Below are 144,179 nucleotides of genomic sequence, written 5' to 3' on the forward strand. Positions count from 1 at the left end.
TATGGGATGATTACCAGATTAGTGTGGATGAGATTTTCATAGAATATCTGGAGATGGGGAGCGTTCTCCCCATCTCCAGATATTGCTCACACCCACCTTATACAGCTTCCAAGGATGGCATCTTGGGGCCATCCCTGGAAGCTGTATAAGGTGGGTGTGAGCAAGAAGATGAGGAGTAGTTTTTTGAATGGAGAGTGGTGGGTGACTGGAATGCATTGCCTGAGAGTGTAGTGAATACAGCAACAGTGAATGATTAAGTTGAGGTACAATTAGTGCACCTCAACTTAATGGAGTCAAGAGACTCAGGGACCTCTCACCCTGAGTCTCTTGACTCCATGGGGATCTAATAATAACAACTGTATCAGTGAATTTATCAGAAATCAAGGTCATCAGTGATATGCAGTCTTGACCTAGGAGGTTGTTAAATGTGGAGAATATTCAGCTAATAAGGATATATATGAAATCTACAGGTTAGTAATCAAATTCAGGAGGCTGCTTGAAGCAGTATCATGGTTCAACTGCAAGGGTTGGATGTAATCAGAAACGGTCAAGGGGTGTTTGAAGGCAAATTACAGAGCCTAGTGGATAGAAGGAAGAGGGTGAACATGATATATATATATATATATATATATTAAATTTGAATGACATGAAAACAAAGTTTATTAGCACAATAGTTTCAGCTTGTATCAGCCTTCTTCAGGTGCATTAAAAATATAATCATTAAACATATAGGAAAAATTTTTCCTTTTCATTTTTCTCAGTTTCTAGTCATTCGATTTTTTGAAAAATGTATATCAACCAAGTAAATCAATCTTCCTACATATATATATGTATGGTGATTCATTGACTCAGTTGAAATACATATTGTAAAATGAATTGAATGACTTAAACAGAGAGGTAGGTAAAAAAAAGGGGGGTTTATAGTAAAGCACGACTAGTTTCGGCTTATAACAGCCTTCATCAGGTGACATTATAAAAGAAAAGAAAAAACACTAAACACTGAAGGTTAAAAAAAGAGATTGTATAGAGACTCTCTATGTTGTTCATAGTTTTTTTAACCTTCAGTGTTTAGTGTTTTTTCTTTTCTTTTATAATGTCACCTGATGAAGGCTGTTATAAGCCGAAACTAGTTGTGTTTTGCTATTAAACCCCCTTTTTTTACTAACTCTCGGTTTAAGTCATTCAACTCATTTTACAATATATATATATGAAAAACCTGAGTTTCTGAGAGAAATATCCTGCTACCTTCTTAACGAGATCAGTCTTGATATATTCTCCCTGCCTAGAGCAAGGAGAATATATCAAGTAGGAGTTAAATGGATAAGTAGCATCATTAAATAGCCAGTGAAAAAAGGAAAAGTTTCTGGAGGGAATTTAAAGAGAAAGGCGATCAGCAAGGACATGAAAAGTACAAGGAATAGGCCAAAAGGATGGTAAGGGAAGAAAATTCTGACAATTGGTGAATGCTGATGATGGGAAGGTGATTGAAGCAGACAAAATGGTTGAATTATGGGAATTCAACCCAAACAATAATACCCTTACAAAGTAATCACTTTGTAAGGGTATTATCCAGGTTGCAATATTCCAGTAACAAGTATAAAAGAGGCTGATGTGGAAACAGAGGTAGATGAACTGGATGTGCATAGGATATTAAAGACCCTTGAGGTGAATACAGCCATGGGATTAGATGGCATAACAACTCACTTCAAAAAGTACTAGAGAACTGGCAGTGCTTCTGACCAGACTTTTTCTGTATCTGGTCTCAATGGAAAGAGGGGAAAATAATTCCAATTGCATAAAGGAGAACAACAAAACATTGTGCCCTTCGATTGGAAAAGACCCAAGTTTGATTCTCATCATGACAAGAAAAATCTTTATATGGGCTTTTTCTATTGAAGGTAAGTTAACCAATCTCATATGAAGGTAGCAGGAAGTTTTCTCCCAGAAACTTGGGTTTTTCATCCCACATACAGGCAAATCAGCCATGAAAACACACACAATTTATGAAAAAAATACTCTTGCTGGTGATCGTGATGATGGATGATAGATGGCATTGATAATAGTCATGTCATTGTGTACTTTTTTTATCCAAAAAACAAATTATACAAAAAATACTGTTGCTGGTGATGATGGGCAGTAGATGGCATTGATGATAATAGTGTCATTGTATATGCAGGTGGGGAATTAAGTAGTAGGAGAGACAGAGAGATTCGTGTGTGTATGTGTGCTTGCGTGTGTGAGAGTGGGGGGCCCTCCTATGATAAGTCCAAGGAGATGGCATGCCATAATAATAACAATCGAACTGCAATACTAAATTATTAGGGAAAGGGTGATGTAAGCAGTCATTTTCACAGTTTTGAGTTATAAATTTAAAAGTACTCTTACCCAATGAACAGTACAGTTTCTATGACGTGATATTTGCCCCCCCCCCTCTTTGATTGGAAAACCTTGGATTCGACTCGCATTTAAGAAGTAATGATCTTTTATATGGACTTTACAATTATTATTTGTTTATTTATGACCATCATTACCTCCATGGAGCTGAAGACTCATCCGACCACTTAACACCCTGCGATCTACTATCTACACTGCATCGCCTCCACCTACATACAGTATTTTTGTCTGTCAATTAAAGTGCATACTCTGGTTGATTTTCCTGTTTTTCAGAACAAATAAATCTAGCTTCCAAAAATGGAAAACCCTGCTATACTAACACAATTAACAGACATAATAAACTATCCTCAGCTGTTCTTTACAATGAAGCTAAAGTAAAAGCTTATAACCTTATATTGTTAAGTATTTTATAAAATGCCAAAGGAAGTTATATATTAAATGCCATTTCTTTAAAGCATTTTATTGAATAACCAAAGCCCACTTTTGTTAAATAAATAAGTGCATTTTTATTCCATAGAAATACTGCAAAAGACGTCTTGCTATCTTCCCTACTTTCTGTTATTTACATGGCCGACATCCCTTCCGTACACCTTGTCTACCAAGATTTTTTTATGCGGATAATATTGCAAAAATGATGCTGACACAATTGCTGTGTCAGTGCCAGATAACCAATAGACTACAGTTCCACAGTAGAAGATTCTTATTACGTGACACCTCCGTGTCCATGGGCTCATCGCAATAACATCGAACTCTCTTTCCGAAAATGGAGAATAAACGTAAATGATGATAAAAGCACTGTAGTTTTGTTTACGAGAGGGATTAGCATCTCCTGAAGGTGAAGTAATTATGTTTGATATTTCCATCTCATGGCAATTAACAGCTACGTATCTGAGAATACGTCTTGATACGGACCTTGGTTTCATTAATTCATTAACATTTCTGGCTAGATGGGTGAAGCAAAATTGCTTTTCATATTCCCCTTTGTCTTGTAATGAAAGAACTTTGAATGGAGTATTTGTGAGCTATATGCTCACCCATTGAGGGCAGTGAAGTTAGCTGTGTTCAGCTGAAATTAAGATAGACTTTGGTCTTTTATATTTGTTAATTTCTGCTTCATTATATTCCGAGGCTTCCTTGATTAACGGGTTTGGATGGCTACTTGTCTTGGTAAAAAACTTCTCAGCTAGATTTAGAAGAAAGGAAGAGATATAGGGGATATTAACTTCTCTATGGATCTGGGTGTTTCTTATAAACCAAGGGGACATCCAGAATCATTCTCAGGCACTTATTCTGTAATCTCTGAAGTTTTAGAATGTTTGAATTCACAGGGTGGCCCCACGCTGGGGATGTGTAAGTGATCACCGGTCGAATTACCACCATCTTGTAAATTGTTAATTTTGTTTGCGTGTCCAGGTTACTTTGTCTGTTGATCATAGGGTAGCGCTGTGCTAAGACTTTGGATGTCTTTGAGGTAATGTAACTAATATGTTTGCTGAATAGGAGTTTACTATCCAGAATCACTCCAAGATATTTAACTTCAGTCTGCCATGGAATCTTTACTCCCAATAAATAAATATCCTCCATGGTATGGATTTTCTTTCTAGTAAACAATATAGCTGAGCTTTTCTGGGGGTTAACTTGGATCCTCCAGTCTGTCATCCACTTTTCTAAAATGTGTATGCTGGTTTGGAGGCTTATAGTCGCCAGTTTTTGGGCTCAGTGATCTTGTCATCAGTGCAGTGTCATCTGCATATAATGCAGTGAATGTTGTTCTTGGGTTCAGAGGGATGTCCGCTACATAGATTGAGAACAAGAGAGGTGCCAGAAGAGATCTCTGAGGTACTTCTGCTGAGATCCTGCGTCTGAACCTTGGTTTCGCGACTACACGTCAGTTTTATCTGTTTCTACGCGAGGAAACTGGTCGACTCTATCTGTTATTCAATCAGCATCACTTCTTTACAAAAAAGGAAAAAAAAAAATACAGAACAAATGCTCATATTTGATAGTTGATATAACTCGCAATTCCACTGCGAGACTGAGGTTTCTGACTTCTGTACATTTTTACGTAACGTAACTGTCAAATTATTATTATTATTATTATTATTATTTTGACACCTCCAGGGAGTCCAAAGACTTATCGAGGGAGAGTGTGCCGACAGCATCGAACGATTGGTCCCCTTCCAACTACTAACCGCGCTCAAACATACTTAACTGAGCCATTAGTAGCAGAGGCTCTACCAATCGACCAAATATGGTTGCTACTCGCCCAACTTCGCCAAGGCTACAGTGTACAAGACTTAAGGAAATATAAACCCTAAAGCAGAACATCTCACATAAATTCCAGTCCCAGTTTTATCCACCCACAGTAGGCGAGCCAAGCGCAGACAAAACAATTCTACATAAGGATTAAAAGGGCTTAATCCATTTTGCTATGGCAATCATTAATCTTTAGTCAAAGGGCACTACTCCTCCTACTATAATAGTATATTCAAGAATCTCCTGAAAATACTATCTCATTTGAAAAGAAATTAAATATGGTATAAGTTCTTCGAATCCCGCATGATCATTTACGGATGAGGTGCAGCGACCTGCGGATTAATCTGTCTTGTTTTTCAAGCAATCGTCGTGTCCAACGTTCAACACACACAGGGCAGTCGCCAGATTAGATCGCAACCTGAGGCAAGCAATTAAATATCGCCCCTGATGAATTATAAGACCAAAATATAAGAAAATCTCCGATTGCTATTTTGTTTTTATTACAAGAGAAACATTAGTGCAAAACGATTACATAATAATATTAATTAAATGTTTACTCTACAGCAGTATTTCTCAAAGTGTGGTACGCTTACCCCTGGGGGATAAGTGGCAATTTTCGGCGCTATGCATCATTAACGCATGGAATCATTATTAAGAAAAAAGTAATTATTTTAAGCGTATATATTTCTCAATAAATTATATATTATGTACGAATTATTCTACTCAAATTGTAATAACTGCTTCATAGTTTGCAAAAATACAACTGTTTATAAGCTCTTCTAAATTTAAATTATAAGCTATGTCCGCCTCTGTCGATATAGTTGCTAGACCAACCAATCTTTCTTGGGTCATTGTTGTTCGCAAATTATTTTTAATCAGTTTAAGCTTGAAAAAACTTTCCGCACTTGCTACGCTAACAGGAATTGGCTAACAATTCCTGTTAGCGTAGGAAGCGAACGACCACCCTTATTAAGCACCGCCGTGAAGCAGGCTGCCTCTATGATACACCCTGTCGACGGTACCGAACACACATTGAATACATACATACTATATATACACACTATATATAGAATAGCTGTAGAAGTACATAATGGTGACTAATGTGTAGAAGTTTTCGTGAGTTATTGCGATGTTTCTTCTATATTTTTACTGTAATATTTACTGACTATTCATTCCATCTATCGAATTTTTGTGTTTTTTTATGGTTTATAAGGACCACTGAACAGAATTTCGACACTCGAATCCTCTTGAAAAATTCAAGATCTCATGAACAGGACAACGTAAGATGCAATAAGATTTCGTGTTTAAAAGTGACTATAAAAAACTCTTGACTTTAGGCAGGGGTGTAGTCCTAAAAGAAATAGTGCCAGGGCTACCATGGAAACAAAAATCCACAGCACGAAGTGTGGCATCATTATTATTATTATTATTATTATTATTATTATTATTGCGACGGCTATATGGCAGAGAGATTGCCTAGTTTTCTGAAACGAAAATGACTAGAGCAGCAAGCTGTATTTTTTGACCGAAAGCTGGAAATGCATTATAAGTCTCATTATTATAATTCTTATAATTTATTATAATGAATTTAAAAATTTTGATAGTTTTGTCGCCCTGCCGCGCCCTGGCCCGACTACACCCCCTGACTTTAGGAGGACATGAGCAGAAAAATACCCGAATGTAGTCAGTCTGAACAAGACGTTGAAAAGAGCCTTGAACAAATTGAGTTCAAACTTCCTGATTGGTATCATAGCAATAAGTTCCTTGGAGGTTTTTAAGAATATTATCATCCCATGGATTAACAAGTTCACTCAACTTATTTATTTAATATGTTCCGTGTAAAAATGGTTGATAAATTCCAATATGACATAAAAATAAGCAATATAAATGGATAAACAGTTCTCATTACTGAACACTGATATGTCATGAACTCATCGTGATACCCATTTTTTTTTTTTTAATGGGAATAATTTTAATCAACATCCTCAACACAGACATGGAGCCTATTTCAAAATATGTTTTTATTTTAACTTAAGGCTCCTTATATGTAAAAAACAAAATTCATGCAGTTCCTTTTTTTGTTGTTGTTGTTATTTTTATTATTTGTTCAGCTGTTGAAAGGAAGTCAAATAAAAAGTATGGAAAATAGACGAAGCGAAAATAAAAAACTACAGATTTTCGAGATACTCCTATACAAATACCAATGGCGAATAAACAAAAACAAAACAAAATATAAAAACTCAATTTATAGTAATAAAAGGTTTTTCTGTTCTTATAATGCTGAATAAAAAGTTCAAAATTTCGATGTCGAAACTAGCCAGACTCTGCATTCAGGAAGCAGAATAGGTTGGCAAGAATAAACACAACTAATTATAAAATAATAATAATAATAATAATAATAATAATAATAATAATAATAAGTATGGTCTTCTTCTTCATCAGCCATTTTCTGTCCATTGGGACAAAAGCATCCCCCCCCCCCCTCCATTCGGTCCTATCTTGAGCTTTTCTATGCCATTGAGTTTCAGTCATTTTGTATCACGTCCGTACACCGTCTCTTTCGTCTTCCTGTTGCTCTCTTTTCATCTCTGGTATACCATTTTGTTATCGACTTTGTCCATTTTTGAGAGGCGGTATAACAGCCATTTTAATGTCTGTTATACTGCCTCTCTCACCTTAGTCTGAGCTCTGACCTAAGTATTGCACTTTGTATCTAGATACCGAGTAATGATCTTTCCATTTTCCTCTAGGTAATCGTCAACTTGTTGCTGGATTTTTTAGTCAAAGTCTACTTTTCACTTCGATATATCATGACTGGAAGCTTCCGTAGCTCGGTCGCATCCATATAATCTGGGCTCTTTCGACTAAAGGTGCGTTAACCGGTCTCATACGGAGGTAAAGGTTTTTTTCCTCCAAGTAACTCGAGTTTTTCATCCCTCAAAACAGGCAAACCGGTCCCGTGGACACACACTCGGCTACAGTCATGAAAAATATACTAAGGAGGAAGGCAACGGGAAACCACCTTGCTTATAATCATCTCCCTAGTATAATAGCATATAGCTATCCTCACCAGCCGTATTCCTGAGGGAATATGATAGGATATCATGACTGAATGTATATAACTCGCGAATATTTTTCTTTTAAGGCAGATTGTTGAATTCTGACTTATAATTTCGCGGCACCTTCTTCTTCACAGCATCCGTCTATTGTGATCTTTTGTCCTACGCAAACATAGGAGGTTACTATATCTATTTCTTGATGTCCCATTTATACTGGCTTTTTTGGTGATGTATTTATTATACATTATAATTAAAATTAAATTAACTTATAATTAAAAGTATAGTATGAACTGCTAATCGTTTTCTCTAATTCTAATACATGTGCTTAAGATTTCCTTGTGGTTTCTTCAGTGGGATCTCTTCTTTAATTAAGCAAAATTGAATTTTAAATTTAAAATGAAGCTTCGCTATTCAGTAGTAGCATGTATTTAAAACTATATACTGTATATTATTTCTCATGTGAGTCATGAGACTCCTTGGAGGTATCATGTAATAATAATAATAATAATAATAATAATAATAATAATAATAATAATAATAATAATAATAATAATAATAATAATAATAATTTAGCTTAAGATTCCCTTGTGTTTATTTAAACAATAAATAGTGATTGTATACTTTTTTTTTTTTTTAAAGATGGCTGATTTTGAGCTTATGTTTAATAATAATACATCTGCTGCAAACATAAAATTTTCTATTCTATTTATATTAAAATATACGATGGCATCCGTTTAAAAAAAAAAGTCGCCATTAGTAAACACGGAAAAACCAGGAAAGATTTTTAAAAAGTTCTGAAATGGGACAAGGACGGTTACATATTACTAGAAGTAATACTGACCAGTTAAAATGCTTTCTCTTTTCTTTTATTTCTCTAACACCTGCTCCATTCTGTTAATCGAATGTTCGTTTGCTTGGCACATTTCTATAATGATGCTTATTTGTTGGATTATATCTTTCTGCAATTCATACATTGTCAATACTTTTCTATCCCAAATTTCAAGTGACAAAGCATAATAGACGCAAACAAATGACGCTGCAATTTTTCGTAATGGATATTTTACAGTAATGTAGACAGAGGCGTAGGAATGCTTTGGCATTGGAGCAGTTGCAAAAAGCGCCAGTGGCAGGATATTTTGCCTATTATCCAAATTGCCATACTATAAAAGGCACTCAGCTACAAATTTGCTTAGAGCGCTAAAAGACTAACTATGCTGCTGACCGCGTAGTTGATAACAAAATATCCTAAAGAGGAAGAGATAATAAAATATCCTAACAACGATACGTTCTGAGAGTTCACTGACATTTATTAACACTGGTAATGGGCAGATGAGGGTAATATTATTTATGAAAATCAGCATGGATTTGATAAGAAACGCTGTTGTTTAAAAAATCTGGTGGCCTTTTATAATAAAATAGAAAAATAAGGGATGCGTACACTGTAATTTTTCTGGATTTTAATTTTAGTCGAAACGTATGGATTTAGATATTAAGCTGGTGAATGAATTGGGAATTGGCTGTCCAACAGACATCGAAGAGTTGTGTATCGGGGGAGTAATGTCAGGTTACGAAGGAAAATTACAAGTTGTATTATTCCTCATAAATTACTCTTCACCTTCATGACAACATAATTTTGGAATATTGAGAAATATTCAGGATTTGCGGATGATATGATGCTAGGAAGATTTATTAATTAATAGTGTGCCAATATCGCGACTTTTTAGAATGATTTGAATAAGCTAGGATGGTGGCAAATGAATGGGATGAAGATTAAAGCCCAGGTAAATGCAAAAGTTTGGAAATTTGGGATCGCAGATGGAGGCCACTTACTCTATTGGAGGAACTATACCGCAAGAAGTGAAAGCGGCAAGGGATCTTCTGCTGACGGTGGATAGAAATTTGAAGCTTAGCGAAAATATTGCAAAAGAAATGAAGGCAAAGTTTTATGAAGTTATATTATTATTATTATTATCATGTTACATTCATAGATATTACTCACGAACTTGCTTTTAATCATTAAAGGTCTCCTTCCTTATTTTATTTATTTATTTTTTATGTGGTTACCACCCACGAAAGGTTATTACTAAACCTACAGTACATTTGTACAGTGGATAGGCAAGGATTTTTTTTACCATTTTTTGTTAATTTTATATATTTTTTGCAATTTTTTTATTTATTTTTACATTGTCCGGAAACTACTCTATACTCTAGAGGACCAAACATGGAACTTTTTCAGCCGCTTCAGGCCTCCATTAAGCGGGCCGGTGATCTCACTCGGGCGATGAAATTCATCTTCCACCTAAAGACAATCACTAACAACCATGCCCACGGTGGTATTCGAACCCGCGACCTGTTGGTTAGAGAGTGGGTACGCTAATCACTCGGCCAACCAGGCTGGCATTTGATGGCTATTTCACTCAGGAGAACGAATAGTTTACAATAATCTAATACTGTATTTCATCTACCGGATATTTTCAATGGCCTGTCATGGCCAAATAACTTAGCTCCATTGAAACCTAATTAATGTTATGATAAGGTGATTAATCCTATAAATAGCCTGCTATGTACGTCATTTGCACGTATTCTGTTTACTATTTTTAATAAAAAAAAAAAGTTTGACTTTCCGGAGAAAAAAAGCTTATAATTTATACATGAGATTGGCTAACTCAATTTCACTTGAAAAATGCCTTATTTTCTTTACGTTCTAGATGGGAATCGAACCCAGGTCTTTCCATCCGAAGGACATCGTCATTATCAACTGACTCATGTCTACACTAATTTGAATCAATTTTCTATTTTAAATTAGAATTCATGCTCTTAACACGCACACACCGTAATGTTAAACACAGAAATGTGTTTAAAAAATGCATACGAATGACGGCTGTTCCATAATATTGGAGATAGAGAGAGAGAGAGAGAGAGAGAGAGAGAGAGAGAGAGAGAGAGAGAGAGAGAGAGAGAGAGAGAGAGAAAGAGAGAGAGAAACACTGATCAAATAGAAATTTATTGCTAAATTTAAGAAAGAGTGGAATTATAGATATCGCTTTGAATGCACGATGCGCATACAAAATGTAATTAAATTGGTAAAATTTAATTTATACAAAAATTACTATTACAAATGTGTATGAGCATGGTGATACTCGTAAAATTTTACACGTGTTGGCAGTAGGCGGTTCCGTTGGCTACCAGAAATCCAGTAGTACTTGTAGCTAACTCACTGATTATTACTGACCTAAAAATGCCGATGATAAACAAACTCTGATGACCAGGCCAGGATTTACCACTATAACAGCAGGGTAGAGAAGTGCCTGTGAGAACCGACGTTTTACACATATCATTTTTATACTATTTGCAAAACGGACCTTAAAAAATAAAAGTAAATAAATAAAAACTTGTTTATATTGGAAACCAGCCACTGTGCATCGTATCTTTATCTCTATTACGCAACAATTATGGATTATTCTGTAATAAATGTGTCATCTACAGGTAGAGTGACTTGACCCTGTTGTCTAGTTCCGATGGCATCCTCTGGTGGTTGATCTTGCGGTCGACGTGATAAGAAACGATGAAATCATTCATACGCTATTGAGAAACTTCATATTTAGCTATGAAACTTCCGAAGAAGTTTTGAAGAGTAACCTTGGACACGGGGTGCTTGACTATTGCACTGCTTAAAATCTTTGATCTCAAGCGAGTCCGATTATCCCTCTTTGGTTGATGGGTTTCGCTGAGCTGAAATGAGCTTTCTTAAGGTATTTGGGGTTTGTGCCTGATTTCTGAACAGACTTCTTTCGAAACAGCAATATTAGATCATTTAGATTTGAAATCAAAATATTACGAAGAGGCGACGAAACGGATTCTTCAGGACCGGATCTTTCAAGTGGTGCGATACAAGACGATTTATGCATCGAAGGTTCCATATACTATCGATATTTTTCGAAACTTCTGTTAGTTTCATTAAAACTATTAGAAATCACGAAATCATTAATGTCACCGTATATTATTGTAGACGAACTCATCTGCCATGAATATATGCTAACATATTATTCGCTTCATTTATTTCTTTCAAAGTCATTATGAAAATTACCCTCCTGATACTAATTTTTCACAGATCTGCATCAATGTTCTCAGCTTCCGCAGCTGCATCAGTGTATAGTGTGATGTTAATGGAAGCATTGCGTTACAGCGGTGTCAATGAAACCTGAATCATACTGGGAAGCAACTACTGGGTGCGGTGCAATCTTGCCTGACACTGCATGGTGCAATCTCTTGTTATAACCGGTTTCACCGGAACAGACCATGTGCATTGGTGGTTAAATAAACATCGTATTTTAATCATCAAGAAGTGAACTAGAGAAGTCGACCAGAAGATAAAATAATAAAAGAGATGATACATTAACATTTTAAAGAATTCAATGCAGTTAATTTCAAATATCTTTAGTTTGTAACTGTAATTAATTATTTTATATTTATAATGCATTTATTTTTCATTCTTAGTTATTTTTGCTTTCACCGTTCGCTTCATATTTATACGATCTAAACCTTGAAAAAATAAATAAGTAAAAATACAAGACTGTCAGTACTTAACTTTCTGAGCGTTAGCAACTCTCTAAGGTTCGCTGTAAACTAAGAAAATGTTGACAAAAGCGTTCGGCCCTCTGTGGAGTTATAGGACTCACTGAAGACTAATTTGAGGGGAATGAAGTAATCTTGGAGAGTATGCAGAGGCAGATAATAAAAATGACATCAGGACTGTACAATATTAGTTATGAGGAGAGACTGAAGGTGTACACACTACCGAGCTTTATGGATAGACGACGAAGGGGAGGTGATATGATTGAGACATTTATTTAAACTGTTGAAAGGCGTTTTCTGGACTGACATTGAGGACATGAAGGATACAGCAAGTAAGAAGTCAATTTTTAAGAAAAGGAGAGCCGCTTTTGAGATGTGGTATTCCAGAAGGCTGTTGAGGATATCATATACTGAAAGACGGCCAAATGTATTGGCTTAGAATGGATCGATAGAACTTTAATCATCCTTTAGGATATTGACAGAAGTAAGCTGAAATACTTAGGACACATTGAAAGAATGGAAAGAGGACTTTTCAAAACAATAATAGTTTGAATAACAATATTAATTTGAAGTCCCCAGAAAAGCATACAATAGGACCACCTGGTGAGGACTGGTGCAACACATGACCGAGGAACGGAGTGACCATACGGCATCTGATAATGTCTAATGAACAGATGACTGAAGTAAAATTTTTGCATGGAGTATGTGTCCATACACAGGACACATTTCCATGCTCCCATGTGACAATAGGAGCATGGAAAGTATTGCCCAGTGAAAGACCAAACAGTGGAGGAGTTTAAGGAGCGTGAGAGACTTTGTGTTATCTGAGGTGGATTTCACATAAGTCTTATGACTCCATGGAGGTTGGGAATAATAATAATAATGATAATAAATATATTTCCGCTCCTATGCCCAAAAAAATCCATATAGAGCTTCGAGGTACGAATCTCTGTTCTCCTGACAAATACCACTCCACATTGTGTTTCGATCACAGCACTTTCAATCTTCCAAGTTCTGAAACTTGCATTAATTCAATATATAACAGCGATCCAATTTAGTAGATAGTCTTTGAATTCTCTATATGGTTACCTTACTCCTTAATAGCCACGTGACTTGCTTGTTCAGTTTTTACAGGTGAGGCCTAAATGACTGCCTTATACAAAATGACACTATATTTCCTTACTCGACTTGTCAGTGACCTTCTCGATCGGTTCTGCTTGTTCGAAAAATTTCGACCAGTTTTTCTAACTAGTCGAAACTGCAACTTGGACAAGCCTTTGAATCCTTGATATTCGCCACCAAGAAAATGTGAGTTATGTGGGTAAATCAATCTTGATTTACCTGTTCTACACATACGCCATAATACACGCAATTAGAAACCTTTATGCATATGTACGTACGTCACTTACGTAGTGAATATGCAAAATACTTGCCTAGAACAAGTTGTGATGCACGTGTTCTAGGCAACTATTTAAGAATGCTGCGGGTCACTAATCACCAATAGTATTGATCACAATGGCAAAAAACAAAGAATCTTTTGGAGTTCGATAAAGGGCTTATTGTGGGTGCCCTTCTGGCTGAAGCCACGAGTTTGAAGTTTTTTTGTTTTTTTTTTATTAAAAACTAGTTGTTTATGTTTTGTACAATTTTGTTATAAATAGACACTTTGAAAAACTAAGTTATCTTAATTTATTTTTATACAATTACTCTTAGCTCTACCACCGTTTTATATTGGCATAATTGGGTGATCACTAATGTAAATACTATAACTCAGGTGTAGCCCGCGGCAATTAAATGTTTGTCAACGAAAAACTTAAGTGGTACTTTAAGTATATGGTTTCTGTTTTAAAACCGATTCTTATTTAATTGGACTTCTGTTTTGAAATTAACACTTAATTGGTTGTAGTCGTCTATTTTAAAGTCGACCCTCCTCTAACAACCATGTTTTGCAAATAACGATCTTGATTTAACATCATATATTGTATAAAATATCAAAACAAGAAAAAGTTGCAGGCATGAACAATTGAAAAAAATTAAAACAATTGAACAATTAAAAACACATAACGTGCAGCATCTTTCTCGTATAACCAATTTATATTATTTTGTTTAAGTTTGCGCCGTTAGCCTAGTGGCTGTGCGCTTCGCAACCATATGCCTAGAGAAGGAGTGTTCTAGGTTCGATTCCCGTCAGTGACGTGAGGAGCTGAAGGATCTGCCATAGCCAAGTTAGCCAGTCTTGGGCGTAGACAGTAGGGTTTTTTCCCATTTATCCTGGGGTTTTTCATCCCGCAACCTTGAGAACTCAACACTACGGACATACGGCTGACCCCCTTATCCTGCGAACGATTTGAGGTCCGATGATTAATAAACCCTTGACACCGCAAGGGAAAAAAAGGATGATGAGATTATTTTATTTAACGTGTTTTATGTTAACTTCTTTTTAAAAATTTTTTATGACTCTTTCTAAATTACTTTTTATGTTTAGATTATTTTATTATTTTTTAAATATAAACTTTAATGCACTTTTAAATTTTAGGGTTCCAAAGATCGTATATGACTAATTATCCTATGTATAAGCTGCTTCGTTCAGACCACTTGTTCCCTAGTGAGAAACAAGTCTAAAGATGAATTTACACTCTCAACTTTCAACTTTTTATATATAATGAAGAAGCACTCAAAATGCTTAGGAATACTGTCGAGCTGTTTATTTACACAAAGACATACAAAAAATATCACTATATATACAATTGAAATTTAGCTAAATAGAAAAGCAAGCGATTTTAATATAATTAATGTTCACTCAATACAAAATTAACATCCACGTTCATTACATAAATCCTTTCTTACATTGGTATATGGTAATAACATTCATTATATAACAAGTGTTCGGACCTGTTTGGGACAGACAGAAAGTTTTCAAGTAACAGTTGGCTTGCATCAAGGGTCAGCATTAAGTCCGTTTCTGTTTAATATTGTGATGGAGGTGGTAACAGAGGAGGTGAGAGAAGATGCACCTTGGACAATGTTGTATGCAGATGACATCTTGCTGTGTGTAGATTCAAGAGAAGAAGCGGAAACTAAACTGGAAAGATGGAGAAAAGTACTGGAAGAGAGAGGTATGAGACTGAGCAGAAGTAAGACAGAGTATATGTGTTGCACAGTGGGCGGTGGCCAGGAGACAGACCTGGAGCTTGAAGGAAATGTCATCAGGAAGGTGAGAGACTTTAGATACTTAGGTTCGACAGTGGAAGAAGATGGAGGAGGTGAGAAGGAAGTGGGATGCAGAATACAAGCAGGTTGGAGGAACTGGAGGGAGATGGCTGGAGTGTTATGTGATAAGAGGGTGCCGATCAATCTGAAAGGCAAAATTTATAGGACAGTAGTGAGGCCAGCTATGACATATGCTATAGAAACTGTGGCCCTGAGGAAAAATAACATTAGCAGGATGGAAGTAGCAGAGATGAGAATGCTTAGGTGGATGTGCGGCGTGACCAGAAAGGATCATCTGAGAAATGACTATGTCAGGGGAACAGTGAAAGTTACGAACTTAGGAGCGAAAATACAGGAGGCAAGGTTGAGATGGTTTGGTCATGTGATGAGGAGGGAGGACGAATATGTGGGAAGAAGGGTCATGCAGATGGATGTGCAAGGAAGGCGGAAGCGTGGGCGGCCAAAGAAGAGATGGAGGGAGCTGGTAGAAGAGGACTTGAAGATGAAGAACTTGGATGTGGTGACAGCCCAAGACAGGAAGGTGTGGAGGAGACTCATAACAAACAGTGACCCCACTTAAGTGGGAGAAGCTGCAGCAGAAGAAGAAGAATATAAAAACTATGACGACATCTACCGTATTAGAGTAATATAACCTTAAATTAAAATAAGACATTCATATTTTCCACTACTCACAGTTTGATTAAAAAAACCTTTTTTTTGGTTCAGAAGTCAGTAGTTTTGAGGTCTTTTCATGCATGGCGACCATTCTGAATGACATCTGAATTTTGCTTGCATGTGATTTAATATTTGTTTTCTTTTAACAGACGTTGTATTAAAAAAAAAAAAACGACTTTTTGAAATTGTAGATTTGCTCATTACCGTTGCGAAAAAGGACAGAGTATCTGAATTTGATCACCGGCTGAAGTTGTTTCATAATATCTCGTAAGTGTAAACAAGCATTCATTCTTCTAATGAAGCAAGCATATTTACTGGAAGATATGTATGCATGCCATTTAAGGGATGATACCATTGGTTATCAAAATGGTATACATGACTCAAGCGATCATTCAATCACTCTCTTACTCGCATAAAAAAGAAAAAGATAAAGCCTAACTAAACGGCCATTAAGCGTGCCATCCCTTTGAGATAATGGAGAGTAATTGCTGCTTCTGTTTAGATTATTACATGTCTAAACATGTAATAAACTATCTAAAGTTATCATCATCCGTGAGACCATCAGCTGATGATAGGTACATTGCAACTGTGGACAAAAACAACTACACTGACAGTCCAGAAAGTGCACTACCATATTTTTGTTAATCAGATTCAGATTTCCGACAGTCAGTTACTTGAACAATTCATTTCATAACCCAAAAAAGTTGAAAGACATTACGAGAGATCTCAATCTTACCAAATTATGAATTAAAATTTTAGGTAAAGACTGCAAGCTTGAAAAATGCGTAAATCGCATCGTTTCAAAATCATCAGCAAAATTGAGAATTATTTTTTCTATAAGCGGTAACCTTTTTGTTTTGCAATGACATCAACTGATTAATAGAAACGCTAGAGAGAAAACATGATCCTGATAAATGGTGCTTTTGAAACTTAAATTTCTAAGCGTGCTTCAATACATTGGAAGTGAATGTTATGAGAATATGAGTATAACTAAATAAATAACTCTTCTGACGCTTTTTATTCTCAAAGTTGTCAAAGATCGTTTACTTCTAACTTTATGAAGATCGGTGTTAGTTGGACAAAGGCTATCGATGATTTCATAGGCATCAGGGAAGAAAGCGTGGCAGATAACTTCTGCAATCTCGTGGTCCCTAACAATATATATTATTGTCTGAAAAACTGTGACGTATACAGTTGATTTTCTTGAGATGCAATAAATCCGAGGTACCGGGAGAAAAATCCTACCTGCCTGTGTCAAAGATCGTCTAACTTGGAACTGACTGGGAAAAAAAAGAACTAGAAACAGTTTCCCTAGTTGACGATTAGAAGCGAACTTATGGCTTCTTTAGAATATGACTTTACTTCTTAAATACATTACGTATGATGAATTTAAGAAGAATTTCTCCGTGATTTCAAAGGGATAGCACGTTCTTTTTTTAATGCGAGTAGAAGAATCGAGCTAAAGACAACCATTACGAGGTTAAAAATGGGCAGTTTAAAAGCATTTAAAAACAAAGGAAAAAAATTTCGAACCCTCAAAAAGATTCTATTGTCACCTTTCCAAAATCAAGTTAGTTGGTAAGGCTTCAATAAGAATGGTAATGATTTCAGGTAAATTAGTGATGCAAGAATTAACCTGTTTATTGGCCTGCAAATTCATACATCTAAGGAAAATTAAAATAAAATAAAAAATAAAATAAAATAAAATTTTTTTAGGATTCATTAAAAGTGACGATTTAGAGATCTTAGAGATCTTTAGAGAGCATATACTAAATGTATACGAAGCAAAGGAATGAAACATGTCATTAAGGATTCACGTTTTGCATTTACATTTCTTTCCTCCAACTTTGGTTTGTCAGTGATGAACATGGCAACGATTCCATCAGGATGCTTCTTGTATGGAACTGCCATGGTTAAGCAAGTGGAACTCTAACTCCAGTATGCTTACCGATCTTTGCTGGATTTTAAGCAAAGAAACCGCCAATGCCAGATATGAGTGGAGGAGTTTTTTAAATATAGGCATATAGGTTCATAATAAATACAATTAATGTATCAACATTTCTGAAAAATTGGTGATTAATGAGACAGTTTTTCGAATTCAATACTTCGAAAATAATCAAATACCTATTTCGGTGATTACACCACATTTTCTATTATTCAGTTATACAATATACTGAAATAATAGTTCCCGACAAGTTTCGTAAATCGTAGGATTTATATCTTCAGGGGTAAATAGTATAACTTAAAGTTTAAACAAGAGAGATTAATAACAAATGATAACCGTCTGGTTATTCATAAACTCAAATAACAGAATGCAGATATAAACGTTATTGACGTTGAACAATACTGGACGATGTCACGTGTTCTCGTTCCTACAGTCCAAGCTCAGATTGAGGTAGATTTTTTATTAGAGCTGAAAACACTTGATGGAGAATTAAACCTTGATTTTTATTGCATTGGGTTGGGGTTTTCAGCATATTAGCAGCTTCTTTAAATTTTCTTATATAGCTGTTGTTTTCTATGTATAACATCGTCGTTTTTTTGCCAGAGTACATCGTGTCCAGTGGAAGCGGTATGGAAAGCAAGACCCGTATTTTTTTCTCTTTTGTACTGTACGTCTTTTTGGTGTTCAGTCATGCGTATTTCTCCAGATCTTCCTGTCTGTCCTACATAGCAAATCCCGCAAGAGCAATGGATTTTGTAGACTCCTGGTTTTTTAAGAGGATGATGAGGTGGTTTTGGATGATGTAGGAATCTTGAGATTTTTTCCATAGCAAGGAGGGGTACTTTTACGTTGTGTTTGTTCATTAATTTGGCTAGCTTATGTGTAACATTTTTGATATAAGGAAGCAGATTGCATTTTTGTAATCCTGTTTTGTTGTGTTGTTAGTTGGAGGCATTTTAAAAGTAGCCTACGTAAAAGTAGCCTTCCTTCCTATGGAAAAAATCTCAAGATTCCTACATCCACCAAAACCACCTCATCATCCTCTTAAAAAACCAGGAGTCTACAAAATCCATTGCTCTTGCGGGATTTACTACGTAGGACAGACAGGAAGATCTGAAGAAATACGCATGGCTGAACACCAAAAAGACGTACAATACAAAAGAGAACAAAAAAAATTAATACCAATTCCAGTGGACACGATGTACTCTGGCAAAAAAAGACGATGTCATACATAGAAAAACAACAGCTATATAAGAAAATTTAAAGAAGTTGCTAATATGCTGAAAAACCCATCGCAATGCAATAAAAATCAAGGTTTAATTCTCCATCAAGTGTGGTCAGCTCTTATAAAAAATTCTACCACAATCTGAGCTCGGATATGAACGAGAACAAGAACACGTGACATCGTCCAGTATTGTTCAACGTCAATAACGTTTATATCTGCATTCTGTTATTTGAGTTTATGAATAGCCAGACGGTTATGATTTGTATTTATTAATTTCTCTTGTTTAAACTTTAAGTTATACTATTTACCCCTGAAAATGTAAATCCTACGATTTACGAAACTTGTCGGGAACTATTATTTCTGTATATTGTGTAACTGAATAATAAAAAATGTGGTGTAATCACCGAAATATGTCTTTTGAACCAATTAGCCACAGAAGTCTACGCCTGCAATTACAAACTTACGGTGAGTGCTTTTGGAATAAAGTTATACAACTAGTGAAACTACGCATTAAACATCTCAACTTCATTAACCGTCTAATTTTCCTCATCCGATGCAGAGATAACGAAGTCATCCCGAAATTCATCAAAATCAAACGTATATTCCATACAAAGAAGGCCTCCAGAATTTATCATAAAATGGAACTAGCTTTTTTAAGAGAAAGAATTACAGTCACTAGAGCTGAATTAGCATTAATTAGTAATAACACTTTTTCTCTTCATAATGAACTGGCCACATCTCTTCCATCCTACCTATTGAACAACATCGATAGTGTTACATTCAACAAAGCAATAGCGATCTCAGAACAGAAGAAACATTCATTAATTCATAAGTTCAACTTACTCCTTCAGAAGAAAGAAATATGTAAAAAACAACTAGATCATTCAAAAGTAGTTATTAACCTTTCTTCGAGAGTCCTAACAAAAGAAGAGAATAACCTTTTACTTAAGGGTTTTGACTTCGCCTTAACCCCACGTTTCCTTCCAAAAATTAATATCATAGCACAAATAGAAAAAGGAATTAGAAATCTACCGGACAACACGGCAGATCTTATCCGTATAGAGAGTATAGCTTTACTATTGAAAAGCAGATTACCTGGAATATCTACCTTACAATGAATATGTTTGCCTTAAAAAATTAAAGGATGACAAAAATATTGTCATCCTTTAATTTAAAATCAAAGCGGATAAAGGCAACTGTCGTTTTAAATGCTACAGAATATGATAACAAAATGAAAAGTCTCCTGGAAGATACAAACACCTACAAACCCTTAGACAGAGACCCGACTTGGCATACACACAAAAAAACAAATGATCTCATAAAAAAAACTACCTCTCTGGACGGAAGAAATTAAAAATACTTACAATCAAAACATCCTTTTATACCAAGAATCTATGGTGTTCCAAAGATCCACGCCACGAGACAAATATACCTTTAAGACCAATAGTAGATGGAAGAGATTCACCGACTTCCAGCTTGGCGAAATACCTCACCAAAATGATCTCATATCATATAGAAAAAACATCTTCCTTCATAAAAAATAGTACATTTTTTAGATGTCATACTTACACATTTCATAGAAAAAGTGAAAGATATACATATTGGTCCAACAGACATCTTAGCAAGTCTAGACATTATCATCTTGTTTACAAACGTCCCGAGACAATAAATTTTGAACCATACATTAGCCACAGAAAGATGTAAGATGTCCGGATGGAAGAGGTCTTCCTCCTAGAAGACCTCTTCCATCTGGACATCTTAGATCTTTTTAAACATTGTATAAACAATACTTTTTTCACCTATCAAGACAAAATCTAGGAACAAAAAGGACTGGCCATGGGTTCATCATTATCACCGGTATTAGCAAACCTATTTATGGAAAAATTTGAAAACAATGCTCTTAAGAATTACCATAAAAAAACAAAAATATGGCTACGCTATGTAGACGATATTTTCATCATATTCAATGGAACGACAGATGAACTTATCAATTTCAAAGATTATCTCAATAATTTGCACAACACCATAAAATTCATTTTAGAAAAGAAGAAAATAGAAAACTTCCTTTTCTAGATATTCTATTAGAAGTTAATGAAGAAAGTAAACTCTCCTTCTCAGTATATAGGAAGCCGACCAACACAGGAAGATTTCTAAATGCAGCCTCATATCACCATCCTTCACAAAAAATAAGCTTAATTAAAACTCTTCGAGACAGAGCATACAATATCTCCAGCACACAAGAAAGATGTAATGAAGAACTAAAATACTTAACACAAATCCTCCAACAGAATGGGTAAGAAACAAAAACCATCAAGAGAATTCTTAAAATGCCTCTAACTAACAACACAATAAAACAGGATTACAAAAACGCAATCTCACTTCCTTATATCAAAAATGTTACAGATAAGCTAGCCAAATTAATGAACAAACACAATGTAAAAGTAGCCCTCCTTCCTATGGAAAAAATCTCAAGATTCCTACATTCACCAAAACCACCTCATCATCCTCATAAAAAAAAACAGGATTCTACAAAATCCATTGCTCTTGCGGGATTTGCTATGTAGGAAGATCTGGAGAAATACGCATGGCTGAACACCAAAAAGACGTACAGTACAAAAGAGAAAAAAAATACGGGTCATGCTTTCCATACCGCTTCCACTGGACACGATGTACTCTGGCAAAAAACGACGATGTTATACATAGAAAACAACAGCTATATAAGAAAATTTAAAGAAGCTGCTAATATGCTGAAAAAACCCAACCCATGCAATAAAAATCAAGGTTTAATTCTCCATCAAATGTGGTCAGCTCTTATAAAAAATCTACCACAATCTGAGCTCGGACTGTATGAACGAGAACAAGAACACGTGACATCGTCCAGTATTGTTCAACGTCAATAACGTTTATATATGCATTCTGTTATTTGAATTTATGAATAGCCAGACGGTTATGATTTGTATTTATTAATTTCTCTTATTTAAAATTTAAGTTATACTATTTACCCCTGAAAATGTAAATCCTACGATTTACGAAACTTGTCGGGAACTATTATTTCAGTATATTGTATAACTGAATAATAAAAAATCTGATGTAATCACCGAAATATGTCTTTTGAACCAATTAGCCACAGAAGTCTACGCCTGCAATCAAATACCTACTTAGGCTTTAAGACAAAACTAAAGTCGAGTTCGTTGTTCAATACGTTTACAGATGCACACTACTTACAATGCTAATGTTCTATTTAAACATAGGTTTCCTATTTCTGAAGGTACAGTCCTTTACTGAGAAAGTAACCTAAGAAATCTAAAAATGGCTATTTTCCTTGAGTATGTATTAGATATTTTACAGATATTACTAAAATGCGTGCTAATTCAGAGGGTCGAATTGTGTTTCCTCCCTTTTTATTTCGAACTTATGATTATCGTACGTTCCTGGATCCGATGGATGAACGGTCATGCGCTAATTTCACCATGTTGGAAGTGTTTTGAATTAGAAATTACTTAGAAGAGCACAAACACGTGGAATCCAATTCACAAATGAGGCCGTCAAACCAGCTCGGTTTGATTCTTGATGTAGATATTTATCTTAACGTAATTATTTAATAGAAAACGAATCCTCTTTAAGTAAACAAAATAAATAAAACCAGCGTCCTCTTATAAAATCTGTTATGTTTTCTGTAAGCACATAACCAGTTCACCTTCGAACATCGACTTCCAGTGCACTGGCTCAGTTCCAAACTTAATCTTTCACCCACTTTCTGGTGGCTAGAAAGACTGGATTTAGTTGTTGTTTTGCATGAAAAGGACTCCAGTGTCAAAGAAAATTATGAATTATACATTCGATAACCCATTTACAGTCCTCATTATCATATTAGACTGTCGTGTGAAGCTAAAATGTTACTTCTATCTATGATAAGTACTTGCAATGAAACAGTAGAAAATGTTGCTGAAAATACTTTATTGTAAATAAAACTAACAGAATCAATAATTTAACATTACTTCCAGTTGAACTTTGTGTGATAGTTTTGTTATGAAAGGCTTAACTTCTTTCTTTCTTTTTTTTTATTTAAAAAAGATAATGTTTTTATCTCTAATTTACTCCTGTTTCCCCCCCCCCCCACACACCTAATGAGTTTGTTATCAGACCATACACTTTACCTTATTCTAATTTCAGAACCGGTATATGAAAGAACCCAGGTTCATATAAAATGACTATGATACTTCATTGTTAAATTGGTGTAACCCCCATTTGAAAACCGTGTGTTTATATCCCTCAAGATTAGTGGAAGGTTTTCTAAGCGAGTTTTTCTCGCTAGTCTAACAGCATCTGCATAACATGTAGCGAAAACAGACTTGCACCCTGCATAGTAAAGACGTAGGTTAGGATCTATCTTTGACTCGAAGAGCTTTTTTTTTAAATTGGAAATGAACTGGTTGGTCTCATATGAAAATGTGGGGGATTTTGATAACTAAATAAACTGAACAAACTGGTCACAGCCGAGAGTGGATTAAGCTGGCTTGAGACTCAGGCTAAAATTTACGGGTCCAAAAATATATATATATATATATATATATATATGTGTGTGTGTGTGTGTGTGTGTGCTACAAAGAGAACTAGGACTTCACTATAACAAAAAATTAAACACATAATATGTGATTTAATATTTTTATTTTTATTTCAAAACATTGCAATAAATTTATCTTTACATCAGGCATAAAATATATAAAATGAAAAATATGAAAATGAAAATTACAATAAAATAATAAAATATTTCAAGAAAAAAGAAAGAACATATTTAAGTTGGAGTAAGTTAAATAATTTCCTCGAGAAAAAAAAAAGTGTCTTTCGAGCTTGGGGATTTGGCGGCCGTTAGGTCCGACACTCGCTTGATCCGCCTCTTGATCAGCACATGCAATTGTACATGCAAATGTAAAACCACGTGGTTCGCGGTTTTACTTTCTTAGCTGTAATATTATAAGCAACACGCATTTTTATTTTTATGCATCTACGATCCTGATTTGATCAAGCTCACGCAGAGATAGCGGGACTGTTTTTTTTCCCCCGAAATCTCTCAAGTCAGCTGGAGAATATAGCAACTGATTTTTCTATTTAGTACGACCAAAGTATTCGGTCGTACTAAATTCGGTATGATCAAAATCTTTCAGCACTGATCGCCAGATGACACTACTACAAGTGTGTAGTAGTGTCATCTTTCTTTCATGGCTATTGGCCCATCAACTTCTATTATTTCAAAGTTATAACTTGCGTTATTGAGAAGTACACCGCCTTGTAACGTGTGAGTGTGTTGTGTCTTTTGTAATTTCTACTTCAAGGTATCATTCATGAAAACAGACACATCACTATCCGCCTATCAGTTATTTAATCAGTTGTGAATCTCATTACATAAGGTCTCAATTGAAGTCAGTGCCCTCGCCTCACTCAACCGTGCAGGAATTTTTTGTCAAAAACTGTTCACGATTCATAGTTAAAAGGAGAAAAATCTTTTAACTTATTTCAAATTAGTTCACATTAAAAGAACGCATTGAAAATAAAAATGCTCGTTGATTATGAAAGTGCAATAGAGAAACACGAAAATGTCAAGGTCGATGCACTAACAAATCTTTAACAACCTGCTCTCTGTGGGTTTAAAGTCATTCGGTCGAAGCATAGACGACAGGAAACTGCGGTTAACCAGTCCCATGTCTTCGACAGTGACTCATATGACAACTTTAAAAGCCACTGACCGCTCTATCGATGCAAATCCAAAAACACATAAAATGAAAATATTCCCTGGTCTCTTTTATTGATTTCCTACAAGTTTGAGAGTTAACAATGAACTTGCCAAGTGTTAATGCGCTACGGTACGATCCCCATTATTATACGTAAGCATTGATACGAAACGTAAACATTAATAACGTTACGTAAACAACAACAACAACAACAAAGAATACACTTTTATGATTATAGTAATTCTTGAGTATTATTGCGAAAAATATTAATGGTGTCGTTAATTGACAAATGATTTTTGGCCCGTGAATATGTGGGAGCGTCGCATATCAGCTAAGAAACATATGGAAAAACCAAGAAACATAACAGCACAGGACCAAAGAATCTCGAAAGGATGATACGAAATCTGCACACAATCCGACGTGGAAACGATCAACCAGGACTTCAAGAAGTCTAAATGGAACCAGATTAGTAGAAAAAAAAGGAGTCGCAAATTAGTCACTTCTGCAGAAAGATTGCTACTCATAAGATAAATATCAGATCTTTCAATCAACAGCGCAGATGGTGTAAAGAACGTCTTGACATGTCTGTATTGGAAGTTCGTGCTATGGAGTAACCAATTATTCTAGATCTTTTTTTCGATTGGTGAGACGAGTATCGGTATGAGGGATGCCTGAGGATGTCCTATGCTCGTGTTCAACATCCCAACTGTGAAGTTTGGCGGTGGAGATGTAAATTGTCTAGTACGATTTCTGTGCATATGCACGCGGAAGTCGCTGTAGTATCAAGATGGCGGATATGAACCACTTCTCGATTATCAAAATTTCCTATACTGTAGTAGTTCTATAAAACAGACACGCCTTTTTCAACAAGATACTTCGCTGTGTGATATTGCAGGTGCTACTGTCATATTGCCGGCCTGGTTGGCCGAGTGGTTAGCGTATCCATTCTCCAGCCAAACGCTGCGGGTTCGAATCCCGCCGCGGGCATGGATGTTTGTTTGTGAAAATACTAGTGGCGATGGTCGGTGGCACATGGCGCGTGTGTGTGTGGATGATGAAAGTTTGTGCGGCTGGTAGAGTGGGAGACTGAGAGTTGTAGAGTAGGTACCCCTCCCTCGATAAGTCTTTGGACTTCCTGGAGGTGTTATAAAATAATAATAATAATATGGTTTTAAATAAGAAAGTATATGGAAAAACCTGAGTGGCCTGCATACTCACAATCTAATAGACTATCTTTGGGATGAATTGAAATGCTGGATGCGAGCAGATTCGTGTGTGTCTAAGAAGGGTAGACCTTTCATTGCATAATTGCTATCAAGGGAATAATGACTTAATGGATCCAAATTTCTAATACCTATTTCAACGTCGTATATTAAAAGGGATGCATTTTTGTATGGCAATATATGAATCCATAGAATCCATAATGCAAAAAACAGTCTACAGATTGCATCTTTTTTTTTTTTTTTTTTCAATGAATAGATTGCGTTAGGCATATTTTAAATAGTAAGGTTGGTTGTTTTGGATTTACGGTAGAAGCAACAAAAACTTAGAATAAAGGTTTATTTCAGTTTACAAACTACATTCACATTCTACTGTAATTAGCGTCGAGTCTAGGATAATTAAATAAACTATCTAATCTGCTATCAAAAAAAAAAAAAAGTTTTGAGATCCTTATACAACACGTTTGACAACCTACCGATGATAAGGTTACGAAGGGTCACAGCCCGGGCGGAAAAGAGTTAATTACTCTCACCGCTCCCCCCCCTTTTTTTTAATCCCAACAAATAAAAGATAATTTAACGCTCCCATACAGCTACACCCCAAGGGATTGCTTCCCCCGTCCCTTCATTTCTACGCCACTGTTTGTCTCTTTCATATGCGTCAATCAATAAACCCAACCCCCAAACTTTTCAAATATTTCAAATGAGTAGGTGACCAGGTATGGTTACTAACGTTCCCAAAATGTACTTTCAGATTTGTTTTTCTTTCAAATAACGATCACACCTACCAGAAAGTGGAACGTCGGCAACCGCTACTTAACCACAGCAGTCAACGACTCCCCGAGATCAACGTGTAGACAGGAATGTGCGATGACACAAAGTTCAAGGACAGAATAACAGGCTGTTGCTTTAATACAAACGTTTATGCTGTGTAATTATTTAGTTTCACGGTACTGTATTTCATTTATATTTAAGATTTGTATTATTTTCTCTTTAGTTATATTTATATTATATTTATTATTATCAACGGTAATTATATTAGAAGCAAAGAATGATAAATATTCTCGCCTACCACCTAATTTGCACACCTGTTGTGAGCTGACCTTGTTAATGATGATCAAGGCATAATTTATATCATGTATTAAGGCTGTCAAAGCAAATACTTTTTTTTAGGATTAATAAGAATTATACAGCAACGTAAAAGCACATAATATGAACTGTTTCACTCTTTCAGGCCTAGAAACCAAGCAGACTTTCTTATTAAATTCTTATTATTATTATCATCATCATATGACACCTCCAAGGAGTCCAAGAACTCATCGTTGAAGGGTACACCACTCCACACCTCCCTCACCTCATCGTCTACCCCACCCAATCTCCCAATTACAAGCAACGCAACACCATCTACTACCCATCACCACCAACAGTATTTTTTGTCTGTAAATTACGTGCATTCTCATGGCCGATTTGCCTGTATGCGAAATGAAAAACTGTGCTCCCTTCACATGAGATCGGTTAACTCATCCTCAGTTGAAAAAGTTCATATATAGATTCTCTCGTCACGACAAGAATCGGACTCAGGTCTTTTCCATTGAAGGGCTCACTGTTTTTTTTTTTTTTTTTTACTGAAATTCGTTAACGTATTTCGAGATGCTGACAACAAATCTGCAATCCAAAGAAATCCCATTAAGTGATTTTTTTAAATGTTTGTTTTATTTACCTTTCTGCAGCTATTGAAACTTTCCAGGCATGTATAGTTTATTTGAAAATGATGCAGACGTAATTTAAACACGTCTGAATCTGACTAACAAAAAGTAACACTGCTATGAACTTAGTCTGTTACAGTTGTGCCTTGTACTGAGATAGTTTTCAATTTCTCGTTTTTTTAATTTATTATTATTCCTTATTATCCTATTTAAAGTTACAGGCTGTAAAAAAGTAGTACAAACTGCTTTTATTAATTTGGACGATTCGTTTACAAGGGCTAAGCAGCAATGCTATGCTTTCGTTCCTTGGACTATGAAACAGGAAGCAAACACAAATACTAGGCTCTAGTCATTGTTGCATATCTTATAAAGTTAGTTTAATTCATTGGTTCGCGGGGAATGACGCTCTATGACTTTTCGAGTATACCAATGATTAGAGAGAGAGAGAACCAAGCGATCATACCTAATAGTTAACTATCTTCCAAGAAAAACAAACATTTGATATCCTATCCAAACTTAAAAATGAACATAAACTACTCTTTGGATCTTTTTGTTAGATCTTTCTGAATCTGCTTCACCATCACCTCCAGGTATTGCAGTAATAATAGACAAACCTTCTGCTTTTAGGCAAGCAAGTATAGAAGGTGAGCGATCTTGTCAATCATCATCATAATCAGGGGCGGCTCGTGCATAGGCACTGCAGAACTGCAGCATCCCCAATTTTTCTCGATATATAAATATATTTCTTAATTTATTTATATTTGCTTGTAATATTTAATTTTATCACCAACAATCCTATACAATTCTCTTATTTCGTATAAAAAATAATAAAAATCCAACTTGTAGCACTTAGAAGGGCGAAGGACGCTAGCAGCACTGTGTTTACCACAGTGTCATATTGCTACGCGCGTAAGCAAACTGCACGTCATAGTGAGATGAGAGCTATTAGCGTAATGCGGCACTGTCCGTCGCGCAGTTCCATTGTTGTTTATATGCAGTTTGCGCCAGTAGTAGAGTGTTCGTAGTGCTTATCGTGTTTACTCCGTCTCTTTAAATATTTGGACATTATAATTAAATCCTTTACTTGTAATGTCCATAAATTGTAAATCCATTCCTTTAATTACAATTAAAGGAATGGATTTTATTTTTAAGTAATTTTGAATTATACTAAACTGTATAATTTTATTGGTAATAAGCAATACTTTTTCATGAAACAAAACAAGAAGAATATATTTTATTTTTAAGTAATTTTGAATTATATCAAACTGTATAATTTTATCGATAATAAACAATATTTTTTCATGTTTAATTTTTTTTTAAATTTTTACCATAATTTTGATATTTTATCCAAACACGTATACACTGTACTTACAGTGTGTACGCATATTTCGAAAGTTGCCGTACCCCCACTATTTCAAGCCACGAGCCGCCACTGATCATCATAATAATAATAATCCAGGGTACTTAGAGATACTTAAGATCCGCAACTCTCCCAGACTGGATTTCGTTATCACATTTTTTAGGATAGGGTGGTTAGTCTTATGCCTAAATATATATTTATGTGTGTAAACTGCGTTTTCTCCTTGTGGGTTTATCTGGTCACTGGAGATAAAACTTTCTACCACCATTATGAGAACGATCTGCGAAGAGACATGAATTTATCTAAACAGTGATCTGAATACTTGGGCCTCATCTTAAACCATTGGAACTTATTAGCTCCGGAAACGAAGATTTTTGTTTATGGAGAGAAATCCAACACATTTTTAGATTCATATTTTGAGACAAAGAATGGAATGAATGCCGTGATGTAATGGCCTGTTTTGGAGAAATGGCCGAAGAGGCCATTAAAAAAATTAAAATTTGTTTTAAATTCTTTAAAAAAATATTTGTTGCATAAGCAACAAAATTTTTTAAAAGCAATTCTGTTGCATAATGGTTATACAATATGTAAGAATTTTATGGAAGTCCTTTTTAGGACACTTCCATTAGTTACCCTGGAAGTGTCCTAAAAGGACACTACCCTGGAAGTGTCCTTTTTAGGACACTTCCAGGGTAACTAATGGTAATGCTGTAGCCAATGAAGTTTTAACTGAGGCTCGGCTATTGCCGTTACCCAGCCATGACTAGAGCTCAATAACATCCCATCCACACAGATTTTCATTCAGATGACGGGATAAAGAGTCAAGGACTCAGTCTATCTCCCAGTTCTTTTAAGAACTTAAGAACTAGCTGTAAGTTTGGAGGGACCTTGAATCGACCGTGAGATGCGGTGATTAATACCCTTGGAGGGTAATGGATGGCAATGCTGTAGCCAATGAAGTTTTAACTGAGGCTCGGCTATTGCTGTTACCCTCCTTCCATGATCAGAGCTTCAATAGCTCAACAACACCTTATCCCTACACTGTCCTCTACAGATAACGGGGAAGATGAAAAGCATTCTTGCTTCGCCCATTTAAGCCAGTCCGTTTAAGTTTAGCTGTAAGTTTGCAATATCAAATTTTCTGTACCACTTAATTATTAAGTAAAAAATCTGATTTTTGACGTTAACTATATATGAATTAAATGTTTAAAATGTATATTAATGAGATAACGGTGTAAAAACCCAAAATTCCCAAATCCCAAATATTCTTTGATAAGGCTTGTCACTTTCAGTATGGAATTGGAATTCCAATTTGAAAATAATTTGATTTATCGAATGAATTCTGTGTTTGTCTTTTAGGTAAAAAGATTTAAAATAAACGATATGCTCCCAAATAAATAAATTGAAAACAGACATGGGATATCTAATGTAATTCGACATATATAATAATTTGTATACACACCTTTTAAATTATTCTTTAATACACTTATGAAATTAATGTTGGCGAAAGTACTGTACTTTGAAGAATTAATACCCTTGGTGGGTAATGGATGGCAAAGCTGTAGCGGATGAAGTTTTAACTGAGGCTCGGCTATTGTTGTTACCCTCCTGCCATAATCAGAGCTTCAATAGCTCAATAACACCTTATCCCTACACTGTCCTCTACAGATAACGGGGAAGATGAAAAGCATTCTTGCTTCGCCCCTTTAAGCCAGTCCTTATAAGGACTACTGTACTTTGCGAAATGTTTATTCTTTGAAAAATATTTATCAAATATCAAATATTTTTCAAAGAATAAAATATAGTAAATATTTTATTATATTTATTTTTATTTATTTATATATTTATATATATAATAAAAATATTTATTCAAAGAATAAATATTTTTTATTATATATTATTATATTAGCACTACACACAGCAGTAATAATTATGAATAGAATTATTTCTTACATATTGTATATGTTATTAATATTAATTAATTAATAATTGATAAGCTAAATGAAAAACCGAATGACTACTTACTACCATTAATAAAATATAATTTTTACTGCGGCTTACCTTTTACGGCAGTTGTTTACGGATGAACTTGACTGTTGCTGTTTTGACGGTTATCATCGTTGTGAGTACATACCAACATTCACGTTACTATTCATAGTTCGTGAAATTTTCTAAAATGACCTAAAGGGAAACAGCAGTCAACCAAAAAGAAAAAAAAATGATTGTCGGATTTGCACATCAAAAAAAGTTACGTCATCCTATAAGAATCAGTGGAGCAAATGCGGACGCTCTGTCCTTTACGGTATTTCAGATTCATCTGTACTGGACGTTCGTTTGCTGGCTTCGGGCAAGCACGTGCGTTTACTCTCCCACCTTAATCGCAGTTGACTCTCGTGTGTGCAGCCGCGGGGTCGGAAATACCACCGTCGCATGCCATACCTTTCTACTACAGCGATTTCCACGTGCCGTTTACCTGCGCGCGGTTTTTAGGGATCTGTCCGTAGATAGTGTACTTGCCATTAACCAGCTACATCGTTTACTTCTTTTTTCATTGACCTTGATACATTCTACTGCAAACGGACGCTGTTACGGAAGACTTCACCTTGATGACGAAATCGCCAGCGAACCTAATAACGGTTGAGTTTTCTTACTCTCCTGATCCACACACAACCTTTTGAGTGGGTGTAGTAACGAGACGCTTCTCACAAAGCTAATCACTGACATCTGTAACTCCAGTTGAACATGCAAAACCTGTTTCAGCCATTATAATGACTGAATGGTATTTGTAAGCAGGATTGTATCGTTATTTACTATTCACGAACTGGTTGATGGAATGGCAAGTTTTTCAATAAGATAGAGTGAGAGAGAAAGAGAAATGTGATCGAATGCTTTCTATAGGTTTTCTGATTCGCAGCTTTACCCACGTGATCTTATCAAAACTTGATTTCCAACTTACGCTCCTTAAAGCTGATTTAAATCTAGAACAGGAAAGTTTCTGATACACGATATCTGGAAAATGAAATGAAACTCACAAGCATATCCAGATTATTTGTTACGTCATTGATACAGAAAAGGGACTTGTGCAATATTCTGCGTTGAAGACCCTTTACTGTTTTATTATTTTTTTTCTTGTATAATTCAACAAATTTTCTAAAATTATTAGAGGTGTTTACCTTTCCAAATTCATTTTAAAGCGGACATGCTTTATTTGCTTTCAATTCATACTGTCATCTCCTTTCGGATATCAAAATATTCAGGATATCTACATTTGCCTTCGTCTTCTAATTAAGTGAAATAAATGATGAAACGAAAGAATAATTTAAACTTATTTACTTTTCTTTTTTTTTTTTTTTTGAGATGGTTGAACGTAGAGATTGTTGCTTTTCTGTTTTGGGAAAATAGGAGCGTACCGGAACTTAAAAAAAAAAAAAAGAAAGGAAGAAAGAAAAGAAACTAAAGATGCTATGAATCATATTTTCAGATTACTAAGGAATTGCTTACAATTTGTTGTAGTAACTTTTCTTTTTTCGCTTAATTACAAAGTAAATTGTCTATATAATTCATTTAGCTTACAACTTGTAATTTATTAGCACACTTTCGTTATTATTCAAAAAATAAAAAAAATAAAAAGACAACTCAACTTGCATTTGTCTTCTGTTCTGTGTATATATTTCAGTAATTTATGGAAGGAAGGAATAAACAGAAGGAATAAATTTTTGACATACCTATGTGTTTTGTTTCAAATAATTAACATTTGAGAATAAACGTTGGTTTGTTTTTTTCTTAACTCTTAGATTTACTCATTTATTTTATTTATTATTTATATCTACCTACCCTACAAAATAACCAAGATGTTCCGTAAAATTTCCGGATTTGTGATGTGTTTCGCCGTAGGAATAGTTTGAGAAACGCTGCTTTATGTGTTGTTTCCTTTAGTATCCAATAAGTGGGTTTATAAATTTTTTATTATTAAAATATAAAATATAATAAGCACATTTTTAACTGCGATTGGAAATGGCGCCGTTTCTTTCTTTCTTTTTTTTTTTTTTATGATAAACTAAACGCCGTATTACCGCAACAAGATATTTGTAAAATATCTTGTTGCGGTAATAAGGCGCTTAGCGCAATATGGCTGAATGAGCGCCCTTATTCAGCGGCGTCGTGAAGCAGGCTGCCTCTGTGCAACACCCTGTCGACGGTACTGATTAAGTGTGTATTTATGACTGTAAATCCGTATATGTTCACGGACTGGTTTGCCTGTTCTGAGGAAGGAAAAATTCCAGTTTCTGGTGGAAAAAAAAACCTTCTACCTCCGTATCAGACCTGCTAACTCACCTTTTAGTCGAAAGAGACCAGATAAAAGGGCTTCATCTATACCGACTGAGCTACGGAGGCACTGCTGATATTTAACAGAAAGTACTGCCTTTTTTGGATGTAATAAATGTCCAACGAGTGTGTGGAACACTAGAAGCATAATTGGTTTAAGTATATATCTTTGTAAGCCATTAAAAATGGGAAAAAGTCACTTTGAAAAGTATCAATACTATATTTAAATACTTGTTATTGCATATGAATTCAAATTTTATGTCCAACTGGAATTGAAATTTGAAAATGAAGAATAGAAACTGAAAATGAAAATAAAATGTATACAGTATACTGCAGTTTAATTTCGTAAGTTAGTATCAGCAAATTGGCACACTTCCTTAATAAATGTACCTTTGGCAGGAACGATCTGGGTTCGAGTTCTATCTAGCACGATTTCAACATTTTTATAAGGGAATTTGAACTGAAATTTCCGTTTTCCCAGTGGCGTAGCTAGGGGGGGGGGGCGACCGTCCCGGGCGGCACTTTGAACCTTTTTGAACTTTTGCAGTTAATTCTAAAATACAGGCTCGAGAACTCATTTCCAAATATTGTAATACTACTGCGAATTTTCCTCACAATTGCTTTAAGTGTTGCTAGTTGTGAGAGTGACATTGGCGAAGTCTATTTCATAATAATGTAGGTCCTATATTATTATGATAACAGAAAAGAAAGAAAAATAACATTTTAGAATGTTGAAATTAAAGTTTTACTTCAAAAATAAACATAGTGTTTTCATTTATTTCCCTATACGTCGTTTTGACTTTTTGTAGTATTTTTGGTGTGTATTGAGAGGAGCGACAAACTCAAGGACCGCCCTGGGCGACAACAGCTCTAGCTACGCCACTGCGTTTTCCTCTGGCAAAACTGAATCGTCTTCTCGTATCAGTTGCGTATTCCCTGACAGGTCAGGGAGTATGCAATTGATAGACATAACAGAATAGACATGGTACATTATGTCTCATGGCTTCATGATTCAAGTTGCCTTGCGTAATATTAAACCACTACAGACAATTAGATATTTACTTCGTTCTTTTCATTATTCCTTTAGTACTGTAAGTTATTGCCAGCGATTTAGATGCTTATATTGCTTTGTCAACACTTCTTGTACCGATAGTTTTCAAACCTTTTTTTTTTTTTTTCCATTCGGTTTTCGAGTTAGACAATATTTGATATAAGACGAGTTGTTTTTTAGGAAATTGGAGCCTTTAACCTACCATTTTACAAAAATCAACCATAGAACTTATACTATTACGGACAACAAAATTTTAAATGTGTTAGATTTCAAGATCAGGAGATAGTGGTAGCTCTCCGTTATACTCTCTTCTCCGTGTCTTTAAAATCATTTTTGTTCATTGGCTATTGCTAAAGAAGGCAACTAAAAGTGGACACCATCCCTCTACCTCCGATTTCAAAAAAAAAAAAAAAAAAAACATGTTTTTTTCAGACTAAAAGCCCCCCCCCCCCCCCGATTCCCGAACACTAGATCTTCTGGGGGAATGAAATGCGTTCAAAGTTAGTGGGTAATTGCCAAATTTCATACAAATAGTGCATTTTATCTGGGCAAGTTACATTGCTTTATTTTATTTTATTCTGTCTGTTTTATTTATTCATTTTTTAAGAAATAAATTTTTCACAAAACGAAAAAAAAATTATTTTTTACATTTATTTATCCCACACACTAGAGATACAAGAACCTATAGAACATCAGCGCCATGTGTGAAGTAAATGATATTATATTATAGTAAACGATACAGTTATTATCTCATCAAGTAATATTAAATAACTATGAATCAGTGTTATTGGCACATTGAAAAGTAAAAACTTGGAACCTAGTATCTGTCAACGATGTGAAACCACTCTTTTTAAGAGATCTTGACATCCCTTGCTTATTTTTGTTACTTCGTAATCGAGGTCTCTCTCAGGTGTGTGTGTGTGCGTGCTAGCGAGTGATCGTGGAGTTAATATCGATGTAAGATGTTTCCTGTTTGGAAGAATTTGTGACCTGTTATCAACCACACCTTCTTCTTTTCACATACCTAGTAGCAGAAAAAAAAAAGGGGGGGATAACCATTCATGATCTTCTAGATGTATATTGAGTTCACCTTTCTTCCAACTGTACGCTATTTGCATTCTCGAAGGCTTAGTCATCGGCCATAAAAATTATTAATAACAACTGGGGGGAAAAATGTGATAGTGTCTAATATATCGTAAAGTTTTTATTTTCTACACGCGAAATATATTTTTTAAAATGCTCTGAAACTCTTTAAATCTTGAATTAATTGTCTATACTCGAGTAATTTTACCAACAGTCTTATCAAAAACTTATTGAATTTATAAACCATGATATTATGGTTTATAAATTCAAAGTTACACAGAGAAGAATGGGAAGGAATACGCTCAGTGTAACACTTAAAAGATAGGATACCTTCCCGTCTGACAAGAATAGGAGTACAGGACATCATCAGTTATATTATGCATTCAAAATGAACCTAGGCTGCATATTGCAAGATATAACAACACAAGATGGCCTAAATTATTGACAGAATGTAAGCAAAGGGGAAGACCAAGGAAGAGATGGCAAGATGAATTGCTGGAATGAGATGTGGATGGATAAAGTTGAAAAAAAAAAAACAAAAAAAAAACGGGGAGATCTTCGTCCAGCGGTGGACCGATTTAAGTCGAAGAAGAAGATGATGATGACCGAGTTACGGAGCCTTCGTAACTCTGTCGTAAGGAAGTTGCAACTTTTGCTTTACTTAGGTCTAGAGCCTAATGGGGATTAAAGTCTGACTGTCACCATGCGGAACTGTAGATTAACGACAGACGCACTTAACTTTCTCTATTATGGGGTTTGAGTCGTTTTTGTTTTAATTACGGACGAAACAACTAGGGCCATGTGATATGTCTGGCAATGTATTATCATCTCTACCATCTTCGTATGAGACCGGCTAACTCATCTTCAGTAGAAAAACATTATAATGGTTCCTTTCGTACTTAATCGATTACCCATGACAGTGGATGTACCTTCCAGGGCGCTAAGTCACCCGAAGAGAACGTCGTAAGTTCGATTTTAGTCACTGACTAGAGGAACTTTTACTAAGCTTTTTTTTTTTTTTTTTTTTTTACCGATACCCGAATTTGTCGATTTCTGGCATGGGCAAGAGGTTTTTTCTTCCGGAAACTCCGGTTTTTCGTCCCGAGAAAATTGACCGAAAAACCCACACTATTGTTATGCTAGCCAATACCATAACAGTAGTTGCAAATTTCACCGAACGTTTTTCATGCATTCTTTAATGCTCCTTGCTTAAGACGCTAAACACGCGATGACTATGGGACACACAAAGCATACTTTCATCGCTAAAAAGTACCTTTTTCCAGTTCTCTTGACCCCCCCACAAGTTTTTGCTTACACCATCGCACTCTAGCTGTCTTTTTCTTGGAAGTCATAAGCAGCTTCATTTTAGGCACACGTGATTTAAAATCCAATTTGTGAAGTCGTCTCAACGTCGTAGATTTAGACATATTCACACCTAGTTCTTTCCATCTCCTGTGAAAATACCTTACACTTCAGAAGAGGTGTTTCTTCACGATATTCTTCAATCCTCTCTCATGTATTGATGTAGTTATTACCTTTCGACCCTATTGCAACGATTATTTTGAAAACTCCGGTTATTAGAATATTGTCTCAATTCTTTGTTCACGCTTGCTTGAGAACATTTCAATTCCTTGGCTATGAATTGTTTAGTTTGGCCTTCTTTGCGTAGAGACCATACGAAACTTCTCACTCGTTCGACCCATGTTTAGCAATTGATTAACTGAAATCCACGCGCAAACGATTCCTCACACACGAGTCAGTCCCGCAACTACTGAAATATATCCTATTTCTATGCTCTTCTCAAAACCAATCGGAAAAATTTGGAATATTCTAATATTTTGAGCCAAGTTAAAAATTATTCTAATTTTGTGAATGTTTTCAAACAACAATTTTCTTATAATTTATATTTATTTACATTTGTATGTGTTTACATTCTTATATAATCTACAAAGTACGTAGATTTAGATGATGCTAATTCATATTTTGGTAATAACTATATGCAATAAATTAGAATTGCAAATCATTCAACGTTTTTTCTTTGATTATTCTAATTTTTTGATTGTATAGTGAGGTGTATAGTGCAAGATTTGTCAACTAAGTACTGTCAGCAGAACTATATGCTTGATTTGCATTGAAATAGAGAAGGTCAGTGATACATATACATAAAAGGAAGTGAATTAACTGAAGAAAAGAAACTCGTATAACGCCAGCAACCGAGTTAAGGAGCCTTCGTAACTCTGTCGTAAGGAAGTTGCGACTTTTGCTTTACTTAGGTCTAGAGCCTACTGGGGGATTAAAGTCTGACTGTCACCATGCGGAACTGTAGATTAACGACAGACGCGTACTATGAATCCTGCACAAGTCAGAAGACATGATGGGAGTTTGTGGCCAACTCGATCGAATGTGTTACAGACAGAAAGAACAATCATTTGAGATTCCACAAACATTTCCATGGTATTTATCCATAGGTGGATAAAATAAGCAAGAAAGAAGATCTGTCTGTTGATCAGCAGTGGAGGAATCCATAGTGACAATCGTTTATTGGTTGAGAAGTTTTTAAGTGCATAGAAGGTGAATGTTAACGCTTTTCTCCATTACTTTTAAAGAAATCGAAGTAAGAGAAACTGACGAAAAGATTTGTCGATCTTGGGGCTCACACTCAGCTCCAAAACATGATTTTTGGCGATTTAGAATTTCCGAGTAAAATTGTGGTATTACCTAAAATATGAAGGCCAACGCAACTAAGCTAGCACCACAAAGATTTGACCTTTCTTCTGAGTACTGTGACACCATATCTAGACCCTGATTAACACTTCACTCTTTGATAGTTTCCTTCAGTCTAATAATTTGACTGGAGAATAGGTCCTGATCTACCAACATATCTACCTTTTTTTTTTTTTAGACGTCTGAGATTTAGTCCTAGACACTGCAATAATGCAATCTATTTTGGCACTCTTGAGAAAGATGTCTTCAATCTTCTTTTTCCCTAAAGAGGAGTCGTTTTAAGACATAGCTAACTTGCAAAATTCGACAACTTATAAATATTAAAAATAGCACTTGTGACAAAGAAGTCCCTTTCATTTTCGTATTCCAGCTGTTCTGAAATACAACATTGTCGATTTAGATTTTAGTGATGTAGTCACTTCAAGACGTTGTTGTTGTCACTACTATTCATTAGCAAAGAGATGATGTTATTTAAAATAAAACTAAACTAACCTATGGAAACCAATTCCTATAGAAGTTTATTGAAACAATTGACTATTGTAGTAGGAGGCAAGTCACATAACTCAACTATTCTATGAAAAATTACAATACACCCATTATTACAGGAAAAAATTTGAATAGAGATGGGAACAATGCTCTTCCCAACTTTTTTTTTCTTTTTGTATCTACATGAATAACAGGCCATGGTTACTCCTAAATGAAGTCATTTCAAACACACTGATTACACAGACAATATCTGTCTGTACCAACCAACCCGGACCACAAGAATTAACGCGATATTATAAGCTCTTGATTTTGTATGAAGCAATTCTTTCATCTTAAAAGAAGAAGAACGCTAATGGTTGTAATTAGTAATCCTTGATTACACACGCAAAAATCATATTAGCCCAATTTCTTGTCACGAATGGAGATAAAAACAACAGAGTACAAAACAAGATAACACATGACACAAGTAATCTTCATAATAAATTATCTTCCCTCACTTATATATATTATCAGTGTTTTCACTAATGTTCATAACATTTATAATGCAAATAAAATATGGGAGTTGATTCTTTAACATTTCTATGACGCATGACTTTGCTCTCGAGTTGGACTGAATAAACCAAAGGTCATTCGAAGAATTTTGGCTTTTCACATGACGATCAAACAAGATACTCGGTATATTTAAACATTGTTTTTTATTCATAAATCTGTCCTAAATAAAAGAGAAAGAAAATAATATTTGCTTATTGCGAATCACAATTTTAAGGTCATTGCTTCATATTAAAATACTACATCCATAGATATATTGTGGGAATTATGTCAGGGCAAGAAAGTTTAGCACTAAAAGATGTAAAACTTTTTTTTCGGTAACTAGTTAAAATATATAATAATTCAGCGTGTTTTTTTTAATTATTTTTTTTTGTATCTAAGGAATTTTTTTTTTATTGGCTTCCTGTTGTCCATATGTTTCCTTCGCATGCAATCTACTGTTTCCATCGACAGGCAATATAATGATGGATAGGCAATTATAGGGAATACTGCATTCAAGAAATTATTAACACACTTCAGTACACCTTCAAAAGGTTGTTAGAGCATAATTTTATCGAGGAAAAAAAAGTTTCACAAAGTATTTGAAAATTCAGTGTATCAAATACCAGTGATTACCCACTCTTTCTATAAGATGATCAACGCAGCCTCGAAGAGTCCCGCTAGATGTCATTACCACCTAAAACTATCCCTCTGAGAATTATCACACCTATTTTTGAACTTTTTTAAAAGAATAATGGCATACGTAATCTTATGCTGATATTTGTACTTTTTTTTTTGTGGACGACGCCATTTTTCAAAGAAATATATCGGCTTGCCATAATTTTGTTAATATTCATTATATCTATGTAAATCACCTGGAAATTAAAAAAATATATATTTATTCTTGTCATAAACAAATTTATTGAAGCTATTGAACATGACATCGGATGTCCGCAACGGGAATTGTCAGTGCAGGAATGCCGTTCTCTCCCAGTGATTCTAATTGTTATGACGGGTTGAAAAGGTTAAGGCCCTAACTAGATTACCAGGTGGCGCCAACAGGACTTCGTTGCCACTTATGGTAATGGCGTGATTTCTCATGAGACCGCGAAAAAGCGAGATCGTTGTTCCACCCTGTTTAATCTAGTGTACCGGATATGCTTTATCAATTTAATCCAAAATGTACATAATTCACAAGAATCATTTAGTAATTAATAACTGTTAATTAACAATAACAGTAAATCATGGCCGATAGTGAAAATCTTTATTAAACCTGACATTCCAATAATATTTATTTATAATTTGTATTTATTATGTTATCTTTTCGAGCATATTATCTTATAAACATCTAATGATAAAATTATCGATATATGTGCACAGAAAGCAAGGTCTCTGCATAAATCTGTTTAATCTAGTTTTTTTTTTTTTTTCTTCTAGCGAGTACTTTAGCTCGTCGAATGACGTCATATCTAGTTTCAGTGAAGCAACTTTTAATAAAGGCTCTATTTTATATAGAGGTGAGATATTGGTGTAACTGTTGATCTTTGTTTTATGTTAGTTTCACTTTTTTAACCACCTCATAATTGCTTAGGAATCTAAAGCATTAAATAAAGACAAAAAAAAAAGCTAATATGTTATTAGCAGATGATATGAAATAACAAATGATTGTGTAATATTTTATCTACTTTTTTAGAACTAATAATGACTCATTTTGAATATAATCTGGAAATAAGTGTTATTCTTTCTGTAGGATATTTATCTGACTTTTTTTCTTCTTCTTTCAAATAATGTAACACAAAAGTGAATGATTATATTAATTTAGAGAATATTATAAATACATCCATGTTTTATACCCAAATGTAAATGAAACTTAAAATGTTTTGAAATTTACAAAAGAGATTATGAAAATGTAACCTTTTGCAGAAAAGACTTGGGTTTTAAAAAGACTTCGATTTTATACCTTGTTTATGTGGCTAAATTTTCAAATTCTTTGGCTTATTCTTGGAAATGTACTGAACAAGGTTTAGTTATATGAAGCATTTAAAAGTAAGTTAAAAAAATGTCCCTTTAATGAATATTTATATCCCTTACCTGCTTGACGAGTTATTCCAATTCCTTTTTTTCTTCTTTTTTTTTTTTTTTCAGTGAAACATAACCTAGTTCAAAGATATTCAACTTCTGATATTCATTTATTTTAACTAAGCAGCAAATATGTTCTGTTAAATAGCGATATTTTGAAGTCCATGAATTTGAACTATATACAACTCATCAGAGATGCGTTTTTTCTTTCTTTTTTTTTTGCGTGCAGTAAAAATAACCTTAACATGGCATTCGCATTAAAAAGGTACCCTTAGCTTATCAAATATTTAAATCTCACTAATAACTAGTTACAGAATGCTGTTAATGAGAGGTCGTTAATATAAAACAGCAAACCTGAAACGCATCAACTTTTACAAGAGAACTTCAGGTTTGAATATATTTGAGAAGCATCTAAAAAAAAGATATCAATGATGTCAAGGAAAGCAAGTGCCACAAGACTGGCATCAAAAATAATAAAAAGACAAATTATATATGTTGCAGACAGAGTTAATATTTCCTTATTCGTTTTTTAATTTTTATTATTATTTTATATTTTTTGTCTTCGATTAATAAAGTACAAAAGGTGTTTATTTCACAGCATATTAATGAGATCTTTTCAATACAAATCTTCTTCCTTTTTAAGTCTTTTCCTAATCACTTTTTGACTTAAGTATATACAAAACGTATATTTTAACGAGAAAAATGCGTCATCAGGAATGTGCGTTCTAATCTATTGAGCATATGGAATGATTTTTTTTCCCCCTTTGAACGGCAAAGACAATTATTTCTCGCTACCATTTAAACTGGAATACTTTTAACTGAATTAAGCAGTATGTTTATCTTAAGTAAGAGTTTACACCCAAGTCACAAGAGAATGGGAGAATTTGCACGAAATGGTGTTAATGTAAATATGTTTGTAGCTGTGTAGCTCTATCCCATTTAAATAAAGTGATATCATATATCTCATTCAACGTTTATTATCATCATCATCATTGCACTTTTGAAAAAGTTATTGTAATATATATATATATATATATATATATATATATATATATATATATATATATATATATATATATATATATATATATATATAAAATCAATATACATCATAATATTATATATATGTATATTGATATTTTATAGTACAGCTCTTTGAATAATAGTAACAAACGTGTTTATAGTTTTGACCGCTAGAGTGTTTGTAATCGCAAAATTTTTCTGTCAATTAGGGAAAACTGCTACAAAAGTGTACCAACGCCTAAAAAAAAAGTTTACGGCGATGAATTTCTGAGCTGCGCACAGGTATTCTGCTGGTTTTCAACGTTTAAAGAGGGGAGGAAGTCCCTGGAGGATGAACCACGCTATGGATGGTCAGTTTCTGCAAGGACAAATGAAAAGTTGGTGAAATGGTGAAAGCTAATGAAATTGTTGCCCATGACAGGCGAATAACCACTAGGCTACTCGCTGTATAGCTTGGTGTCGGTAAGGACATGGCTAGATTATTCTTAGAAAAAGATTTGCATAAGAGGAAAATTTGTTCGAGGTTTGTGCCGCACATGTTGACATACAGACAGACAGACAGAGAGAGAGAGAGAGAGAGCACCGGATTGGATTACATGTTGTCAAAAATTCATCCATGCAGTTTTGATCCGGAAATGAAACGCCAGAACATGGAATGGCGTAGAACGTCTTCTCCCTGGCAGAAGAAAGTCAGGCTGCAAAAATCATGTGTCAAGATAATGTCACTGTTCTTATTGACACTGCTGGAATTATCCACCGTGAATTTGTTCCTGATGGCACCACAGTGAACGGTCAGTATGATTTAGGAGTGATGCAATGCCCGTACACATGCATGCGACGTGTCAGGAAAGAACTGCTGTTCAACAACAACAACAACTGGTTTCTGTTGAACGACGAAGCGCCCGTGCACCGAGCGCTGCCTTTGAAACAGTTTCTGGCTTCGAAGTCAATCTATGTGATCGAATATCCCCTCCCCATTATTCACCAGATTTGGCTTCCTCAAGCTTTTTCCCCTTCCCAAGTCTTGAAAGAAGATCGATTCAGCGACACTGAGGACACCAACGAGATGTGACCCAAGAAACTGAAGGAGGTTCCAGTTCAGGACTTCCACCGTGCCTTCGAACACCTGTATATCTGTCAATATATATATATATATATATATATATATATATATATATATATATATATACCATTCAAAATTAGCATGAATTGGCCATTTTTGGCACAAAGCCAAGGTCGGCTCTACGAAGTGTGGGCGTAAAATACTTGAATTGTTAACTCACATTCCGTGTTGCAGTTCGCCACAAACCACAACACCACACCACATTGACAGATATAATATTTAGGCATTGCGTGGGGGTGGAATCCTGATAAAGTAGTATTTAGCAATATAGTAGTATTAATGTAGTATTATAAAAATCAATTTTACCCATATAATGTATTAATGTACTGTAGGTTGATGAACCAACGTGTATGGGCTCGACATTAAAAAAAAAAAAATAGCATTATTCCATTCACTATGTATACTGAAACACTCAGTGAAGATACCCATATGCAGCACCCGTTGAATTGTGTGATCCCTCCCCTTCTCTTAACATTGCTCTAAAAGCATAGAATTGAGTTTTTATAATATTTTAGAACAAACGTCAGAAAATGATTCCTTTAGATGCAATGAAAATTGACTCTTTCCGAACACTGTAAAGAGACAGAGAATCGGTCGAAAATAAAGATTATTTCAATACTCTTTATGAACTTTATCAAAAAAATAAACTGGGTGTATTGTTTAAATATTTAAGTGTCACCCTACTTAGAAATCTAATCTAACATCCATGCTAATTCCGACAACATTTGGTTTAGAAAATAGCTCATTACTATTGTAATAATGAAAGTCCCATGTAGCATATTGATGAATTACTTTGAACCTTCAGAACATTTTCTCAATACGGAAGGGCATTTCATGAGATTTCTGCAATACTTTACAAGTATCCTACTCCCAGATTCCTGAATTTCCGTCACTTCTGCTTGCAGTGGGTCCTCCTCAAAAACGTTTTATACACGACATTCCAAAGGTGCCCAGTGGGATTCAAATCTGGTGTCCGAAGCCACCACTTTTCAAAATTTGTGCGAGAAAAGACTAAAAATCTATCATTCAAGAAGAAGAACATATTCTAATGGATGAAATCAAAGGAAAGGAGAAGTGAAGAGAGATAGGTTTTCTTTAGATTTGAAAGAAAGAAGATAAGACTGTCGAATGTTTGAGATTTCGGTGGTTACTGACAAATTTGAAACGTCCGATATAAAGACTAAATAACAAAATACGAGGCTAATCTTCTTGAATGGCAGTCAGTCTCAAGTAGAGTAATGTGGGCAAATATGAGAATGGGGAACTGGACAATGAGACTTATTTGTGCCTTTGGTCCCACAGAAGGTTCTACTAAGGTAGAAGTGGGGGAATTTTTTGAGGCTTTAGAAAAAGCAACTGACACAATGAAAAAGGAAAAGTTGGTCCTTGTTGGGGATCTAAATAGTAGAGTAGGAAATGATTGTGAGACATACAAAAATATTTTGGGAAAATTTGGAGAAAAGAGCAAAGCTAATAATAATGGCAAATATCTGTTGGATTTCTGCTCAGGACATGGACTGGTTATTACTAACACCATGTTCCAACATAAAAATGTGCACAAATTCACATGGAGAGAAGAGGCTAGGAATAAGAAAAGTCTCATTGACTATGTTATTGTTGATAGTGATGTTTTCTCCCTGGTGCAGGACACCAGAGTGTACAGAGGATTTGAAATTGGAAGTGATCACTATTTAGTCTTGAGCAGGATAAAATTGAATTTCATATTGAAAAGAATAACATGTAAGAAAGTTTTAAAGCGAATAAAAGTTGAGCAGCTCTCAGATGTGAACTGTAGACTAAAATACAGAAATATTATTGAAAAGAAAATGAAAGAGTTTGAGAACAGGAATCAAACCGTGGAGATTCAGTGGCAAACTCTGAAGGAAACATTTGTTTGATTCTGCCAGAGAGGCATGTGGTGAGGTTGTGTGCAAAGATAAAAAAATCAGAACTCCCTGGTGGACACAGGAAGTTAAAGAGGCAGTGAAGGAAAAGAAGAAAGCATACCAAAAGTTCCTGGCAAATAAGTCAGCTTTTACTCTTACAGAATACAGAGACAAATGTAAGAAAGCTAAACAGTGTGTAAAACTAGCTAAACAAAAGTCATGGGAGGACTTTGGCAAGAATATAGAAAATAAATATCAAGAAGGTGGCAAAATATTCTGGAGGTTGTTGAAGAAGCTTAGGAATGGAGGAAAGAGTGCTGTAAAAGGAATTAGAGATGATAAAGGTGAAATGAAAACAGTAGAAAAAGATATCCTTGAAGTATGGAGTAATTACTTTGAAAAACTGCTAAATGAAACAAGCAGTGATGACAGCACAGTGATAAAAAACACTGACCAGGCATGCAGTCAGGAATACATATCCATACTTGAAGTAGAAAAAGCCATCAAAGGCTTGAAATGTGGAAAGGCAGCAGGAGTAGATGATATTCGACCAGAAATGCTGAAGTATGGTGGTATAAGAGTCTTACAGTGGCTGCACTGCATAGTTCAGAAAGCCTGGACAGAGGGACGAATTCCCGATGATTGGAGTAGAGCTCTCATAGTACCCATATATAAAAAGGGAAATAAAACTGAATGTGAGAATTACAGAGGTATTTCCCTACTGAGTGTTCCTGGCAAGATCTATGCAAGTATACTTGAGAAACGGTTGAGAAGAATTGTGGAAGAAAAGCTTGGTGAAGAACAAGCTGGATTCAGGCCAAATAGAGGCTGTCAGGATCAGATCTTCACTTTACGACAAATAGTCGAGAAAGCATGGGAATATAACAAAGATCTGTATTTAAGTTTTGTCGATTTGGAAAAGGCATATGACAAGGTGCCAAGAGAGAAGCTATTCAATACGCTGCAGTTATATGGTGTCAATGGGGCATTATATCAAGCAATACTTAGTCTTTATTTGAGTTGTAAGTCAGCTGTTAGAATTGAAGGAAGTACAGGAAGATGGTTTAATGTTAAATCTGGTGTGAGACAAGGATGTACATTATCCCCTCTGTTATTCATTATCTATATGGATCACATTATGAAGGAATGTGGTATTAAACCGGATATCAAAATTGGGGATGTTAATGTCAGCTCTTTGCTTTATGCGGATGATGTTATACTTCTAAATAAATCCGCTACAAGTCTGCAAGATTCTCTGACTAAATTGAATAGCTGTTGTAATAGATATGGTATGAAGGTCAGCAATAGAAAGACAAAGACAATGAAAATAGGCAGAATCATTGAAAATGTCAACTGTGTTGTGAATGGAGAACCTGTGGAACAAGTAAAACATTTCAGCTACTTAGGCACAATTTTTACTGAAGATGGTAAACTAAATATAGAAATAGACAACAGAATCAGCAAAGCTGGTATCGTGGGAAGTCAATTGAATAAATTCATATGGAACAAGAAAGAAATTAGTCGGAACACTAAATTAGCTGTATACAAGACTGTGTTCAAACCAATTTTAACTTATGGATCTGAGAGCTGGGTCAGAAGTAAAACACTTGACCAAAGACTAGAGTCCGCAGATATGAGAGTCCTGAGAAAGATTAGAGGCGTGAACAGATGGCATCAATGGCAATATCATATTAAAAATGAGGATATTAGGAAAGAACTTGACATTGTCAGCATCCAGGAATGCGTTAGCAGAGCTAATCTCAGATGGTATGGTCACTTAAATAGAATGGGAGAGGAAAGATTAGCAAAACAAGTGTTCTCTGCCAGGGTGGCAGGAAAACGACCCAGAGGAAGACCAAGATATAGGTGGATTGATACGGTACAAAGTGCCTTAGACGATAGAAATATAAGATCTGATAATGTTGGAGTCTTGACAAGTAACAGACTGATTTGGAGGAAAATTGTAGATAGGAAGTTAGTAATGATGTAATTTTTTCATGTAGTACTGTCATATCCTGTACACCCCTTGAGGGTACATGGCAGGAATTTGATGATGATGATGATGATAACGAAAATTAATATAAAAAAACATTAATTATTCATTACTTAATTAGTTTCAAGTGTAATAAGTTGCACTTCTTTAGGAGCAATTTTTGTACAAAAAAAAAAAGTTAAACTGTAGAAAGTTGAACTGTATCACAAGTTATAACGGTAGAATACAGTAGATGAAATTTAAAGCAAGCAATGTACGTGAGATTTTTGATTAAAAATGACAGCAGATTTGGTGCGCAGAATTTGATTTTTATTGCACTGACTAAGCGCGCATAGCATTTCTGTAGCTTCTTTGGATTTCCTGACAAAACAGGTATGGTCAATGTTCGGCATTTATGTTTTCTGTCAAAGTACAGGATGGCCTTCGTTAGTTCTATGAAATGCTAAACCGGATTTATGCTTTCTTTTTTTTTATTCCACATCTTCAAAATGCTCTGACATGTAGTTCTCTCCGGAACGTCCTATTTGACCTACGCAACACACGTACCTCAAGAAAAACAGTACATCTTGTAGCCATCTGGCTTCCTTCGTAAGAGGAGTATAAGGAGAATTCGGAGACTACAGGAATCTTGCTATTTGGCATTTGGCATAGTGGGATGAAGGTCACTTGTATATCGTAGCGTAGAAATCATTCTGTACCTTCTTCGGAGTGCTAGATTATATCCAGAATACTAGATAATCCTTCTCTCACTGACTCCCTCGATCGTTTTCTCGTGAATATTTTATTTGTGGATTATGTCTTTTCTATAAGTATTTCCGTGGACGTTGCTCCAGTGAACTGACCGTCACTATTTCTCCATTTTCCTCTAATCATGTGCGAAGACGAGTAGCTGTAGGTGAACATCCATTTGGTTCTAGATTCTCCGAACCAACTTCTCATTCTTTTCTTCATTCCACATACTTCTGTCCTTTAGAATCGTTCTATCCATACTGCTTTCTCTGATGCATACAACCTCCAAGTGTTCAAGAAACGTATTAACACACACACACACACACACACACACACACACACACACACACACACACACACACACACACACACACACACACACACACACACACACACACGTGTATGTTTGTTTTTTGTATATACAAAAAAGTAAATAGAATTCTTCTTGAAGAAATTCAGTACGGACAATTTGAATCAAAGACCTTCCCGAATCAGAAAGCACAGTTCAATATATTAATCCGTGCTTTCGCTCGAGCCAAGTAACATCATTCTATTTTTTTTTATTTTTATTATTATTCATTATTTCTGTATTCCGATAATGATTTCTTTACTTATTTCAAAATTTTATTTCATTTGTACACAAATTTTACATAAACAGCATATAGAAAAGTTCAATCAAATCACAAAATCAAATTTCTTTGTCACGTGATTTCTTCTTAAGCATTGTGAAATGTTCCACTAAAAAAAAAAAAAAATCAGATCATTATTCTGCGAACTTTTTGACAGATCTTTACATACACGCACTAAAAGAGCTTCTGTGTTTAGATAGACTTCCAAAGAACTAACAAAGGTTATCAGAAGAAATACTACACTTCCTTTTTAATAGGATGTTGCAAAAGAAGCTGTAAGATTCAAGGAAGTCCTTCTGTTTGATACGATAACATTCAGTCGCAGTGAAGAGGAAAATAAATTCAGAATTTTTTCGCGGTTACAGAACACGAGGCGACTTTTAAACATGGCATTAAGCGCCAATGGACTTCCGAAAGTGTATGTATATTTGGGTTTGATTTTTATCGCAACACCCACGTACGGTAAGTTCAAAACCTAAATGCAGTTCAACTTATCAAAATTCTTTCCTCCTAGGATTATATTGTAGTGTACTGTTTCAAATGAATGGCAATTAAAAGTGAAAGTATTTGTTGTCATTTGGTAACACATTTGATCGTTGATGAGAATTATGATTTAAGGGGGGGGGGTTTCACTGAACTGGTGAAGTTTCAAATTGAAAATATTTGTTGTTAGTAAGGCTAAGTAATAATTATGGATAAGTACAATTTGATATAATATAATTAAATGATAATTTCCACTGAATGTGATGAGTGTAACTGTTGACTGATCACGAGATAATCTTTGTCAAGACTTTTCTGCCCATTTCAGGATTATCAAATATTTTTGAAACTTATTTCTTTCGCTAATAAAACGAAGTAAAAAAAATGCTTAACAATCTTCAGTTTTATTATTTTTTACATTTTTCTGGGGTCGTAAAATGCTTTCTCAGTGCTGCTGAGTGCATTTTATTCATGAATATAAAATTTAATTTAAAAAATTTTATTAGCCAATCGTTTGTTTAGAGGAAAAAAAAGTCATGATTACAATTGTCGTGCTATTCATGAAGAGAAGACTGAGTTCGCTCTGAGTAGCTGACATTCGTGAGTCTTTCGCTTTTTTCTTCTCCATAACCATGTCTAATATGCGGTTTATGTTGTACATAATTTATGTTGTTAATATCAACGTAAAAGATGTACCACTTTCAGTCCTGTAAATAATTCGTCATTTTGAATGGAACCTCAACAACTACTGGACACCTTAACTGTCCGAATTACACTTTAACATGTCCTGCATCTCGCAATTACGCATTCATCACATCTGTCATGCAATGTCAAAGAACACCATCTTAGAATCCTCTCTGTTTGATCTGCTTCGAGTCAAAATTTCTTTGCCAAATCTTGTAGCCTTTATTTGCTGTGTTTATCGTTTTTCAGATTCTGCATAACTATTTCAATGTCTTTAGTTATTTATCTATGAAGCTCTGTAGTCAAATGTTCGAATAATGGATCAATCTTTACACAACTCAAACTGGCTTCCCTTCACCAAAGCATTGATCAGACTGGAAGAAATATCGAGGTAGATTGTGTGTGTGTGTGTGTGTGTGTGTGTGTGTGTGTGTGTGTGTGTGTGTGTGTGTGTGTGTGTGTGTGTGTGTGTGTGTGTGTGTGTGTGTGTGTGTGTAACCCATTAGCGAAAAGCTAGAAACTTTTCGTTTATTTAATACTGTGGTTGTGAATTAGATAATCCGAAAACCCATTAATAAAAAAAAAAATTTAGACCTCTAAAATGTGATGTACCATTTCTCTCACACCGGACAATGAACTTCATCTTCTACCTAAAGACTTTCAAGTACATCCATGCCACGGTTCTATTCGAATCCACAGCCTGTTAGTTTGAAATTAATACGCTGGCTACTGCCAACCATATTCTGTGGCAATTCAGTATCAGAAATTGTCTATCTTCTAACCAGCCATTTTTTAAATCACTTTTCCTTCTACATATATTGTAGAGATCAATGACTTTTTGGTAACTGAGATAACCACTTTCAATTTCCTTTCCGATGGAATGCCCTCCATTCAACGCAGTTTAGTTTGTGTGTTTGGCCTTCCGATTCCATGAAATGACCAGAGCATGACGTCTGTAATTTCCAATGCTCCTTTCCATGGCCTCATTAGCGTTTCCGTTCTCTTGATCCATATACCCGCTTCGATTGAATACTAGAAATGATTATAGCCTTCATTCTAGCTATAATCATTTCTAGTATTCAGTCGAAGCGGGAATATCCATTCAAAATCTTTAACTAGATATCCGAGAAGTTCTTGAACAAATGTTCCATAGCCCAATGTAACAAATCGGTATATTCCGAGAGTCTCAAATCAAAAAAGGTGTAACATTTGTTGTTAAAAATTAAAAGGTTTAAAATTTTTTGTTATAGTTTCCGAACCCCGCCTTGAGTGAAACTAATATATAAAAATGCAGAAAACATATCCTGCTCAAAAAGCAGTCCAACCTTCTATTACATTCCCTATGGGGGAAAACGTCTGCTCTTCCATAGCTCAACCTCTCTCTCATATCTATATAGTTCGATAGTAACCTTACTTTTAAAGATAAAGATGATTTCCTACAATTCGTATCCTGCAATTCCTACTTAGATAACCGTGGCAAATTGCCTCCCACTGCTACTAATACCAAAAAAAAAAAACAGCTCATGCCTTTTTTTTTCCCCGGCACAGTTAGATTTATTATTGACCGTCATTATAGAGTTTCCTGGAGAAAACAGTTTTTATCCAGATCACTTGATAAAGTCTGGCATACAGGCCTATTTACTAGTAGACTACTAATTAGCTGCCTACTAAATTACTGTAATAGAAGTGAAATCTTGCGAGAAAAATAAGGAAGGACTGTGTTTTAGTTGCATCGAAGTTCATTAGTTTGTGCATTTCAAAGTAGAAGAATGATAAGGAGATTAGGGCTTGAAACATTGATTATGAAAAATCTTGGAATGTTTGTGCACACTCCAGATATTATATGGAAGGCTAAAGAATAGTAATTATTATCAGTGAGAGATGATCATTGATGTATATGTAGAAGAGCATTAATAAAAGTACAGAACCTCCTCTCCCACGTTACTCTGGCATCTGTTGGAAATAGGAAGAGGGCAGCTATACACTATGACACTAGTGAATGAAATGGTGGAAAACCGACTATGAATAGATATTTAGTAAAGATATAATTAAAATATCCATTCATAGTCGGTTTTCCACCATTCGTAACTGCGTTTTCAGCTTCTCTGGTCATTCACTAGTATATTCCTACAAATGCTAGCGTAACGAGTAATTTGTAATCAAATTAAATTGTAATCAAAACTAAAATAACCTGGCAAATTTTAATAGAGATCCTAAATACTTCCATCCAGGTCAGTGGCAGAATTATTAGTATCAGATCGAATATTTTACCAAATTATTTCAAGGTTTTCCAATAAAAATAATCCTGCTGAAACCAATGTTAACATCACGTTAGCATATTCTAATTTATATGCAAATACAAAATATTAAATTCCATCCAGCAAAAGCACGTTTTGCAATATCAACTTCGAAATGGTCTTTTTTTTTTTTTTGCTCCGTATTAAAATCTTTGATCATATTTTTCGAAGGGTTCAAAATTCCGATGAAATCTATCAAAGTCGAGAAATAACTTGAATATCGACATTAAAAATTGCAAAACTTACCTAAAACAAATCCTTACATATAGCAAAAAAACTTTTTCGTTTAAAAAAAAAAGTCCCCAATATCTTTTATTGATGAATTTAAGTTTGTCTGTTACTCTACTGTTGTATTCCAAACTTCACCACTGTATAACCATGCCAGACATTGCAATGCGTGAAGTAATGTATTCAAAATAATCTTCCCCATTCATTACGGGAAACCTGTTAAACATGCGTCATATTTTAAACCACTCATTCAGATTTACATCTTCTGCATTCCGAATCAGTCCTTAAGTTTTCGAAAATTTCCAACAGTTTTGAAATTTTGTATACTCTGCTTGCGGTTTCTTCTTAAAAAATGATTGGCTAAAGAAAATTATCAGTATTTAGCGATTTTCTTCAGCCAGAGTTTTGAGAAAAGTCGTGAGAGAATTTATTTTCATTGTCGATTAGGAGATAAGGCAAGGATAACATCGGTGTTGTTAGGCCAGGCCTCCCCCCCCCCAAAAAAAAAGACTAATTGAATTTTGGAATAATTTTTTTTTTTTTTTTTTTGTAATTAAGAAATAAAATATTTCAGTACGCCTCCGCAACATGCAGCTCCAGCTCCTCAAATGTTGATATTTCACATCAAAGTGCGTTTTATTCTTTTATTATTTCGTCCATGTTAATTAAATGTGATACAAAAGAACTCGTATATAACACCACCCGAATATAGCTATCTACATAATGGCGATAAGTTGTCTTTCCTGAATTTCCGCTTCTAAATACATCTAAATATCACGTTTGGGTTGGTATTTGGTCAGCGTACCGATTTCATCATGCATTTGTTTTGTCCAGTTATATAAGATTTCTGACTTGCTATGCCTTTAAATACACGATCTATTTCACACGACATTTGTTAACTTCATTTAATCTCTCAATATTTTGATGTAATTTTAATTAAATTCTAATCTATCTTAAATTTATCCCATTTTAATCCAAAAGATTTTAAGTATATCAAATTTTCTTTGCTATTTTATTAAAATTGTTAGTACACCAATAAAATATTAATATGCGTAAGATATAAAAGAAACGAATTCAATTCAGAACTGTATAATTTTCTGTAAAATATACGTTCTTTTCTCAATTAAAATTCTTTTTATATATTTTATATATATATTTTATATATATATTATATTATATTATATTAGCTAAAATTTAGAAATATAAGAGCTCACTTATTAATTATGCGATTTGTTATTCTACCGCTTTCGGAGCAACCGTCTCTCTCTCTCTCTCTCTCACACACACACACAACTAACCTCTTATCTTCCCGTCTGGGGTAGAAATAACGATAATTATTTATAATATCTTATTCATCAGCTCAAAAAAAATAAATAAATAGGCATCCAATGAAGATATTGGGAAAATATCATTATCATCACGTCCACGTGTTCACACTTCTTCTGACATTATTAAATTTTCACTCAGGCGGATCATTTTGAGAGTGTAGAACAAAAGCTCTCTGAAGCGCTGATTGAACTTAGCCATTACTATAGAGGACTAGTATTCTCCGGAAACTATCCGGCACTATCTGGGGAACACAAGCTCAAATAATAAGGACCGCTGCCTTGGCTCTATGTTACTCGACTGCAGAATACGCGTGCCCTGTATGGTATAGATCCTGCGACGCTAAGCAGGTGGATGATGTCTTAAATGAGACATGTAGACTGATTACTGGTTGTATGAGACCGAAACCTCGTGAAAAAATCTATTGTTTAGCTGGCATAGCACCTCTAGATATCAAATGCGAGATGCTAGCTAGAAATGAGAGGCTGAAGGCATCTGTGTCTACAGACCATCCTCTGTTTGAATATAAACCTGCCCGTCAACGGTTAAAACCCAGGAAAAGCTTTCGCCATACAACCGAAAGTCTTACTGAACCACTCCAAAAATCAAGATTAGCCTCATGGAAGACAAGCAACAATCACCTTGCAGATTGGGTTGTACCATCCGAAAGTCTTCCACCAGGCCACAGAAAACTGGACTATCTGGAAAGCTTTAAATAGGCTGCGATGCAGCATTGGAAGATCCAAGGATAATGTAAAAAAAAAAGTGGGGATTCTCATGTGAATCATCCCTATGTGAATGTGGGGAAAAGCAAACTACTGCTCACCTCTTGAACTGTAGGTTATGTCTCTTTAGTTGTTCAATGGATGATTTGATTAATGCGACACCTAACGCTTGTGATCTGGCCAAATCTGCGCAGAAAAAATCTCATGGACCTTTGAGTGTACCTTTACTTAGTGTATTTATGATCTAAATTATGTTATTTTTCTTTCTTTTTTTTTTAATTCCAACATATAATCAGTTTTTTTTTTTTTTTTTTTTGTAAATTTATGCGTACTTGAACTATGTTGCTTCTGACACGAATAAATAAAAATAAACTTTTCGCGAAATTTATTTTAAACAGAGGGCTTTGAATCTTTTACCTACTCTGTATCTTTATTTCTTCATAAGCAATATGCGCTAATTGCCGCTTTTTGCAGTGTTATATAAGAATTTTATTGTAAATTTGTTGAGTTAAATTTTATCGGAAAATCACCTTGTTTTAAGCAATATGGACGAAGCGATAACGTGTCACATCTTTTCTTATCTTTAAGAACAGGAAAGCAGGCATTTGTCAGAACGGCCTTCCCAGGCCGTTCTGACAAATGCCTGCTTTCTGACAAAATGCCTGCGTTCTGACAAAAAACCAGCTAATTTTTTAATTTCGACATTTGAATATTCGCAATGGCTAAGATTAGATAGCTGGGGAATTGGGCATCCCTTGTTGCTGAGTGTTTCTTCGATGTTTAGTGTCATGAATCAACAGTTTGGAAATAGCACAGAATTCACTACTGGACAAGTGCAAAGTAACGTCTTGAGTTGAAAAGGACCAAGATTTTTGGACAATAAGGAAACCGTGGCTATGATGTGATGTGCCTGTACCAGGAAGGAGTAAGAGAAAATATCAGCCCAACCAAAGAAGCGAAATCTGATCTTTTTTGTCAATTAGGAAAGTATCAAAAGGTGATCAAATAAAGCAAGATCTTGTGTGAGAAATAAGACAAGACATGCTTTGATAGCACTGAAGGTGACCAGATTGCCCTCACCCCATTGAAGAATATTTAATATCGTTGTCGCCTCTGTATTTTTCCCTCCTTTTCTGTATATTGTGAACTACGGACTTTCTAATGCTTGAATGCTTCATAATAACACGTATGGACTTCCCCCGAAAAGTTGGGTATCCAACTATCATTCCCTGACCGAAGTTGTTTATTATTATTATTTATTTTTATTTATTTTTTTTTCAGTGTAGTTATTTATTTAGAATCACTGATCTGTTTTGTATACGCACAAATTTCCATGAACGGGTGTAGTCACATCCGTTTACCAATGTTTGAGTATTGGAAGTATCCACAAACTTTTGGCAAGGTGCTGCATATAGATTAAACGGCAGCTTCTACATGCCTAGAAGCTGCCGTTTAATCTGCCTAGAAGCTTTCTAAAAACATTGATCTCTAAGGTGAAATGGTCATAAGGTCAGCTATATCAACGTATGTGTAATCTGCAAACTATCAAATTGCTAGTTTCAATCAGTGCATATAATACTAAGAAAACACAACTTTTCTTGGAATGAAAAGATGCGAAACTTTTAAAACATGCCGCAATGATATCTAATCTAAACATTTATACCACTACACAGTTACGTCAAAAACTCTAGTTTAATCCTAACTGCTGATTAACTAGAAATATTTAGCAAAAGGAAGGTCACTATCACCGAATTAATTCACATAAACAATCACTAAGAAGGAAACAACCCGGAACTTATATATATATTCCAGACGTGATAAAATTACCAATTGATAAGGAAAATCTTGCAATTTATAGAGAACTATAAATTGAAAATTTACAGTTCTCTATAAGAACTATTAATATTTATATATCAATAAAGATATTAAAACTATTATTAATGAGACATTCCATGGAGTATCGAGACCCATCGCTGGAGGCCCACAATAGTTCAAACATGACGCTTTTAAACACAGTTTAAACTTTGGGTTTGTGTTACTGTCTAATATCCTATGTTGAATTATTGCAATGATTTTAACTGATAAAAACGCATCGCAAAGTTATCAATAATACATTCACGTTGATAACTTTGCAGTTGAGATGTATCATTCATAACATTTGATGTTTTTGTCTAGGGCTAAATTTGTTATGTGAGAAAAACAGAATGGCCACTATACCGTGATCAGGACTTTTTGTATTTTCATTCAATGGAAGTAGTAAATTCATATATGGAAGGAAAAGAGCAGAAGAAAAACTACAGCCTGGTTCCAGATCGCAACTATTAAACAAATCAGATTGTGGCATTATTTAATGTAAAATTATTCAAACTATTAACCAGTTGTTGCAACAGTAATAATTGTTGATTCATTCTCTCGAACGACTTCTGAAGTCGCAATAAAATCAAAAGGATCATGAAAAGCATTCTTCGAGTTATCTGCAGAAATGTTTACTGAGTATGCCGAAATTTTAATCCTATTTTAATCCATCGATAAAATGTCAAAGAACGGATTAAAGAAGAATTCAATCGAATAAAGAAGATTCTGATGTAACAAATTAGGATTAGGGTTTCATTTTCTCGAGAGTTGGTGTCACGTAAGTATGTTAGGATGAGAGATGAGCGATGAATGCGTTGGATTTTAACTGAGCGGCACACTGCTGTAGAGAGTAATGAATGCGAGGAGGAATTGGAGGAAGCACACCATTATTCCTACGCAGGGTGTTGCGTAGTTGAAACCTGGAGCATCCATCACACAGAAAGCTCATCAAGGGCGTAGTGATGGGATGGGCGCAAGGAACAGCCTGGTGGGTGGGCGAAAAATGAGACAGAGCAACTGGATCCTGAGGATGTGAAATGGGGACACGAGTGCGGCAGATATTTGCTCGTTAGGAGGGGGAGGAAACGATGCACTGACTGTTCTGTGCTGGTGTCCTTCCGTATGGGTAATCTCCATCCGAGGGATCCGGTTGAATAATCGGGATTTCTTTTTTCTCTCTTTAAGTTTCATGAAAAGATCTACGTGAGAATACTGAAGGCCAATGAAACAGAGGAAAGGATGAAACAATTTTGTCTTCAACATTTGTACGATGCTGTTGTCGGAGGTCATCGGTATATTGGATTTGAAGAGGTTTCCTAAAAAAAGAGTCGAAAGATGCTGTACCACAAAACCAAAGAGAAACCTCTGTGACGCAAAGGAAGGACGACAAATATCTCTTAGTTGGAAGAACTCGGTTCTAAATCCATCAAGGATGGGAGAAACATTATTTTCAACCAACCAACCAACGCTGAGTTATTCAGTCTCAGATGATATTAGCAAGATTTTTCCTCCCAGAATCTGTTTTTTTTTTTCTTGTAATTCTGATGTATTAACACCTGATATATTTCAGAATAATTGTCTAAAATAAGGAAACACTAAAACGACTCTCATCTGTAAAGCGTGCATTAGCCCATTAATGTATTGTCCAATTTTTAATGGATATAACACCAATGAAAAGGTGCTCTACTAGTGATGTGGTTAAAGGGACGCAGACCACAGATGTGAGAGTTCTGAGAAAAATTACAGGTCTGAGCAGATGGCTTCATGGCAGGATCACATTAAAAATAAAAACATTACAAAGGAACTTGACAATGTTCGCATTTTTTCTCCTTCCATACGTACAGACTGACTCAGTACTCATGTTTGGACAGACACAACAATCTCATAACCAATGTTTGAACTATCAAGAAAATATATTCCATATTGCCGTGAAGCGGTTCCTGAAATGACGAAAAAGAAGAGATTGTAATTGGCCCTAGAATACATGACTGATTCTATCGTCATTTCTGATGTATTAACATTCTCTATGTCTAAACATTACGAATGCAAATATCATGCAAAGTATATTATTACTTTTATTAATTTTATTAGTATAAAGCAATAATATATTTGTGTATTATTTATACACCACTTATTCGATCACTGAATAAATACTCTTCTGTAGTGATTCTCCAATAGATTATTTCATTAATTCAACACAGAAAGAAATAGGACAGGATAGAAGTGCTCAGAACGAATTAAAAATATAAGCTTCATAGTATTTTGATTAAAATATAATTAATATTTCAATAATGTGTTTAATTATATATAAATGCATTTTGTATAATCAAATTATTATTACCTCATTTCGTTAATATATAAGGAATTAATTATATATAATATAATTAGTAAAGCAAAACCTAAAGGCTTTTATTTATTAAGTTTTTAGAAAAAATTTCAAAATTCTCAGTCTAATATTACATTTAAAACTTTAGATTTCAAATTTTTTCCTCCTTGGCTAAGTTCATTAGAAGTTGCTGATCTACATGAGCATGGGACCTGAACAGACGTACTTCTGAATAGGGATAATTGTAAGGTACTAGTTAAAGCATGGCAATTTTCAGAAAACTATCAAAATTGTAGAATGTTCACGAAGCACTCCATGATATTCCAGGAGTGGAAAGATAGTGGTCAGAACAGAACTCGCCAGGCCAATGATTGCCGTCCACGCCTCGTCGGTGTTCGTGTTAAACCCAGGTTGTGCCGTCTTGTGTAAGTCCATAGACGATAAACTGTGGAACAGCTGATCATTGAATTTAATCAGGGGAACGAATGCGATGTTTCCTAAATCCTATTGTCCTCCCTACAGGCCTCAGAAATAGGCGCTCAGTCAGGATAATCAACCTATTCATTGACGACCACATCTACAATTTGCATCTGAAAGACATCATTGGAACAGTTACCATTTCAGATCAATCTCGCTTTCAGCTATGCCGTGTGGACATAGGTGATGGATTAGGCAAAACGGAAGAGAGAGAGAGAGAGAGAGAGAGAGAGAGGAATCCTACATGGCTCAGAAGAAACAGGCAGGAGGCAGCAGATGGCACGATATGGGAATGTTTACCTGAGAATTTCTTGAAGCCTTGATTCCGCAGACCACACTATCAGTGTGTTTTCGCCAGCAGGATAATACTCAGTAGCAAGTTACCAGTGACTTCCATGTATTACCATGGCCATCTCATTCGAAGTAATCCTCTAGAACATCGCTAGGATGACGTGGATCGAGAGATTCGGAGTTTGAATTACCCAGAAGACTTGTAGATCTACGAGAAGCAATCCTGACGAAACAGTACATTTGGTATCCCCCCCCCCATCCTCCATACTAAAATTTCCCCTACTCCGCAGACTCTATAAAGCCTTTGAACATTGTACGAAGAACTATTAGAACGATGGTCATAACATTTTAACTGGGCAGTGCATATATCAAGTGCCTTGTTCTTGTTAACTATGTTATTTTGAACTGATGGCCATTCTTCTTAGATTAGAATCCAGAAGCATGAAGGTTGTATGAAATACAATAGTATACTTTATTATATATATATATAAATAAACCTGTTAATTCTATCTTTGAGTGGTAACACATTTGAAAAACTCCTAAGAATATCTCTAAAGTCATAATGCATTTTGTTGAGCTTCGCCGTCTTTTAATCTTATGTGCTCTAAACACATACGATCGTCTTTATCTTCATTTTCCGATCTAAATGGTCCGATTGAAACCAAATTCGAAATGACTCAATAAATTATAACCGAAGTCCTAAATCACATTTCATTAAATCCCATCGAGATGATACTTAATTTTTAATATTAAGTGTAACGAACGTGACCTTAGTCTCAATCTGATTAAAACCAAAATTGAACCATTTGGATCCAATCTTCTGTATATTCTAAAATCCTAGAGGCAGAAAAACGCTGTTGCGATATATAAATGAGCCACATTTGGCCTCCTTGATTGATTTTTCCCTTTCCCGCGTTTCCGACCGTAGGCGACTTTGTAGGCATTGCCCACAAAGTATTCCTGGTGGGATTTTTACAGTTCATCATTGCTTTCTCCACCCCACCCCCAATTCTATCCGAGCTCGGGAACGCCGTATGGCTAGGACGTACTCATGACTGTAATCCATATGTGTTCACGGGGATGTTTTGTCTGTTCTGGGGGACGAAAACCCCAAGTTTCCGAGTGAAAAAACCCTCTACCTCCGTATGAGACCGGCTAACTCACCTTTAGTCGAAAGAGACTACATAAAGGTTCCTCACGTCACTGACGAGAATCGAATCCAAGTCTTCGCGACCAAAGGGCTTCGTCTCTACTGACTGAGCAACGGAGTCTCTTGGCTTCCTTGTGCCTCTGTTAATGGTCCGGTTGAAACGATTACCTAATTTCAGTAAATTCTAACCGAAATTCCAGCCGGATTAATTTGTGGACAGACAGACAGAAAAAACGAATCTTATAATAGGCGCTTGTGCGTTTTAAACACACATAAAAGAAAATTTTCTGGTTGGGAGACTCGATTATCTCCTCAATCTCTCTCTGCTTCGTTAAAAAACTCAACTTTTTCAAATTAATTTCATCTAAAAGTAAAATGACAAAACTCTGATTATTTTAGACAGTTTTATATTCAATGCATTATACTGCATTCGTATAACTGTATCCATAAAAAAAATCCCCATAAATTTTTCCTTCAATTTTTTTTTAAAAAAAACCTCTACGACACGATCCCCAAATTTTAATACTTCACAACAAAGTGCGTTTAATTATTTTATTGTTAGTTGCACATGTTTATTAAATACAGTATAAAAAATATTGCGCACATTTAGTTCGGATAATGCCGCCAGTCTCTAATCTCCTTCTTTTATATGATATCGATAAGTTGTCTTCTTTGAATTTCGACTTCCAATGAACTTTTTGATTGGCATGTGGAACAGCTGCAGATTTCATCATGCATTTATTTCTCTCAATTATATAAAATTGCTGACAACTCTGCACCACACAAACATATTTGTTTACCCAATTTGATTTAAAACAGTTTCGGGCACTAATGAAACAAAAATTTTACAAATTTTGGTGAGAGTGAGTGACATAAAAAATGTAGACGATTTTTTGTTCATTGTAGTTAGTCAATATTTAGAGATCATTCCTAAAAGTTAAGAAGCATGTGATCGAAGAAGCATGGAGTAAATTTTTCCTCTTGGCAGGTGACGTGAATGGATTTATAATAATAATTATTATTTTTATTATTACAAGAAACCTGCAGGGAGTCCAAGAGTTGTCGAGAAAGACCACACATCACTCACATCAGCTGTCATACCTTCTCTTGAATTCACCCTCTGTCCAAAAAGAAACCGAACTTTTCTAAAATAGAAGAAACTAGTTTTGCTACCTGTTGTATCTTTTTGTTGTCGAAACTCCTTCTTTTAGTGTTGTGTCAACTGTTTATGACATTTGTTTCATTAGAAGCCGAGTTATAGTGCTAAGAGTGACAGTGTGTTTTGACGAACGGTCGGAAAATGAGTTTCAAACAGAGAGCTGCGATTGACTTTTGTGTTAAACTTGTTAAACGTTTTACCGCAACGCATCAAATGCTTAAAAAAAGCACACGGTGATGAATGGTTATCCTGTACTCAAGTTTTCGAGTGGTTTAAGCGATTTCAAAGTGGTCGTGAGACTCTTGAGGACGACGAAAAGCCGGGCCGTCCAAAAACTGGACTGAGCGAAGTTAACATCTAAAAAAGTGCGTGATTTCATCAAAGAAAACCCGAAATCGTCGGTGAGATTGATTGATGATGGATTGGGAATTTCAAAATCAACTATGCACAACAGTTTGGGCCTTCGTAAATTGAATTCGCGATTTGTTCCCCACAAGTTGACCGACGACCAAAAAATGTATCGAACTGAACACTGCAAGGACCTCATTAAAACCGCTCGTAAAGACTCAAACTTCCTTGAAACGATCGTTATTAGTGACGAAACGTGGTATTTTGAGTAAGAGCCCGAAACAAAGCGCCAGAGTGTTGAGTGGAGACCACCAAAAGAGGGAAATCCGAAAAAAAGTCGCTTGGAGAAGTCAGAAGTAAAGAAAATGCTGTTTTGTTTCTATGATTCCAAGGGTTATCCACAAAGAATTCGTTCCGCCTGGCCAAACGGTCCATGGTGAGTTTTATTTCGAAGTTTTGAAGCGATTGAGAGCGAGAATTCGTCGTGTATACGGCATAGAGCAGAGTAGAATCCGTAGAGTACCTAATTTATAACAATAATATATTTTTATTTAATATCTGTTTTAATATATCAGTACTATCGATATTCTACAGACCTGGTTAGCCGATTGTTAGGCTTTTATCCGCTTTTCAACTAACAGATTGTGTGTTCGAATTCCGCTTTCGTATGAATGTTTGTTATTGTCTTTAGATGGAAGACGAATATCATTGCTAGATGTGAGACCACTACCCAATTTATTGGAGGCCTGAAGTGGCATGTAAACAGTTCCTTGTTCGGTCTATAGAGCAGGGATTCACGTAAAAATAAATAAAAATACAAAACATGAAATAACATTAGTTTTAAAAAACTCCAGAGTTCTCACGTTCTGATGTGCTACAGGTTTACAAACCTTTCGTGGATAGGAATTACATAAAAATATATAAATATTGATTTTGAATATTTATATATTTACAGTAAATATCTTAATTGTAAAGTATTCCTTTCCATCTCGGTACATTCTCATCAAAGCGCCATTTACAGCTCTCTAGACTGCAGAGAATCCCTATAGGTCCGAAGGTTTTTCTTATCTATAGACGTTTTTTTTTTTTTTAATTATATATGGAATATTTAAGTTCCGGGAGTTGTTTCCTCCTTAGTGATTGTTTTATTTATATGTAAATTAATTCCTTGATAGTGACCTTCCTTCTAATACGCATTTCTTTGTAATCAATCTTGTTAAAATTGATTCAACAGGTTTGCATTAAGTAATGCAACAGTAAGTTTTGTTTAATAGCTGTATTCTATCACCAGGATATGGATACGAGATTAAAATCTGGTTCACAGTTAGGATCAATATCGTTTTAGTAGGCCTGATTTTACAATACAGCTGTTAAACAAAAGTATGCTGTTGTATTCTTTAATGCAAAATTATTGATGTTATTAATCAATTGTTGTATGAATAATGATTATGGATTCATTCTGTCTGACGTCTTCTGACGTCACAATGCAGTTATGGAAAGCAAACTGTTCCTGTACTACCAGCTGCAAAATTGTTTACCCAGGGCACACCTTCTAATGATATTTTGAATGCATCTACGAGATGTCAATTAATGGATTAAAGAAGAATTCAATCGAATAAAGAGGGTTCTGATGTAACAAATTAGGATTAGGATTTCATTTTCTCGAGTGTTGGTGTCACGTATTTTAGGAAGAGTGATGAACGATGAATGCGTTGGATTCTAACTGAGCGACTCTCTACTATAGATATTGAATGATAGAATAGAGTAATGAATGCAAGGAGGATTTGGAGGAAGCACATCATCATTCCTACACAGGGTGTTGCATATCTGAAAGCTGGCGCATCTGTCACACATGAAAGCTCATCAAGGGTGTAGTGATGGATGAGCGTAAGGAAAAGCCACGCAGGTGGCGAAAATATGTGGCAGAACAAATGGATCCTGAGGATGTGAGATGGGGACACGAGTGCGGCAGATATTTGCTCCTGATCCCTCGTATGGGTAATCTCCATCCGAGGGATCAGGTTGAATAATCGGGATTTCGTTTTTCTCCTTTAGGTTTTCATGGAAAGATCTATGGGGGAAGACAGAAGACCAATAAAGAGACAGAGGAAATGATGAAACAGCTTTGTCTGCAACATCTGCTCAATGCTGTTGTCGGACTTCATCTGTATACTGGATTTGAAGAAGTTTACTTTAAAAATAGTCGAAAGATGCTCTTCCACTAAACCAAAGAGAATCCTCCATGACGCAAAGAAAGGATAAAGGAATGCAGACCACCGATGTGAGAGTTCTGAGAAAACTTACAGGTCCGAGCAGATAGCATCATGGCAGGATCACATTAAAAATAAAAACATTAGAAAAGAAATTGACCACGTTTGCATTTAAGAATGGGTGAGCAGGGTGGTGATATGGTTATGTAAATAGAATGGGTGAGGATCGGGCGTATAAGCCTTTTTGTCGCAGGCGCCTTGCCACAATTTGTCGAAATATCTGCGTACCTGTGCTTTAATGGAGCCGACTTCCAAGCTGATTTAGCAAAGCAAATTCTTTTATTCGATTATTCAAATTCGATTATTAAATTTTTAGCAAAAAAAAAAAACAGATTAGTCTAACGTTGCATTTGGAATCTGAGATTGAAAATTTTGGAATTTCTTGGTTTCTATTTGAGTATCAACGAAGCCTTTTATCTGGATTTTTCCAGGTCTTCTATTGGCAATTTCTAGGACTAATCACATAATAATAATAAAATTAAATAAATCCATATAAACTCAAATGCTATAAAAGCTCGTCCATAGCAGGTTTTTACAGACATTCATGCCTACGCTGTGATTCGAACCCACGAACTAGGGATTAGAGAGCGGGTATACACTAATCGGCCAATGAAGCAGGCATTTTCAAGTGAAGGTGTGAGTTAGCCGGTCTCTGAAATTTAACTAAATTTCACTAAACTGATCCAGCCATAGTGGAATTGCTAATATCATTTCGAAACTTTTTTTGAAAATCTTATGATAAAAGTGATCCATTTAGAACAACAACTGAACTGTGCAGACAGCTTCTAGTAACGACAATTTCTATTAATTCCGCGAAGTCAGAGAGTTATTGTAATACATAATGTGGACACGTGATTTCTTTGTTGCCCCGAATATAGCCGAACTGAAAACTGGAACGGTTCGACATTTTCTTGTAAAAGTTTCAAATAGCGAATCTGATTCAGATTCGCTATTTGAAACTTTTATTCATCCCATAATAATTATATTTGAATTATTGTAGGAGGAATAAAATTCATCCCATAATAATTGCTGTATTGAAGTCGCATATTACTGCTAGTAACAATAATAATAATGGAGCCTGCGTAGACTGGGCTTTTTTTTCCGGAAACAGGCAAATCAGTCCCATGAAACAGTTATCGGACAAGAAAGACAATAAGAAACCATATTGTTCTATAATTATCCCCTATTAAACTAGCATTGCTTTCTCACTCTGCAGGATTCAGTATTTGTTCTAAATGGATCACTTTTATCATAACATTTTCGAAAAGTTAAAATTTTCGGCGAATTGGTTTTTCTATGAATTGCATTTTCGACGAATTGCCGTTCGATGAATTGTTCATCCGATTAATTGCCTTTTCGATGAATTGTTTTTCGATTAATTGCCTTTTTGATGAACTCTCCGGATGCCGATGTAAAAGAGTCGAGCATGTGAATATTACAATTACAGTGATGTTTGTGAAAACATGAACGTAGAAAACGAATTGTAGATCTTGGATCTATGTAATTGCATCGAATCCCATTCAGAAAAATGTGTAGATGGCATTATAAATATAAATAAATCAGCGACAACTGATCAAGAATGTTTATATATATATATATATATATACGATAAAATTGAGATCAAAATATTGAAATATTGGTTGAGGTTGGAATATATTAAATCATTATATCTAAAATGAGTTTCAATATATTTACCTTTTTTTTTTTTTTTGTACGTTATATTTTTATTTATTATTATTTTTCACCCCGTTATATAGGGCAAACTTGCACACTTCCATTTCTGGAGTTCGAAAATGGAAGAATTATCAAATACAGTCGTAATAAATTGAAGTTTTCTTGCGACAAAGGATATTATTTAGCAGGTCCCAAAGAACTGAGGTGCAAGAATGGCGTGTGGTCTGATAAACGAATACCAGAATGCATGAAAACGAGTAAGTATCCGTGTTTGTATTCAGCTAAATCTAGCGTACGTATATCAAATGAAATAAGAGATTAATTAGAGTCTCTACAGAGAAAAAGACAAATAAATCTTCAGGAATATATGTATAATATTCCTGATTATATATGATTATATTACAAGCAAATCGACCCTAGAACACATGCAATTTACTGACAAAAAACTGAGCAGTTAAAAACTCTTTCGTTAAACCCGTTTTCCCGAAGAGTTAGATCCGTTTTCCGGAAAACAGATCTAACTCCTCCTCTTCTCGTCGGGTCTGCTTCAGACCCGACGAGAAGAGGAGGAGGGAAGCCGGTAGAAATCTCATCAGTCCTGATCTGAAGCATCGTTTTCCCTGTTTCTTTCAGAAATTCTCTTTATGTTTCTAAACAGTTACCAAAGTTAACACATTTCATTCGCTTTGTGAACGTTCCACCCTTCATCACCGCTCAAATCTTAGAAATAAAACAGAAGTAAAGTTAAAAGAAATAGTCACGTATGTGTCCAAGCTAATTTTTCTGTATAACAAAGAAGTTTTATTTGTTTACTTAATACAAATGATTATATTTCACCGTTTCTAGGCAACAGTGGGTTCTACTTGCATCTTCTGCCCGGTGTGTTAGAGATGACTTGAAGATGGAAATGGTAGACAAACTGTATCTTAGTGGTAACATTCTCATTACGACTATAATAGAAGGATTTAAGTTGGAGTCCATCCTACGCTATAATCAAAAATATCCCATTCAAGCTCATCTGGACTCTTACTCTAAATAAGAAGTTGGTCCATCCTTTGCTGTTATAAATGCCTCAATGTTCTGGGAAGGCTCTCTACTTGATTTTGGTACACTATTGCAACAATTACAATTTCAGAATGGCAAGCGATTCGGCCTGACTCGCAGCCGGAATTCCAATTCATCCTACAGTTGTTATATTGGGTTAAAATCAGAGCCCTCTTCAGACCAGTCAAGTTCTTCCACACCCCATTTCATTCCTGCACACACGCCGCTTTGTGGACGGGGCATTATCTTGTTGATTCAGAAAAGTATCTTCACAGAACACTGATATAAATTCGGAACCATAGAATTGTCCAGAATGTTATATTAGACCTCAGTGTTAAAATTCCCTCTCATTTGAACTAGGAGACCCAGCTTGAACCATGAAAAACACCCCCACATCATGATACATTCTTCACCAAACGTCACAGTTGGTGCAACACATTCGGGCAGGTCGCATTCACCTGCCATCCGCCAAAATGAGACTCGTCCATCAGACTGCTAGATGGTAAAGTGTCATTCATCACTCCAGAAAATGTGTTTCTACTGCTCCAGTCCACCGGCGGCGAGCTTGTGTGCAGCTGAGTGGCCATGTTCTTCAGCTCCCGACAAACAGTTGTGGTGCTGGATTTGCTTGTAGAGACAATTCGGAACTCGGTTACGAGTGCGTCAACCGAGGATAGGCGATATTTTTGTCCACCAGCATCAGCACTCGACTGTCCCGCTCTGTCATTTTATGTAGCCTAGCAGGGCGTAATTGTGCTGTTGTTGTTCCTAGACGTTTCCACTTCACATTAACATGCCTTGCAGTTGATCAGAGGAAACTTCAGCAGGACAGAAATTCCCCGAAGTGAGTTGTTGCAAAGGAGTCATCGTATGATAAGTCAGTGGCACATCGAATGTAACTGATCTCTCCATTACGGTCCATTTTACTATTAATGTTTGTGAAAAACCGTATGGGTCCTTTTACACTTGTATGAAACATAGTTTGATGTGGGTATATTGCCATATCCACTACGACAAAAGAGTGCTTGGATATTTTTTTTATCAGATAGGCTTACATATTCGGATCGCGGTTTCAAGAACGAAACACACAATATTTTACCTTGCCATGCTTCTGCTCATGCTCTGATTTAAGTGAATAAAATAAATGACATTGTAAAGGGTTATTTTGACACAAACCAATGCAGATCAGAATAATTTTTGCATTTTAGGACACCTAACTACCAGCAAAATTTGCTCTTACCTCATTTAAAATTTCCGGAATCGTAACTTGACTACGTGTCTTTAATCTCTGTGTGGGTTCGATTCTAGTTGTCGACCGTTAGTTTATTTGTTTATTAATTTCTTACTCCCAGAAATTCGGGATTTTAGCTGCGCCTCAACTTAGAAAAATCGACTGAAAAATCACACGATTTTTTTTTTTTAATAATACACAATAATATAATAACAATAGTACACACATTGTTAAGGTTCACAACACGAGATGGCGGTAGTCATGCTCTGTATTCCTGTCACCCATCTACAAATCGTCCTTAGAAAAATACTCATCTATCGATAATGATGATACTAATGAAGGATCCAGTCCTAGTGAATTTCGATTTACAAAGATTGTGGATAAAATAGTTTCCTCTATTATATTTCGGGATTTTTTTTTTTTTTTTTAATAAATAACAAGATAAACAATGTTGCTACGTAAGATGTCCATGTTGGGTTCTCTATACTCCGCTTACAAAATTATCTTTATTCGAGAGTGTAATTCTGAAATTTCGTCAGCATATCTGTAGAATTATTGACTTGTTTTGAGCTCCAAAAAATCATTAATTTATTCATTTTATTTAAAAATTATTTCATAACTCACTGAAGTATTTAAAGCAGTATAAATTATCTTAAGTTTGCGATAAACAATCTACACAGGTTGTTTCTGAAGTGGGATGGGAAGGAACTGCTTAGTTCGGTGGTTCTGAGGATTAATCATTAAAATCAACAAAAAGCATTTGAAAAACAAGCTTTTAATATTTATTTATGAGAAATGTTTTGAGTTCAGGAATAATCAAAAAGATACACAAACATCAACATATGTTTTGTAATAATAATAAACCTGAAGATTATAAACTAAGTGATTGAGCACCCCCCCCCTCTCTCTCTCTTTTCTGTTACATTAATTCTAAAGGAGGAGCGTCAAAGGTCATTTCTAAAAATTTCGAGGAAAATCAAGGCCAAAGGAGAGGTTCCAGTTCCAAGAAATGTTTCGCATACTTGATACTGAATCTCCGCAGCTCATTTGAGAGGGCGTCGTGAAGTTTGTACCTTACCGGGAAGGACTTACGTTCAAATTCCATCGAATACACGAGGAACGTTTCAAGGGCTTTTTAAATGAAGGTCATTTAGGCATTACTATTTTGCTTTGTTCTCTTTTTATTTACCTGCCCAAATGCTCTTATTTCATCTTCTAAAACAGACAAACCTGATGATAACAGAGAATTGTGAGTGTAGTCATTGTGAGACTGTCACTATCTGTGACAGTCTTACACTCTCACAGATAGTGAGAGCTGAGGGCCAATCCATTATCAATAATTGATGATGGATTGGCCCTCGGTCTTGTTCATTCATTAGGTGAACATAACAACAATAAACATCATAATCTATCAAATCTTGTAAACCCTCTAACTAATATAAGTCTGGAGGGAGAGAGGACAGCAGACAACAGCCGCCATCTCCTGGTCCCTAATCCTAATACTATGCATACGAGGTCTGTTCAAAAAGAAAGTTCCGGGACATCATTTATTTTAAATATATGGAAAAGATTATGAGCTATAGGAACATAACTCCTTCGAAATATTCTCTTTCTAGGTCAGTGAAGTATTCGAAGCATTTTCTCCACATTTGGAAGCATCTCTGGAACTGTTCTAAAAGAATATGAGTGCTCTGTCAGATTCTTTTTAGTTTCATTCAAGTCTTGAACCCTTCGTCCTTTAAGTAGAGATTTTAGCTTAAGTGGAAAAAAGGCATCACAGTTTCAAAGCACTGCAATATGGTGAATTGAATGGGTGAGGTACGGCTATGTTCTTTCGAGACAGAAACTAACTCATTTCCAAAATCTTCCTAGTTTCTAAATCTTCGGGCAGAATCGAACTGAGATTTTTGTTTCACAGATCAACTCACTCTCAAACAGAGTTGATTCGCTGGTTGTTGATGATCTTTTGTTCAACACGAGCCATCAAATCACGGGTGCAGAGTCAATCGAAGTTTGATCGTCAACAATGACAATGCCTTAAACCACTGGAACGTCTCTGAGTGGCTTAAGACATTTTCCTCAAAATCTATTTTAAGCAGTTGATAAAGGTTTTATGGCTTTTTTTTTTGCTAAGTTTAACGCAAAACTTGTTCCACGTGGTGTTCATTAATTCCTGTCATCGGAGCACGCAAAAAAAAAAAAAAAAAAAACCGTGTTCATTTTTCAAAGCACTGCGGGTAATTAAGGTAATGTAATGATCTCAGACTTGTTTCTTCATGTTACGACATGTCCATATACATATATCTGCTTAAAAATAATGCGCTAGCGTGCGCAATTTCTTTATAGTAATAATTTTCCCAGAACGTTTTGAACAGAGTTAGTATTATAATCTGAAATAATGTGTTGTATAGTTGAACGACCAACACACGAAATATTAAACCTATCATATATCAATTAAAAAACATTGGATTCGTTGTTAACGATATTCTTTTCCCATCATTTATCTTGTCCTAGTCAGTGTTTTGTTATGGCCTGGTCAGTGGTTACTTAACTGGGAAACGGGATTTTGCAAAGTACTCAATGAATAGTGGAAATGGAATCGAGTTGTTTTGTTTATTTTGGGAATTCGGGAAGAGAGGGCTAAGGCATTGATTGAGGTTAGTGTATTATGATCTGTGAGATGGAGGTGGAAAAATTTTTCCACCTCCATCTACGTTACACACAAATAAATAAAATAATTTAAATGATTTAAAACAACCAAAAGAAAAACAGGATACAAAATACAGGAAAAACTGAAATAGCAGTCCACGCCTTTGAACCAAAACATACCCCGCAAATCGACAAGGCCACAATAAGAGACAGACAAGATAACGAAACAATGCTTAGAATATCGGAAACGATAGCCATAAAATGTGACAAAAACTCATTAAAGGCCCACCGACCCTACATAAGTAGGGGTGACGGTTCTGACAAGATCAAGATAAGATAAAGAATCGTGACGTGATTGGTTGATGACGTCATTGTGTGCATGGCTTCATGGGTGTGGAATGTTTGGAATTTCCGTGTGGGCAACTGTGTCACTGGCTTCAGCTCTTGTGTTTTGGTTCGCGTATGGGATTATGGGTGATGGTAGAGATAAGGATTCGTGTTGTGATTGGTGGTGCAATTCTGACAAGATGAAGATCAAGATAAGATAAGGAATCGTGACGTGTTGTGTGTTGTTTTCAGATGTAGAAAAGTGACGTCATTTGTTATTTGTAAATAAATGTCGTCATTTGTTATTTGTAAATAAGTGACGTTGTTGTTTTGAATGGAAAGGATGATATTAGTGGATAAGAAATCGTGTCGTGATTGTTGCTCACTTCTGACAAGATCAAGATCAAGATAAGATAAGGAATCGTGTCGTGGGTGTGTGTTGTTTTCAGATGTAGATAAGTGACGTCATTTGTTAGTTGTAAATAAGTGACGTTATTGTTTTGAATGGAAAGGGAAATATTAGTGGATAAGTAATCGTGTTGTCATTGGTGGACACTTCTGACCAGATCAAGATCAAGATAAGATAAGGAATCGTGACGCAAATGTTTGTTGTTATTGAATTTGGAATGATAATTTAATTTAACTATATTCTATGTCACACAAACATACAGTTTTTTTTTTTCTTCTATAGATGGTTGTACTAATTTTCCAATACATTTTGGGTATTTCTTTCCTGTTAAAGTGTGGGAATTCTCAGAGAAAGTCGTGATGGCGCTCGTGTTTCAAGTTTTTCTGAATAATTAATTATATACTTAAAAAACCTGTCCTTAAACACACATACACACACACACATATACATATTAGATATAAAAAATCGCTAATGTATCCATGTTGATACTCTAATATATACCCTATGATTATTCTTATGGGAAAAAAAAATACTATTCAGTATTAGAATTACGCTTACCAAACAACATGCGATCAGTTATGTTTAAGTTAAAAAAGTACTTACAGTTTTCCAGATGACTCTTCTAAATACGAATATTCCAAAATAGTTCAATTTTATATCCACAACACAACACAAACACAAAAACCACAAAGAATGAAATTTCTGTAAATACTGTAACCTGAACTAGTTACTTTGTCCTTTTGGATTACAGACCGTAGATGCTGTGGTTTCGTCATTTGCAATATCCTCCAGCGAGCGGTTTTCTTCAAAGGGGATAACATGAGTCACATCCGTATTGTTCAAAAGGTAGCATTTTCTCAAGTTTGGATATTTCTCAAATAATTACATATGACTAAGGACTTAGTATCAAGATGTTTGAATAACACATATCCTAAAATTATTCATTCTTCGTTACCGTCGGAATTCATTGGTGTTGTAAATTAATGCTTACATTTAATTTTAATTTAGAGTAGTATCCGATTGGTTGTCTGTATTAATTCTTTCCCACTTGGGAAAGTCTATGCGCTGTTTTGTTTAGGGTAAGTGTTATTTCCGGTTTCGAATTCCGATTGCTGTTAGAGTATGGAATTCAGAGAAGTGAAATTTTTATTATTTTTTTTTTCAATTGATTCGTTATTTTCTGTATTTTACTTTTACAGGTCATATTCTAACAGAATAACTGAGCAGAATTAATAAATATATAAAGTATATGAGACTTAGTTGAATATTTAATTTAGATTACTATCCGATTGGTTCGTTCTCTGTTTAATTCCTTCCCACAGTTGCTCATGCTATGTTTCCTAAGCTTGGTGGGAAACTCTATGCGCCTTTTTGTTTAGGGTAAGTGTAATTTCCTGTTTCGAATTCCGAGTGCTGTTAAGGTATGGAATTCTGACAAGTGAAATTATTATTTTTTTTTTTTCAAATTGAATGGCTATTTTCTGTATTTTACTTTTAAAAATCAGTTTAATTACATATTCTAACAGAATAACAGAGCAAAATTAACGAATAAATAAAATGTGAATTTATTTTCCAACACTGTAGATTTCTTACTATGTCGTATCTTAAAGATATATCTCTTATCCGGTCGCCAACTTGTTGTACCTAGGTGAAAACTAGTGTGTGTGTGTGTGTGTAGTAACGTGTTGGTTTAAAATATCTAATGGCTCTGTAAAATAACCAAATTCTAGCAGTATTGTAATTTCAGGTGAAACCTTCTGCACTAAAATTCTGGTTATTAAAATAATGCTCGATTTTTTTTTTTTTTTGCTTCCAAGAGTTGACAGTTTCTTGATATATTTGAGGGCTTGCATGAACAAATAAGACTTTTAACTCACTAAGTCAAAATAAATAAATAAATAAAATAAAATAACAAAAATCTAGTTTGTGGTATTAAATTTTACAAGGAGAAAAAAAAATGTTGTGGTCTTACTTAAATTTGTATTTTGACTGTTGTCCTCTCAGTCCGACTGTTTTTTTTTTCACAGTAGGGATATTTATATATTTTAACACAATTATTATATTAGATATTCTTTCCAACACAAATAGATAATTATGTATTCTTATTTCAAATAAATATTAGCTCAGAAAGAAAGAAAGAAAATTGTAAAGAAAAAAAAAAAAGTTTACCTTCAAATAACTATTTTGGAATCACAGCAAACAAGAAATTCATCACCTTTTCAAAGTTTTAAATTCCTACCCATATTGTTTTCATCATTTGGTATCATTTAAATGAAGAACGGTTCTGGCTATAAGGTTTGTTAATGTTATTTATTTTTCTCTTCCATTGGCTGTAATTTTTTTTTTTTGATACATTCATGCTGATTCCTTATTATCTACACACTACGATACCTTTTTATTTTCTACAACAAACGTTTTTCGAGTTTAAGTAACGTGATTGGGTAAAATATCAGCTGTTTGTCTCTGTAAAATAATCAAATTCTAACAGTCGTATTGTTAGAATTTGGTACGACTGTTTTTCTAGCCTGGTGAAGGTATCTACTTCAGATGTAGTAACAAATTGTCACTTATCACTTCATTTTTACTTTATTCACAAAACTACAAATCCGTTATTTGGTATGGTCTCTGTTTTTAATTTCCCCATTACTAGAATGTACGGGTGGTAAAGTTTTGAAATAAGTTTCGACTCGCAAGAAAAATAAAATGTTTACATTCAAATAACTATTTATGATCACAGCAAGCAAGAAATTCATCAGCTTTTCAAAGTTTGGAAATTCATACCCATTTTGTTTTCATCATTTGGTATCATTTAAATGAAGAACGGGTATGGGTATTAAGTTTGTTAATGATTTTGATTTTTCTCTTCCAAAGGCGATTATTATTTGATATATACATGTTGATTCATTTGTTATCTGCATGCTACGATATCATTTTTATTTTCTACAATAAACTTTTTTAGAGTTTAAGTAACGTGATAGACTAAAATATCAGTTGTCTCTCTGTAAATAACCAAATTCTAACAGACGTATTGTTTGAATTTGGTACGATTGTTTTTCTAGTCTGGTGACGGTATCTACAGATGTAGTAACAAAATTGTCACTTTTCAGTTCATTTGTACTTTATTCACCAAACTACAAATATGTGTTGTCAAGTTTTGAAAAAAAAGTTTCGACTGGCAGTGATATGTTTTTAAACTTTTATCATGTACAAATATCTTAAAAGAAAAGAAAAATGTACCTTCTTTTCTTTTTTACATCAAGCTTTTTTAAGAGTTTGGTAACGTGATGAGTTAAAATATCTGCACTCTGTAAAATAACCAAATTTTTATCTTACTTTGTGTTGGGAAAGGTAAAATTTGTATTTGTGTTATCTGGAGAGTATAAACCTTTTTTCTATACTAAACTTTAAGAGTTTAGTTATGTTTTGGGTAAAATTATCTGCTTTCTTTCTGTAAAATCACCAAATTCTAATAGGTAGGATGTTCGAGTTTGCGAACGAAATGTTTACAGATAACTCAAAAAAAAAAAAAAATGTCAATAGGTAGCATTAGACAAATTTCTAAATACTTAATTACAGGATATCAGGTTTCCCATGGTCTTTGCATTAATTTCACATTAGTGATTTTTTACAATAATTAAACAGAATTGCATTAAGGTATAAAGTTATGGATTTTATTATCAAATTCTAAACTGAATAACTGAGTAAAAATTTCACTGTGGAAAACACAACAGCAACACACATCTTTGTTCATTTGCTGAAATATTACTTACAACGAAAAAAAAAATCGAAACTTGTAATTACCTACAAATATTTCACAATATTTAGTTTACACTATTTTCCTGAAGAAAGAAAATTTCAAAGACTTTTGTGGTTCACTCATTATTTTACTTTACTGGACCTAAACACCACAACACAACACAATACGATAGCTGCACAGGATGAACGAATTGCAGTAACTGAAAAGACACTCGACTCGATTGTTTTTCTTTATAGTACTGTTTACCTGACCCTTTAACCTGACCGTTCCTTCCAAATGAAACTTTCGCGCAGGTGACTCACAGACATGTTTTCGCATGCTGGTGGATTGATGTTGATGTGCGTTTATCTTACTTTGTGACATTATGGTACAAACTTTATCTCTGTGGCTCGAATTCATTCTCTCACTCTCTGTAAAAATAACCAAATTCTAACAGTTCGGATTTTCGATTATGTGAACGATTTGTTTTCAGATAACTCAAATAATGTCAATAGGTAGCATTAGACAATTTCTAAAATAATCAATACATGGATTTTCGTTTTCAACACCTTTTTTTTTTCCTGTCCTGGCATTAATTTCACAGTTGTGGTTTTTTTAAAATAATTAAACAGAATTGCATTAAGATATAAAGTTGTGGATTTAAATATCAAGATCTAATCAGAATAACTGAGTAAAAATTCACTGTGGAAAAACACAACAACAAAAACACACATCTTTGTTCATTTAAGTTTACAAATGCACATTTTATTTTGCTGAAATACTATTTACAAGTATATTCACTGAGAAAAATTCGAAACATGTAATTACCTAAAAATATTTCACAATATTTAGTTTAGACTCTTAACATTTTCCAAAGAGTTCAATGAATAAAATTTTTGTTACTCACTGTTTCTTGGTTACATTACATCAAAACAGCTGGTCATGCAAAAGAATTTTTAAATCAGATACCATGGTAACCACACTTCCATACGTTTGATATTGTGTCAGTCTGGAAATGACACCATGCCTTGCTAAACATTCTGTGTATTCTTTTGTCAGCAAATATACACAAACAGTTTTTGTAAAATGTTCGTAAATGTCCCAAAATAAAGAATCTTTATCGAATTGGATAAAATCTTGAAAGTCTAATTTTACCATTGATGAATTTAAATGTTGAGCGATAATTTTTCCCATTAAACGGACAGTTGGTAATTCAGTTTCCAAAAATAGTAAATGATTACCAATGTCGTACATTTTTGTTGAAAATCTCTCAGCTTCTTCACAACTAATAGAAAAAACCTTACTTCCATCAGCTCCTGTATCATCAAGTATTAGTTCCCCATCTTGGAATTTCAGAATATAACAATCACCGAGGTCCATTTCGTAGTCAACTCTTCTTTGCAAGTAGCCAAGGATATCAGACCACTTCCTGCGTAATTTTTCCCAAGTGGTCTGGGATAAATACATCACAATGTACGTGTCTTCTAAAATAATAATCGGTTTCCATCCTTTTAGAGCTAGGTGAAGAGTTTTGTCTCGTGCTATTTTCCTGAAGAAAGAAAATTTCAATGACTTTTGTGGCTCACCCATTATTTTACTTTACTTTACTTTCCTGGATACCAATCACCACAACACAATACGATAACTTCACAGGATGAACGAATTGTCATAACTGCAAAGACACTTGACTCGTTTATTTTTCCTTATAGTACTGTTTACCTGACCTTAACCCTGACCGTTCCTTCCAAAATGAAACTTTTGTGCAGATGATTCACGGATATGTTTCTACATGTTGTTGGATAAACCATGACGACAATGACGGATGTGTGTCACCCTGGGAAAATTCCAAGATATCTTATCTCAAAAACATCACCCACAATTCCATAGCCAAACAAAATATGACAACAATGTCGTTATGTGTTTGGATATTTCTGGGGAACATATGTCTCTCATACTGTGATATCACAGAGGGTGACAGATGTCTTCCCTGCAATGCTCCCCCCACCTAACCCCATCACCCTAGTCTCTCACCATCCCCTCTCCTCCAGAAGATGTCTTTTCATAAAAAATGCGTTTTTTTCCTAAAAAGTTATCATAAAAAACAAGTTTTTTAATTTTTTTTCCCAAAAAAGTTATCAGTATCAATTGGAGGTGACATCACTAAAAGATATCCGCAAATGATGAGCTCGCTCATCTCCACTAGGCTGAGCAGACATCTTCTGGAGGAGAGGGGATGGTGAGAGACTAGGATGATGGGGTTAGGTTGGGGGAGCATTGCAGGGAAGACATCTGTCACCCTCTGTGATATCACAGTATGAGAGACATATGTTCCCCAGAAATATCCAAACACATAACGACATTGTTGTCATATTTTGTTTGGCTATGGAATTGTGGGTGATGTTTTTGAGATAAGATATCTTGGAATTTTCCCAGGGTGACACACATCCGTCATTGTCGTCATGGTTTATCCAACAACATGTAGAAACATATCCGTGAATCATCTGCACAAAAGTTTCATTTTGGAAGGAACGGTCAGGGTTAAGGTCAGGTAAACAGTACTATAAGGAAAAATAAACGAGTCAAGTGTCTTTGCAGTTATGACAATTCGTTCATCCTGTGAAGTTATCGTATTGTGTTGTGGTGATTGGTATCCAGGAAAGTAAAGTAAAGTAAAATAATGGGTGAGCCACAAAAGTCATTGAAATTTTCTTTCTTCAGGAAAATAGCACGAGACAAAACTCTTCACCTAGCTCTAAAAGGATGGAAACCGATTATTATTTTAGAAGACACGTACATTGTGATGTATTTATCCCAGACCACTTGGGAAAAATTACGCAGGAAGTGGTCTGATATCCTTGGCTACTTGCAAAGAAGAGTTGACTACGAAATGGACCTCGGTGATTGTTATATTCTGAAATTCCAAGATGGGGAACTAATACTTGATGATACAGGAGCTGATGGAAGTAAGGTTTTTTCTATTAGTTGTGAAGAAGCTGAGAGATTTTCAACAAAAATGTACGACATTGGTAATCATTTACTATTTTTGGAAACTGAATTACCAACTGTCCGTTTAATGGGAAAAATTATCGCTCAACATTTAAATTCATCAATGGTAAAATTAGACTTTCAAGATTTTATCCAATTCGATAAAGATTCTTTATTTTGGGACATTTACGAACATTTTACAAAAACTGTTTGTGTATATTTGCTGACAAAAGAATACACAGAATGTTTAGCAAGGCATGGTGTCATTTCCAGACTGACACAATATCAAACGTATGGAAGTGTGGTTACCATGGTATCTGATTTAAAAATTCTTTTGCATGACCAGCTGTTTTGATGTAATGTAACCAAGAAACAGTGAGTAACAAAAATTTTATTCATTGAACTCTTTGGAAAATGTTAAGAGTCTAAACTAAATATTGTGAAATATTTTTAGGTAATTACATGTTTCGAATTTTTCTCAGTGAATATACTTGTAAATAGTATTTCAGCAAAATAAAATGTGCATTTGTAAACTTAAATGAACAAAGATGTGTGTTTTTGTTGTTGTGTTTTTCCACAGTGAATTTTTACTCAGTTATTCTGATTAGATCTTGATATTTAAATCCACAACTTTATATCTTAATGCAATTCTGTTTAATTATTTTAAAAAAACCACAACTGTGAAATTAATGCCAGGACAGGAAAAAAAAAAGGTGTTGAAAACGAAAATCCATGTATTGATTATTTTAGAAATTGTCTAATGCTACCTATTGACATTATTTGAGTTATCTGAAAACAAATCGTTCACATAATCGAAAATCCGAACTGTTAGAATTTGGTTATTTTTACAGAGAGTGAGAGAATGAATTCGAGCCACAGAGATAAAGTTTGTACCATAATGTCACAAAGTAAGATAAACGCACATCAACATCAATCCACCAGCATGCGAAAACATGTCTGTGAGTCACCTGCGCGAAAGTTTCATTTGGAAGGAACGGTCAGGTTAAAGGGTCAGGTAAACAGTACTATAAAGAAAAACAATCGAGTCGAGTGTCTTTTCAGTTACTGCAATTCGTTCATCCTGTGCAGCTATCGTATTGTGTTGTGTTGTGGTGTTTAGGTCCAGTAAAGTAAAATAATGAGTGAACCACAAAAGTCTTTGAAATTTTCTTTCTTCAGGAAAATAGTGTAAACTAAATATTGTGAAATATTTGTAGGTAATTACAAGTTTCGATTTTTTTTTTCGTTGTAAGTAATATTTCAGCAAAATAAAATAAGCATTTGTAAAACTTAAATGAACAAAGATGTGTGTTGCTGTTGTGTTTTCCACAGTGAAATTTTTACTCAGTTATTCAGTTTAGAATTTGATAATAAAATCCATAACTTTATACCTTAATGCAATTCTGTTTAATTATTGTAAAAAATCACTAATGTGAAATTAATGCAAGGACCATGGGAAACCTGATATCCTGTAATTAAGTATTTAGAAATTTGTCTAATGCTACCTATTGACATTTTTTTTTTTTTTTGAGTTATCTGTAAACATTTCGTTCGCATACTCGAACATCCTACCTGTTAGAATTTGGTGATTTTACAGAAAGAAAGCAGATAATTTTACCCAAAACATAACTTAAACTCTTAAAGTTTAGTATAGAAAAAAGGTTTATACTCTCCAGATAACACAAATACAAATTTTACCTTTCCCAACACAAAGTAAGATAAAAATTTGGTTATTTTACAGAGTGCAGATATTTTAACTCATCACGTTACCAAACTCTTAAAAAAGCTTGATGTAAAAAAGAAAAGAAGGTACATTTTTCTTTTCTTTTAAGATATTTGTACATGATAAAAGTTTAAAAACATATCACTGCCAGTCGAAACTTTTTTTTCAAAACTTGACAACACATATTTGTAGTTTGGTGAATAAAGTACAAATGAACTGAAAAGTGACAATTTTGTTACTACATCTGTAGATACCGTCACCAGACTAGAAAAACAATCGTACCAAATTCAAACAATACGTCTGTTAGAATTTGGTTATTTACAGAGAGACAACTGATATTTTAGTCTATCACGTTACTTAAACTCTAAAAAAGTTTATTGTAGAAAATAAAAATGATATTGTAGCATGCAGATAACAAATGAATCAACATGTATATATCAAATAATAATCGCCTTTGGAAGAGAAAAATCAAAATCATTAACAAACTTAATACCCATACCCGTTCTTCATTTAAATGATACCAAATGATGAAAACAAAATGGGTATGAATTTCCAAACTTTGAAAAGCTGATGAATTTCTTGCTTGCTGTGATCATAAATAGTTATTTGAATGTAAACATTTTATTTTTCTTGCGAGTCGAAACTTATTTCAAAACTTTACCACCCGTACATTCTAGTAATGGGGAAATTAAAAACAGAGACCATACCAAATAACGGATTTGTAGTTTTGTGAATAAAGTAAAAATGAAGTGATAAGTGACAATTTGTTACTACATCTGAAGTAGATACCTTCACCAGACTAGAAAAACAGTCGTACCAAATTCTAACAATACGACTGTTAGAATTTGATTATTTTACAGAGACAAACAGCTGATATTTTACCCAATCACGTTACTTAAACTCGAAAAACGTTTGTTGTAGAAAATAAAAAGGTATCGTAGTGTGTAGATAATAAGGAATCAGCATGAATGTATCAAAAAAAAAATTACAGCCAATGGAAGAGAAAAATAAATAACATTAACAAACCTTATAGCCAGAACCGTTCTTCATTTAAATGATACCAAATGATGAAAACAATATGGGTAGGAATTTAAAACTTTGAAAAGGTGATGAATTTCTTGTTTGCTGTGATTCCAAAATAGTTATTTGAAGGTAAACTTTTTTTTTTTTTTCTTTACAATTTTCTTTCTTTCTTTCTGAGCTAATATTTATTTGAAATAAGAATACATAATTATTTATTTGTGTTGGAAAGAATATCTAATATAATAATTGTGTTAAAATATATAAATATCCCTACTGAGAAAAAAAAAACAGTCGGACTGAGAGGACAACAGTCAAAATACAAATTTAAGTAAGACCACAACATTTTTTTTTTCTCCTTGTAAAATTTAATACCACAAACTAGATTTTTGTTATTTTATTTTATTTATTTATTTATTTTGACTCAGTGAGTTAAAAGTCTTATTTGTTCATGCAAGCCCTCAAATATATCAAGAAACTGTCAACTCTTGGAAGCAAAAAAAAAAAAAATCGAGTATTATTTTAATAACCAGAATTTTAGTGCAGAAGATTTCACCTGAAATTACAATACTGCTAGAATTTGGTTATTTTACAGAGCCATTAGATATTTTAAACCAACACGTTACTACACACACACACTAGTTTTCACCTAGGTACAACAAGTTGGCGACCGGATAAGAGATATATCTTTAAGATACGACATAGTGAGAAATCTACAGTGTTGGAAAATAAATTCACATTTTATTTATTCGTTAATTTTGCTCTGTTATTCTGTTAGAATATGTAATTAAACTGATTTTTAAAAGTAAAATACAGAAAATAGCCATTCAATTTGAAAAAAAAAAAATAATAATTTCACTTGTCAGAATTCCATACCTTAACAGCACTCGGAATTCGAAACAGGAAATTACACTTACCCTAAACAAAAAGGCGCATAGAGTTTCCCACCAAGCTTAGGAAACATAGCATGAGCAACTGTGGGAAGGAATTAAACAGAGAACGAACCAATCGGATAGTAATCTAAATTAAATATTCAACTAAGTCTCATATACTTTATATATTTATTAATTCTGCTCAGTTATTCTGTTAGAATATGACCTGTAAAAGTAAAATACAGAAAATAACGAATCAATTGAAAAAAAAAATAATAAAAATTTCACTTCTCTGAATTCCATACTCTAACAGCAATCGGAATTCGAAACCGGAAATAACACTTACCCTAAACAAAACAGCGCATAGACTTTCCCAAGTGGGAAAGAATTAATACAGACAACCAATCGGATACTACTCTAAATTAAAATTAAATGTAAGCATTAATTTACAACACCAATGAATTCCGACGGTAACGAAGAATGAATAATTTTAGGATATGTGTTATTCAAACATCTTGATACTAAGTCCTTAGTCATATGTAATTATTTGAGAAATATCCAAACTTGAGAAAATGCTACCTTTTGAACAATACGGATGTGACTCATGTTATCCCCTTTGAAGAAATCTGCTCGCTGGAGGATATTGCAAATGACGAAACCACAGCATCTACGGTCTGTAATCCAAAAGGACAAAGTAACTAGTTCAGGTTACAGTATTTACAGAAATTTCATTCTTTGTGGTTTTTGTGTTTGTGTTGTGTTGTGGATATAAAATTGAACTATTTTGGAATATTCGTATTTAGAAGAGTCATCTGGAAAACTGTAAGTACTTTTTTAACTTAAACATAACTGATCGCATGTTGTTTGGTAAGCGTAATTCTAATACTGAATAGTATTTTTTTTTTCCCATAAGAATAATCAAAAGGTATATATATTAGAGTATCAACATGGATACATTAGCGATTTTTTATATCTAATATGTATATGTGTGTGTGTGTGTGTATGTGTGTTTAAGGACAGGTTTTTTAAGTATATAATTAATTATTCAGAAAAACTCGAAACACGAGCGCCATCACGACTTTCTCTGAGAATTCCCACACTTTAACAGGAAAGAAATACCCAAAATGTATTGGAAAATTAGTACAACCATCTATAGAAGAAAAAAAAAACTGTATGTTTGTGTGACATAGAATATAGTTAAATTAAATTATCATTCCAAATTCAATAACAACAAACATTCGCGTCACGATTCCTTATCTTATCTTGATCTTGATCTGGTCAGAAGTGTCCACCAATGACAACACGATTACTTATCCACTAATATTTCCCTTTCCATTCAAAACAATAACGTCACTTATTTACAACTAACAAATGACGTCACTTATCTACATCTGAAAACAACACACACCCACGACACGATTCCTTATCTTATCTTGATCTTGATCTTGTCAGAAGTGAGCAACAATCACGACACGATTTCTTATCCACTAATATCATCCTTTCCATTCAAAACAACAACGTCACTTATTTACAAATAACAAATGACGACATTTATTTACAAATAACAAATGACGTCACTTTTCTACATCTGAAAACAACACACAACACGTCACGATTCCTTATCTTATCTTGATCTTCATCTTGTCAGAATTGCACCACCAATCACAACACGAATCCTTATCTCTACCATCACCCATAATCCCATACTGGAACCAAAACACAAGAGCTGAAGCCAGTGACACAGTTGCCCACACGAAAATTCCAAACATTCCACACCCATGAAGCCATGCACACAATGACGTCATCAACCAATCATGTCACGATTCCTTATCTTATCTTGATCTTGATCTTGTCAGAACCGTCATCCCTACTACTTACATAGTCTCCGAGAGTTCGAAGCTCCACGACATAAAAATTAGATCACGACTCCAACCAATAGGGGACAACACAAGTACACCAAAGACAGAAACACCTAACGGACATGACATACCATCCACTTCCACCCAATAGTTCCGAAGACGACGGTTGTCGAAATGACTCACACCCGTCACTCCCACTCCTGACTTTTCCCCTTAAATCCCTCCCCCCCCCCCAAAAAAAGATTTCTATCTTCAGATACTTCTCTCACCCCCCTCTCCCAAACGCTCTCTACCCACCCTTAATAATAATAATAATATTATACATATATTAAAAAAAACCGGGTTTTTTCAAATAATTCTCCCACATTATTTTACCCCATTCCTTTCCCCATCAAAACACACCCCTTCCTTTTAACAGCTTAACAGCATACGAAGGCACATCGCTGTTAAGGAGACAGAAAACAACATCCAAAAAAGGGATGTCCAAAACTTCTCCTATTTTTATTCTTCATATATTAGTTTTACAACACTTCAGTAATCCCCTAGATTTTTGGGTAAAGAGCCAATGGCATTGTAAAAAAAGGGCACTCCTAAACGAAAGCAGGCTATATTAGCCATTAAAATAATAGTTTATTTTTTAGAGGAGTAACATGGGAATTTTCCCAGAAACAATACCTATGAAATAATTTAATTTAAAAATTGTCCTTTTAGAAAACTGAATTAAAATATTTTTCAAATTTATTTATTTATATTTTTTTTATAGCAACGTGGTGATCAAATTGAAAATCCTTTCAAGGTCTATTGTCTTTTTTTGCAGCTCTTAAACTTATTTGGCTTTGCCAATCATTTCTCTCGAGTATGATTGAATTAAAAGATCCATGGATTCTACAACAAATGGTTGGCACCTTGCAAATGACTCTGTCCATTTTGTAAAATTTAAAGAAAATTTCTCGAAAATAAGCATAGTTAAATGTATATTTTATTTTGTTCTTATTTTAACACAGACTATAAGATCATGAAACATTATGCAAAAAGATCAAGTAAGAAAACATTTTATTCTTTTTATTTTTTTATAGTTTGAGATAAAATAATTAAACCAGCAGTTTAATATATAAAGTTGGAGTGCCTCTGTAGTTTATGTTTGCTTCCACAGCTTTAGACCCCAAATAAAGACTATTATATTATATATACGGCCATTTTAGAGGAACTATTTTCTAGACTTTTCTCCTGTGGTTCTAATGTTAGTCGATCTTTGGCAGAGGCAAGTAGGGTTTCCCTTTTGAAAACTGAGATTTTTGACTCCTCAGATCAAAAAATATCGACCATTGTTTCAGACATAATATATACCTAAGTTTAAGATCACGAGATGGCAGCACTTGCCCACCTTAATACCATCTTCCCTGAAAACCCTTGACTTCTTGATAGCTTAAGCTCACTATCAGTGATGACTTAAGGGTGAAGCTGACACTGATCTTAAAAAAAAAAGAAAAGAAGAAAAGAAAAGAGAAGAGAAAAAAGTTCGGTTGGGGTAAATGATTTCTTTCCTTCTTTCGGGAATGAAAAGTGTTAGAGGATTTATTTTCATGTAATAGAAACCACCTGATTGCTCTCAAAACTTGCAGTAGAAAATTTATTTATTTTATGTAACAGAAACAACTAATCTAATACTTCGATGCTCAGTGTTTGAGGTTTTGAGGTCTATTTTAAGTCATTTGTCCTTAATTATTTGCTTAAAAATACTATTTGGAAATAGTTTTTTTTTTTTAGATTATTTTACAAATATACCTTCAAGAGTCAAAATAATTATTTTTCGCACAAGAAAGAATCGTTACGCACATTAATCGTTAATTGTGGCTCTGTCGTCGGACTGCCTTCGCCTTTCAGTCGGTTTAAAAGATGAACAAATTTATGCGATAGATGCTGCCATCTAGTGACTGAAATGTCGAATGTTGGCATTTAGTTTAATGCCAGCATTCGACCTTTCTGTATTTATTAAAAAAAGAAAACACTTTGCTCAGTATGTGGGCTCAGCAATGATAATAAATGAATAATTTGTTAATTTTTTGATTGTCGATACAAATAAATCTAAAAAAAAATACTAAAATTTTAGAGCAGTTTCTTTATATTATCACAATTTATGGAAACTGTTTGAATCATTAGTCTATACCAGTGATAGCGAACCTTTTTACCCAGGTTTTTTTTTTTTTATTTAAAATATTGACGTTGTTGATGTGCCACTTGCATACATGCATTATGCATGTAACTACATAATCATAGATGGTGACTTACACATATCATATTAGGCTATTTATTTAATAGGACATTGATATACAATCTATGAATTCATATTATACAATTAATTTAATACAATCTATGAATTCATATTATACAATTAATTTAATAAACTGAAATTATTGAAATTAATTTTTTCATCAGAATACCAATATTTTTCAACATCCAAGGTGTGTCACCTAAAACCCTCAAGTGTGTCAGTGCTGACACGCCTGTCATAGGTTCACCATCACTGGTCTATTATTATTCTTTTTTATATGATATAAAAATAAATTATTTATTATAAATTATAAAGAGGAACAAGTCCGAACGAAGTAGAAAGGGTGAATTTAGTTTCGTTTACTTTTCCTTCTTTCAGCGAATCGCTGCGATCCTCTCCCTGACATCCCCAATGCAGACAAATGGGGTGATGAGACCCACGTGGGCGCCACCGTGAAATATATTTGTCATACTGGTTATCGTATGAGTAGAGATGGAACCCGAACTTGTCTACGAACACTGGGCTGGAGCGGACTAACTCCAGCATGCTACGGTAGGAATTATAATGTCTGCAAATTTTTATTTATTTATTTATTATTTTAATTATTTTTTTTTTTAAATTCTACTGAAATTAAAAATAATAATTTTAAAATAATTTATAATAATACCCTGTCGTCATTTAAACAAAACCTATATTACACATTTGCTAGTTTTTCTTTTATTTTAAATTAAATTTTGCAGTGATTACAAATAATTGGAAGCACGTCTAAAAAGTTGGCATTCCTTAGTTGTCATTTGTCTTATCATTTGGACAAATAATTCTTCACTAAACTATAAGCCAATATGAAAAATATCTCTGAAATAGTATTTTGGCTTTCTCTGTCTTCTGCACGTATAGCTAACTCATACCTAGCTATCCACAAAGTTTATTCTTGATGGTTACTTTATTTTCTTGTGTGTGTGTGTGTGTGTGTGTGTGTGTGTGTGTGTGTGTGTGTGTGTGTGTGTGTGTGTGTGTGTGTGTGTGTGTGTGTGTGTGTCTGTGTGTGTGTGTGTGTGTGTGTGTGTGTGTGTGTGTGTGTGTGTGTGTGTGTGTGTGTGTGTGTGTGTGTGTGTGTGTGTGTGTGTGTGTGTGTGTGTGTGTGTGTGTGTGTGTGTGTGTGTGTGTGTGTGTGTGTGTGTGTGTGTGTGTGTGTGTGTGTGTGTGCGTGCGTGTGCTTTTTGTCAACTTCATGTGCATTGGGGCATGAAAACTGCCACTTCCATCCGAGACCGAATTGTATCAGTTGGTGGATACATTATAAAAATTATTTCATTCTTTACATACCAGAACAGGAGTTAAACTTTTTTTTTTTTTGGCATATACAACAATTGGTTCCTTTTTTTTTAATGAATATTTTCTAAATTGCTGCATTTTAAATCACATTTATGTAAATCACTATATCATTACAGTGACTACAACAAATTCCTCAGTTTTTCATTTCTTTGAGTTGCACTAGACAACTGGCATAAATTAAATGGTATCACCCACTCTTCAGATCTTTAGTTTAACTTAATTATATAGTTATATAGTTATATAGATTAATTATATAGATCAATGCGTTATCCATTTTAAACCATTCATTTGTATTCGAAATAAAAAATCTACCGTAGAAGTCACACTATTTCACACAATAATATATAGTGTTAGGGTTAGGAATCACGAGATGGCGGAAGTTGTCTGCCATACACTCTTCCCCAGATGATGTTTAGAATCACTGATAGTCTTGAACCCGCTATCTGCGATTGGTAAAGGGTAGATTTTGATTGCCCTCACTTTCCAAAAACGTTAGTAACGGCTAAATGGCTTCGCATATCCTCCTATGAGGAATAAAAGGAATCAGCAGATTTTGTTTATTTTTATTTTATTCACCTGTATTTTTAGCTGATGAAGCTTTAAAACTTGTCGATAATAGGACACGCTCATACGAGGATTTTGCAAGAGCCATTTCAAGCTAATCAGCTTCTGAACGAGACTGTTAGCAACATATTTTATGTACATTATGGCCATAAATAAGGGAAACTAGTTTACCTTTGTGAAAAAGATATTATTAACGACTAAGTTAGTCCTATATAAAAAGACCTATGAAGCCTTTATTGTATTCAGATCATTAAAGGCATGTACTCACCAAACACTAATTTTTTTTATTATTCAAACTGCGTGATATCTTAATATTGCTTACTATGAAGTTTTTCACACTGTAGTGTAAAGCATTCAATGCTTTTACCACCTTCTGCTGTTATATGACATGTTGTTTTGTTTTTCCAGCATCGGTTTAGAATGATTGCACGCAAACAGTGGCCTTGAAGTTGAAGTACGACCTCTCTCTTTCTCTCTCTCTCTCTCTCTCTTTCTAAGCTTCTTAGACCTGAGAGAGAGAGAGAGAGAGAGAGAGAGAGAGAGAGAGAGAGAGATTTAATACAAAAATACAGCCTTTTTGCATTTATGATTCATAGGTGTCCATAAATCTTTTAAATATTGTTTCAAGATAAAACTCTTCGCCAAAAGAAAATAGTAAACATGCTTAAGTATATTTAATCTGACGAAGTACTTGACACAGACCTTCAGAGGCAAAACAGCACTTTCAACTTAGGAAGTAAAAAAACCAAACCCTGATATTTATGGATCAAACCTTCAGTTGTTGAGGACTCAATTCAAAACAATGCAGATGGATACTTTGATATTAGTCACGTACCTATGAGCCGTTGCCTAGGTAACAACAACTTATATCTGTTTTTATTAGAATCCCCCCCCCTCTCTGAATCGATGTTATGTATTCTTGAAGAGTTATAACAATCACGACATAACCATTAGAATTTCAAAACTTTACCTTATTTGATCTTTACGAAAACTTCGAATAGCGATTAAAATGCATCTTAACAGGATCCTTGTATTAATAATAACGAATCCAGAAAAATCATACTTGGTATTTTTTGCCTGCATATGTAGTCTTTATGTGATTATGTTTGATACCGGATAGAGCTAAGGTAATTGAGTCAAATAAGACTACCAAAAATAATAAATAAATAAATACTAATTGCACGGTTATTGAAAAACGAAGTACAAGAAACAAACAATAAAATATAGTATAATGTCTAGATATCTCATATGAAAGAATCACAACGTAAGTAAAGAAAGAAAGATAAGATTACACAAAAGATTAATCAGACCAGTACTAACATATGCAGCAAAATCACGTGCAGCAACTACAAAAATTAGATAAATTATTTATACCAGTGAGATGAAACAATATTACACAAAATTCACAACTCACAAATCAGAGAAAATTGTAAAATGCAATCAATAATGATCTGACTCGAAAAAGGGAAAGACGAACGAAAAAATCATATAGAAAGAATGCAGGATAACAGATGGACCAAGATATTAAAGAACTGGACATCAAAGAGAAATAGAGCAAGATTGAGGAGGAGTTGGCAGGATAGTCTTGAAACAGCTGCCTTACAAGCAACTAGGCTTAATATTGATAGAAGAAGAATATGGTTATAGTTCGCCCACCGTTTGCAGGTCCCTGCTTCGCGTCTTTCCAAGAATAGTCGATTCATGCTGAAGGGGAGAAAGAAATGAAGGACGTCAGAATTGGTCGCCAACACGCAAAATCACGTGCTTTATAGGTAAAATTTTCCAACTGTTATACAAGCAACATAGTTAACTACAATAATCATAAAAGAGAAGTTAATTTTCCGACCGGTAATCATAAACAACTCATCCCACTATACGGACTGATTACCCTATTATCGGAATGGATTCTCCTTTTTCTGAGATGCGCAGAAGTGTCGAGGGACCTCAAATCGGTGGGCGAACTATACTGAGGAATACAGGGGCGGCTCGTGCATAGGTACTGCGGCATCCCCAATTTTTCTCGATATATAAATATATTTATTCATTTATTTATATTTGCTTGTAATATTTAATTTTATCATCAAGAATCCTATACAATTCTCTTATTTTATATAAAAAATAATAAAAAATCCATCTTGTAGCACTTAGGAGGGCGAAGGACGCTAGCAGCACTGTATTTACCACAGTGTCATATTGCTACGCGCGCAAGCATATGCACGTCATATTGAGATGCGCGCTATTAGCGTAATGCGGCACTGTCCGTCGCGCAGTTCCACTGTTGTTTATATGCAGTTTGCACCAGTACTAGAGTGTTCGTAGTGTTTATCGTGTTTACTTCGTATCTTTAAATATTTGGACATTACAATTAAAGGATTTAATTGTAATGTCCAAAATTTATAAATCCATTCCTTTTTATTTTATTTTTAAGTAATTTTGAATTATACTAAACTGTATAATTTTATCGATAATATACAATATTTTTTCATGTTTAATATTTTTTTTCATTTTTACTGTAATTTTGATATTTTATCCAAACATGTATACACTGTACTCACAGTGTGTGTGTGTGTGTGTGTGTGTGTGTATTTCGAAAGTTGCAGCATCCCCACGATTTCAAGCCACGAGCCGCTACTGGAGGAATATAAGATAGGTTTGTTCAAAGAGAAAAAAAATCTTAAAGATGCATTAATTTAAAGATATCTAAAGTGTAACTGATATCTTGTTACATTTTAGCTGTCAAACGCTAAGTACATAAACAAATCATTTTGCCAAAGATCAATTATTACCTAGCAAGTGTTAAATAAGTCCTAATCAATTGGATTTTTTGTTTCGGATGCTCGAAAAATTGTAGATTCGTAATATTTTGTATAAATGGACGTTAAAAACATTGTCACTCGATAAGGTAGCAAATTATTAAGATTCGCTTTTCTTGTGAATTAACCTCACTGTATTCTGTACCTGAAACTATAGTATTTGTTAATTCGATACTTTACAGTCAACAATTACATAAAAAAAAAACGAATTAATGTTATTTCCATCGACAATTTTACTTGCCTTAGTATTATTGAGATGATACTTTCTTTTTTTTTTTTATAAAAAGTAACACCTGCTGACTTCACTATTTCACTTATCAAGAAATAATCAACTCCTTGACGCTAAACGTTTTCTCTCACAGACAGCACTAATACATTCAAAGTCATAACACTGACAATCCTGTAATACAAGCACAGTTGTTCTTAAACTCAGATTTTATAACCTTCCGGATCTTATTTGCCTCAAATATCTTTTAAGGAGCTTATGATAAGAATAATATTGCAGTTAGTTCATGTACCATAAGAACATGGCAAAGTTTAGGGGTAAGGATTATATCTCGCACTTCATATATTGATTGTTTTTTCTCCTGAATCACTATGCAAATAACAATTTGTCCTTACCGCACTCTTTTATCAAACTTGCTGCAGCAATTACGTATTTTAAATAAGGAAAAAAAAAAAAATTTCAAATAAACACTTAACGCGAAATCCTACATTCAAAGACGATCAATACATTATTATCTCGTTCCTAATAAATACACTACTCTTCGTTGGACTTAGTTCGATTACAAGGACAGTATTCAGTCAACAGAAACAGGTTTCTTAACTTGCAGCATTGTAGCTCGAGGCTCCTTAAGAAATCTTTTACATGTCGAAAGCCGTTGAAAAACAACAAACATTCGAAGTAATCTCGCGATTTGAATAAGTGATAACTCATTGGCAATTCCAAACAATTTGCATAACGTCTGCTGTTTCTCAGGAATGCTGACAGATTAAAAATTAAGCAATTTTTCCCCGAGCTATGAAGGATTGAGAAGAAACCTTCTGATTGAAGTTAAGCAAAGAAAAACGTCTAAATTCTATCATGGAAAGAAAACGCTACATTGACAAGTGTAAAGTAATTCAGGAGACCCTTTTTTTTTATCCAAGTGCCTCAAGAGGATCGTAAATTTCTGTCACGAAGACAGTCCTTCCCCCCCCCCCCCGTCTTTCTTCCCCTTCTGTCACAGCAAGCACATTCACTTGGGCCTAGTTTTCAGCCCCACGGCTCTAAGATAAATCTGCACTGCTTGTAACTTTCAGAACATGCTTCTTGTTATTGGTACATTCGATAAATAATTTATTATTACCCCTCTGGGTGATTTTGTCGTATAGAATTGTAAGTTTCTTTTTGCAACACATTCTTACTGATATTGAAACTATACGTAGAAATTCCAAGTCATCATTTCGTAGTTGACAATATTTCGGGACAGTTTTTATGTTTAGGAAGAAATGGAAAGAAGCAAATAGATCTGTTCAGTGAAATTTATGAAAATAAAATATGAGTGTTGTAATGATTCTAACCCTTCGAAACAATAAAAAAAAATTCGATAAAATAAATTAAAATCTCCATACATATCGCACGAATATGTGCTGCCATCTACTGACAATAAAAGAAAATACGAGTTTCAGACTATATCCTTCTATTGAGTGAAAATAAGCTCATTCCCCCTCCCCTCCTTTTTTTTTTTTCCAACAGATAATTCGAATCATTGCTTTAGTAAATAAAATGAAATCATCCATAGAATCAATATGATTTCGAAGTTCTTATTTAATAATGTTAATTTTTCATTTCTCCTTTGTTTTAAATTTTTGTAATTAATTTTGTGACACTGCTCAGATCATTTGTGTTCAGTGTATTAAAACAATTATTTTATTCATAAAATATTATAGATGCATAATACACACTCGCGAATGACAAATATCATTTATTACACTAACGTAACTTCAAATTCAAGTAGCGTATTTTTTATTGAATTCAAATAAATTATTGATGTTGAGATCGGTGTAGATTTTAACTTCTTTAATTACTTTGAAGTTTTATAGTGTTTGTTACCCAGTTGTCAGTTTCGTCTTTACATTTTTTTATAAAGCTGTCAATTTTATTATAACTTTTGTATAAAGTTGTGAATTTTATCTTAATATTTTTTTAATAAAGTTTATCTTAACATTTTCATTTATAAAGTTGTCAATTTTATCTTAACATTTTTTTATAAAGCTGTCCATCGTCATCCAAATCAATAAATTTGTTAATTGTTAATTTCATCACGTTTTTTTTTTATTATTATTATTTTTTTTTTTATTATAAATCATGATAATTTCTGTATTGTATGCCTTTTTTAAAGCATAAATCTACAGATAATATAATAAAGACAAGCGCAATATAATATTTTCCTAAAGGAATTGAATACAAATCTCCTAAATGCCAGACAGTTTCAGTGTTGAATTATAAAATTTATAATTATCTTTAGTATACACTTTAATCTAGTAACTTCATTAATAATTTTCTTGGTAGAAACAGCGCTACCGGCAATCTCAAGTTGAGTTAAACTTTTAAATATGTAGTATCTGTTGGTAAACGCTATTTTATAAACAATGAATTTCGACATTCCACGCGTGCGCACATCACTGCAACAAATATAGCGTTTTCAGTTAACTTAGTTTTCCCTGCAGTCTCTTTGCATTGTACAGAATTAATTGCATAACTATATCAATAAAAGAATAAGAATAAATAAAATTTATTTTTACGTCAAATATGAAAAGAATTTTCTTTAACATCTCGATAATCATAACTGAGGACGTGGATGATTTCTTTTTCTTTACAAATTATGATTCGTTAAGGGATCAAGAACTACAATTATTAGAATTAGAAAAATAAGTAAATATCTTCAAGATTTTCTTATTAGCAATACGAAGTGTGATCAAAAGTTACTAAGGGCATCGACCGCTAGATGTAGGTAGAATAAAATCCGCTAAATTATCTAGTTTATTTCTAGTTGTAGCTTCCGTTATTGCGAATAAATTCGTTGTAAAGCGGAATCGCGTGCTATGCATGCTTTTTACGACTCGATCGATAAATAAACAAAAATGGCAGAATTTCAAAAACAGCGCGTATGCATCTGATTTTAAAAAAATAAATAAAATAAAATGTGCACACAGAAATCTCGAGATGTTAAAGCTTATTTTAAGAGACGAAACCATGACAAGTAGGGCTTAGATATCGATTCTGGCTTTCCCAAGAAAGATGCGATTCATTAAAATAACATCACCATGACCTTCCCGTAACTATTCAGAGAGGACCGGAGTTATCTTAAAGCAGGAATACATCATATGTAGGATCAACATGATAAACTTGGTTAGCATGAGTATACTTGGTTAGCAACGATGTTCATGTAGGCCTCACCATTTTCTCTACTGATATGAGGAGTGACTACTATGGAGCGACAGAAAAACATTCCTGTCATCACCTCGCATGATGGATTCATGGAATTGTTGGCATATCTTTGCTCTTCGATCTGCACGAAACAATAGGAACTTGGATGTATCGCTCCACTTGACTTCTAGTCTTCTAGTGTCCGTTGCTGATATTCTTTCCCTCATCGGAGCGTTGTCGTTTGTTTTTGTTACTTAGAAATAGTATGCTCAAGGATTTAGTTAACTCTTTGTCTACCCCTTGCATCAAACATCTGTTTGATAAAAGGGGTAGACAGTTACATGCTTGACGTTGAAGTTTTCTGTTTGTCATACCATTCACGGCACTATCTGAGACACTGCTGCACGTGGTCTACCTAGCAAGCCAGAGGATTCTGAGATACTCGCACCAATTGATCTTGACTTATAAGTGCTTTGTCCGCCGAAAGTGTAACTGCCTATGTTTTACTTTAATTGTTTGTCATTTGCATTTTTGTATTTATATTTATATTTTACGTATTTGTACTGATTTATGTGTGTTTATATGTTTAAGCCATACGATAAATAAAATAACATGGATATTTTTTCCACTGAGTATGTGTGGGGTGCACATACATTTTCATATCATACTATCATAATTTTGCATCACAATATGACGAATTCTTTCTTAAACAGACAAGTTCAAAATAGTCCTTATAAGGACTGGCTGAAAGGGGCGAAGCAAGAATGCTTTTCATATTCCCCGTTATCTGTAGAGGACAGTGTAGGGATAAGGTGTTATTGAGCTATTAAAGCTCTGATCATGGCAGGAGGGTAACAGCAATAGCCGAGCCTCAGTTAGAACTTCATTGGTTACAGCATTGCCATCCATTACCCTCCAAGAGTATTGGATTGAATGAATCAATCACCGACTATGTAAGTAAAGGTGAAATCTCAAAAATACGGACGATCTCTAGGCCACTCCATAGTGGGCGAAAGACCGTCCTAATCTCAGCGTTGGTTCCACTCAGTGACGGGCTCCCCGACCACTGAGCAGAACCGCTCAAATTCCGAGGAAAATAATTCACCGACAAAGCCCCTCAGCGGGCCGTACCGGAGAACACCCTCCCCGTGGACTCAAAGTGCTCCCTTAAGGCAAAACCTTAAGAGAGCGAACTCAAAAACTCATCGCCCAAGAGGATAACAGCAAAAGCCGAACCTCAGTTAAACTTCATTGGTACAGCATTGCATTGTTGCCATCCGTTACCCCCAAGGGCATTAACGAACCAATCGACCGCATCTCACGGTCGATTGATTCGTTCTCATTCAAGTTCAAAATATTAATCCTTATAAGGACTGGCTTAAAGGGGCGAAGCAGAATGCTTTTCATATTCCCCGTTATCTGTAGAGGACAGTGTAGGGATAAGGTGTTATTGAGCTATTAAAGCTCTGATAATGGCAGGAGGGTAACAGCAATAGCCGAGCCTCAGTTAGAACTTCATTGGCTACAGCATTGCCATCCATTACCCTCCAAGAGTATTGGATTGGATGAATCAATCACCGCATCTCACGGTCGATTGATTTCCCATTCAGTTCAAAATAAAATTCCGAGTCTTAAATTTAACTTTTCTGTATATTAAAATTATAATGGTGTATTTCATATATTCTAATTAAAAGTATTTTTTTAGGAAGAAAAGAGAGTTTACTTAAAATTTAACATAATATTATGATATAAAATAAATTATATTACTTTTTTCAATTTTTTCTTAAAATAAGAATAAAAAATAATTATTAATTTTCTTTAATTCATAAATCGTGTTTATGATTATTGCAAATATAATTAGACATTTATTCAAGTAATAGGCTGGACACAAGAACTGTATATCTGAAGTACAGGGGAGAGGGTATGGCTTTTTTTTTTTTCTTAAAATAAGAATAAAAAGTAATTATTAATTTTTTTTACTTGCGATGTAAAAACCGTTTCATATTCTTATGAAACTTTGGCTGGTTACGAGTGAACTTAATTATATATATATAATTAATACGATCATTAAGACAATCTTTCTTCTTTTCGCGCACATTTAAGTTCATTCTAGCTCAGGAATTTTTATTTCCCAAAAAATCGCCCATAAGTTTATCGCTATGTACACGTTAAAGCAAGCATCTCCTTCATTTTCCAGTCATGAAATTCAACACATGCGCACGCACACGCACACATATACAGCATGTAAACATCATCCTTGTCACAGATTCGGGCAAATGCGTAGCGATAAAAGATGAAAGAAACTCTGAAGTTATTCGCATTGATCTTCAGGACTGCATTGTAGTATGGAGTGAGACAGTAATGCTACATTACACACATCGTGGTTTTTCTTGTCTTTAACAGAGAATAAATCTGAGTTTTTTTTGTTTTTTTTCCTGTTTTTTACTTCTCCCTCCCAACTTTAAAAAATCCTCCTGTTACGGGAAGCGCCCGAAGAAAGTCTCCATCGATCTTAACTTCCGCTAGCATGGTCGTGCTGCAAAAGGGAGTGATCTTTTCGACTTTTATCTCTGCTCGGAAAGTCTGTATCCACCTGATCGGCAAATCCTTCCAACTTTTAATAATGTGCGTTCCAAAAGCTCTTTTATTTATTTGAGACAGGAACAAGTGATCTGTAACCACGGAGTTCTTGGAACCTCCACATAACATGTAATATAAAACCGCAGGATATTTGAAATTCTACCGAACTTCGTATTGCGAGCGGCCATCACAGTTTCCTCGACGTTCTACGTTGTCATAGCTTTTTCCATTCTTAACATTATTTGTCCTTGTATGTCCTGAAGGTTTTTTACATAAGTGGAAAGAATATTTTTCTCGCTAGCATCCGAAGAAAACAGAATTTCTAATAGTAAACGCATTTCGTAGGAAGTATAGCTTTCCTTTCTTCTACCTGATTTGCGGTGATGAATCAGAACCGAAATTTGAAATCTTATTCTAGTGAAGAAGCTCTTAAACTGTTTGGAGGCTGTTCCTCCCAAGTGGAAGAAATATATGAAGTGTTACGGTGGCTTGTTTTATTTATTTTATTTTTTCTGGGAGAATATTAAAACGATAAATGTTAAAAATAGTTTTCAGCTATCACACGTAACAATGCAAAACATACGATAAAGTTAATTTCATCAAAAAAAAAACAAAAAAAAAACAGCTCATCCACCAATCAATTTCTTTGCGTTGATCCGTTAATTTCTCATCGAACCATAGACAATTGTAAATGCTGTGTACGCTAAGGATATTAATATAATATAGCTAGCGGTTGTATTCCTTGAGGCATTCCAAAGATTTCTCTAAATCTTTCCATGGCTGTATTCAAAGATTTGTAATGCTATGAGATTCGCTCTACATCGAGAATGGCTGGAATCTTATTGGTGATTGCGTATTCATTGATGAGTCTTCAAGTGATGAAAAAGTTGAGTAGTAATGACCTTTTTCATTGATAAGAGACTTTATTTATCTTTATATTTTAAGCAACCGAGAATCTGTTGTTCCTACAATAATCAGTTGTCTTTTTTTTAACTTCGTTTCTTTTTCAAAAGTCCGTGTGCTATAAACAGGAGTAAAATGTCCTTATGTGCGATTCGGTTCACTGATCATGTGTATGTCTTTTTTGCGATTAATTGTTATTGTAATGTGCTTCAGTAAAGTGATAAATTATTTTCTACTTTACATTTAACCCATTTCCGTTATTTACACAGATAGAAATCAGCTACTTTTGAGCACGGCCACCAGATTCGAGAAGGATTTCGTAGAAGAAGTGGGAGACTTCTCCGAAGATAGTAAGTATATGGAATATGTCTGCAAAAAATTCTATTCTATATATTCTATATATAATAGAGGAATAGTTTGTTACGTATCATCATTATTAATGTAAACACAAAATAACCAATGGTTGTATTTATAGTTTTCTTTTTATAGTATAATACAGTTGACCCTTGAACAACGCGTGGGGGAGCCTACACCCCCCCGCATTGTTCGAAAATCCACGTATAACTTTTGACTCCCCAAACACTTAACTGCTAACATCCTACTGTTGACCGGAAGTTTTTCTGATAACATAAACAATCGATTAACACATATTTGGTATGTATGTATTATATACTGTATTTTTACAATAAAGTAAGCTAGAGAAAAGAAAATGTTATTAAAGAAAATCATAAGGAAGTGAAAACACATGGACAGTACTGTACTGTATTTATCGATACCGTAAGTTTACCTCATCTGTTTACAAGATGAATCACATGTCTGTCAGTACCTGCATCAATATTGTCTTAATAGATACAAAACATCGTAGATGTTATTATACGTTTACTAACACTAGAGATCAAAAATGAAAAGATAATGGGAAACAGAAATTATTCATGATGTGATTGCTTTTTGGTAGCCTAGTGCAATCGATACGATTGCTTCGAGGTAGCCTAGACTATACACTAACGAATGAATATTTACAAAATTTTTATTTCATGCTAATTACTTAATTTAACTCATTAATTACAGTTAATTTTATGCAGTTATGATTTACCACGGCATCTTTACGTTTGTTTACATTTCTCTCGACTGCAAATGGCCATGTCTGTAAGTGTTTGTGTGCGTAAGTTTTGATAAATTTTACCTTTTTATAACAGATTTGTTCATATTTTATGGTAGTCAATGGTACAGTAGACTAGAATCTACATATATTTTATGCATTCATAACATACCTTACTTTTTCTTATTTTTTTTTCGATATTTCTAAGCTACGCGGTTCGTCTGTGAGTTTTTTAAATTGTCTTAAATCTCCAAAAATTTTTCCAATATATTTATTCAGAAAAAAACAAACAAACAAAAAAAAAAACATGTATAAGTGGATCCCGCAGTTCAAACCCGCGTTCTTCAAGGGTCAACTGTATATCAATAAAAATTTGAGATTTTTACTAAATCATTACTAAATTTTCATGATTAAAATTAAAGAAATATCGCTTTGGTTTTCTTTATATTATTTGAGTGTACATTTTATCGCTAGTATTTGAAAAACCAAAGCCAGATATTCTTTAGTAAAAACTTAAAGAAACTCGACTTTTGTTATGAACTGAATTGCAACCAACTTAAATTCCAAACACACCCGTGACTATTAGCATAAATTCATTATTATTATTTATTTATTTTTCTTTCCTAAGAATTATTATTTACTCTTTCACAGGTCGAACCCGTATTCTGGACACCGACTCCATCAGAATGGGACTGGAGTTATTATTCCTTATCGATACCTCTAGCAGCATCGATCCAGTTGATTTCAAACACAGTATTGAATTTCTTAAATTTCTCTTAGATAAAATGGGAGTCAAGAACGGAGACAATTTCCGTAAGTTAGTAACAATTTCTGAGTTTTCTAGAGGTTTCTATGAAGATCATTACCATGCAATTTAATGCAATAGAAAGTTACTATTCAATGGATCCCTTTCCAAAAACGTCTGAATTTCTTTATTAGCTAAATATAAAAAAATAAGATATTTATATGAGAACAATACCTCGACTTTTTTTTTTTTTTTTTACTATTGTTCTTCGTAGATAGATTCTTAGTTGCCCATTCGTATGATATCTTTGGCCGTCTTAACTCTCGATAACACTTTTCTTATTTCCTTCTGGGACATTGTTATCTCTTACGACATCCCTTCATCTCGGTACTGACCAAAGAATCTGTAAAGAAATATCCGAAAGCTTCTGGCTATGCTCTAGTTAACCGCAAAAGCCGTCCTAATACTAATGACTAAGGATTGTAATTAGTAATTTTAATTAACTTTTTATTAGTTCATCATTCTTTCCTATTCAAAAAGAAATTACAATTTTATCGTTTTTAGTTTAGTTGCTAATTTTCTATTAAAGTTAAAAATAATCCTGAAAGAAGTATTTTTAATTCACTGGTTGAATTTCTACGTATCAGTTATATTTGAAAATAGGAAGTATTTTTTCAGGCGGAGAAATAGTTTTCTATCTGTCGAGGAAAGGACCGATTTAGTGAGCTTGATTTGAGTGAAGGGAAACACGTCAAGTTAACACTTCAAAGAAAAAGTCGAATCAGGTTGTTTGCATGCACTTACCACATTATCGATTTTACTACGTTTCCTCCGGAGCTGTTTATGGAACGCGATAGTCATGTAAATTGCATTCAAGTAACCCAATTTTACGTCTTTTGTAACTCTTAGAGAGAAATAACAACTTTATCGACGAACTTTACGTAACAACTGGCGTCGGAACACAATGAAAATCTTTGCCATTTCAACAAATGGTGTTTTCACAAATAGCTTCGGTACAACCTGTAGCGAGAGTTTTCAATGGTGATTGTCTCGTTAATCTAAAAAATATGCAAAACTTAAATTTATATTAATAAAAAATAAATTAATATATAATTTTCTGTGTTATTTATAAAATTATTCGAAATATTTTTTCAAATTTTAGTTTAATTTTAAAATTTAAAGGATAAATCTAAAACGTACATTTTTTACCATATTGAATTTTACATAATAATTATAGAAGTTTATGACATTTATAGATTGATTTAATTATAGATTGATTTCATTAAAGTAAGTTCAATCTTAACTGTAAACTTGGACAAATATATGCTGATTAAATTATATTTTTTAAACCAAAAAGATATTATCAACTTAATTTTTAATTTAAATAATAAAAAAATAATTTATCATATACGCTAGTTTTGTAATAAAGGCACTTTTCACCTATTGGTGATGATATTCTTCGAACAAACTTTAGTATTGTTAGCTTCTTTATTATTGTAGGGTTTGGAAGAGATTCAAAACAGAGGCATTGTTTTTTCTCTCCCTTTTTTATTCTTACTTTTTTTGGGTATGCTGCAAGAATAAAATAGTGGTCCATTGACCGCCTTCTCGCTTCGAAAGAGCAAGAAGTTTTATGGACATCACACATGGATATTTAGCCATCTCAGGTCCTTCGAGATTCCCAGTGTAAGCAGAAAGAGTGGCAACTCAGTTGTGAGCATGACCGGGAAAAAAATAAACGGACATAAAACAAACACCACGACACTTTCTCCTAAGAAATTACCAATGAATTTTAGATAGAATAAAGTAGTTTGAAAAATATTCCTTTTTGGTTCGAAAAATTTTTTTTTTTTTTGATTTTTCACAAATGTTTCTAAATATTTTTTTTTTTTTAATATTACGATAAAAAGAAGTGCATTTTTTGTTTGTTTGTTTTCTGTTAGGACAAATTTATCTCTTTTAACAAATAGTTGAATGTGCTTTGAAATACAAACAACTGCGATTTTAAATAGTTAGTGGAATTTGTAGCACAAAGAGACTTTTTATTCCATAAGTGCACGTTGAAATCGTCATTCAAAATCATTACAAAAAAATAAATAAAAGATAACGAGAAGTATAAAGATGAAAAGGAACACATAAAAATAAACGCAACAATACTATTAAATAAATAAATGGCAGTAATAATATGCTTTTAATGATCAAGGATTTTGCCATTTGTTCTCTGAATTCTGACATCGTGTCACTCGCTTGGCTAAATTTCTGTATTCCAGACTTATTGAATAATTTTATGAAATGCACAAAGAATGGGTCTTTCTTCTTTTTCTTCTTCGCCTTTCAGTAGTTTCGAAGATATGTCAATTCCTACTATTTTGTTTGTTTTAAAGTTCTGAATATCTCTTTTTACTTTTTCTTGCTTTTTTTTTCCCCCGGTTAAAATAATCACTTTTCTGTATAATAAAAATAATTCCTTCTAGGTTTCGGATGAATTCTACTATGGTTTTGAATAAGTTTTTATTATATTAAGTTTTTCATTGTCAATTATATGTATTCACTAGCCTTTTATTCACAACGGGAATAGATAGAATTCCTTTATCCCTAATTGACTTTTGGAAATCGGCAAGTAGACAAAATCTACGAGTAGTCACCAGCAATTGAGTTCAGTGGCTACTGATGATTTCAAAAATAAGAGGAGGGAGAAAGTAATACTTCATTCATATGTTTCTCAAATATATCTGGTATATATGTGAAATAGATTATTATTCAGAATTCTTAGTTAAATACCTGAGTTTCCCAGAATGAACACTCTACTCATCTGCGCCATAGGCCGACAGAGTACTAGCTGAAAAAAAAAAAAAAAAAAAAAAAAAAAAAAAAAAATCCATCAAACGATGACTAGAATCGACACTTATAGCCTTCTTATATCTTCTGGTGGTCCACCGCTATGAAAGTCGAAGTTACCAGATGACTCAAAGTACCCTGATATATATTTCATCCTCATATTAAATAACCCAATTTTTAACGCAAAATGCCTACTTATAGTTTGATATTCATTTCTTAGTCCTACTTTTGAATGGTATACTTTATTTCGTCCCCCCCCGCCCTTAATACACATTTCTGTTTAACAAATTTTATTTCTTTTAATTACAATGATATATTTTCCAGTAACCACTAAATGAAATTTTAAACTCCATAGAATGGGAGCGGTATGCTATTCACTTGCCCAAAAGGCAAATGAATAGCATACCGCATGAACAGGTCAATGGGCCTAATACGTTAAGCGTATGAAGAACATAAGATCGGGACATCAAAATTATTATGATTTCAATCTTCCGCTTATAGATTAAAGTTCAACCAGGATGGAAACGCAATGTTATGAAACCTATGCACTTTTTTAATGCGTCATCCACATTAAAAGGTATAAGGGTATTTTGTTTTTGTACTTTTTATAATATACATAATTTTACATAATGGTCTCTAAATCCTTCTTTAATCATGGAAGTTTTTTCAAGTCACTTCAGACTGCAATAATAGACCATTGTTCTTAGCCTGAAATGAAATTTATCTCCACCTTCCAAACGCAATCCTAAATATCCATGCCCACTGTGGGACTTGAATCCACGACCTGTTGGTCGGAGAGCAAGTCCACTAACCGCTTGGCCAACCAGGCTCTTACCATTATTGTATGAATTACCGAATTTGTATTATGCAAAAGAAACACTAGTATGAAATTAGGAAAAAAAAAAAATCAGCTAACGCCTTTTTATTCCCGTATACGGGGAGTACGCGAGGCCATTTAGCCCTATCTAACTTTTGGAGATTGAGTGGGCAGTTCAATCTCCACTGGTACCAATCAGAGATAGATGGCCCAAGGCTATCACTAATTAAGTGGTACACAGTGAAGAGAAGCGGCTCAAATGTGCCGCCATCTCGTGGACCCTAACCCTAACACAATATATTTAATGTCTGAAATAATGTGGGTTCTACGGTCGATTTTCTTGAGTTTACGGGACGAAAAACCCGCTTGCCCGTGCCAGAGATCGACTAACTCGGGAGCCGGTCGAAAAAAGGCTTAGAAAAATTTTCTCTAGTCGCCGACTAGACTCGAAACCAAGTCTTCCTTCGAGCGGCCAAGCGCTGTGGTGTGCAAACGCCACATCCACTGAGATACATAGGCTCACTAGTATGAAATTGTATTTGAAAAAAAAAAAAACTTTTTTTAAATAAAAAATAATCGATGAAAGTTCCTCGCGTCCTTGACGACATTCGAATCTTACGGAAGCTTTCCTTAGAAGTCAGTTATGAAAATCAAAGTAATAAATATGAAAAGGAAAAAAAATTCACATTCCAACTTTCATAGTTGAGATGATTTTCCTTTTTTTTTTTTCCCTATAGTTTGATAGTTCTTCCGATTGCAGCTATCTTTCAATCACGAAAATATGTTTGTGGAATGAATAATACTTTAAAAAATAAATAAATATTGATGAGATCTTCTTTATAATTTTAGGAGGTACTCGAGTGGCTCTGATAACATTTTCGGACAAAGCAGAACTGGTTTTCAATGTGGACGACAAAACAGTTGACAGCGTTGAAGAGGCCAAAAATCGGTTGGACATGTTGCAAGTTAGAATTTTTTTTTTTTAATTCTAATCCTCTTTATATTTAGATTGTTCAGTAATTAAATACAGAGGTCTATTAATAAGTCTGTACTCATTCATTATTTTAAAGACTTGTCGAGAACTGAGAAACAAATTTAGAGTCTACTTTCTTGTAACTTTCCGATTCATTTATAGAATCGAAGATACGGGAAGAGAAGAAGGAGGAAGAAAAACATAGTGAATACGGAGAGTGTTGCTCTTATATTCGCATACAATTGCAGTGAACATTGATAATCGTGAATAAATATTAGATATTTCTTATATAACTATTGACATCATTTATACACTGTAACCTTCTGTTATTCTATATTTGTTTAGTTGACTGCAGAAATAAATGTCGTCGAACATGATTATTTAAAAGGAATTGTGGATGAGAAAGGGTCGCGAATAAAAAAAAGGTTATTGTGCTAGCTCCCGGCAGTCGTTGGATATCTTCTGTTTTAAGATACACTTCCATCACTTGAGCTTCTATGGGCAGTTGCATTGTCAGGTATGAAAAGCAAATCTGTACCAACTGCACCCCTACAAAGTTACACATAGGGTTCGAGGATCTGCTCTCGGTTAACTCTGAGTAGTTTTGTATCTTTCAAAAACATGAAGAGGCGACGTTGATCACTATTCCGTACACACGAAGACACTACTTCCACCGTAAGCATCTCTTAAGCTGGAAGGATGGTACCGCATTCCTGGTTCTCTTCAACTCAAACAACGTCTAGAATCCGTTTGTAAGCTAAAACAGGGCTCACCAGAGAACAAAAATGTATCCCGTTTGTCAGGACTCCTCCCAATCACACGTTCATGATATCAGTTTCGACGAGTTGTGCGTTGGTTTCTGGTTAATGGGATATAAACCACACATCTGTTGGATTGGTTTTGACTGTGGCCGCAGGAACCTCAAGAGGTAGCGGTTGACAATTGCTATCAGAGCCAGATAGCAGTCTGTTCTGGTTAACGTCGATCTTTTGCGACCTTCGTAACACATTAAGCCACCATGCTACTTTCACCTGCGACTTCCTGGCTTCAAGTTGTCCAGCGGTTTGCGTCAAAGAATCATCCAAACATTGATGACTTGCCATCCCGAAGGTACTGGAAACGTGGCTAACCCGCTGAGTGAGCAGGCCAAAATACGGGAATGAAGTAAGTGGTCGCAACTCGTGTTTTTATAGGCATGAGGAATTTGCATCGTGTGCTGACTTGTTAAGTGGTGGATCAATTTCTGTTGAGTATCGCCATTTGCATGCCAGGATGCATATTATATCGCATACTTGCCTCCAGAAAAACAGTTAAAAATAAAATATTCGTGAGAAAATTTTTTTTGTTAATTTTATCAACCAGTGTTTAGAAATATTTATAAACTTAATAAGAGAAAAAAATAAAATTTCTTAACTTGCAAATAAATGTTAATAATCTTTCATATTATTATAAATCAATGCTATTATGCTTTCTGTTTTCACAGTTAAAAGGTGGCGCAACTAACCTGGATGCTGCTTTTCAAATTATCTTCAGCAGTATAAATCACATTCTTCGAGAAGAAGCAAAGCGTGCAATTTTTATAATCACTGATGGAGAAGCTAACGTTGGAGTTGTTGGAGATTCACTCAAGGATATGGCTACAATTCTTAAGGATGTTTCAAGTTAGATATTAATTAATGCATATTAATGACTAATATTACTGATCAATATTACTTAAAACTGTTAATATATGGTATTTACATAAATCCTTTTTATTTTCTCATTAGAATACGAAATCTTCATGATAGGAATAGGGGGTGATGTGGACACGAAGTATTTAGAAGGAATAGCCTCGACCCCAGCTGGTAGTCACGTGTTCACGCTAAATGAATATTCTGAGTTTTCTAAAATGATGTGGCATATTACAAACAAACCAACTCCGGGTAAGATATTAAATTATTTATTTATTTTTTTATATTTATATTATATTTTTATATTATCTTATATTGTTTTATATTATTTTATTTTATATTATATTATTTATATTATATTTTATATTTGAATTTTTTATTTCTATATGCCGGCCTGGTTGGTGTATCCGCTCTCCAGCCAAAAGGCTACGAGTTCGAATCCCGCCGTGGGCATGGATGTTTGTGATTGTCTGTGAAAATTCCAGTGGTTATGATGGGTAGTAGATGGCGTTGGTGTAGATGATGATATTCGTTGTAATTAGTGGAGCGGTGGAGACAGAGAGCTGTAGAGTAGGTGCCGTCCCTCGTGACACTTCCAGGGAGTCCCTTAGACTCCCTGGAGGTGTCACGAGGGACGGTGTGCTATCCGAACTCGCATTTTTTTAAAGAGTAAATTGATGAAAAAAATTCCCTTGGCCTCAGTTTAAAATTAATCAACATAGCGTTTCATTAGCACGTCTACCTATGGAAGATTATTGTATATTGATACCGTAGGGGTACTAAATATTCAAATAAGTCGATAGTTCTTGGTACACCAAAGATTCTCCTTAAATTCTTAGTTCGCATTTTGAAATCCAATTTGCTAAACAGTTATGATAGTAGCTTCAAGTCTCAAAAAAATTCCTAAATAGGCTAAGAAAAATTTTCATTCTTTGGAAGGTAGGAGTCACTGGTACGAGACAATCTTTGGAAGAAAAATCTTGTCTTAATTTCTTAGAAAATAAGTGAAGGGGGGAAATAATGGAAATTAATTTTTGTCTCCGGATGCTGTAACCTATTTGTCACGTGACTTAGGTTGCAGGAAGCAATCACATATTTACCGATACAGTTGCATAACATACGGGGTATACTGCATATTTAAGATTTGTTGTAATGATAATCATACTGTAATGATATTTGTTGTAATAATCTTAATTTTGAAGCAGGATATTTTTATAAATCTTATTATAAATCCTGTTTTTGTAAAACAGGATTTATAGTAGGATATTTTTAAAATACCACAACCAGAGGGAAATGTCAACAAGGGAAAAAAGTTGAAAAAAAGAAAAGAAAATTGAATGATGCAAACAAAACGTAAAAACACTAGAAAAACGATCAGAAATGCGTAAAGAAAAGACCTTATTAAATGTCCGTGGATTTCTTTTAATTTCAGTTATTCGACTCTGAAAGTTGTCCAAAATACGCATTCGATGCTGTCAATTAAGAAGATCAAGTATATTTTTTTGACTTGGCCCTCGTAAGTCTCTTTCTCTGTGCGTTACTTCTACAAACACTTGAGTCTTCGCGTTTCGGCTTTTTGATTGCTTTTCGTGCTGCTTGAAAGAAAGAGAGAGCAGGTGGAGTAAAGTTTCTTTTCTGAAATTGATTGATTGTTAGTTGCCTGAACGATTGATACGAACAGAGGGAGATTTTTCTCCCCTTCCCACTCTCAGAGGTACGGCAAGTGCAAACAAAGTAGTCGAAGAAAGTGCTACGGAAGAATTAATCACGGCAATACTTTGTGCAAAAGTATGTAATGTATAATACTATAAAAGTATTTAACCACGATTTCATATTTTCATTCTTTTATTTGGAAATATTTTAATGTCGATGTTTTTAATTTCAGCTCCTCTTCCTGGTCCTGAAAAATGCGGGTTTCTGCCAAATGAACTCGCATCGAAACAGATTTGGCCTTGGGTGGTTGCAATATATGCGAGGATGCCCGAAGAGTGGTCGCCTTTAAAATTCTGTGCTGGAAGTTTGATTTGCAATCAGTGGGTTCTTACATCAGCAAGTTGTTTCTACACTGAACTGTCCCCAAATGGTGTTCTTTCTAAAGATGTGAGTATTTTCATTCTAAATCTTCTAGTGTTGTTTTCATAATTATTCGTACAATTATTCATTTTTGTAATTTTTACTAAGAAGAGGCAAAAATATACAAAGAGGAGGGGAAATGAGAAAGTATGAATAGAAAATTTTAGATGAATGAATCACGGGAAGGAGCAATAATTGTAGGATGAAACGGCAGAACTGAAGAGGAAAGACTGACTTCTGAGTGTCAGTTAAGAAAGGCAAGTGATATGAGTTAACGCTAATGAAAATATTCGGATATCTTCGAGATCAGATGTTCCGTATATTGTTCAAACTGGCTGTCAATTTAAGATTAGAAAAAAAAAGAATACTTGGCAGATACAGAACCTAAGAGAAAAGATGATTGGTTTATGGGCGTATTAATACGATTGAAAAGAGACAAATAATCATACCTTCTTTCATGAATTAAAAATGAGCATCTTTCTGAAAACTATCCCTGTTACAGAAATTGTTACAGATGGCGTTAAAAATCCTACAAGAGGAATAATGAGGTTTACTAAGAAAAAAAAAACTTGTCTACATTTAGGTCTCATGAAAGAAAGTGAATTTAACTTCACATCCCACTGGTAGCGTAAATAATATCCACTGAAATGAATGCTACGTCAAAAAGCTAGACGACCCACTTAACGTCATCTGTATATTCATTATGGTTTAAACCACTCAGGTTGTGTATCTGGTATTCGACTGCTTTGTGTTCATTTTTATACAAACGGGTATTCAACTCTATTGAAGAAGGTATCTGGATGTGTTAGCTAATGAAACTTAGACATTCTCTAAATAATTTTAATAAAAAGTTACGTTAATTAAACTGTTACGTTTTCTTTTGATCGTTTCTCTTTCTGTTTATCTCTCTATAAGAAAATGTAGAGGCTCTTCAGAGAAATGATATATGTCAAATGAAATTTCGAAGTTTCTTGCTCTCTCTCTCTCTCTCTATGTGTGTGTGTGTGTGTGCGTGTTTGGGGAACGGGTGGTGAGCGTGTATTTCTAAAGATGTCTTTTTGTTACAGATGGTGTTCTTGTCTCTGGGACAATACAATCTTGCCAAGAAAAACAGAAGACAGCAGAATTTCTACGCTGTGAACGTGATCATACATCCAGAATTCTCTCCTGAAGACCCGACAGTTCACGATTTGGCTCTGATCCAACTGGATTCTCCCGTTCCACTGAACATTACCTTCCGCCCATTGTGTCTTCCTGATGAAGGTAACCAACCAACCAGTTATAACCACTACCAAATTTCATCAACTAACTTATCTTAAATGCTTAGGATTTTTTAGAAATGAACGAATTAATCTAACATTTACTAATTAATCTAATAGTCAAAATTAATCTTACAAATACTGAGAGAATTTACTTCAGTGTTTTTTTCCTTCTTGGATATATTTTAACTAACAAGTCTACCTTGTCGCTTCGAAATAACTTTCTATCCCCATTCCCTTCAAGAAGATTTATGAACTCTTCCACTACTGTTATCAAGATTAAAAACAGTTTTTGCGAGCTGTGATTCCCAGAGAAAAGAATTTATCAAACTGCTTCTTGTCGACAGATTGTCAAATTAATTTCTGCCCAATACTTCAGGTTTTTATACTCTTCAGACATGAAAAGTTAAGAAATACGCAAATTAACTAGGAAAAAAAAAGAAAGGAGAGCTTTAAAAAGTGTTTACAAATAATAAGCTAGTTTAATGCATGTTCAATAAAACAGTAATTAAATTTTACATAATTACTTCTATTGTATGCGCGGCATTCTTGTTTAGTCACTGTAACGTAGAAATAATTCACATTACTTGTTCTTGAAAGTATAGGATTTTAAGTCTATTGAGATACGAAAATAAATGGCAAGGAACTCGATAATAGCACATCCATCACTTGACACAGAACATTTGTCATTTCATTCTTCGCTACAGTTTATCAAATGAACTACACTTTAACAGTACCACCTATTTGGAACTCTGCCAAAAATATAAACAATCAACTCTCGCTAAGTGATCAGTATCGAATTTTCAACTGTTCCATCTCACTAGCAACAACTTATCAGATCACGCGACTCTAATAATGGAGAAATGAATCGTGTGATATAATTATATAAAATTGTAGAAAATGATGTAGTTCCTATATAACATTATATTAAAAATAAAACTCAATATTAATTTATGTTTTACCTGAATTTTATTTTATTTTTTCAACTAAATACCACGTTTTAAATGCAATAGAATCATTCGAATAATCGTAGCCAAAATCCTCCTTTGTTTTCAGGTAATTGGAGAAACTTCTTTTTAATTTGCTGTATATCATATCCAGAAAGTTTGATGACATATAGTGAGAAAAATTATTGTTTTTAGCATTGTTTGTAAAGGTAAATAGGAGAGTTCCTACTAAGACTCTTTCAATTTTGGAAATCAAAAAATAAGTTAGTTTATCTTATCCTTATAAGGACTGGCTTAAAGGGGCGAAGCAAGAATGCTTTTCATCTTCCCCGTTATCTGTAGAGGGCAGTGTAGAGATAAGGTGTTATTGAGCTATTAAAGCTCTGATCATGGCAGGAGGGTAACAGCAATAGCCGAGCCTCAGTTAAAACTTCATTGGCTACAGCATTGCAATCCATTACCCTCCAAGGGTATTAATCAACGCATCTCACGGTCGATTCTTCTCCGCTATACACCAGATGATGATGAGGATCAGAATGTGTATGCATATGCACATATATATATATATATATATATATATATATATATATATATATATATATATATATATGTATATATATATGTATAAGAACTTGAAGATATATATTGAAGAATATATATAAGAACTTGAAGATATATATATATATATATATATATGTATATATATATGTATAAGAACTTGAAGATATATATTGAAGAATATATATAAGAACTTGAAGATATATATTGAAGAATATATATAAGAACTTGAAGATATATATATATCTTCAAGTTCTTAAGTTCTTAAAAGAACTGGGCGATGGACTGAGTCCTTGACTCTTTATTCCGTCATCTGAATGAAGTAAATCTGTATGGATAGAGTGTTATTGAGCTAAAAAGCTCTAGTCATGGCTGGGTAACGGCAATAGCCGAGCCTCAGTTAAAACTTCATTGGCTATAGCATTGCCATTTGTCACCCTGGAAGTCCTAAAAAGGACTTTTCCGGGAATCAAGTATTCATTCCCGCTCACCGCTTCATATATCTTCAAAGATATATCTTTCTTCAAAGATTTAAAAAATAAATATATATCATAATTATATAAAAATATTAAAGGTAGATAAATTTTATTCTAAATAAAATTATAATTATATGGTAAAGTTATTATTAAAATTTTATTATTTTAACTTTTATTACAAATATTATAAATTTATATATTAAAATTATTAAAAATCTATAAGATATATATTCGATAATTTATTTATTTAGATAGATGGATTCCACTTTCAATGGATCTAACTGTAGTTCCTAGAGTTGCCGGTTGGGGGTCATTATCATCACAATCTGAAATAAGAATGGTTGCTGCTCATACTGTAAAAATGCAGCCCACGATTGTGGAATTACCATTAGCAGAAGAATGGGCTTGTAAGTCGAAGCTTGGACGAGCGAATATAAAAAATGAAACATTTTGTGCAGGATATGGGTAAGTAACAGTGCTATTTAAGAAGTATTAATTAGGCCTAAATGTCAGTGATTTTTATGATATAACAACCGCATGTTTTCAAAGGATAAACGCAGGTGGAACTGTTTGAGTCGATCAAAAATAATAAGAGATTACTGTCGTGATAAATTCTATCATTCTTCTTTTTTACGGAAACTATGCTTTATGCTGTTGAGGTCGTGAATTACCGGAAATATCGGCGTTTGCTGGGCTGGCTCTTTCATATTCTTCTCACACATCTTTCTATCTGTCTCCGCTTCTTACAAGGAGTCAATGAAGCTGAATACTTACATGGAGAGCGCTTTTGTAAGACTTTCACAGTAGTTCATGCCGTCACATTTGATCAGCGAGGTGGAAGTGGATATAATAAGCCATTTAGACACTTGATGCCTGGAAGGATGGTTTTGGTGGTGGCGGCTATAGTAATCGGGAAGAATAAAGGGGGCTTTTTGGTTTGGGGGGGGGGGGGGGAAGGAGGAGGAGGAGGAGGAGATGCACGCATCGTACGGGAAGTCGTCTTAGGGTTCACTCTTAGTCGCGTGCTTCCTCTCGCTAACCTGAGTGTGACGAACCTCCCCGTTATAGGTGCTCATCCAGGCAGATGCAAGCGATCAATCATCATGCTTACTTGCATGATGACACACAGCAATTTGAAGTTATATTCATCCATCTCTTTCTTGCTCTCCGTCTGCTTCTATCACTAACTCTGTCTCGTCTCCACCCCCTCTTCTCTTTGTTGTCTCTCTTTTATGTGCGCTATCTGTTTTTATGAGGCTCAAAACTCCACTGTGTGGAGCTCAGGGGAAACTCTCTTCAACATAGCTTACTCGGTAGAATTATTCAATATGCTACTCACGATCGACATACGGCTTAGGGATTCGTTTTTATGTCCCCTCCCCCCCCCCCCGAGAATAATTGCTATACTGAAATGTTAGAGCTTGGACTTCTTTTTATGTGTTTTATCAGTATGTTCTCTTTCCGTGATAATATCAAACATTGCTTCTCTCTTCAGTCAAAGTTTACGTGAGTGTTTAAAGTGAGATGGATCCTCAATGCATGTTTACTGTTACCGAAAAAGCCGATAAGTGCTTTTATTGTTACTATTGGATATAAAAGATTCAACACTTTTTTTTTTAAAGTAGTGCTTCTCGGTCTTTTTACTTATATATACCATCTCTATAGATTATCAGGTACAACGTATGATGAGATATTTTACGAGTGAGATTATCAGCAACTGTTTCAGAAGCCTGGAAAAGGATAGAAATTAAGGGATGGAGAGAGAGAGAGAACAATCCTAAAATGATTCCATTATTTTGAACATTAAATATTTAAATGTAATTTTTTAACCTTCTCCTTTTTTTGAATAATAATTTCAGTTATCTGAAATATAAGAAAGATTTTTTTTCTTTAAATAAGAATGGAAATGACATCAAAATTGGTATAAGTCAAAACGGTTCAGTTATCATAGATTATGACTGTTGCGAAACGATAGTGACGATGTTTGCACAGTTCGAAATCTTTTTTTTTTTTTTTTGCAATACTCTAGACCAGTGTTTCTCAACATGGGGCAATTTGAATATTTTGGGGGGCAATTAGAAAATGTACATGTACATATACTTTTTCAGAACTTGGCTGAATATTATGCTGGGGGGGGCATCAAAATATTTGAGACGTTGAGGTGGGGCATGATCCAAAAAAGATTGAGAAACGCTGCTCTAGACATAACGATGCATTTTTATTTGTTTATATATTTATTTAAATTTAAGCAAATTATAAAAAATAATTTTATGATTACTTCAGTAATACGACTAAATGCGTAATTTCCTTGTGTATTACAACGAGCAGTACAATATTACAAAGTAATATTGTACTGCTCGTTGAGAAAAGTTGCTTTAAGGTAATGAGCATCTCATATCGTTGTTGCAAACAATTGATTATTAGTCTTCACTTTATTTCTGAATTCTCTAAATATCCCTTATCCAATTTACCATTTATTAGCAGTCATGTAAGAATATTTTATTCGTTTTACACACACACACACACACACACGCACGCACACACACACACACACACACACACACACACACACACACACACACACACACACACACACACACACACACACACACACACACACACAAAGTTCTTATCTCTTTAAAAAAAAATTTTTTTTTCCCTAAAAATTGCAGCATTCCTGCTAATGACTCCTGTAGCGGTTCCATGGGAAGTCCTTTAGTTGCTCAAGATCCAGAAACTGGATTCTACCATTTGATCGGAGTTTTGACAGAACGCCTTCGGTGCAAGACAAAGTACACTCTCTTCACAAGAATTTTGAGCTATTTAGAGTGGATCAAGATGAGTACAGATTACTGCACGGAACTACACTGAGTCGTACATACGGTGATCACTTCTACGATAGTGTCAGAGTATTAAATCACTTGGAGAAGCGAAACTATAATTAGGAACTGCATTTATATTATTTAATACTCAAACTTAGTTGCATGTAATTGGGTTGAATTCATGTACAGTTTTTGAATTTTATTTCAAGACGTAGCTTGAATATAAATAATTTTGAGCTTTATAATAAAAGGTGTCTTTGAATAATTTAGTTTTGTTTCTAGTTCACTTCTAAGAGCCACATTAATCTAATGATTCTAGTGGTAAATAATAATTAAAATAAAATTTTATTAATATTTCCAAATACGTTAATTAATTAAGTGTATTAATTAGTCTTTCTCTAAGTTAATGATATCATGGTGACGTCGTCATCGCCATATTTAAATATTTATTCAGTACGGTGTATATCAATTAGTTCATTTAGGTCAGTGTTTCCCAAAATGGGGCAATTTGAATATTTGGGGAGCAATTGGCAAATGATGTTGCATTCGTCACCTCATCACCGATATACTCAAAAAACTCACCAGTGTTGGCAATAAATTGTCGATGTTGCAACCTGACTTTCCGAGAAAAAAAGCTGACATCATTAGTACAGCAGTCAACATAAATACAGTATCAAGAAGAACTCTCAGAAAAGCAAAATAATGAGTCTATTAGAACTTTATTTAACGTAAAATGAACAATGGCATGGCTTTCTGACGAGACAGAAACGAAATGCCAAAATGCAACTAGTTTTGCAAAAAATTACTATTGCCCTTCCCGTCGTCATATTTAGTTGAATGTGACTTTGGTGCTGTAAATGACTTGTTACTGAAAAAAAAGAAATCATCTGAATATCACAAACCATGGGGATTTGAGATTGAAAATGACTAAATTAATACCTCAAATAAAAACTCTTTGCAGCAGACATCAAGCTCAAGGATCGCATTAACTCGGATTTAATTTTCCCGAGTTCAGTTCGATTTATGTTTTATAATATACAAAGTGTAATATAAAATTTATATTCATTGAAGAAAGGCAAATTAAAAACAGTTTTACCTATGCTCCTTTTTTATTTACAGTACATATTTATATTATACTTTTTCAGAACTTGGCTGACTATTATGCTAGAGGTGGGGAGGCATCAAAATGTTTGTAGCGTTGTGGTGGAGCATGATCCAAAAAACGTTGGGAAACACTGATTTAGGTGTAGTGATTTTAATCACCTGGTTTAAGGCTACAATTCTGCTAATAGTTAGGTGTGAAATGGCTTGGCTAAATTCCATATTTGATCTCTAGAGCAGTGGTTCCCAACCTTTTTCCACTTGTGTACCCATTTCTATAAATTGTACCGTTCGTTCTTAAAATAAGTGTTTTTAAATACTGATAATTTTGTTCAGTGCCTATCTTAATGTAAAATAGTGGAAATGAGGTAATTTCCGCCATTACTGATTATTTTTCGTGTACCTCTGAACGGTCCGGCACGTACTCTCGGGATTACGCGTACCGCCCGTTGGGAACGATGCTCTAGAGCAGGGATCGGGAACCGACGGCTTCGGAGCCGCATGCAGCTCTTGGCTGAACAAATTGCGGCTCTTTTATATTGAATTAAAAGATACATGATTAATACAAACAACCAAACATTGTTTTTTGATACGGCCTGTTCGTGGCGCTAGATACTATGCATGCATGAAATTTGTTACGCATGTTATGCATGCCTAGTGGTAACTAGCGCCACTGCGAAAATTTGAACTAATTGATCGGCTGTCAAACACTACGGTTTTTAGATACATAACGGATTTTAACTGTCAAAATAAATATTCTGTTAGTTAACGTTTTTATTGTGGTACTAAACTGGTGTTTAATTTAGTGTCAGGTAATATTATGCACAAATTAATTTTTATTATGTTGAATTTGTGTTTTTACTTGCAGGTAAATTTGTGATAATAACGCTTCTAATATGAGTTCAAGAAAAAGAAAAATAATAGAAGAAAACAGAGGATTCAGTAAAATGTGGATGGAGAAATTTGCATTTATAGAAGTAAATGGAAATCGGCAATGTTTAATTTGCCATCTACGACTTCAAAATAGCAAATCAAGTAATGTCGAACGACATTTCTGAGGAAAACATTTAGACTTCATTAAAAAATATCCTGAGAGTGATAATAGAAAAAAAGCTATTGAAGAATTACAAAAGAAAACATTGCTTCAGCAAAGAAATTTGTCAACTTGAACGAAATCTTCGTCGAATATTACTGAAGCAAGTTTTTTGTTATCCCTTGAAATAGTAAAAGCGATGGTGAATTTCTAAAAAATTGCATGTATAATGTCTCTGAAATTCTATTTAAGGATATGAAAAATAAGGACGAGATACGTAAAAAAAATTAAAGATTTACCTCTTTTGACTAGAACTAGCTGTCAAGGAACAGATTGTAACAATTTCTGCAGAAGTTTCAAATATGCAAATTACGGATATTAATTCTACCGATTTTATATCTATTGCGGTTGATGAATCAAATGATATTTCCGATATGGTACAATGCTGCGTGATGGTTAATTATATCACATCTTCCGGTATTCGAGAAGAACTTCTTGATCTGCTAACGCTTAAAGGACACACTGCAGGCCAAGATATTTCAGAAAACCGTCTAACAAGTTTATAGAATAAAAATATAAATATTAATAATATAGTATGCATTGCGGCCGATGGCGCGCCTTCTATGATTGTGAAAAATAAGGGGTTTGTTAAATTATTCTCCACTCATATTCCACATGGAGTTATTTCATTTCATTGCATTTTGCATCAAGAAGCTTTAGTCGCAAATTCTTTGGAATTATTACCACAAATAGAAAGAGCGATGGATGTTGTTGTGCCAATGATCAATTTCATCCGATTTCAGGCGTTGAATCATAGACTTTTTGACACATTTTTAGGGGGACTAGTCAACATAAAGATTTAGTGACATTTACATCTGTACGATGGTTATCAAGAGGAAAAGCATTAAAACCTTTTTTTTTTCAGTGCTTAAAAGAAGTAACAGTTTTCTAAGCTACTAAAAATTATAACGTAAATCATGTAGGGCTTCTCAGTAATTCCGATTGGATACAAAAGTTTTTTTTTGCTTGATATGACAGAACATTTTAATAAATTAAATTTGAAGTTGCAAGGGAAGGGAAACACAGTCGGACAATTACTAAATGAAGACCTTACCTTTGAACAGAAAATAGGAGTGTTTTTCGAAGATGTTACTGAAGAAAAATTTATATATTTTGAAAATCAAAAAAAAAATATATAGAATGAATTTAAATCAATAAAAAGTTGATTGTAAAATATTCACTGAAATAATTACTGTAATTTTAGATTCATTTACAAGCAGATTTCAGGATTTTAAAAAACATCAGGAGATGATGAAATTTATATTACATCCGTTAAATTACAATTTAAAATTAATAGATATTGAAGCTTTTCCCGGAATATCAATTGCAGAACTTCAAATGGAGCTTCTGGAAATTCAGAATAAAAGCATCTGGGTACAAAAACTTCAGGAAATGGTAGCACAAATTGAAAAAAAATTAGGAAACTATGTAAGAAACACCACAAGAAATTATATTTAAATTTTCGAATTCTTTCCCAACTAATTATTCAAATACCAGGCGACTTGCTTTTGGGGTTTTTACTCTTTTCGGTTCAACGTACAATTGCGAAAAATTAAGTATAGGAACAAATTGACTAATGAAAGTTTGAAAGCAGAATTACTAACAAAATGCACTACATACAATCCAGATTTAGTAAATTGGCTGAGAAGATGCAAAATCAAAAGTCTCATTAAATTAAAACAATCAAATATCTATTAAAATTCATAATATTGTATTTTTGTTCGGACTAATTCTTTTTTCAATACAAATTCTAACTTTTTTTGCAATACTATACTTTCTTAAACATGTTTTGTGATTAAAAACTTAATGTTGTTTTATTTATTGAACATATAAAAAATTTATATGATATCCAAACATAAAAGTGGTATTTGATATCTGGAAGTACTGAATTAAAAACAACACAAATTTACCTAAGTTTGAACTAACTGCAACTTTGAGTCACCAGGAAATATCGAATTGAAGTTGCGGCTCCCAAATTTTGTTTTAATTAATTTTTTTTTTTTTTTTTTTTTTTGTGGAATGGCTCTTTGGTTCAAAAAGGTTTCCATCTCCTGCTCGAGCAACATTTTTTGTATTATTTAATCATTAATCTATCCATGGCGCTAAATATGCTGTAGATTCTATGTTTCATGGATGGGATTCATAAAATAGCGTGCAGTGTAAATAAGAATGGAAATGGCATCAAAACTGGTATCGGTCGATCACCAAAATGGTTCGGCTATCATAGAATTTTATGACTGTTGCGAAACGATAGTGACGATATTTGCACAGTTCGAAATCTTTTTTTTTTTTTTTTTGCAATACTCTAGACATAACGATGCATTTTTATTTGTTTATATCTTTATTTGTAGGTTTACACTTAGAACACGGAGAAGACTCGTTTAGAGAACATCTTGCAACTGAAAACCTTTTTCTCCGTCACCATTTACAGTAATGGTCATTTGCTTCTAATACCAAGATTCACTGTGGTTGTGGTGGAAGTGATGGAAGAAAGGTTAATAGATTACGCCAACTTATGGGTTGAAATCGTTTCTTTAGCCCCGTTTTCTTTTCCAGCCCACATTGTGTGTTCGTAAAAATGACAAGTGTCAGACAGAACCGATCTCTCTGCGTGGATTCCATTTACAAAGACGGGAAATGACCAGACAAGGCAATCTGGGACACGACTATACCCTGATTGCACTGCGGTCTAGATAAAGAGATGATATCTCTACCCCACCGAATGGTTTGTGTTTTTATCGGACTTTAGTAGTTCCTATTTGTTCATGTACGAACACTGATGGGAAGAAACGTTAGGAATCGCTTTTAGCAGAATGTTTGGGTATTAGAACTCCGTTTTAGACCTTTAGCTAAAATGCTCTGAGCCATCGTCATTTTCTGAGTTACGCTAGCAAGATAGTAAAGTGATTTTCCTTCCCCTCTTTACCATTGCTGTACGTCACTTCCGCAATCTTCTCCAGAGAAAATGGAATTGTTACTGATAAATGAAACATACTGGTAGAGAATTATCATCTTGGTAATGGAATTAAATAAAATTGATATTTATTAGATTAAGTAAAATTATAAAAATTGTAAAATTATATATTTATGAAAGGATTTTAAATACTTTTTCAATTAGATAACATCATTTTCATAAAATAACAAATTAAATACGTCCTTTTTTACATATATGGAAAAATAAACTTATTAGAAAATACACAGTTTAAAATTTTACCTGCAGATGTAACATGATTCAGTGTTATTTGAAGCTAAGAATATCCTATTTGAGTTAAAGGGAAATGGATTTCGACTCTCCATATAAGATTTATTAAATATTTAATCAAAAAAGTATATAATTTCTTGTTTCCTATAAAAAGATTTTAAGTTTTAAAAAAAAATATATATTTTTTAAGTTTTTAGACTTTCTTTGGAATATGATAATACACTATTTTGTTTTTAATATATGTAATTTATTTAATTTTATTCATGTTTATATGTATTAAATTGGATGGACCAGGGGGAATCACTCGACCGTGAGATGCGGTGATTGATTCATTCAATCCAATACCTTTGGAGGGTAATGGATGGCAATGCTGAAGCCAATGAAGTTCTAACTGAGGTTCAGCTATTGCTGTTGCCCTCCTGCCATGATCAGAGCTTTAATAGCATAATAACACCTTATCCCTACACTGCCCTCTACAGATAACGGGGAAGATGAAAAGCATTCTTGCTTCGCCCCTTTAAGCCAGTCCTTATAAGGACTATAAGAATGTATTAAATTGAGGGACATGGCGAGTGGAATTGACCGTGAGATGTATTAAATTAATACATTATATATAACCACACCTCATTACCAAAAAGCTTCAAGAAAACCTTCTAAAGTTGAAGGGTTGGTTCTCCAAATGGAGATTGGAAGTCAACCCCCCCAAAAAGCTCAGCCATTCTCTTCACGAAAAGGCCAATGCCTCCTGCAGGAGACGTATTGCTGTTCAATACTAAAATTCCCTGGCAGACAGAAACAAAATACCTGGGTGTAATGCTCGACAAAAAGCTAACTTTCAACCAACACATCAAGTTTATGTGCTCAAAGCCATCGCTCAGATTTATCCGCTAATTAATAGAAATAGCAAGCTCAGCAACAGAATCAAATTGCAGCTATACCAGATGATGATTCGTCCTATAATCACCTATGCCTCTCCAGCCTGGAGCCACACCTCTAATACTAGCATTATCAAAATACAACGAGTAGAGAACAAGTGCTTGAGAATGATTCTGAATGCCCCATGGTATGTCAGAAACAATCAACTTCATCGAGACACAAATATTCCTTACATCTTCTCTTTCCTACAATCTGTAGCAGCTAAGTTCTTCCTAAAGACGTCCATGCATCCCAACGATCTAGTGCAGCAAGCTGTAGCATACGAGGCAACGGATATGTTCAAATATAACAAACCAAAAGTCATTTTAACTTCCTGTAGCGACGCATAATCATAATGCCCATCCAGGGTGAGCAAACTGTTCATAAATTCTACCTTCACTGTAACCACAACAGATAGCGGGGAATATGAAAAGCATATTGCTTCACCCTAAAGACATAAATGTGAATTGTCAATGTATTAAATTAAATGGTGTTGATAGATGAAACCCAAGGTAATGGATGGCAATGATGTAGTCAATTAAGTTTTAACTGAGGCTCGACTATTGCCGTTACACTGGAACGTAGAGTTTAGCTCTCTTAGGTTTCTTCCGAAATTTTGCTCCCGGTGAGGGGGGGGGGGGCTTGAACTTCTGAGGGTTTGCCCTGAGAGAGCATTTTAAGTCTCTGGGGAGAGTGTTCTCCGGCGCGACACTGTTGGTGAGCGGTTCTGCTCAGTGGTGGGGGTGCCCTCTAACTGAATGGAACCAACACCGAGTTGGACGTTCACTCTTAGGGAGTGGTCCGGGGGATCGCCTAATTTTTAGAGATGGCTTTACTTAATCAGTAGCCAATGGAAATTTACTGAGGCACGGCTGTTGTTGCTGTTACCTCTCTCAGGGGAAATATGAGCGGCTCTGCTAGGTGGTGGGGTGAGCCTGCCACTGGATAATGTCAAACGCTGAGAGTTCTCAGTGACAGAGTGAGCCTGTTACTGAGGGGAACAACGCTGACTTTTGATCCTTTGGGTCGTCATTGTTGGTGGATTGCACGAGTTTTTGGAGATTGGCTGCACTTAAACAGTAATGCTGCAGCCAATGAAGTTTTAACTGAGGCTCGGCTATTGCCGTTATCCAGCTATGACCAGAGTCTTTAGCTCAATAATACCCCATCCACACATTTTCTTTAATCAGATGAAGGGATAAAGAGTCAAGGACTCGGTCCATTCCCCCCCCCCCCCCCAAAAAAAAATCCATTAAATATTTTGACTACATAAAGTATAAAAATGAGTGGTATATGGCCCCATTCCATTCTGACTAAAGTATCGATTCTAATTCTAACAAAACTCAAAATTTGAAGTTATGATTCATTGGAGTTTATACAAATCAAATCTGTTTGGAGATGAGAGACTTGAACTTGCAACATTATATATATGCTAGGTATAATTTATTCTGGAATATAAAATGATACAAATTTGTGACATCGTAATAATGTTAATGATAACAATTACAGGTATTGTCATAGTAATGTTGTTCCATGTTTCCTAATTAGTTAGAGCGATATTATGGAGGGCATACAATTTATAATTTTTTTAATGTGAATCCATAAATCTCTGAAGCGATACCATTCTTAAGCAGGGATGAAGGACTACCAAAGGTACTACTTTATCACGAGTTATTTTTTTATATCGCCCGTATGGTCACAAGAATTCACATTTTAAAGACCATTCCATTTGTTTAGAGAGCTGAATCACCATCAAATAGTGTTTAAGAAAGTTGCTAGGAGATCAGCAGTAAAAGGAGCAACGCAACAGCATCAAGAACTCTAATCAACAGTCCTTAATTAATATATAATGAAAATTCCTGAGATCAGACGTAAGTAAGGAGAATGCGCATTTTAAGGCTTCTTTCTTTTTCTTTTATTAACCTGAGTACAAATCATTCAACGTTGTTAGAGAGCAAAAAGGTGCTTAGTGTGAGCCAATAAGGAACGGAAGAATTAAAAAAAATTAAAAAGTCAATGCTCAGTTTGAAACTTCAAGACATCGAAAGGGATGGAATAGAAGAACATTAGCTGAAGAGAAAAGGCCTCGGTAATAAATTTCCGCGCAGTTGATGCCTCCAAAGGGAGTTACATAAATCCTACTGTATACTCTTAAATGGATTGAATAGAAGAGCTGACTTCATTGCTGACCTTCTTTGCAACTGGTGTGGACAAAAGCTTCTCCTCAATCAACATAAAAATATTTTTATTTTTTATGGCATTGTCAACCTATCGCATTAGCAATGTGGGTGAACTAAGTGTTCATAATCAGGGAATCCTCTTCTACAAACCAAACACGGAGCATTTTCAAGCCACTTTATGCTTCCAATACAAGGTGTGATCTCGTGCTGTGTGACGAGACCAAAATCATCTATTACTTAATGACACACTTCAAGAAGAGAATACTATTGCATATCTATAGGTTATTCGAAAACCAAATCAGCGAAAATTTCTATGAATAATGGCTTTTTATTGAAACGTGAAGCAGTTATTGAAAACGAAGAGATAACTGAGAAAATGGATTTTCATTCTATTCTAAACAACACACCAAACAATGCAAACATAATCTAAGATGATGTTTATTATTAAATGGTGTATTTATAATACATTTATAAAATAAGGAAAAAATAAGTAATTGAAATTTATCTAAGAATATTTAACAAAATATTACAGTTAAACAATTTTTTAAAACTATTTTAATATTTTTATTGTATATATAAGAGTAAATGCAGGTTTTTTTTTTGTATGATGAGACTATATGATTTGTAATATATCTTGTCTCAAATTAGCTATTGGATATGCGGGAATTGGATATGGGGGTGGGGACTTTAAATAGCGTTCTTCGTTCTTAATAAGAAAAGTGCTAAGTAGGTTTTCTGTGAAAACTGCAAGGGAATAGGCAAAAGTTAATCGGGAAGGAATTTAGACCTGATTCGAGTCTTATTCAAGCTTTTTTTTTCTGTCATTTCAACGTGAATTTACAACACACCATCCACTGTACGATGTAAAATGAGAGAGAGAGAGAGAGAGAGAGGGAAAAAAAAACAACTAAGAAATAAATTTCTTCCAAAACACAGCTCCACCTTAACCGCACAAGAAGAGGAAGAGGGTAGTTGTTTGTTTGTTTGTTTGTTTTTTATGTTATTCACCAATCTTGTAAACCGAAGTGTTGAGAAGGTTGGCAAGAAGCCAAACAAGGAATAAAAACACATTCGTCAATGTACGCAACAAAGCATTCGCTGATAATTCACGACCGTTTTTGTTATTATTCGGTAATTTATACAACTGAAACGAGGTTCACAACAAAAGTAACGAGATGAAGGAAGACGGATTACGAACAGCACTGTTGGCTATCAGAGGAGTGAAATTATAGTTTCTGTCAAGAACGAAATTCCCATTTAATTCATACGAAACTGTAGCACCGATTAAAGTTTTCTTTATGACACGTCATAAATTCCGGAGGTCCAATTATTTCAGAGCAACACAGTGAACAGGATAACTAATAGCCAGATAAACATGCAAGTTAGTGTCCTTGTTAGAAACTATAATCCTCGTTACTTGAGGAAATTTTCATCAGACGGAGGGAGGGGTAAATTGATTATTCTACGCCATTCTCTCTCTCTCTCTCTTGCTGCTGGGAATCCAAACTCCTTGTAAATCATAGTTGTTTAATAGGAGGCAAACGAGTTCGATATTTTTACTACTCCCAACGCTATTCATTCCCATATAGTCAAAGAATAATACGTTTTCCAAAAATATAACGCCAGAGTCACATAATGGGATGGAATACTTGGAATTGCATTGCACCCAGTAATGACATAATTAGAATCAAATAAATGTATGTTGTGTTTTTGCAACGGAATAACACTGTAAATTATCAGACAACAGAAAGAGAAATAGGTTCTGGCAACAGAAATATGTTTCAAACGTTCTCTTTTACACGGATCAAAATAGTCACGATGAATAATGGATTATCACTAAGCAATCATGATTCTAACCTCTATTCTTCTGATGCCAAACAAAAAATACTCTCTCTCTCTCTCTCTCTCTCTCACACACACACACACACACATCAACGCCACAGCAATATTTGAATTCAAGTCTAACTGTAGGTTGAAAAGCTGAAACATTATATGCTCGATCTGTTTCATGTTTTGATAAACGTGAACAATTATACATGTGCATTTATTTTTCCAATCGCTATTCTAAATTTCTTTTTTCTTCTTCCTTTACGTAATAGTCTTAGTTGCTTGTTACGATTCGAAACCGGAAATCACACGGAATAGGTTGGTCAGTCCTTATTTCCGGTGGGTCCTATGTCTGTAGATGCGTATGTTCACAGGGCCCGTTTGCCTGTTCTGGGGGGACGAAAAACCCGAGTTTCCAGCAAAAAAAAAAAAAACCTTCATATGACGGCTAACTCACCATTAGTCGAAAGAGAGCAAATAAAGGGCTCCTCACTTCACGGACGGAAATCGAACCCAGGTCTTTCCGACCTGGCTTCGTCTATACCGACTGAGCTACGGAGGCTCTGTATTCTGAATCTATTTGAATATTTAGGAGATGTACTAGGAATACATATAATTGCTCCTGATCTTCAATTTTGCCACAGGATTGGCGATTCTCCTGGATGATCTATGGTGTCTCATCTACATCCAGTTAGTTCTTATTATATGTCGTCCATTAACTTTGTAGCTCGGTATTACTTACTGTTGTGTCCAGTCATTGCCAATATCACCGCATTACACACTATCATCTTGAAACTGAATTTTCGAACTGGTTTAGAAATCACTTTTTTTTAACAATATCTATAATAGCACCTGTCCAGTCAACTGACTTTTTCAAATCACAAAATATCATTGACCCCTGACATTCATATTTGGAAAGATGTAGTAATCAAAGCAATAAATGTTTGATGAATATAGCGGCTTATGAATAATCTCAAGGCATATTTTCATCCATACTTTTCAGCTGTGTCGTTTGTTTTCGATTTATGTAACTTGTGCTGCCCACAACGCATGTTGTGGCTAGCATTGTTCTGAATTGTTCTAAATTGTTCTGAATCCGATATTTTAAAGTGACAGCGAAATTGAAGGTGACAAAGGTTTAACTTCCAAAGTTAAACACCTCTTGTTCATTCCGTATAATGTGTGGTTGCTTTGGTTGCAACCAGACCCAACTCAACCCAATTAACAGTAACGAAAATGTACAATTAACAGTAACGAAAATGTACAATTTCATTATTGTGCAGCGATATCATTTATTATCATAACAATTCAATATAGATCAGTTTATAGAGTACAATATATATATATTGTTATATACATACATACATAATTTTTTATATAATTTTACTTCCTATAAAATGATCCAACTAAAATAATTCGAAAAATTTGAAAATAATGTTTGAATTTTAAATGTTATTAAACTTCATCAAACCAGAAATTACTATTTCAAATAATTTATTTACTAAAATAGTTTAATTGATTAAACGATTGCAACGAGACACAAGAATCAATCGACCGTGAGATGCGGCGATTGATTCATTCAATCCAATATCCTTGGAGGGTAATGGATGGCAATGCTGTAGCTAATGAAGTTCTAACTGAGGCTCGGCTATTGCTGTTACCCTCCTGCCATGATCAGAGCTTTAATAGCTCATTACACCTTATCCCTACACCATCCTCTACAGATAACGGGGAATATGAAAAGCACTCTTGCTTCGCCCCTTTAAGCCAGTCCTTATAAGGATAAGGACGATTGCAACGAAAAAGAGATTTTTTGTTACTAACTTCTACTCACTATAATTTCATTATTGTGCAGCGATATCATTTATTATCATAACAATTCAACCTTGATCCGTTTATAGGGTACAATTTATATATACATATACATAAAAATTTTTATATAATTTTCCTTTCTATAAAATGATCCAACTAAAATAATTCAAAAAATTTAAAAATAATGTTTGATTTTTAAATATTATTAAGTTTCATCAAACCAGAAATTACTATTTCAAATAATTTATCTACTAAAATAGTTTAATTTATTAAAAATAGTTTAAGAGCGAACAATCGACCGTGAGATGCGGTGATTGATTCATTCAATCCAATACCCATGGAGGGTAATGGATGGCAATGCTGTAGCCAATGAAGTTCTAACTGAGGCTCGGCTATTGCTGTTACCCTCCTGCCATGATCAGAGCTTTAATTGCTCAATAACACCTTATCCCTACACTGTCCTCTACAGATAACGGGGAATATGAAAAGCATTCTTGCTTCGCCCCTTTAAGCCAGTCCTTATAAGGATAAGGAAAAATAGTTTAATTGATTAAACGATTGCAACGGTCGCGGAATGATTCATTCAATCCAATACCCTTGGAGGGTAATGGATGGCAATGCTGTAGCCAATGAAGTTCTGACTGAGGCTCGGCTATTGCTGTTACCCTCCTGCCATGATCAGAGCTTTAATTGCTCAATAACACCTTATCCTACACTGTCCTCTACAGATAACGGGGAATATGAAAAGCATTCTAGCTTCGCCGCTTTAAGCCAGTCCTTATAAGGACTATAAGGAACGATTGCAACGCAAAAGAGATTTTTTGTTACTAATACTAACTTCTATTCATTATAATTTCATTATTGTGCAGCGAAATCATTTATTATCATATATTATCATAATAATTCAACCTTGATCCGTTTATAGAGTATACAATATCATTTATTATCATACCATTTCAACCTACGTTTATAGAGTATCATTTATTATTATAACAATTCAACCTAGATCCGTTTATATCAATTATTATCATAACAATTCAATCTTGATCCGTTTATAGAGTACGATATCATTTATTATCATAACAACTCAACATCCTTTTATATCATTTATTATTATATAGAGTACAATATCATTTATTATCATAACAATTCAACCTACATCCCTTTATATAGTATCATTTATTATCATAACAATTCAACCTAGATCCGTTTATATCATTTATTATCAAAACAATTCATTGTGCAGCGATATCATTTATTATCATATATTATCATAAAAATTCAACCTTGATCCGTTTATAGAGCATCATTTATTATCATAACAATTCAACCTAGATCCGTTTATAGAGTATCATTTATTATCATAACAATTCAACCTAGATCCGTTTATATCATTTATTATCAAAACAATTCATTGTGCAGCGATATCATTTATTATCATATATTATCATAAAAATTCAACCCCGTTTATAGAGTATCATTTATTATCATAACAATTCAACCTAGATTCGTTTATATCATTTATTATCAAAACAATTCATTGTGCAGCGATATCATTTATTATCATATATTATCATAACAATTCAACCTGCATCCGTTTATAGAGTACAATATATATATATATATATATATATATATATATATATATATATATATATATATATATATATATATATATATATATATATATATATATATATATATATATATATATAAATTCGAATTTATATATAAATATATAAATTCGAAAAATTTGAAAATAATGTTTGACTTTTAAATATTATTAAACTTCATCAAACCAAAAATTACTATTTCAAATAATTTATCTATTAAAACAGTTCAATTGATTAAACGAATAGTCGAGTAGGGCTGAATCTGATATAGGGAATCATAGGGAATCAGTCGACCGTGAGATGCGACTCCAAGGGTATTGGATTAAATGAATCCAATACCCTTGGAGGGTAATGGATGGTAATGCTATAGCTAATGAAGTTCTAACTGAGGCTCGGCTATTGCTGTTACCCTCCTGCCATGATCAGAGCTTTAATAGCTCAATAACCTTATCCCTACACTGTCCTCTACAGATAACGGGGAAGATGAAAAGCATTCTTGCTTCGCCCCTTTAAGCCAGTCCTTATAAGGATAAGGAAACGAATTCTCTTGACTGGATGGGAGATGCGGTGATTATCTACTAAAACAGTTCAATTGATTAAACGATTGCAACGAAAAAGAGATTTTTTTTTTTTTACTAACTTCCACTCACTTAATGAATATAAAGTTTATATATATATATATATATGATATAAAGTTTACTTTTATATGACATGATTTCATAAATATAAAATTTACTTGTATATGATATGATTTCATAAATATTTATTAAAATCAATATTTTTCGTTGACTTGAATGCTTAATAGATAATCTTAAGAAATACTTAACATATATATATATATATGTGTGTGTGTGTGTGTGTGTGTGTGTGTGTGTGTGTGTGTGTGTGCGTGCGCGCGCGCTTCACACACACACACACACACACACACACACACACACACACACACACACACACACACACACACACACACACACACACACACACACACACACACAGTTAGGCCGATCAAGTGTTACAAAAAAGAATACCCATTGAATTAATTCAAAGTCTTTTTCTCGGGAAACAACCGATGCGATTGCTGCCGATTGAATACGACCTTTTCATTCTTTCGGGTCGCTGATCAGTTGTTGAACTATTTTAACAGAAAAAAAAAATGTTCGCATCTGACCCGGAACGATGGATTCTGATAGTTGATTTTGACAAACATCTCGTGACATATCTAGCGAATCAAGATGGGTACCAGAACACCTTTATTACAACGTAATTCTGTGTGTCAGATTTAGTGGCAGCCAAGAAATGTTACGCCTGTCCTATCCCTTCCGTCTTTGTCCAGTGTAGCTTGATATAGGAAACCGAACGCAAGCAAGGAAGGTTATTTCCTTTTAGTCCTTTTCTTTCATGTTTCCGGAAAAGAAGTGTTAGAGGGCCATCGATATCTCGCTTTGTCTTCTCATCGATGATGTCAAGTGAAAGAAGAAAATATCTCTTTTCACACCACAGATTCTTTTCATTTAACCTCGGACCGAGAACTCCACCGACAGCTGAAGAATAATCGAAAAATTTGCGGCTCCAATACTTTCCTATAAAACTCGGCAAAGAAATTAGTAGAAAGGTGAATACTTTCTTGAAGGAATTTTATTTGTTTTTAAAGACACTTTTTAAGAGATTAGTATCGAGTAGTTTGTTTAGGAGGATCAAGAATGCTGAGAGAAGTAAATAAGTGATATTTATTTGTAATTTAATTCTCTTAAGGAGTTATCGTTTCAGGTGTATTTCTGTTCTTCAGCGCGGGGAAGTCTCTCAGCTGCTCCTAATGCATCATGACTTGGAACAATTGGAGTTATATCAGATCCCCTCCCCCCCACACACAAAGGAACATCAGTTATAAGGGCTTTGTAACTGAAGATAGGTTAGTTAGCCTCATACAAAGTAGAATGGTTTAATATTTCTCCTCCAAAATAAAAAAAATCGATTGGAGTACTCACTCGTAGACAGATATAGCAAATTATAGAGATAGGTATAGAGATATATAGAGATATCTTGTAGAAATTATAGACATATCTTAGATATCTCTATAATTTCTGTAAATGTATCTCTAAAAAAGAGATACACATTTGCAAAATGGGAAAAAGCCAGTTTCTTGACCGTAACAGAATAAAAGAGGAAATATCTTGTTTATACATGTATAAACATGTATTATGGAAATGGAAAGCATATTAAAAAGCCGACTGATTTATTTAGAAACGTAAAATACTTTTAAATTCCCTTTAAATACCACCCTTCGGTACTTGAGTATCTATAAGGAGACAGAAGATCTAAATATTGAGACTACATTTTGCAGTCTTGTGAATGATCTTTATAGAAGCCGCCTTAATCTCTTCCACTAAACATAGCTTCGTTGATCAATTGATGAGTAAGTATTCATTTTTGAAAAGCACTAGAAATCACCGGGGGACTTCTTTCTGATTGGAAAGGCTGCAAATAATATCTGGTATGGCTACTTACAATAATATACATCAAGTTCATGAATGTTATAGCATTATTGTGCTGCAGCAGGCTAAGTTCTTTTTCTCCTTTTCAAGAAACTCCTGATACCTTATGAAATAAGGGAATAAGAACAGTGTTACCATAACTTTATCTTCACTATCTTTTGTAGCTTTTTTGAAACTTTTTAAAATACTTGAACTATTTTTTTTCCCTTCCAGAATTAAATCGGTTAAAATAAGTTGCAATCATAAATTTAATAAATTTATTTCATATCATAGTACGGTAATAACTATTACCTTAATACCTACTCCAGTACATGTAGCTTATTTAACCAAAAATGTGAAAAACATCGTGTTCCGAAATGCTATGCCCTTTACGACTATTTTAAATATGATTTGAATCAAATCATTGTACTGTAATATGAATAAAAATAAGCATAATTACTATACAATTATAATGTATTACTTAAAATAAAATAAAAAATAAATAAAAAATTTATAAATTTAATTTTTTTTCTATTAAACTTTAAATAAGTCAAGACACCATTTTTATTTTTCTATACCCAGACTGAAGAGGAATTAGTTCTTTCTGATTGGAAAGGCTGCAAATGATATCTGTTATGGCTATTTACAATAATAATATATATCAAGTTCATGAGTGTTATAGCATTATTGTGCTGCAGCAGGCTAAGTTCTTTTTCTCATTTTCAAGAAACTCCTGATATCTTATGAAATAAGGTATCAGGAGTTTCTTTCTATATATATTCTATTTAAGGCATGAGGCCTTAAATAGAATATAGAATACTGGCTTATGCAAAAAATGCACATTATATTCTTGTCTTTCTGTTCTTGGGTTACGTCACAGTGATATTTTTACTTAAGGGAGGGGAATACTCAAAATTATTAGAATATTCAAATAATTACAGGAGACAATACCTTAAATCACGAGGACTTTCTAAAATCAGTAGAGAAATAAAGAAAGCAAGAGCGGACAAAGCAGACATTGTGGAATTCCAGTCTTCTTTAATAACTGCCTAATTCTGAAAATATAGCATAAACTTAACATAAAATTTTTAGAATGACTTAATCCCTAAATGTTCATTAAATTAAATAACGTTAAAAATCAAAACAGTAAGTTAATTTAATGAAAATTAAATCTAGTCAGGTAAACTGTATAAACGTTTTAGTATTATTTTTAACGTCATCCATTTGTTTTTCTAAACACTTCTAAAATTAGTTCGTTAGCATTTTTATATTCGATCTGAGAATTTTTGATTATTTTCTGCAGCCAAGTACCATTTCATTTGACTTTTACACGTTACTATTATTATACTGTATTTTTTTGTTGTTGTTGTTGTTGTTGGACGTTTATTTATCTATAGAGTAAAATAATGACTTTGAAAGCGTGTTCTGAAATGCTGTGTTATTCATAAAGTAAGTTGCCATTACTTTCGGATTTTCCTTCGCATTTAACACTGCACTCCACAAGACTTATTAACTTATAGAAGTTTCTTGTCCAAAACGGCTAATATCATATGGTAGTATCTGTTCATATTCTTAAATTCGGGTACAATGTTTTGTTAGTGTTTGTTTACAATAAATACGACTTCTTTCTCATCTAAAAACTACATAAAAAAGCTCGAGTTCAGATTTTTTTTTTTTTTTTTTTCTGGGAATTAAGTTGTTTGGATTTACGACCGAAGCAAGTAAGGCCTTTTATTGTAAGGCAGTGTATTATGTCTGTTAAATGCATGTGATTGGTTTGAATTTTTATACGATACGAGAATATCCAACTTTCCTTAATAAAAAAAAAAATCTTTTTACTTCCGTATCAGACTGTGGCTGGTTGTGTGTGGTTTTATTTATTTGTTATTATAGGTTCATGAAAAAAACCACGATTATAAGAATTTTTCGATTCCGTATTGAAAAGAAAAAATTACCCAAGAAGGTCTATTTTCCTGAATTGGAGATGAAAAAAAAAAAAAAAAGAAACTACTAGTTTCACCTGCGCCTAACTAACTCAGTGCTGAGTAAAAAAAATATCTATTCCTCCATTCATCGGCAGAATACAAAATCAAAACTACGCAAGCGTCTAGACACAAAGAGAGAGAGAGAGAGAGAGAGAGAGAGAACAGAGAAGCAAACAACAGTGTTTTTGTTTCTTATATTTTATTCTTAGATAGATCAGAAAAGTAGAAAAACATATATCTGTGAGAAAGCACAACTGCGACATAATCTGTCTTATTCAAAGCCGATCATAACAAAAGAAACTGTTTGCCTCGTGAGTAGCTTCTTACAGAGAGTACTCACAAGGAAATAGATATAAAACATGACAAAATATATACTGTAAATTCATATATTTGTATGGGGATTTGGATAAATAATAGCTAGCAAGCAGATAGACGGAAAAAACAAATCGCCAGACACACATACTGAACGAAAATATAATACTACGTACTGTGTGTGTGTGTGTGTGTGTGTGTGTGTGTGTGTGTGTGTGTGTGTGTGTGTGTGTGTGTGTGTGTGTGTGTGTGTGTGTGTGTGTGTGTGTGTGTGTGTGTGTGTGTGTGTGAGAGAGAGAGAGAGAGAGAGAATGCAAGTTGGAAAGAACAGCTCAAAAGGGCTTTTATTCCATTTCAGAACACCTGCAGGTCACCGATGCCAGACCTGCTAGATGCGAATGGCTAGGATAAGCTGGAGTTCACTTTTTCTTTCTATTGGATGTCAGCAAAAGGCCGAGGGCCACTTGAAACTTAATTTGCATATCATTCGCCCGATTTCTTTTTCCGTGAGACGCATCAAGTATAAGAGGCTGTCGGGAAAACGTAACGTTCTAGCGGTGTCCGATGGGAGAGTATTTAAGTGATGCTAAATGTCTGACTAATTCGCTCCTTGCACCGATCACGTGATCCTACTTAATACCCCGAGGATCGAAGTAAGGTCTTTCACTTGTTTATTATTTCTACCGTTCTTTCTCAATTGCCTTTAATCCTCATGAATAGTAGGATTGTGTATCCTTCCCCCCCCCATCCTCATGAATGATTTTCTCGTCTATTATTCCCACCCCCGAAAAAGAAATGACATTTTGAAGAAGCTTTATAAAACTATTAATTTAAAAGGACTAAGAGGAAATAGAAGGAAAAGATTTTATGCACTGGATCGTTATGTCAAGTAGGCTGTCTGGTAAGATACATCCGGGGATTTTGATGTCATTTGTATACAAGAGGTGAAACAGCCAACTTTGTTCTTCTATCACGTTTTGGACGTACAAATAAAGCTGCCTTCATACAAGAGTTTTAAACAGTTCTTTTCAGTAAATGAAACTGACTTTTTTTTTTCCTCGTGACAATTCTCGAGACTATCGCCTTGGCAACAGCTTGCGACCATACCAACAAAAGGGCTCTCGCTTTTAGATAAAACTTGAAACTCAACAATACAGCTTAGAAGGTGGTTCAAAAACAATGAGTAAGCTGTTGTTGCAGTAGACTAGTGCAACAGTTCATTGTTGCGTGTAAGAGTACGTCATTTGTTGCGTCATAAAAAAAAAAAGATGAACAAGAGAGGATGTTAAAATTTTTTGAATCAAAGTTTAGACGTAATAAAGTGTGGTATGTTACATATAGTTTTATTAAGCGCATGATCAAGAAGTATTTCAGCTTCAATTCCCTTTTTTATAGTAAGTTCGCAATGCCGGATTAACAAGTAAATGACAGGAGATTTTAGGGCTGTGAGGGGTAAGTAAGTATGCCATCAGAGCACGTATCACTGTCAAGTTGCCTGACCTTTAGCTATGCTTAACAAATTGACGAAATTAAGAGAATGACTTCTTTGTAAATATATAAATGACACAGCACTTTTACTTGTAGGAAAAACTTTACCTCATTACACTTTCAGTTCTTATTCTGTTCGCCTGCAGCCATGTTTACGGCTGGCTGCACCCTGTCTTGAATAATGTGATAAGTCAAAGTGTTGAAATGTGTCTTGTAGTAATTAATTTTGTCAATTCACGCATGGCCGCTCTTTTCTTTTAATCTGTGCTCAGATGAATGGTGGCTTGTTAAGGTGGAAGTGATGGGCAGATTAAAATACTTGCCGACAAGAGAGAGAAAGAATGAAAATTGGTCTCTGTTCTAAGTACATTTCGAGAATATTCTTCGATATATCAAAGCTTTCTTGATATTTTAATGTTAAATTATTTAATTAAAGCGAGTGGATAATATGTTCAGTGGCACATCGCTTGGCTATTGTAGTTTACGATCGAAGTAATATTCTCCCGTATTGTCCAGACCTGTTGATTGGTCCAAAGTGGATTGGAGTATGCTTAGTGAGCAATTTGAGAGCATTTGTTTGCTGTTTCGATTAGCACTTTTAATAGTAGTTAACAGATGGTGAATTTCTGAGCATGTCGTAATTATTATACTTTTGCGATGTGTTCAAATTTCTAAACGTGGACCTCAAATAGATTAGTATATTCCAATTAAAGTATTACTTCTAACAGTAGACGGAGTTATAAGCATATTTGCATGCTCTTGAATTCAAGGGGTGGTTCGCGGTTAGCCTAGTGGCTATGCGCTACTTTTTTGCTTGGACTCTGACCAGAGCAGATGTGTTTTATTGTGCTCCGCGTCCATAGTGTTTAGTGCTTTGTTGAAGGATTAAGAGCGTCGTAAGGCGATTATCAGTGACCTCGCCCACGATTGCTAAATGCTTTCCGTGAAAATGGTTACTGTCTCGGGAACATCGTCAAGTAATCCGACCGTCCCTAGTCTGGCAGTTCGTCAAGAGAATTCCACTAAAGTAAACGGATCGAAAAATAATAATTTATCGGCAAACGCTACAGTTTCTTCCATGGATATCTTAATGGATATAGGGTTGGTGAGATGGATAGGTGGTTGGTTGATGGAGAGATATCAAAGAGTAGTTTATTCAGGAGTAGAGTCCAAAAGACGGCCTGTGACTACTGGTGTGCCGCAGGGTTCTGTTCTTGGACCACTGCTGTTTAATCTGTTCATTAACGATATAGGGAAGGATCTAAGTGGAACAATTCATTTGTTCGCTGATGATGCAAAGTTGGGTAGGGCAATAGTGAATGCAGAAGATGTCAAAGTTTTGCAGGATGACTTGGATAGATTGGAGTTCTGGGCTAAGGAGAATGGATGTCAATTTAATGTGACAAAATGTAAGGTTATGCATTTTGGGGTGAAAAGATTAACAGCAGTATACCACATTGGTGGAACTGTACTCCAAGAGATTGATGAGGCGAGGGACTTGGGAGTGTTGGTGGATAGGGAGATGAAGTTTAGGGGGAACACTGCAAAAGTAGCTAAATCAGCTCATCAACTCACTTGGTTGTTGAAAAATACCTTGACGAGCAGAGAAAAGCAAGTTATTGTACCTCTGTACCGAGCCTTGATAAGACCTCATCTCGACTACTGTGCCCAGATTTGGTCACCTCGGTTCCTTCTTGATGGGGAGGAGGTGGAGAGGATCCAGAGGCAAGTGACTAAGATGATAACAGGTCTATGGAATGAACCATATGAGAACAGGTTGAAGATTTGTGGGTTGCAGAAACTAGTTGATAGGCGGAGGAGGGGAGATATGATTGAGACATTCAAATTGCTAAAGGGATTCTATAGGATTAATTCAGAGGATATTTTTGAGATCAGGACTGGTGGTGGGAGAACTAGGGGACACCTATGGAAGCTGGGCAAGAGTGTGGTTAGCAGGGGTGTTAGAGCTGGGTTCTTTACTTTTAGAGTGGTAAATGAGTGGAATAAGCTGCCAGAGTCTGTTGTGGGTGCTATGACGGTGAACGAGTTCAAGACAAGGTATGATTGATACTGTGAGAATGTAATCGCATAGTTGTGTGGACATGATGTTTAGGACCTCCCTCGATGAGTCTAAGGACTCCTGGAGTCGCCCGAAATAATAATAATAATAAGAAGAAGAAGAAGAAGAAGAAGAATACCAACGTAGACATCATATCTTCAATAAACCTGCCCGAGGAACTGGACTGGGGTAAGGCCTGCATCTTACAGTGCGACCCAGCTGGAGCCCCGTACACCGAGGAAGACATCATAGAAAGCCTCAAATCCAAGGTAAGAGGTTCAGATGTCTGGCACCTCGGTGTCCTCAAATATAATTATATTTTCCTTATTTCCTTTAAGTCCATTGCTGTGAAAGAAACGTTTGTAAAATTTAAAGAATTGGATGTATGTAAACGGAAATGCAAAATCCTACCAATATCTAAAAAGCATAAGCTAGATATTATTATACACTGGTTACCCCCCCCCCCCAAATCCCAAACAGACTTGTGTCAATGCACTTCGAAAAATTTGGAAAAATCGAATGCATTGAACAAGTCACCAGTAACAACAGGGACAAAGAGTGGGCACATGTCCTTTCTAACAAAAGAAAAGTAACCATCACCTTGAACAAAGGCACCAAAACTGAAGAAATACCGTATGTCATAAAAGTTCAAAAAATGACGGGAATAGTAATCATCCCTGCATGCTTTCAATGCAGGAAGATTGGTCACTTAAGAAAAGAGTGCACCGCTCCGAAATGTGAGCAGTGTAATCGAATAGGCCATAACATGAAAGAATGTCCTGGGCAGACATACGCATCAATGTTAGCCAAACGAACGGCTGCAGACCAGCCAAGTACACAAAATGAGCTGGAAAAAGCAGACGATGTTCAAGAGAACAACTTAGAAGACATGCAACTGAAAAAAGTAAACGAAAAAAATACATCCGAAGATATTAGCAAAAAAATACTACCAAATAAGCAGCAAGAAGAGGGAACACCGTGTGTAACCTCTGAAGAAAATATATGTAGAGAGGACATTACAGAAGAAAAAAAAAATGCCAGAAAAGATGAACTGCAAGAAGCAGAAACATCTTGCATAACCTCTCAGGAACAAAACTGCAGAGAAGACATGGCAGGAAAAAAAGAATTTGTCAAGAAGAATGATAAAGAGGAACTTACTATAAGTCCAGAAAATCTGGGTGGAAATGAAAAAAGCCTGCTTTCACCCCAAAGGAACAAAATGAAATTTACGCCTAATGTAAAAGCAAAAAGAGAAAAAGATAAAGTAAAAACTCAGAGAGGAAAGATCTGCTGATTTCAAAAATTATGAGGAAACCAATTAATATAGTGAGCATTAATTGCAATGGTCTAAACAGTCAGCAGTCACAGAAATTATTAAGAAACATGATACATCAGAACCGCACAGACATTGTAATGCTACAAGACACGAGACTAAACACAGATTCAGAAACAGAAAAAAAATTTCACAGAAGCCTGCAATGTCATTACTACATCGTTGGCGAGCCAGCACAAGGTAATGGTATTGCAGGATTATCAACACTCATAAGAAAAAAAAGCAACGTACAAATCATATCCCACAGCACCATAATAGAGCACAGAGCCCTCGAGGTTGAAGTGGTCTGGGGAGATCAAATAGTGTCGTTAATAAACATCTACGGCCCTACCAATCACAATAACAAAAAACACTTCTGGGAAACACTTGGAAATAAAATGCTAAACATAAAAAATATCATAGCAGCCGGGGACATGAACTTTACTGAAAACAACAATATAGACAGAGAAATTAAAAACACTTAAACAAAGAACAACTTCACACACATAATATAACGATGTAATATAAAGGACACATTTCACATACTATACCCTACACGGAGGGAGTATACACGTTTTTCCTCCACCAATGCCTCACGGCTAGACAGAATATACATAAGCCAGCATCTAAAGTCCACTGTTAAGGAAGTTTGCCATACACCGCTAACCTTTAGGGACCACCACTTGGTCAAGGCTAAACTGTCCCTTGAGACCTTAGACAGCAACACATACACTAACAGAAACTACCCGCTATGGAAACTAAATAACAGTATTATTAACACAGATCAATTTACATTGGAAATTAAACAAATACTAGACAATATAAAAAAAATAACAAATGTAACGGAGGTATGGAACAAATTTAAAATACAAGTAAAAAAAGCCGCCATAAAGATAGGGAAACAAAAAAAATATAACACAAACAAAGAAAAAATAAACATAATTAAAGAACTAATGCAGAAATACAACACAGACAGAACACTTCCAGAAAATAAAATAGCCATTAATGCACTCAGAGCAAAACTAAAACAAATTGAAATAAAAGAGGCTGAAGGGGCCTGGGTTCGCGCTAAAATAAAAACAATGGAACAAGATGAAGGAAGGACCAAAGCTGCGTGGCTCTTTGAAGAGCAAAAAAAGCAGAAAGCACAATTTAATAAAATAAAACACGAGGGGGTAGAAATCGAGGGAGATGCAAATCTCCTCCGATTCTTCCACTCACAATACACGAATACATTCTCTGAAAAAGAAAACGACGAAACAGAAACACAAAACTTCTTGACACAACTACCAAGACTCACAGACAAGGAGGCAGAACACATAGACTCACCAATCACGCCAACAGAATGCAAGAAAATCATAAAATCCCTATCATTACACAAATTCCCAGGACCCGACGGCCTCACTGCGGAGTTTTACAAAGCGTACTACCCCCTGTTTGAGACACTATTTGTGAAAATGCTATCCGAAATACACAATTCGGAGAACATCCCAGAACATTTCAACCTCGGCTACATAGCATTAATTCCCAAAAAGAAAGACACAGCAAACAACGAAGAGACACAATGGAGAGGAATCACACTCCTCAATACAGACCAAAAAATATTAACTAAAATTATTTCCGAAAGAGTGCAGAGACACATAAACCAGATCATATCCAAATCCCAAACCTGGTGAATAAAAGGCCGCAAAATAGAAGACAATATCCTTCAAATTCGATGTATATATGAGCACTACCAGGCAACACAACAACCATGTCTACTGGTAGGTCTCGACATTGAAAAGGCCTTTGACTCAGTGAGTCATCATTACCTACATGAAGTCATCAAAGCTGCAGGTTTTGGGAAAAAATTTCAAAATCTGATTTCAAATATTTACACCACAGCAGAGTCTCGCCTAATCATAAACAAGAAACTGTCTGCACCGGTCAAAATTAAATGCTCTGTCAGACAAGGAGACAGTCGCTCTATGATCCTCTTTGGTCTCGCCTTAGAGCCGGTGATACGAGAAATAGCTAAGCATCCCGGCATAGCGGACACTCACGTAGGAGGTGAAGGAAAAACAAAAGTGCTCGCCTATGCCGACGATGTAATACTAACCGTAACTACAGCCGAGCCCTTCACACTGGCACACAACATACTCAAAAAATTTGAAAAAGCGTCAGCACTGAAAGTAAACCTTCACAAGTGCCATGCGATGTTCGTCGGCAGGTGGGTAAAAAGGCCCACCATGCCGAACGACATAAAAATAGACAAACACCTACCACTACTGGGGATCGTCATAGGGGAACAAATCCAACACAACACACAATGGGAGTTTGCACATACAAAAATAACCAAGAAAATTACACAGATGAGACACAGACAACTATCACTAACAAGTAAAGCTAAAATATGCAATCAATACCTACTGTCTAAGATATGGTACCTCATGAACAATACCAACTACAACGGTCAAGCAGTAGACAGAATACACAGAGAGTGCGCAAAGTTCATCTGGGGTTCCAAATACGAACCCATCAGAAGATCCACAATATTCCATGACATTGAGGCGGGAGGACTCGGCTTAATAAACGTACACCTAAAAACTCTAAATGCGAGAGCAAAAATCATAGAGAGAGCTTACACGGAGGAAAAAGCGTGGAGCGCATATATAATATATTATATGCAGAAGATAATGCCCGACAAAGTAATATGTTCCCTTCTGCATTCGAGTGGCAAAACACCAAGAATGTTCCACGAGATTGCGGAAGGTTACAACTTCATTAACAAATACATAGGAATAAACGAATTCTTGAAGATGAGACCTAAAGCAGCACACATCAAACTCACGCGCACAGTTATACCACCACCACAACACCGGGAGATTGAAAGAGGGACATTAAGACTATCAAAGGCACTTAAAAAAGCTTTCAATCTGCCCATAAACCCCAAATTAAAAACCTTCTACTACAAAGTACACCACGCTTGTTTGCCCACCAAAATATGGTGCACAGCGAAAGGGATCCCTCTTCAAGGCCCCGCCAGATGTCATTTTTTCCCCCAACCAGAAACACTTTACCACTTAATGATGTACTGTCCTCACACCTCCCGAATATGGAACACTGTTCAAACATTCATAAAACACAAACAACCCCTTACAGAACACACATTATACTGGTTAAACGAAGGAAACATTAACACAACTAAAGCAATCATTATTATAACAACCATGTACTCGATTTGGACATACAGATGCGACAAAATTTACGGAAGGGAAACAGGACCAGACTTACTCAGGAAAATAAACAACATATTAAAAGAAACAATCACAGATACCATAAACAGAAACAAAATAACAAAACACCAATGGCAGCAAGTAGGTCTCATCTCAGAATTCGAAGAACAACTGCAAATCATAGAAATAAAGGACCCACCATAAATTTAAAAAAGAAGCATAAAACACACATATACACGATAAAATAAATATACATAAGCGAAAGAAAAGCATATTGTAAACTTTTTCATTAAGCTGTATAACCATTTGTATATTAATTGCTTTATGCTATGATTAGTTGTAGTTCTGTGCATAATATTTGTCAATTATAGAGGTTGTAGTTTATTTTTATGTATCAAAAAATGTCAATGACAGTTTATATAGTGGAAGAACTTGATGACATTTTGCTGATCCGGTAGGTAACTCAAATCTCTGCCAAAATGTAACCCTCTCCTTCTATGTTAAAACAAATACTACATATGTATATAGACATTTGCAATCTGAAAATGATAATAATGAAGCAATAAATCATGCAATGATATGCAAAAACAAGTTTTAGTAATTATATGTTAAGAATATTTATGATATGTAAAATAACTACATGTGTATGTATAAATATGGTATATATAAATAGCGCTTAACACTTCATGATAAGTTAATAATGTATAATCCAAACTGTATATGTATAATGTACAATCCAAAATGTACATTATACTGTAAATGTATAATGTACAATCCAAAATGTTTACAGTCCAAATGTAAAAGTGTCAAGTCAAACATAACAAAGGGCTTTAAAGAAGTGTCTCCGAAAGAATAATTATATGTATTATAAGTAAAATAGTCATATGCATAGAAGACGTATTATATGTAAAATAGTAATAGGTATATACTGTATGTATATGTGCGTATATGTACATACATGTATAAATATGTATATTTATATATGAATATTGTCAGATTAGTTAACAATATAAAATCCATTGTATATTTTAAAACAAACCTTACATAGGTTTAAGGAAATATGTCTCTTATAGGAATTTCATTATAAAAAGGAAATATGAATTATGGAAATAGAAATGTGATGACTGGTAACTTAAATTCATAATACAGAATTCCATGGATAGTAAAGTTATGTTACATTAAAAGAAAAATACTGCTCAACTCATGTAAAAAGGACTGTAGGAAGAAGCAGACACTGAGCAGATTATTGATGTTAAAAATAAGGAAAAATAAATTGTATATAATATATATTATTAAGATCAAGAAATGTAAATCAAAATGCCAATTAGAATAAGCATTCTATGTACAAATGTATATATATTTATTTGGATTGTACGTAGATGCTTTATGGTTAATAAAATATACCTAGTGGCTATGCGCTTCGCAACCTGGGTAAGGAGAGTCCAAGGTTCGATTCCCGTCGACGGCGTGAGGAGCTGAAGGATCTTTCTCAGCCATAGCCAAGTTAGCCGGTCTTGGGCATGGACAGCAGATTTTTTACAGTTTATCTGGCGTTTTTAATCCCGCAAGCAGGCAAACCGGCCCCGTGAACACACAGGCTAGAGTCATAGGATATAGTACGGCAAGGAAGGCAACGGGAAACCACCTCGCTCATAGTCATTTCCGTAGTATGGTAGCATATAGCTGCCTCTAAACAGCTGAAAGGCTATAACAACAAATTCAAGGGAACTTTATCTTCTGTGTAATAACTAATCGCGATTTGTCTGAAAAATAGGATGGGAATATCTATGTGATCAAAGCAGATTAGTAATCATTTGCGCAAGAACTCTTGAATTCAATCAAGAGATTGAAGTAAAACCATGTCTTTAATGATTAAATATTCTAAGCCTTTATCCAGCAGTCAAAAACAATCTTTTGTTTTTCGATATTTTTTTTTTCTTTAGGATAAAAAGAAATTCAAATCTCACTAAGACCAATCTAGCACAATCTAGCTGTGATTCTGCTAGAATACTTGCTCGATCTCAAAGAAATGGCATCACTACTCTCATGTGTTTTACAAAAGTCATACTGAAAAACAGAAAGAAAGAGGTGATTATACAGTGGGTGTTGTTTAAGGTAGATATTAAACTGTCAACATGACTGATATCTACAAATGTGGCCTAACTGATTCGTATTAAAGTTGCCTCACTGACTGCTTTCCTTCTGGTCAGTGGACTTCGGATTAGGAACAAGAGTTACAACTACAATTACAGATCATAGTGTTATACTAATGAACTGTGGAACATGAAGTCTTTTAAAATGTGACTGCAACATATTATTATTATTATTATTATTATTATATGGTAGTCTTTATTGATCTAACTAAAGCATTTGATACACTCACACAGCAAACCTTGTTAGAAAAGCTGAGGCATGTTGGAATAGATGGGCCACTGCACAGGTGGTTTACAAACTACCTTCAAAATAGAAAGCATATCACACGTATCGGGTCAAACCGAAGCAGAGAGCTACCAGTAACCTGTGGGGTGCCACAGGGAACTGTACTCTCCCCAACTCTATTCAACATTTACAAGCACGATATTAATCGGCTATCTCTCAAAGATAAGATCTTCCAATACGCAGACGATACAGCAATAATATCCATCCATAATAACGCAAGCATAGCCCAAACAAATATGCAACATGACATAAATCTGCTCATAAACTGGCTCACCAAAAACTCCATACACCTAACTCAGAAAAGACAAAATTAATGATATTCAGAAATCCACTAACTCGACCAGTTGATAACAAATATATAAACATCCAACATCCACTTTCCAACACAAAAAACACGCAGAACAGTAAAACCACTACAATCACTCAGGTTGAAACGATACGATACCTTGGAATTTACTTCGATGCAGATGTGAACTGGAATAGCCATATAAAACATCTACACAACAAACTCCGAACAATAAGTGGCAAACTCTACAGGTTAAAAGACATAGTTCCCATACGCCTAAAAACACTAATATACAAAGCATTAAAAGCATTAATATACAAAAAATATACTAAGCTATGCAATAACAACTTACGCTTTCTGTTTACCCTACAAATAAATAGATTAATGTCGTTACAGTACAAAATGAAAAAAACTGATCTTTTGGGAATAAAGAGACAATAACGACCTTATATACACTGCAATGTCAGAACACAAAATACTGACAGCGAAACACCTATGTCACTATGCAGCTTTGCTTAAACATTATTTCGACAACTAATTATATTACAACAACTA

General features: G+C 34.5%; 1 protein-coding gene across 1 annotated transcript; it reads left to right on the plus strand.

Annotated features, from left to right (window-relative positions):
* Positions 1 to 49,314: 49,314 nt before the first annotated feature.
* LOC150107686 (complement C2-like) lies at positions 49,315 to 114,583 on the plus strand. Its single transcript, XM_090391465.1, has 12 exons — positions 49,315 to 49,476; positions 66,387 to 66,560; positions 86,809 to 86,982; positions 98,307 to 98,387; positions 99,788 to 99,949; positions 104,386 to 104,501; positions 105,993 to 106,170; positions 106,276 to 106,431; positions 108,065 to 108,279; positions 109,320 to 109,515; positions 111,744 to 111,957; positions 114,165 to 114,583. Exons 1-12 carry the CDS (start codon positions 49,401 to 49,403, stop codon positions 114,361 to 114,363), a joined length of 1,941 nt encoding a protein of 646 aa, XP_090247591.1. The 5' UTR covers positions 49,315 to 49,400; the 3' UTR covers positions 114,364 to 114,583.
* Positions 114,584 to 144,179: the final 29,596 nt, after the last annotated feature.

Source organism: Typopeltis vanoorti, chromosome 4 (assembly GCF_054136105.1).
Source record: "Typopeltis vanoorti isolate ZY-2024b chromosome 4, IOZ_Tvanoo_1.0, whole genome shotgun sequence".
Taxonomy (NCBI): domain Eukaryota; kingdom Metazoa; phylum Arthropoda; class Arachnida; order Uropygi; family Thelyphonidae; genus Typopeltis; species Typopeltis vanoorti.

Bases quoted from the DNA above. Each gene is read 5' to 3' on its own strand.
- LOC150107686 (XM_090391465.1), top strand. From the start codon at position 49,401: ATGGCATTAAGCGCCAATGGACTTCCGAAAGTGTATGTATATTTGGGT. The intron at 104,502-105,992 runs GTTAGAATTTTT...CTGTTTTCACAG, and splicing joins ATCGGTTGGACATGTTGCAA to TTAAAAGGTGGCGCAACTAA. The intron at 106,432-108,064 runs GTAAGATATTAA...TTTTAATTTCAG, and splicing joins TACAAACAAACCAACTCCGG to CTCCTCTTCCTGGTCCTGAA.